A 101,058-nucleotide genomic window follows, 5' to 3' on the forward strand; every position below is an offset into this window, starting at 1 on the left:
AGCCCTTTTTTTTTTTGCTGGGGTGCTCTGAGCTGCAGCTGGGCATTTCAGCCCGTACAGAGGAAAAATTCAACGCTGGGTCTTTATTAAACGTTTGTCATTTATTTTGGTTATGGATAGCTCCTTTATTTCAAACAGAAGAGTTTATTCACTGCAAAGTTTTTTTTCATGCCTGTTGGAAAGAGTTAGCATTAAAAAAAAAAAAAAAAAAGGAGAAAAGCTTGGCTACATGCAAATCATACTGAACTTCGCCAAATGTATTAAAACGAGTAGCAGAGTTTCTTCTAAGTTATTTGATTGCATACGGAGGAGAAACAACCACGGACAGCATGAAGCCCCTCCGGAAAAAGCTTCCCCGTGCAGTGATGTTAAATGAACGGAGCCAAAGAGATGATCAAAGAGTCTGACTGCGTTTGCACCCAGAAAAAGCAAAGCCAGAGGGTCACTGCTGGGAGCCAGGAGAATGATGCTGTGAAGCTGGTCAGGGGAAGGGCTTTGAACACATAGAAAAGGGCAAAGGGACTCGTGTTTGGTCCTTTGGACGTACGGGAGAGGAAGTTTTACACACTTTCTGCCCTCCCCCAGGTTTAGGATCAAATGCAATTCTGGTTCAAAAGCCAAAGTGCACGTTCCAGCGCTGCTGCTCTGGGGTGATCCATTTTTCCATCAAAAATAAAATCAAAACCGTGTCTCTCAGAAAAAAAAAAAACAAACCAACATTTTTAGAAACAAAGCACTTCTGGTCCGGGGGGCGATGGACACAGCCAAGTGACCCAACAGCCTTTCTGAGGCTTTGGATCTCCAGCTGGCTGCCTCCGCCGAGCCCTCAGTGGCAGTGACACAGGGATGAACCCCAGGATTATTTTTCTTTTATAAAATATTCAGTATTGTGGTCTCTTTTGTCAGCAATGAACCTGAGCTGAGCCCTGGCTCTCGGTTTTGCAGATCACTCCCCAAAAAGGACCAAATGCTCACTCCCAGCGCTGCCGGCGCAAGCTCCAGGAACCACGTTAAAAGATCTGGAGTTATGACAGCAGCACAGCTGGTGGGAAACTGGATTTCACATCTGAATAAATACCAGGCAAGCACACGTGCCTACCCGATTTCAGTAAGGCTGAGGGCAAGAGTGGCGTCCAGGCACACAGCAGGCTGGGGTTTAGCTCTGCACCAGGAAAGCAAAGCTCTCCCTTGGGGCTGGCTCGTGCTGCTAAGAGAATCCACCCCTAGTTAGCGTGTGATCAGACTTGCGTTGGATCTCAGCAGATCCACTATTCATCAGCAACTCCTGAAGTCAGGATTGGAAAGGACTTAAGGTTTGTCTCAGCAGCAGTCCTCTTTGGGGTGACCACTGTCCATCCATCATGCGTGGGAGAGCAGCCAGGGTCTGGATACATCCAGCGCTAAGGAAAGGGAGCTCCTCCCTGCAAAGACTGGGCACCTTCTTCTCCCCTTTTGTGCTCTTCTGAAAGGGCCTCGTATTACACCACCTTGGAGGTGCATTTTTGAGAGGTTAAAAAGCACAGCACGTCACTAATGTTTAAAAATACCTGGCCAGCTTTTATAAAATACAAGTATTCAACGCGATCACCTTTAGGTGTTCTTTGAAAACAAAAAAGTTGACATTCATCATACGGGAGGAAGGCAGCAGTCTGGACTCCCAAAGCATCCCACCGTGTGAATCGACCCTCTGCCAGGACCTCCAACGCTGAGGTCTCGGTTTTAAGTCATCTTTGCTCAACACACCTACCCAAGAGCCATGGAGCCGGACATCATGTCTGTGGTGTCACAGCACCTTGCTCCGAGTTGGGCAGCTCCCCAGCCTCAACTGTTCTGTCTGCCTGCTGCAAGCCTGTGTTGTCAGTCTTGCCTGGTCCAGCTCGCAGATCTTCCTGGCTCTCAGCCAGGCCATCTTGGCTCTCCAAATCGCTTACCTGACCCTCACCGAACTCCAGAATGGTTGGCAAGTTGCCTTGCTTTGGGCATCGTCTCTTTAGGCTGACCAAGAAGGGTTGCGGCAAGGAGAAGATGTCCACGTTGTTGCCGAGGTCGATCCAGGTGACGCTGGGGAACTTCTTGGGGTCCTTCAGGATTTCGGTGAAGTCCCGTAGGATGGCTTTGGTGAGCCGGTTGCCATTGAGGGAGAGGGTGGTGAGGTGGGGCAGCACGCAGAGGGCCGGCAGCAGCTGCAGCAGCATGTCGTCCGTCAGCTCCGTGAAGCACAGCTCCACCGTGTCGATGTGCTCCGAGCTGTGCTGGAGGTAGGATGTGACACGGTCCAAGTCTTTCAGCGTCAGCGGGATGCCTGACAAGTCCACTGTGTTGTCCTGAGGCTTCCCCATCAGGACAGCTTTCAAGCTGCAAGGGAAGAAAAGGAGAGGGATGTTAATGTGGAGGGACATCTCTGCATGGTGGCATCGCTTTGGGCTCCCTGGCCGCTCTTGTAGGGGACAAGAACATGAGTTATTTAGGTAGGATGTTTGACTGGAGCCATCTCTTCTGTAGAGGCCTGTCTGTGCAGTTGGGGGCAGAGAGACATTTCAAGGCTGTTTATTAATAGCAGATGGCCAGAAACAAGGAGACCATATTAAAAAAAAACATAATTCAGAAAGAGTGCAGAGTTCTTGACAGCCACTGCAAACCCCTGGAATAAAGAGCCGATCCTGCTGCTTTTAAAGGTGCAAAAAAGGGTAAGGAAGCCCTTGATTAGTGGACAGGAATTGCTGGTGTAACGCTTCTCCCATTGCTGATTACGAAGCTCTCTGAGCAGGAGGACATGTGTTGGTCCTCTCAGCTGTAGAGGAGGGAGACTGAGGACCTGGCCTAGAATGACTTTAGCCCAAGACAGCAAATACAGGATAGACCCCTCCAGGGTCAGGTGATTTGCTCTGGTATTTCCAGTGTATTACACCTATTATGTCTCTTCAGAGTAGCTGCTGAGCAGATGAGCACTACGGAGAAATCCTTAGATAAATGAATTAATTCTCACGATGGCCCTGCAGAGACTCATTAGCATGAGCTAGACTGGAGTTTCACAGGTCAATTTATCTTCTAAAGCGACTCAAAGAACACATCTGCAATCAGGCCCTGTCAGCAGACTAGCACTGCTGAGGACTTTTTGCTAATTAATTATTCTGAGTGAATTAGGAGGTGAAAAGAGCCCCATGCACGCTAATTGCTCATGTCAGCTTGGTGAGCTCACACGTGGTGCCAAACCTCCCTACCCTCGTGCCAAACCAGCCAGCTGCGGAAACGCTTTTGCCTTTCATTCCAGCCTGAGCCGGGGGAACCCTTCTGCCCAGCACCTCTTGGTTTTTCTAGCTGAAGAATGCAAACTAGCACTAACGCTGCTTTTCTCAGCCGCCGAGCGATGCCCACCACCTTCCCTGCACAAGATGCTCGAGTGCATCTGCTCCGGTACCAACACACCTTGCTGGAAATTTGTCTTGCACGGCACGGTAAGGTGTTTTACGGCCAGTCCCATGGCTGTGCACCCAAAGCCACGAGCTGTTTGTGATCTGGGGGTGTGTGCAGGCGGCTGGTAGGCGTTGGGCTTTTCCCTTGAGGAGTAACACAGCTAGAGAGTGGTGAATTTTAGTTCATAAATAATTATGAGTTTTAATTCATAAATAATGCACGTAGGCAGACAACCTTGCAAGGTGTTGGGAATAACTTAGACCAGAGGCAAGGTGGAAGTAAATGAAGGTTATCTGTAAGCACCAAAGCATGTTACTGTTGACTGAGCAATACCCATGTTCATCACTGGGGTATGAGGAGTTTTTGCCACGGCCACCTGATGTACTGGAGGCTTGCAAGCCAAGGAGGAGTGACACACCTGCAGTTCTATGGAAATAAACCCCCCAAAAATGCATGGGGTGGGTGTGTACTTTCCAAAGTCATCATCTCCTGACAAACTTTTCGGAATAATAACAGGAAGGCTGAAATTGCTACGATGTACAGTTAAAGAGTCTGCTCCACGCCAGTGTGTCTCAAGGTGCTAGGGGAGGGCCAGGGAGAGCAGAAAGCCTGGATCAGCCCAGCAGCCGAAGGGGAAGTGCCATGAGGTGTCCCCTGGTGAAGGATGGCTCTTGCAATGCACGTGTGCATGGGGGTGATTTAAGTGCTCACGTTTAACTAACAATCTGGAGGGCAATAATATTTGGGAGCGTGGAGGTTGTATGAGGTATCGTGAAGGTATGGATGATGATCTGCCGTGCATGTCCGCTCTGCCAAGGGTATGGCACTAGTCACAGAGACTTACTTGTCTGTCTGTCAAGTCCCTGTGGACTATTAGCTGCCTGCCTTTGAGTCAACAGGCAGTGATTTCCACATCACAGCAGGAGGGCACCTCGCCTGTGGGGCAACGCAGCTGAGGCAGTCGGCGATGCAGCTGGCTTAACTGGATTTATGTTGGGTTTAGCAGCAGAGAACAAGCTGTGGCAGGGCTGCCCTGATGTCCTGCCTGCCATCACATACAGGCATGTGCACTGGTTTAGAAAGCAACTGCGTTTGCACGTGGGGTTAAGCTGTTGGCCAGCTAACGTAATGCTGTGGAGGACTCAGGGCCAAGATGCTGCTCCGCTCTCTCCTCTGGGCGAGTTCTTCCACGAGAGCTGACTGCCCAGAGACTCTTGTTTCAAACAAGGGGAAAACCGAGAGCTTTCCTCCAAAGGTTGTGTGCCAGTTAACAAGAGAGTCTCCAAATCCAGAGCTACCCTTCTCTCTTGAACGGCACAAAAGCCATGTGCTGGGTGTCCATGGCCACAGGTTGGCTATAGAGACCTGGCTATGACCCAGCCAAGCCATGGTGAGAGCAGGCAAACTCCTGGGTGCTGTTTTTTAGATCAGAAACATCTCACGAAAACTGACCAGGTTGTGATGGGGAGGCTGGAAGGGGTGAAAGATCTCTTTTAGAGTTCCCTCGGTGATGCTGGATTATGCTCCATGGTCTGTTTAACAGTACTTTGTTCTTACTCCTCCTTTGAAGATCTTATTACAAGGAAGAAATGGATGCAGATAAGCACTGGGATTAAAGTCAGCTTGCACTTAGATGCTTGGCTAAACACTAGGAAAACAAGCTCTCGTCCCAGTTTCCATTTGCACTCAAGCCATGGCTTTCTGATATTGCACCGTGGCAGAAAGGGAGGCAACTTCACAGACCCTCCTCGACTAGAGCAGGTATCGAAATCGGGGCTGGATGCATCATCTGGCTCTCGGATCACAGTCGTTTCACATGAACTATTTGTTTTCAGGGAACACCCCATAGGAAAGAACTAAATTTTGGGTTTTGTTTTTGGTTCATGGTGCCCTGAGCCCTTTACAGGCTCACGTGGCCCAGTGCAACCCACCTGCCCCAACAGAAAGGCACCTGCCTGTTGTGCTGCCAGCAAAATGACTGAATTGCACCTAAACAAGCCTGTGCCATGTTGAGGTTTCCTTCAGGAAATCAATTTTCCCCTCTCTTCATGCCCCAGAAACTGCTCAGCTGCTGTGTGTTATTCAGGGATTTTATGTTTGAAGAGAGGAGTTCAGGGGACATTGCTGTGGGCTGGAGCAGGCTCGAGCCAGGCAGGAGGGGAAAGACCAGGAAGGGCATTGCGGGATCTAGGGAAGACAGCGAGACTTCCCCAAAAGAAAGCTCGGGTGGCACTAGCCCAAATGGCAGCTGAACAAATTAATTTCCTGTCCTTAAAACGTGGGTGTGCGCAGCAGTCGGCCAATTTCTCTACCACCGTTAAGAAGAGTGATTGACTTCTCATTACAGAATCACACAGAATCAACCAGGTTGGAAGAGACCTCTGGGATCATTGAGTCCAACAGTTAACCTTCTAATTCTAAGTACCCAGGAGACCTGAGGTTAATTTTGATCCATCTTCCTGACTGCAGCCCTGGCATAAAGAAAGCGTTGGGATACACTGGGTGAGCGAACCGGGGCAGCTCAGCAAGTGCTATCTGCTGTGACCATGCTTGTGCCCCAGGCTGGGGGAGGGTCCAGGCAGCAAACCTGGTGGACCTCGATAGGAAGTCATGGGAGATGGGGAGAACAGCAAACATCTGGGATGTCTTGCAAGAAATAGCACCCGTCTCTTAATTTGACATGTGGTGTCTGTGAGGTTGTGCCAGATCATGAGAAACATCTTGTCCATTGGTGGGGGGGAAGAAAAAAATTCCATAATGGTGTCTCAAGAACAGAAATCAGGAGAAAAGTGATGTATCCAGCATGGTTAGGCAGGAGTCTGAGGAGATGGGTGATCACAGGAGGGGCAAGATCTACAGGAGCAAACCCAAAGCAGCTGGAGGCAGAGGGAAAGGCATTTCCTTCTGCGTACGGCACCAGGAGCAGCGAAACCAGAGAGTGGCAGCACGCGGGGGGTTATGGGTGTATTATTTATTTAATATGTGGTTTCGTGTCTCCAGCTCGGGTGAAATCCAAGTGGGTCCGTCCTCTGGCTTTGTGGGAACAGCTTTAGCTGATACAAACCGAAGCGCTGGCACAGAGCTCAGGTCCTACTCAGCCCAGTGGGATTTTGGGGTTAAAACACAGCATCCCTCCCTGGGCACAGGCAATCCAGTGGGAACCATAAGCACGTGTGGTCTGAAGAGAAGAAACCAAACCAGCCTGATGGATGAGCTGCCCTTTGCTAGGTATTTTTACTGTGGACTGGGGCTTTACCAACAATCAGAAGCCCCAGCCTAGGATCACCCTCGGCAGGCTCTGAACCTGTGTCAAAGGCACAGAAATCTGTTTGGAAACGTTTATTTTTTTAACAAATCTTCGCTCATTAAGTGCCTGTGACTTATTATACACATGAGCCAACGGTTGGGCTGGGGCGGGAGCAAAGGCTAATGACTGAGAGCTGCTGCCACTGGTTGGTATTACCTGCACGTTTCAGTTGCTGGTTTGCCCTGGGAAAGATTATTCACGCAGGCTGCTTAGCAAAAGGCTGGCCACACCATTTCTATAATTTTAATCTTTTTTTGTTTAGTTTTGGTGCAATGGTGCAATTAGCACTTTCCCATCTGGGCTTCTCTCAGCCACAAGATGCAATGAAGCTGGGATGCATCTGCTACACCCCTCCACGTCACCTTAAAACTAAATGAGTTGTTACCAACCTTGCACTGCAAAGTGGAGAGGGGTGTGAGGGATAATGCTACTGGTTGTTGGATGCCCACTGTGAACCAGGCTGTGCAAAGGGGCTGGAGGAAGGGTCAGAGCTTGGGCTTGCTCCCTCATCCCTTTCCCCTGCCATCGGCACTAAGCCGGGCTTTGCAAGGGGGCAAAGGCATGAGGCTGTTTTGCTCACTCTGGTAGCCCAGGCTGCTCAGTTTAAGCCAGGGCAATTACTAACTTGGGCTTAGTTTTTCATCAGGTGCAGCTGTAGGCAAATAGCTGCCCAGACTCAAACCAGCCAGAGAAAAGTTATGTCAATGAATCGATGCAAATCCCCTTGGCCTTAGGCGAGATCCTCAGCTGCTCTTCCACGGGGATGTGTTTCAGATCAAAATCATCCAGCTGAATCTAAGCTTCATTCATCCAAAGAGCTGGGCCTTCACTTTAACAGTGTTAGGTCAGTCTTAAAGCTTAGTTAGCATGAGAAAAGTAGCTCAAAATTTCTAGGAGTAAGCAACTCTGGGAGCTCTGGTAGAAATAACTCACCTAGGCAGGGGGGGTCAGTCCTCAAGCACACCTCAGTAGCAGGAGAACAAGAGCAGGAGAACAAGAGGGCTTTTAAAAAAGGTACAGAACCACTCATGTTTTCCTTGTTTAATATAAAAGGTTTGTTTTGGTTTGTTTTGGTTTGTTTTGTTTTCTTATGGCAAGACAGATCATACACTGCAAAAAGTATTATTAAATGATCCGGTGCGAAGCTCCAGCGGGTACATCAATAATATCCTGGTGCTTAACACGTCTGGACTCTCACTAAACTCTCCTGGGCCTTGGGGACCCATTTCCCTGCTGCGGTGGCACTTCTATTAGTGCCAGCTCGTGGTTTGCTGGGTTAGCTGAAACCTCAAACAAACACACACCTCCGCAGTCAATTAGCAAGAGCTATACTTATCCCTTTGCAAGGTCTCATTTAACCTGTATGTGGGCAGAAAGACAGCTGTTAATGCGACCTGGTTCGCTCTGCTGGTAATTTTTTGGCAACACTGTGAAGGAAACTAATGAAATAATATATTTATAATTAAAAAAAATTATATTAATATGTTGGCAGCTACTTCCCTCCCATATGTATCTCCGGATCATTTTTTGGAAGCAGCCCCAGCGAGTGAGGTGGAGTGAGGCTGGGGCCAGGGCGATGCCTCTGTAACAAACTCTTCCCACCTAAACTGAAAAAAAAAACCCAGATCACCTAAATTACCCTTGTTTTGCTGTCTAGGAGCCCAGAGCTGGTTATACCGGGATCTCAGTGTCAAATAAAGCACATACTATCCCTGCAAATAAGTGATAACCATTTAAAAGCGTGGCTAAAATAAGCATTCAGGGTCTGATCCTTGTTTTATCCAGCATGGATATCCCCTGCACGGAGCGATGCTGGCCGTCTGCCTTCGTGTGACTTCTTGTGGGGCTTCTAGTGTGGCTTTAATTTAGCAAAACCAAGAAGATAACACAGGGGGAATGGGGATAACTTAAGGGCAGCTCATTTTTTTTTTGTTTTGAGCTGCTTTCAATATTGCTTCACATTTTTTTTTCCCCTGCATGCACACAATTTCTGCCAGCAAGTAAAAGAGAATTTCTCACTAGGGCTTTATCCTTCTCCCCTTGTGAGGGATTTAGCGAATACCTGCTGAAACGGATTGATTATCTTGTACAAATAGCCTTTTTGCCCTGAAGATCTGCAGTCTGGATCAAAGGCAGCGGAAATCTCCCAGCTCACTGGGTCAGAGCAGCCCTGGGCTTGTGCTGGGCTTGCAGCAGCCTACGCTCAATCTGTCCCTTGGGAAACAAACAAACAAACCCCAAACAAGATTTAATAAAAATAGTTCTGTGGATATTCTGAACCATCTCATGGAAATGAGGAGGATATTATGTTAACAAACAGCTGTAAAAACTTTTATCCCTGCCATAAAGTTTGCCACAGAATGGCCCCAAATCTCTGTAGGAAGATCTTACCACTAAACAAATCCCTATGAGCTTTAGTGGGGGATCAGTTACACCCACTTGGTTTCATCCTCACATTTTATGAGGATATTCCATAGGGGAAGACACAGATTTTTTTTTCCCCCAGCTGGAAACAGTATATGGGGTTTTGAAGGATGTAATGATAGGATTGGGTATACAACCGTGCACTAAACCCCGATAATGCTTTGGCAGGATGCCGATTTATACACACTCATGCTGAACTGAAAGCTATTTCGCATGCAGTATTGAATCAGATCAGAAAATGTTCCCATGAACAAGAACATTGCTCTTTAGATCAAAGAGAATTAAAAGAAAAGGATTTCCTCTTGGTTTAAATTCATGCCGTCTCTCTAAAGCACTGCACAAATCGGGACGTGAGACGCTGATGTGTCATGTAATGAAGTATAAATGGGCTGTTGAGCCACTTCCTTGGAGGGCAAAGGAACAGCTCAAGGAATGAAGAAGAGGCAGCCCCATAGAGTGAAGAATTACAGTGAGACATTTATATGATATCACTGGTGAGAAAACGACTTACGAAAATGTCAGCAAAAAAATTATTGAACATAATGAGTCATCAGGAAAAAAAGTCTTGGGATGAAAGACTTGCCCTGAAATACTGGTGGTATCAAAGATAAGTATAAATGAGGTTTTTCAAAGTCCCTACTCCTGCTTCAAATGATGACAGTCAAACACTGGAGTAGATATTTTGGAAAGGGAGGGAAAGAATACAAACAAATGCAGCAAGTGCAGGTACTCTGTTAGTAATAATGGTGACAAAGGGGTTAAGCTCCCCCAGCCTCAGAGGAGGAGAAGAGACAAGAAAATATAATTATTTTGCATAAATGAGGAATGTGGCTGAGGTATATATAATAATATATTCTCTATATATAATAATAAGGATGACTAAAACAGACAGGATGAGAACACACTGCTCTTTCTCCATCTCTCAGTGCATGAGCCGAGGGACACCCACTGATGCTGAAAGACTAAACTCCCAGTGGATAAAAGGGAAGGAGTGTGTACACAGAGCTCAAATTAACCTCGTAGCTCCAGCCATGGGATATCAGTGAGATCAAGGGCTTTGTGGGAGGTCCAAAGCGGACACGGCACTGCTGTGGCTGGTAACATCAAAAGTCATGTTAGGATTTTAAAAAAAAAAAAAAAAATTAAAAAAAAATGGCTGAGTTTGTGTCCTGGAGCGTAATTTGTAGAAATTCTGTAATTCACCAATGCAGAGCCCTGTCGCTTCATCGCCAGGAGCCTGGGCAAGGGCTGGTGGTTTGATCCCATGTGAGCAGCCTGCTGCTGCGTAGGGTGGAACAGCCAAGGAGCCCTGAGAGGCACCGGCTGGTCCAGAGGCTGTGTCGGGAGGCTGGGGGGATATAAAAATACACACGCAAGTGCCTGTGTATGTGTGTTTTGCAGCTGCTCTTTATTTAAACTAAGGAGAGGCATTGCAGTCCCACAGCAAAAATGCTTCTACTTACACCAGCGGCACGGAAAGGACTACAGTGACCAAGCTAAGTTCAAAAAAACCCTTTTAACAGGTTTGTGATGCTGCCTGGTTGAATACTTCCCTCTTTTTCTTTCTTTCTTTTGTTTAAAAAAAGCCCCACACTCATCAAAACATGAAAAATGAAACCCAAAAATCATGTAGCCAGGGCCCAGCTCAGAACTGGAGTTGCCGAGTTCTCCAAAATCTGAAGACGTTGGACCCCCACAGCTCACGTTCACCTTTTACTTCAGTTTTACTCACCAACGCTTCAGCCTCAGTGTGTGTGTGTGTGTGTGTGTGTGCTGTTGTGATTATTCATTAGCTGGTTTAGTTCATTGTTTGCTGCCACAGGAAAGTTTAGAGGTTTATTAATGGCGTAATTTAAAGTCTCTGTTTTTCACCACCTTTACAAATGAGTAGCTTGGAAAGATTTCACTCCTCTCCTTAGAGAGATTCACAGTAAAGAGGATTTTTAAATATATAAATATGTAATTTTAAAGCCCCTTTAGAGCTTACCAATAAACACATAAGAAATTCCTAAGTCTTTACTGTTAAGAGGGAAAGTACCAGTGGGGATTAGTTATTTTGGTCTGTTCTTGTTCCAAATCCTTACCAGTTTTGCTAAGCTTTGCAGTTTTCATGTCATAAAGTCTAGACATCCTTCAGCGAGTGCCACCTGATTTGGGGGGTAGGAAGGGCAGATCGCTCAGCCTGGAGCTCATCATCTGCGGGTTTTTGCTCCTAATTTTGGTCCCTATATGTGACATCAAAGTTAACTTTATTATGGCCATTTATAAAATAATTGTGGCTGCTGGGAATGCTTTGTGGGTATCACATCACCTAACACCCCTGAACAGGATCCCCTATTGCCATTGCAAGACCAAACTCTGGGCTATTTCTCGGATCCAGCGCTGCATTTTTTTAAGCATCTTGTTAAGAGCACACCTGGAGGAAACGCTAAAAGTTTCCCTAACGTTTCCTCTTGCAGCAGGATCCCCTGCGTTGCACGCTGCTGGTCGCTGCAATATCTCCTCTGCGTGCCCAAGTGCACGGGCTGCTCCAGGAATAGCTCTTTGTTTACACGTCTTTCCTTTCCCAATCCCACTGAATTTTCTTTGGCTCCACACCAAGCTACACAGGCCTGTTCCTCCCCTACTCCAGGCACAAACCTTGGTAAGTGCACAGGGTATTGGATGGGAAGAGTAATTTCTGTGCATCTAAGAGCATCCCCTGTACCAGGAGAACTGACATGGGTCTCGTGGCTTCGGCCATGGTGTGGTTGTGGAAGGACTGTTGGCATCAGGAAGATCTTGATCAGTAAATCCTTCCCATCATGGTGAGTTGAAGTCAAGCATCTTTGATTTACATCTCTTTACTAAATTACTCCATGCGTGTGTAATGTCTCCATGGAGACATATTAAATTCTGAAAGCTTGTGACACAAATAACAAGAAAAGCAATTTTTATCCCTGGATGAGTGCTGGCCCTTTCCACCAGCCTCAACTCCTTCATCTTGACCGGCTTGATGAGGAGCCATCCACTAGAGAGCAGTGTCACTCAGCCCTTGGTGCCTAAAAGCCAGCACATCACCCCAAACCCAGATCACGAGGAGGACAGCCCACAAACTGCACCTTGCAGATGGGTTCCCACCTCACAGCGGATGGGATGCTGTCCCATCCCTGGTGTGGTGAAGGGATGAGATGTCACCATGCCATCAGATGTCCTACTCACGGCACAGCCCTCAGCTCTTCTGCTGGGTATGTCACATGGGCTGGGTTATCTGGGAGGTGATGGTGGCTTTGGACAGCTGTGCTCAGACCTTGAAGACCCAGATCCAGCTCTAAATGCATCCTAATATTCAAAATAATGTGCATGTGGAGGAAGGAAACTGGTATTTTGGGTCCAGCATCTCTTTGGGGAGAAACAGAGCACAGAAGAAAATAGAGAGCAGAAGAAAGAGTGAAGAGTCTCTGATTGGGGCTGGGTGGATTAATTTACTTTAACATCTCCCAAAATGCTTCTGATTCCACTCTAGAGCATCTTTCTGAGGAAAGGAAATAAAGGACAGAATTTTTCTTTGCATTAAATCTTTTGGCAATGCAATACTTAATCCCTTTCTAAGGCTGATGTGCCTCAACCTTGTGCTAGCACAGAGGAGAAGGGAAACCAAGGGGAAGGAAGGTCGGGCAGCTCGGGCAAAAACTGCAGGTAGGACTGGCTTCTGCACCCTCTTTCACAGGCACATGGGTTGTGGGAAGTGCGAAGACCACATTGATTTTGGAAGCTGAGAAGAAAAATCTCAGCATACAAAAAGGAACCAGACACGTGGACCAAACTGAAATGAATTTAAAAGGGGAAAAAAACCCATGCAATGTTTTTTAGTTTTCAGTCCAAACCACATAAATTTGACCCACTAACATTGGCCAAGTGGAAGTCACAGATCCATTACCCGGGAACTCAAGGAAAGTCCATCTGAGTCCCACTGCTGGGGCTCAGGCCCAGGCTGCTGGAGAAGCAGCTGCACTTTGGCGACCTATAGCCACTGATGGGGCCCTACGATGGCAACCCCTAGAGAAGGTCCGGTGGCAAGGTTAAACCAAATAAAAATTCTGGGATGGGCCAAACTAGCACCCAGTCCTTCCCATGGCCAAGCTCCATCAGCAAACCACTCTTCCTTGCAGCTTCCAACAGTCTACAGCTGCGAGATCACTTTTGCCTCATAATTTCACGGCATCTCTGTGGTATTTAGTAAAAGGACCCAATTAAACCTTTAAAAGCAACAAGCTTCTTGGAAAATGAAGCACTCTTATCCAAAGAAGCAACTTGATAAATATCTTCAGTAGGGATAATTAAGCAGAAGAACTGCTCTCATTTGCATGCCGCACAGCCAGCTCCTCGTCATGGTCCAGAGCCGAGGAGGCTGGATTCAAGTATTCAGTGATGGCCTTTTGCTCTGTATGAGAACCACCATTGATGTGTTACAAGAACAGGGATTTTTCCCAACTTGTTTTTAATTTCCTGCTAAACAAAATTCTAAAAATAAGCATTTGGGATCCATCAAAATGCTTTGCTATAATTATAACTCTATTTAACTTATTGCAAAAAAATGTAAATACCCTGCTGTTGGAGTACTCCATTTTTCTATCCCCATCCTCCCCCAAATGAGATGTATTTATATACTCCTGCCTATGATACATTTTGCTCTCAAGAAACCTGCATTTTCCTATAGAGAAACTGTGCTGGAATATTTCCAACAAACCCTACTCCAGCGTAACAAGAAACTGCAGCTGACGCCCCCATTAATAACATGCATTTGCAGAAAAGGCAATTTGCACAAGTGCCAAAAGAAAAACAATCAAGAATTTAAAAGAAAACAACATGTTGGGATTGTTGCTTCTGTAAATGACCTCCTGGAAGAGAATTGGACCAGAATAAGAAATTGTTCAAGTTTGCATTAAAACAAACAATAGTTTGCAATAAAATAAACAACATTTTCTTTAAATTCTAACAGAGAACAAAAAGAAAATGTTGAAAAGACTCTTGGAAAAGGACTTTTATGATTGAGTATGTTAAAAATACTCAAGTAACTATTGGATTTACATGAGCAGCTCCCCACTGCAGGGAGAGGAAGATGATGTGCTCTGGTCTGACTAGAAAAAAAGGACCTTTGAATTGGGTTGTAGTCCTCAGTGTCCAAAGGAAAGAGGCCGTAGGAAGAGAAATTGCTCATAAAAACATACTATTTGCTGCCAAGATGTTTAAAACAGTTCCAAACCGGTGAGTTGAAAGGAAGAGGAGGAAAAAGGAAAGAGAAGGGGCAAGAGGAAGGGGCTATGATGGTGAGGGTGGGAGACCCGTGGGGACGGAGCACAGCAGCGCTGGCCGGGGCTCCAGCCCCTCCTGCAAAGCCGGGATGGATGGTTGCTTGAAGTCCTTCATTTCAACCCCTCCCTTTGGTTTTGCTTCGTCTTATTGTTGCAAGGAACGACCCTGCAAGTGGGCTGGATGTGACCCCCAATGCGGGGGGCGGGGGAAGAGCGTGGCTGCTCCCTCTCTGTCCCCCTTGCCACAAATTTTAGAGAAAAAGAAACGAGTTTTGACACACCTCGTCTATTTGCAGATGGAAGGGGATGTTGTTAATTATCTCCATCCCTTTCTGGGGCCCTGGGAGCTCTGGGGTGGGGGAAACACACACAGTCAGGCAGGGCAGCTTGGGAGTCATTGGCTCCGGTTTACTTCTGCCCACCAAAATCCTCTCCCAGCCCTCGAACCTGCCCCTGGTGCTGCCAAACAACAACAAAAAGCCCAAGGAAAGTTTGCAGAGAACTGCATGTATCAAACCGAACCGACATTCACTGAGGGTTTGAGGTTCACTCTTTTTAGAGGCTGTTTATGTTTCCTGGTCCTTGAAATAAGTTGAATTCCATTAATACAAAGGGGGAAAAAACAGGAATTTTGCTGGGGCGCGGGGGTGAGGGGAGAGAAGCTTCAACTCTGATCCTCCAGCCCAGTTTTCTCATCAGAAACCAGCCCAAAGAAGAAAAAAAAAAAAAAACCAACCCCTCTCCCAACTGCTCTTCCTGCAATTAGGGAGTGATCAGCTGCCAAAGTGTGTGCCTGGGGCTTCGCTTTCCCTAAACTGTTTATTTTATTGGAGCACAGATCACATTTGGAAGAGTTTAGGCAGGCAGAGGTCCCCTATTGCCTGTGCTGCTCTGATGAGAGCCAGAGCACAGACGCAGCGGGCAGCCCGGCTCCCAGGGTCCCCACTTGTCCCTCGCGCTGTTTGGGAAGATGTTTTCTCCAAGGCCAGGAGCTAATATCACCCCCCATTTTCCCCTCACCCTCCCAATCCTTGGCACGTCTTCCACTTCAAGTCAAACCTCTGCCCGTCCCCACACGTGCGGTGTCCGAAGAGAGGGTCTGAATCACGACACGGGTCCTGATGCTCTCGTAGGTGGATCAAAGGGAAACCACCTACTTCTGCTTCAGCCTGACTGTGGACACGTTTCAGACAGATGTTTTTTTTGGGGGGGGATGCGTACTGCTTCCCCCACCCAGGGCGGAGGACAGACAAGCCTGCAGCCATCCCATAGCTATGGGGCTGGTGTCCTCCAACCACATCCAGGGTGTCAGCGACCTCCCGCCCTGGCTCTCGTTGCAAGCATCCTGCTGACAGACCGCGTTCACGTCGGTGAGGAGGTCTCCGTGGCAAGAGTAACCGGCTGCCAAACGAAGAGGAGATGGGCAAATTGAGACAGCCAAGGTGAATGCGTTTCACCCGACGTTTGGCCTTGCTATCAGTATTTAATTGTAATTAGCACATCTATCCAGCCAAAAAAGTTCTGTTTTGTGTGGCTTTCAAGAAACACGCGTTATGTTGGCCAAGAAAGCCCTTGTACTGTCACCGTCCTGCGTCCCTGCGGGGCACACGGTACTCACAGGGGGACGAGACCCCTGGGGATTAAGCAGCGTTAAGCTAATGAGACCTGACCGGTGTATGGCTGCTTCCTCCAGCCCCCCTGCGCTGGCAGATGCAATCTGCTTTACATTAACGTGCCCGGAAAATAACGGGTCCTACCCAGCACAGCAGAACAGAGCGACCATTGTAACCTCAGCTTTCATCAGCTGAGGAATAACAGGATACAACCTGATCCACTGCTAATTCCCTGCTCACGTCTTCAAAAGAAAAAGGGATGGTTTTTGTAGCTTTTTCAGATTCTGTTCCAAGGAGAAGGTTTATTACCCTGTCCGCCTCTCTTTAGAAGTACAGCAAAAAGTTGCTCACTGGAGCAGGGAGTTGAACCTGCTTTATTTGCATCCTATAGGTTCCCGTTCCTGCTGGGCAGTTTCTTGTGCAGCTTTGCTACCCGCTCACAAAGTTATTTTATTTTAATAGGCCCTTTCCATGAGCCCAAGGTCAGCAGAAAGCAGCCACTACCATTTCTGGGGCTGCAAAGCCAAACAAAAGAGAACAGGAATGATGAGTGTCTTTAACTGCCCAAAGAAAATCCCCTCTTCCCCCAGCACCTCATTGCTTTTGGCAGAGTATTGCCCCGCTGATGCTGGGGATTTCAGCATTCACCTCCCCCAGAGCTAACATCGGAGGTGAAGCTGCTGCCAAGGCTGCCTTTGCAGCTGGGCGTAACAGAGAAGTGATTCGACGCGCTGCTCGTTACAGCAAACCACGAGTGCTGCCCAGCTCCCCGAGTCCCTGCGGCGCTGCAAATTCTACCGGACAAGCAGGGAAACCACAAAAACCTTCCCGGAATTTTCCCCACCTTGCTGTGTAACCTACCTGCTTATCTGATAAAAGGCAGGCCCTGTTATCAGCTCTATCAATAAACCCACAAACCCATCACTCTCTCCCTCTTGCCCAACGCAACATTTCGCCCCTTTCCCTGTCTTCTGTACCCATCAGGGATGAGGTTTCGTGCCGCTGTGCTCCAAGCTGGCTATCAGAGGGGAATGAGCGATGCTGGAGGGATCAGCACAACAACAAAGCTTCCGAAGGTAAAAAATTTGTCCATATTACATGAACACACATATATATGGGTTTTTTTCCAAGTCTCCAACTCATCATCTTCAGGGTGATGAGCCACATTTTAGCACTCAGTGGCCAGCACAACCCAATAGCTGATTAAACCAGGGAACACAGGAGAGGCCTCACTCCAGATGGGCATTTCTCTTAGCCAAGGTGCTGCCAAGGAATAATCCTCATCCCCAACAGCAAGGTGAGAAGTGACCTTCACGAGAGACTGAGCACACGAGGAGACCAGCACATGAGGATGGCTTCCTCCCAAAAAACACCCCGGCTTCCAGGTCTGGTGCTAACACTGGACAAGGGGAGGGTGAAACACCTGGAAGAACATATTGCCACCCTGGGCTACACGTTGCTAGCCAAAAGAAATGAGTCTTGGGGCTGAATGCCCCGTTCCTCAGGGACCGGGATGTGTCAAAGCACAGGCTGCCGTGTGTTGGTAAGATATGCGAAAGCCAAAGCTGAGAATCGAACATGGGCAGGGTCTGCACTCTGCAATTTAGTCTCCCGCTTCTTGGAGGTGCCAACCAGCCCCTTTTGAGATGCAAAAGATCCTTCTGCACTTCCCCGAGCGCTGCTGGGATGCTCAGCCCATGGCCGAGGGGGGCTTCTTACCATTTTCCTCCAACCCATCACCCGTGAGCCAAGGGACTGTCACGTCTATTGACGAAGTGTCAAACTGGAAGGGGCTGAGTCAAGTCTATGCCTGGGTCACCCATGGGGTGAGGCTCCCAGGGGACAGATGGAAATGCCTGGTTATGAGCAACTGGAAAACCAGGGCTGTGAGTAGCTGGGCTTGAGACGCAGGAGCCCGTGCCAAAGCTCCAGCCATGCCAGCTGCCATCTCCTCCTGCACGGCTCGCAGCCTTCTCCGGTCTAACCCTCCCCGCCTGGGCTCTCCCACTCCTACCAGCCCCGCAGCAATGCACAAGAAAAAAAAGAAACAACCCAGATCCAGCCCAAATACTCCTCGGTGCCTCTTCAAAATGCTTGATGCCCAGATGCCACCATCCAAAACCTTTGTGCTGAAAGGTTTTGTCCAGCCCTTCGCCTCCGCACGGCAGCGAGGAGCTGCGGTGCTTCCAGTGCTCTTATCACCATCCTCTCTCACACTGTTATTTTAAAGCATGATTTTCATTCAGAGATGGAAACTTGCCCTGACAACAACGAGTCAGAGCCCCGAGTTGACGTGATGGATGAGCTCACTAAACACCTTCATTTACCACCGCTAATGATGCATGATGTGAAAGGGCTTGAAAAAAAGATTTTAAAAGCCTCTATCAAAGCTTCATCATAAAACTTGATTCTCCTAATTGGGAAATATAGCCAGGGGCGGGCTGGTAATTAGATGGGCACCGCTGCTTGGGGGAGCGATGCCTTTCTTGCAAGGTGGCAGGCAACCAGCCCGGTGCGGGAGCAGCAGCCGAGCCCCAGGCAAGGGAACGAATTGCCTCTTGCCAGCTAAAAAGGGAGTAAGGCAGAGGCTGTTTTAGACACAACAAATAATCATGGGGTGTTTGGAGGACTTACAAGGTGGGGAGGAAGAGTGCGTGTGTGGGGATTAATTATTTCACCAGCTGATGCCCTCATTCAATAACAATTTCTACTAGTTCATTCCCCACTCCGCAGCCCAAGTTGTGAGGATAGATTTAAATAATCACCATCATGTGTCAAAAGCAAATCTAATTTCCACTCCCCCAGAAGCAGAGGAAGTGAAGGAGTAATTATAAAAAAGAAATAATTTAAAACCCCACACTTTTCACAGTCCAAGGCCTTTTCTAATCAGACACGGGACTAGAAAACATATTTAGGGGAACACAAGCACCTAAGTGCAAGGAAGAGGGATGGATGTTCCCTCCAAGGGGAGGAAAACTGCTGGGTTATTCCTTAGTGCAGTTGCAGGAGGGGAGAGGAAGGAGGAGGAGGAGGGTGGCTTGAAAAGGAGGTTTGAAATCACAGGTAGTGCCTGTGAGTACCTGAAGCTTTGGGCTATTTTCTAGTACTACTGGCTGTCAGTTCTCTTGCTCAACGAGGGAACAGCAAAGGTAATTCAAGAATTTGTCAGGGTTAATATTCATCAGTGGGGAAAAAAAACGGTACACCACAGTTTGGGTGAATTGTTTTCAATTCTGGAGCAACCCAGTAGAGTTGCAGAGGGCAACGAACAGGGATAGGGCTCGTTTTACAGAGTGAATCAATGGAAAACCTTAAGCCTCTTCCAACGCGACAGGTTGCCCTGTAGCATGTACCCGGGTGGCGTTTTGATGTGCATTATTTACTGTTTAGCTCCAACAGCTTAAAAAGTAGGACTTTGCTAACACCAACTCCTTCCGACTGAGCAAGGTGCGGCCGGCACGCGGGAAGGAGCTGCAGTCTCGCCGCAGTTAGGGAGCTGTAAGGGACAACCTCTCCATCAGCAAACCAACAGTTTTAGTATTTCCAGAGGAAAGTCTGGTCTGCCTCAGCCAGTCTGGGATTTGACCACTGAACCACAGCAATATGCAGAGATTAAATTCTCATTTCCAACCCTCTCGATACAATCACAAAAGTAGGGTATACAATCACAAAAGCTTGGAGACGGCCTCTCTTGGGCTCTTAGGGCAATCAACAGAAATAACATAGTAAATAACCACAATATTTCTAATGCTGCAGGATACACCCAGGGAAGGGCTCTGCTCCGCCCCAGTAGAGCTCTCATTAACAATTGCCACGCGCAGGCAGACAGCAGCTGGGGTTCAGTGCCTGCCCTGGGAAATGAATTGCTTTCCGCCTGCATCCAGACTGCAATCGCCTCGGAGACACGCAGCGCTCTGCGTTACAGCCGAAGGTGGCTGGGAGCTTTGCAATGACACGCTGGGGCGAGGACAAGGGCAAACACCGTCAGCCTCCCGCTGCGGAGGGTCACAGCCTGTCCCACCCTGCAGGGTGATGCAGCTTTTTGAGCCATCACCAAATCACAGCCGCTGCAGCAGATGTGCAACTCCCAAGATGGATGTCAGCACAAGGACTTATAGACCCAGTGGACTTATAGACCACACAGGTGCCACGAGGCTGCAGACCTCGGTCATTGTGATATGACCCAGCAAAGGTCTGAAGATCCACCATGGCCAGGAGCACCTCTGTCCCTCACCCACGTCCTCCCGTGAGATGCAGGACCCCACTTGTAAGCCAGGGCCAAGCATCCCACTGACGAAGCCTGATGGCCTCAGTTCCCAATCCCAGGCAGCCTGAAGAACCACCAAGAACCAGAGTTTTGCTTTTCTCTATTCCAAACACATGCACAAAGTCTCAGGCCACACAGGGAGGAGCAGAGGTTTGGGAACTGCCTGATTTCCACTGCAAAGGCAGAATGGTTTGCAGCTCACCTCAAAATCACAGCACCAGGCAATATCCCACCCTGGTTTTTGTAGCATTTGCTCCAGATGCTGGGAAGCACTTTGCTGCTCTGTCCCCTTTTGATCTCCAGGACAGCCACGTAACGTAGGGCAAAATAAAGTCCCATTGACACAGACAGCAGAGATCGCCCACTCACGGCTCCCAAAGGTCCCCAGCTCACATATTCTCTGCTCTTCTGCAGCAGCTGCCAGCACGCCTGCGGTGCACGCACACACATACATGGGATTTTAATGAAGAAACTGCATAATTCTTGCTCCAGCCTCCTCCCACCGCCAGCGGATTTGTGTTGGATGCTCTGAAGGGACTGTTTGTTGCAGGAGCTACAACTTCTATCGCTCGCCCACGAGCTCCCGGCAGCAGTGGAGGATTTTCATCCACAAACACTCATTCTCTTTCTGTTTTCAAAAGGAAGGGCACGTTATGCATGCACTGGGCTTCCCCCCCATGAAAACTCCCTGTTTTTTTGCTTCACAAGGGCTTTGTAGAGCAATGCAAGCAGGCACTGCAAGCAAGTATGAAAAATCAGCACCTGGCATTCCTCCAGGGCAGAAATGTTTTGTGTCTCTGATGAAATTAGGAGTGGGATGTTAAAAGATCATTCCTACCAACAAAATAAGGCTGCTTAACCTCCGTGAGCTCATCACTATATCAAAACACACTTCTCCTTTGGTTGAACAGGTCTCCGTACCTGGCTGCCAGGTGCAACAGAGAATACCCAGCCGGCAGGTACCACGAGTTAAAAACTGCTGCAGCCTGATGGAGCTTCCTGACTTTCCAAAAGCTGTCCCAAACTATCTGTTTGCACTTTCAGCCGGGTATTTGCCAGGTCATTTCTAATGACTTCACATCAGATGGTCTTAAGAGAGCAAAGCAGGGCGTTCAGGCTGACTCCCAGGTGTAAAGGAGGACCACGAGGCGTTCTTCCTCCGTGAAATGCATTTTACTGGCATGTTTCCACACCTGCTTTAATACCATGGAAAACCAAGCAAGCACCAGTGCTGCGGTTGGAAGGGGTGAACTGGTCTGGGAAGAGCCAGGATGGGCAGCCCTTGGTGTTCGGGTGCTACAGTCAAACAGGAGCTGGGAGCTCTGCCTCCCACAGAGGTGAAATACCTCCAAATTATTGCTACGCTCACGCTGAAAAGAAGGGAGAAAAGCTGAGTTTCAGCTGCCTCCAGCAGCAAGGGACCGTGCCGGAGCCTTGCAGGGCTCCGCTCAAACCCCGTTCGTGTGCCGGCTCGGGCACGCCGGCCAAACTTTCCCTATTCCCGCTCCCGTTGGATATTTTGGCAGGTTTCCACGGTGTCGTGCTTGATGCTCTGGTAAAGCCTTTTGCAAAGCACTGGGCAAAATCCCAGGGTGGCACGGGGGGGAGGCGGCCTCCCGCATCCCACCGCGGCAGGATGCAAAGGCAACGGGAGGTGCTTGCAAGTGAGGAACGAGGGGTCCGGGAGAGGTGTTTGCGCTTCCCCTTTCAGGGTTAAAAAGCAACACGTTGCTTTTATAACTGACTAGAGTCTTGCTCAGGAAAAAGCAGCTTGTCACACTCTTCCACTCCGAAGAAAGGGGGTTTAGCTTTCCGTGCAGACAGGGAGCAAGGCGGCCTCGTCCCATCACCCTTCTGCAGCGAAAACATATTGGGAGAAAACCTATTCTCTGCATTTCCCCCTGTGAAGCTAATTCCTGCCCCCATAAAGCAGCAGACACGGTCCCACCCTCCTCTCTGGCACGGCTGCTTTGGCAGTACCTGTTTCCCCAGCCCAACAGATCCAGCCTGTGGATGCGCAAACCCAAGCTTAAACCCCAAATGTCCCCAGTCCTAAATGTCCCACGGACCTGAGCGCTGGGGACAAAGCAGGAGCTGGAGGGGGATGAATCAAGCAGGATTTTTGCCCTTGACAGCAGCATTTTACATCACACTGATGGAGCTGGCAGACGATGGAGATGGCACACTGTGGCTGCTGGCCCAAACCCTGCAGATACCGAAGGCTGGAGGTACCAGCCCTTGAACCCAACCCCAGCAGGGTTTACCTTCTGCCCTGGGCTACCAAATATCCTCCCTGACTTGTTGCTTGTCAGCAGTTGCTGCAAAACGACGACGTCTCACAGGGCTAAACTAGCACTCGGCTCCTACCCAGGTGCTGCCAGCGCTGGAGGGATGCAGAAAGCCAGAGCCAAGGGTTGCTGCATTTTCAGCCTGCGTAGGCTGGGAAAATCAAAGATAGCAAACACAATATTCTGTCTTACTTTATTATGCATGGCCCTGCAATTTGCACATATTACATGGAGAAGTACTTACTATGCAAGGGCTTTTACACCCTCAGTGCGGTTCCCACCGCGGCAGGGCCACAGGCAGTAATTTCCCTGCAGAAATGTACGGCAACAGAGGAAAAAATACCCGTTTGCTGCATTCACCCTATTCATATCAACCCTCACAGAGCGACAGAAAATGACAGCTACTGTCAGACACTTTTATGATCAAATATATCCTCCATCTCAGAGAATTACAACCCATTCAATACAACTTTCCTAACCTGTCCCAAGAGAAAACCGACGGCTTTCAAGCCACAAAACTGTCCGAGCTGGAGAAAAAACAACGCTGCCCAAGTGAGGAGCCACAAGCCAAAACACGTGAGGCTGCCAGGCCCCCTTCGCAGAGGAATTAGGGGCAATGACGTATCGAGGTTACGCACAAGCACAGCATCCCCATGGGTGCTTGGTTCAGTCACAGAATCCCAGAATCAATCAGGTTGGAAGAGCCCTCTGGGATCATCGAGTCCAGCCATTGCCCTCACACCACCATGGCAACTAGACCAGGGCACTAAGTGCCATGTCCAGTCTTTTCTTAAACCCCTCCAGAGATGGTGACTCCACCACCTCCCTGGGTAGCCCCTTCCAATGGCTAATGACCCTTGCTGAGAAGAAATGCTTCCTAATGTCCAACCTGAACCTCCCCTGGCGAAGCTTGAGGGACTAACCTGACTAGAGGCTGTGTCCTCTTGTCCTATCGCTAGTTGCCTGGGAGAAGAAGCCGACTCCCACTCCACTACAACCTCCCTTCAGGTAGTTGTAGACTGCGATAAGATCACCTCTGAGCCTCCTCTTCTCCAGGCTAAACAACCTTAGGCACGTTAAGAAAACAACAAAATAGAAAATCAGGCTTAAACTTTAAGAGAGTGAAGAAAACAAGGACCTAATATCCGTGTCCTAAATCCATACGCAGGCTCCTGAGACCTGACTTTTCCAAATGCAAAGACCTCAGTGGTTCCCAGCGCGCTCGTGCCACCTTCTTCAAACACTGCCGCTCCACTTTCTCTTCACTGACCTTGTCCCTTGCTACCAGAGTTATCTAAGAACCCAGTGGCTATTGTGGTAAAACACAGTAAATTAGTATAAACAAGAATGATCCTTGAGTGACTTAGGAGCAATGTTATTTTTCTGCAGAGGGACATGTTAGTGTGACGCATAACGAAGCAGGAATGTGGTTTAGCACTGACTAGAGCTGCCTGTCGAGTGGAGATGGAAGAATACTCTGTTTGAACTGGAATTTAGCTGAACCAGATCAGTGCAACAAAGCAATAAAGGGGCTTTTGGACTGGAACGAAGGAGAGAGACAGCTCAGAGAGCCCGTAAATGAGGTGGCTGCTGCCAAAGGACAGGGAAAATGCAGAGGGGAAAATCATAGCAGCAGAGACGCAGAAAGTGCAAGAAGAAAAGTGAAGGATGTGGCACCCTGTTGGATGATGTGACATCCCACTGCAGCGCGGCAGGTCTATCTCCGACCCGCTTTGGAGCCCCGTGCTGGGCAGCGCAGAGCGACCGTGTCCACTTCTTGCACCAGGAGGATGCGTGGTGTTAACGGGGACGTAACGACACCTCCACTTCACCAAGCAATCCAGCTGGATAAAGGTGAGTATCTGCTCCGCAGCCCATAACCAAAAGTTCCCCACCCGAGCTGGGTACCTACAGAAGTCACGTTTGCGTTATCACAACAGGATTTGGCCTGTAGGGTTCAAGTGATCTCTGTTCACAAGCTAAATATGAAAAATCCTATGAAGCTATGCTCTGTGTGTACAGTGCCCACACACAGCAGCCAACATGTGAGCAGAGCTGGTTTCCACGCCAGCATGTACATCTCGCAGAAGGGCAAATCTTGGATTTAGTAAAAAAAAACAACACCTCACCAAATAAATTATATTCCTGGTGTTACCAGAGCCAGCAAAGAATGTTGCCCTTGTTTAAGACCTTATTTAGACCAACTATGGGCACGATTCATCCTTTATGTACCTAAATACTTGGGAAATAATTAAGATTCTCCATCAGCCATAGGAATGAGCTCATGCAGGGCTGTGGGAAAGCCGGACAGCTGCTCCGCAGCAGAGAAACAGCAAACGGCCCCTTTTCCTGCGAATCCTCATCGGGCACATTCCCAGTGTGGCCATGGAGCAGATCTCACACCAGGGCTGACATCCCCCTCACCCTTGTGCTGTGCTAAACACTCCCAGCTGCTGCCCACATCTGCATCGCGTCCCAACCTGGCATCCAGGCTGGCCCCGCCACCAGCAAAAAGGACAAGTGGCAAAGAAAAAGAGAGTTGGCTGGAGCTAAGTAAAACCACCTGGAAAACCCATGTGAATTGAGAAAAAAAATGAGATCCTTGCTCTTCACACGTCCCAGCATGGGGGGGAGGATTTGCAGGAGTGAGTGCCCAGAGCTCTGAAACATAAAATGGTTTTAGAAAGTGAAGAAAGCACCACATTGGCTCCCCCCAGTGTGGACCCCCCTGTAAGCTCTGTACTAGGCTCAGGGCAGGCACGGGCTTTTTTGAGGGGGTTTCTCTGCTTATTGCAGAGCAACAACAGAGTTAAAAAAATCCACGGATTTAGGTCCACTTTGACCCCATTTAATTCCAGCGCTCAAACTGAGCTGCTTCACCCTAAATTCTTCTACGCTTCGCACTCCGGTGGCATCAACTGTGTGCAAAGAAGAGTTTTACTCGATGTAAAACTGGGCTAGATCTGGACTTAGGATATGAATAACGGCTCTTCCTTCAGAGGCTGCCCGCTGCTCACACCACCACCCCATCCCCTCCCTGGGCATCCCCGGCTCAGCACTATCCCTCCTGTGCACAGCGGCAACACGGGCAGCGAACAGAGGTGACGCGCCAGCCACAGCTCTCCGGGGGTGGGAAAGACACAGCAAAGCCACGGAGGACATTTCCCCTGGGACACACCTCCTCCCTCCCCACGGAGCGCGCGAGCCCGTGCTCCGAAGCAATTACAGATGCGCGGAGCTTTGATTCCCGGTTTTGGTTTCGTGATGCTGAAGGCAAGCGCTCGGCAGCAGGAGGAGCAGGGAGATTCCAGGATCTAATTCAACACTTGCTAGTTAAACGCTGGACTGTAGTCGTGTCCCTAGGCAGAGCCAGAGACACACAAATGACTTTACCAGGCTGGTTTCATCCTCCTGCTATTGGCTGCCCTGCCAGGCAAAATGCTGATTTTCATCCTAGATGTTTAATATAAATATATGTGATTCAGAGGGAGGCACGGAGAGGGCAAGTGAGAGACAGGCAGATTTATAATATGCAAAAAGAAATAAGGTCGTTTGGCACAGGTGCGGGTGTGCTGGTGCCAGGCAGCGCGGCAGAGCGGGGCAGCCAGTGCCGAGAGCTGCTCCCTCGACTTGGCTCTTTCTGTGCACACATCAAATGTGACGCCTGGGGTGAGACGGGAACGGAAAGCGCCAGCCTCCCCCTCTGCCTACGCGGCAGGCTGCCTGGCATAGCACGACCGACCGAAAAATCAGCTCCGGTCCTCTCCATCATCTGTCCCCATCCTCCTCCTCCAGCTGCTCTGCTTACAATTATCACCTGTAATATTTGTGAACAATAAAACCCCCTATTAAAGATTTTGGCTTTAATTTTCATCCCCCCCCAAAAGAAACGCCTTGGCAGAGGGGGTGAAGGGTTGCAAGGCACCCGGGAACCTGCTGTCAGGGCCACCCAGGGACCGCAGGGTGGGCCACGGGGCTGCACGGGCACCCATGGTATTTGTCCCAGCACCAGTGTGGGCAGGATCCTGGACAGATCGCTGCACTTTTTGGGAGTAATTCATACTGTTAAATGGCTATTGCAGCCCCACAGCACGCACATCGCAGTGCATTTTCCAATGCTTTGCCCTTAATAACCCACAACTGAAAACATTGCCAGAGCCCCCTGTACTCTGTCCATACTATAACCATACTATAACCAACGCCTTGGTGTCACAGTTGTGTATTTAAGCCAATTTCCCCCCAAAACCAAGGACAGAGCCTTTCCTTTTAGAAAGCCAGCTCTTAACACCTGATCTCTGCCCCAGTCTAGCTGCACAGTGCAGGGGGCCACCAAGGAGTATATCTCTGAAGATCAAGGAGAGGTTGCAAGTGAGCCCCAGGCTTGTGACAGGAGCAGTTAATCCCCAGACTGATGGGATCCACACCACAAGTCCCAGACTTCCCAGGCACTGGGTTGCACGGCTGCTGTGCCTGTGCAGACGGGGATTTTACAAGGGTAGCCCCCAATAAATGAAAATAAACCATATCCTAATTACAAGGGTTGTCCATAGCTACTTACCAAACACCTTCTCCATGGGGGCACAGTCAACCCCCCCCCAAAACTGGCACACAAGGAGGGAGAGGAAGGGGAACTTTGACGAAAGCCCAGGAATCGCTTGATTTATTGTCTCTGTTTAGTTTCTAAACGAATAGCAACCAGCCAAGCAAAGGAACAGGACAAGATGCAGTACGATAAAACAAGCTACAGAAAGAGCTGGAAAAGTTTTCCCATGCATTTTGTTTATATTTCTGACAAAATGGGCCTGCCCTCTCCTACTCCACCAACCAAAGTCCCTCTGCTATTGCTGCACCAAGCTGAAGCTCTTTTCCTTGCAAAGAGACGGATGCGAGGAGGGGCTCTGTAGCTCCCTGGTCATCAGACCCAGCTACTAATTACAGAGCAGAGCACTGATGGGTTATGGATGGCCAACAGACACACAAAAAAGTGTGGAAACTTAATATTTGAAAGTTCCTGCAACATCTGACAGCAGGGCTGGGTTGAGCCAACGCTGATACCTGGGAACACGACTCCATCACTCCCTTGGAGGCATCACAGGGCACTCATAAACCCCAGCCCAGAGAGGGGGGCTCTGGGGAAACACCTGATGGTTGTTGGTTGTGGAAGGAATTACCCACCAACTAACATGCAGGCGAAATCAGGAGCATCCCTAACGGGGCGACTGCTGGCGCACAAATAAAGCTGTGGGTGTTCAAGCACAGGGAAGACAAGACAGATGTTCTCTCTATTCTCTATATTATGGTATTTAAACCTTAGCAAAGGGTTGACTTCAACTTCTAGCAAATGGCTGGATTCAACTCACAGCCGCCTCCTAAATAAGCATCTAAACCAGAAACCCAGGCAAATCCCGTCCTACAAACCCTCACCGGGGCAGGGCCAGCAGCCAGCACCACGTGTTCGCAGCCCCGGGGTCATTGCCGTGCGGTCAGGGTTCGTTTACGGCCGAAACCTCATCCCCGCTATTAAAACCATGAAAAACCTCAGCTATTTCCTGGCTCTTCCAAGGAAAGGCAAGCGCTACGGCCAGCTTGTAAGATAAAGCCTCGCAAATCTCTGGCATGCGGACGCGCTCACGTAACCCCTCCGCGCTGGTAATTAAGGACAGGTATTGGTAATTAAAGACTGAGTAGCACAAAGCACTGCTTTAATTTTTTTCATTTTCAAGAGTTTCTTGTCTTTTGGGCTGTAAAGAGCTCCCCGCTGCCTCATCAGCCTAACTACAACAATGCCCTGATGGGAGGACAAGCGGTGTGCATTTCCTATTCTAATTAAGAAAAAAACCCCACGAGGGTACAGAATCACAGAATCAATGAGGTTGGAAGAGCCCTCTGGGATCATCGAGTCCAGCCATTGCCCCGACACCACCATGTCAACTAGACCAGGGCACTAAGTGCCATGTCCGGTCTTTTCTTAAACCCCTCCAGAGATGGTGACTCCACCACCTCCCTGGGCAGCCCCTTCCAATGGCTAATCACCCTTGCTGAGAAGAAATGCTTCCTAGTGTCCAACCTGAACCTCCCCTGGTGAAGCTTGAGGCTGTGTCCTCTTATCATATCACTAGTTGCCCGGGAGAAGAAGCCGACTCCCACTGCGCTACAACCTCCCTTCAGGCAGTTGTAGACTGCACTAAGGTCACCTCTGAGCCTCCTCTTCTCCACGCTAAACATCCCCAGCTCCCTCAGCTGTTCCTCATAGGTCAGACCCTCCAGACCCTTCACCATCTTGGTCGCCCTCCTCTGGACTCGCTCCAACACCTCAACATTTTTCTTGAAGTGCGGGGCCCAGAACTGGACACAGGATTCAAGGTGCGTACCCGAGCTCCCAGGTCGTTACCCATCTGGGTGCTGAGCCCAGCCCACGGGGCACAGCCGTGCAGCACGCGGCCCCAGCGTGTCCCCTCTCTTTCTGTAGCTTTACAGGAAAGAGCAAATTTTAGTCATCAATACACCTTACAAACACCCAACACACAAAAGCACAGTTCCCACTGCTAACGAAATGGAGGCATTTCTCCACATCTGGGTCTCTAAGGACAACAGGGTGCCAGGATGCTGAGCCAGATCTCCAAGAGACCTGGTCCTAACCCTATGTGGCCATGCAATCCTTTATTGCCTTGTGTCTGTTTCGCTCCAGTGTTCACTTTCTTCCCATTTTCTTCTCTTTTCAGACTAAGTTTTTTTTCAATGGATTAGTCTCCACTATGGCTACAAATAGCATCTACAACAGGAACCAGCACCTGGATCCAGCCAGCACCTGGATACAAATCCTAACTCAGCCAGATTGCAGCTTCTTTTGTGTTTCTCACTTCCTTAAACAAAAATCATAAATATATAATGTGTAACATGGAAAACAAGGAGCCCTTTCTGTTCCCATCAGCCTCATCCACAGGTTTTTCAGCTCTGTGGGTCCAGGATGTTGGCAGCCAGGACGCTTTGCTGAGGACCCAGGCAAGGAGCGGACCAGGGTCATTTACTCCCTATTTTTAATCAAACAGTTCCCTTCGTGCAAACATGCTGCAAGCCACGGTATGCACGGTACACATGCCTATACATTAATTACCAGCTAATTAGGATGTCTTGGAGCAGTTTGCCTCACCATCTCTGGATGTGTTTAAGACTGGACATGGCACTTAGTGCCATGGTCTACTTGACATGGTGGTGTCAGGGCAATGGTTGGACTCGATGATCCCAGAGGGCTCTTCCAACCTCATTGATTCTGTGTGCGCATTCTGTGTGTCTCCTGCTCTCCACTGCCCAGCACGGGGATGTCTGGAGGATGGATGGTTCAGGTTTTCCAGCCTGTTCCTACTGTGCTGCTCTCCTCTGCAACTAGGATGCAACGGGGAAAGGAAAACGGGAAAGGAGGTAAACACCTCTGGGTGAGCATGAAGCAACATGGTAACACAACCATGTGTGAGGGAAACACTGGTGAGATTGAAGAAAACTGAGGATTTTGGAAGTTGTGGCGAGCTGAGAAGGTTTTGACCTCCCGGCTCCCTCGCAGCCCTGGCTAATGGTTTTAAGCACTTTCCTTCATCGTGGTAGATTTCTTCCTCCTGTTGCTGCAGGTGTGCAACAGGCAGCTCCCACCAGCACCCATATTTGCACACCATGGCCAAAAGCAGCGTGCAAAAACCTCCCTCCCCACTCTCCTGAGCCTGCGAGTGGCCCCGAGGATGCAAGGACCAGGGAGGCGACCATGACCCACCAGTGTGACAGTGGCTTTCAAAAGCCGACTCACCAGGACTGTGGCTTCCTCTTCATGATGCCCTGGCGTCTCCACTGCGAGTGGGGGCTGAGGTGGTAGGTGAGCTGCCGGCAAAGCTTCTCCATGGCCCCGAGGGAGTCCCCCTCCTGCAAAGACAAGGGAGGGATGCCACGTAAGGTGCCTGCAGCGTTGCCATCACACCCGGAGCATGCTCCGACCCCAGAGCAGCTCCCTGCTAGGAGCTGGCAAGCCATAAGGGACCATGCTAAAAATTGCACAGGAAGGGGGAAAAAGAAACCCCACTGATTGCTAAGATGCTGCAAGGATGGGGTGTTTCACCAAGGGCCACCCCGTCCTGCACACCCGTGGACATGGCTGCTGGAGAACGAACACAGGGGTGCACAAGTCTTGCCTGGTAAAGGATGACAAGGTCCCTCCTTGGCTGCTGTGCTGGGGTTCAGGGGGTTTGCACAGCAGGGTGATCTCTTCACCATTCATGCAGCAGCAGCACCATTATCATTTGACACTACATAACAGCTTTCAGCACTAAAGTTTTACAGAGATTGATTAAATAAACTAAACAACCCATCCATTACCATCAAAACTGCTTTACAGAAAAGCAAACACTAAGAGTCTTTGTGAACTGATGGAAATCTTGGGAACAGTGCTCATCAGAAGCTCTCAAAACATATATTTGTTAGGGAAAAAAAAAAAGCTTCAAGGAAAACAGGGATTTTGGTGGAGTCTTCTCAATTCTAATTAAAATCTCCACCGAAAAGGATAGTGGCTTGGAAAACTTTAACTCTGAAAGTTTCTAAGACTTTGGGTCTAGAAATTTTGGTTCCTAAAAATAAAACAAAATACAAATACCAGTTTCTGGACCATTCAATCATATTTCATTTCAAGATCTTCATATGCTAACACATGATAAAACACCCAATAATGTAAACCACCCAGCTTGTTCTGCCTGGCTTGCTCTCTGAAAGGTCACAAGCAGAGATTAAAAGTGTAGAGTCCTGCACCTTGGGAGGAATAACCCCATGCACTGGTACAGGCTGGGGGCTGATCTACTGGACAGCAGCTCTGCAGAGAAGGACCTGGGTGTTCTGTTGGACAACAAGTTCCCCATGAGCCAGGAATGTGCCCTTGTGGCCAGGAAGGCCAATGGTGTCCTGGGGTGCACTAGGAAGAGTGTGGCCAACAGGTCAAGGGAGGTTCTCCTGCCCCTCTACATGGCCCTGGTGAGGCCACATCTGGAGTAACTGTGTCCAGTTCTGGGCCCCCCAGTTCAAGAAAGATAAAGAATTACTGGAGAGAGTCCAGCAAAGGGCTACAAAGATGATCAGAGGAGTGGAGCATCTCTCTTATGAGGAGAGGCTGAGAGACCTGGGTCTGTTCAGCTTGGAGAAGAGCAGACTGAGGGGGGATCTTATCAACACTTACAAATACCTTAGGGGTGGGTGTCAAGAGGAGGGGGCCAGACTCTTCTTAGGGGTGCCCAGTGACAGGACAAGGGACAATGGGCACAAGCTGAAACATGGTAAGTTCCATTTGAATATGAGGAGGAACTTCTTTACTTTAAGGGTGACAGAGCACTGGAACAGGCTGCCCAGGGAGGGTGGGGAGTCTCCTTCTCTGGAGATATTCAAAACCCGCCTGGATGCAACCCTGTGCAACATGCTCTAGGTGAACCTGCTTTGGCAGGGGGGTGGACTGGATGATCTCCAGAGGTGCCTTCCAACCCTTAACCATTCTGTGATTCTGTGATTCTGTAACCTGACTTAAAGAATAATGACAAAAAAAATCAAGATGTGACAGTTGGTGGTGTCTGCCTGGTTTTATGAAATTGCTGCACCATGAAACATCTTAGAGAAGACAGAGAAACTAAATAGGAAACCCTAAAATAAGCAGTCAGCCTGGGCCTGGCTCGCTGCTGCTCTTCATTCACGCAGATTGCGCAGGATTTTGCTGTGGGCTGGGACAAGCTGGGCAGGGATGCTGAGGAAGATGCTGCATCTTCTTGGCCTCAACACCCAGTTGCCGCTGCCTTCACGTCCTCCCTCCGAGCCCCGGCAGAGCTGCGAGCTGTGTGTTTCGTGCAGCCTAATTTATGCAATGTATTCTCCCACCTCGCCTCCAAGTCAGCAGAGCGGGACCAGCCTTATAAAGACATTATAAATATTGAATTAACGATGGAGCAACAGGGATTTTGACAAATCACCTCTGGGTGTTCAGGGAAGCAATTACATCAGTTTTTCTCAGGGAAAAAAAAAAAAAACAAAACACAAAAGCAGGACAGAAAAGGCATATCTGCACATGGCTGGAGCAGAAATATCAGTGTAGGACTTGTGGTCTTTTGTTTTTCTGTTCAATGCACTCTGTAAGACATGAAGCCTTGACAGAAATCAGGGTAGTTTATTCCCAGACGTATCCAGGTGCCTACGCAGCGACTACCGTTAATCAAAAGCTGATTTAATTCAGGGGCGATGCTCCTCTGCACTAATGGGCAGCGAAGCGATGGCACCAACACTCACCCCCTCCGTCAGGCACACGGTGATGGGTGATTTCGGCAGCTCGGGTAGAAACTCCAGATCCACAGATACGAGCAGGGCACGGTGTAAGGAAAACGCCGTGTCAGCGCGAGCTGGAAACAGCGCGAGTCAGGAGCCATTTCACATCTGAGCTCCGCAAGTGTTTGACGGCCGCACCTCCGGGCTCCCAGGAAATGTGGGTTTAAGAGCACATTTAAACCCAGACTTTTCAACACCTCATTTATCACCACGCTTAAGCTGAAATAGGGGTTTTAATCCCACAGATTTCAATGGGATGTCAGTCTGTGCTGAACCGCAGGCGTGCCGAAATCTCCCCTCCCGCTGGCGACCCTGCGGCAAGAAACACTTACTGCTCTAGGCTTGGGGATGGATGAGCCCTAGGAGGGCTCAGCCTGTCAAATTAGCTCAGAAAAAATAATAAAGAGAAGGTTTTATTTCATGTTTTCCACTGGAATGTCTGGAAACACATTGCAGCCGTTCTTTAGTTAAAGCCTCAAAACATTTTGGGAAGGTGACGGCGTGCGCTGCTCCCTCTAACTGCTCTCCGCCAGCAACGCCTTCCTTGCTGTGCCACCAGCATCCCTAACGTGAGAAGAAAACACCATGAATTTTGACACCTCCTCTGGTTTTTTTACCTTTCCATAATAACCACAACAAGCTGCCTGGTGCCATCAGCTTTCGTTCAATCTATTTTTTTCAGCTGTTACCCTTGCAAAGCACTGCAACAGCCCCTGAAATAAGTGTCCACCCCCAGCGCTGCACAGGGGTTTCCATCTCTGAGCCTTCGATGCATCGCATGGAATAACTCTTGTTATAAAGGAAATAATGTGCTAAAATGCTGTGGAGTAAGCGGCCACCATGTTGTAACTCAGCGCTGCAAATTGCCTCCGATATAATCCTGAAAGAGACAATTAAAATTGTCCCCAGTATTTTCCCAACAACTAAACTGTCGGGGAAGTGAAACGATCCACAAGAGGAACGTGGCAAAAAAGCTGAGAAAGTCAAAGAAACAAGTTTTTGCTGGTACACACGTGGCAGGACCATCTTCTCTCTTCCTTAAGAGATTTTTTTCCCCAAGCAGTGTGCTCACACCAGCCCTTGGCGTGCAGCTCCCAGACCTCCTGAGCAGCGTGTCCAGATGGCTGGTGGAAGCTCAGACCTGAACTTCACATCAAGCCAATTCCTGAGAAATTCAGCCCAAAGAAATCCCCTCAACAGAACACAGAAAATCATCCATCAACATCGATACAGCACATGGAGGGCTTCAAGGAAAGCTGCCAGAGCAGGGCAAAATGTATTTTAATCCTTATCTCTACATCAGCAGCCACCACCAGCTCATCCTTCCCACAGTTGTCCCCACTAGCCCACTCTTCCAGCCCTTTTTAGTTCACTAGCAAGCTCGACTCACAAGCCCCGCAGGTACTGGGTGACTTGTATTTTGGGGTTTTATCATAGAATCATTGAATGGTTTGGGTTGGAAGGGACGTTAAAGACATCTAACACAATTTAGAGAACAAGACTTCTGCACACAGCAACTCATGCATCTCCTCCTGGTCTCAGTACCGTGCAAGGATATAAGCCAGCTGCAAAAGTTTGGTCTTCTCCACACTGGTCTGTGTGGGGGATAAATGCCCCAGTTGAGCACTGGGATAAATACACAACCCATTTCAGAGCCTTCATAAGAGATGCTATTTTGGGGTCGGGCTCCTTGCTTCTGCACACCTCATTCCCATCACTGCATGTCACCCATGGGTGAGATACAAACCTCTCCGCTTCAAGAACCCGCTTTTTTCAGGTACCTTCCTAAACCTCTGCAATTCCTCCCGAGAGCTTTGCAGGAGGCTGCAGAGCAGCCCCAGGCCTGACCCCGAGGGCACGAGAGCTGCCCTGGGCTGCACAAAACACGCATGCAGAGAAGGGATTTAGCCGACGCGGTGCCAAAGGCAGAGCAGGACACTCGTCTGACGGTCTAAACAAAGGCTTTTTCACTGTTTACGATCCAAGTCTGTCAGGAAATAATTGAAGCTGACGCACACCCCGGTGGGACTGAGCCCAAGAGCTTGTTTGAAAACTGAGTCAGCTTAAAAATCAGCCCAGCTCGCTCGTGTTGACTAAGTTTTAACCTCGCTGCCTGGCGAACGGGGAGAGCTCCGCACGCGGGGCTGCCAAGAGAGCGGGATGCCGAGCACTATCCCCGTGGGCAGCTGAAGGCTTCCTGACATCGTGCCAGCATCACAACTCCTCCCTACATCCATTAGGTCAATATAAGGCTGGATTTTTTTTTGCGGTCAGAGGGCATGTGAGTGGCCAAGACAAACTTATCGCAACCTGCAGAAACTGAAACCCGCAGCGCTGGGTTTCGGCAAACACTACGTGCCCGTTCTGTAGAAGGGTCAATAATCAAGCACAAGATGTAGACAACGAGAGCTGCCATTTTCGCCGAGCGCATTGTCTTACCACCTGAACCAAATCTTGAAATAACACATAGGGACGAACCCCCAGCAAAGACCTGGCCCCCTCTAGCATCAGGCATTCACAGGGCACATGCGTGGGAACGTGCGGTTGTTACTCTGGTTTCCATCCTCTCGGAGGAAAACTGCAAAGCATCTCAGGGTTGGGGAGATGGGACGGACCACACAGAGAGTTCAGCTTTCCCAGCTGATGATGCTGCCAGGAAAAAGCCTTTCTCTCAGCACCACACTCACAGGCCAGCTGATAAATGCTGGCAAGATGCTGGTGACAAGCCCTCAGCTGAGCTTTCTCCCTCCAGATCCATCAACTACACACCTGGGAACATCTGCGAGTTTGCAAAAGCTCTCGATGGGGTGATCTTGCACATGCCTGTACATCAACAGGGAGGGAAACCTGTGCGTTGCACGCAGCAAAACTGCTTTGAGCGGCACCCAAATGGGGGACAAAGCCTCTCTGCAAGGAACAAGAAAGCCGTATGGCACCTCTTTCCTTTTCATTCACCTTGGCTGCTCAACTGGAAAGCTTTGAGGAGAAGACGTGCCTTGCAGAGCATGTTTCTGCAGCACCCTGGCTCTCAGCAAGACTCATGGAGCCCACAAAGCCCAAACGCAGGTGATGCAAGCATCAGCTCCGAGAAGCAGTTTTTAGGCAATGTCTTGGCTCCTACTCGACCGTGTCCCCTCCAAGCTGGCAGAGACCCAGTGCAGTTCCTGGCCATCCGATGCGATGCTGAGCACAGGATGGAGGAGGGATGAGGGGAAAGCTGAGAGCAGAGGCTCTTCCCTGCAAAGGGCCCCTTTCCCCGATGTTCCTCCTCCGTCTTCGCCTGCCTCCAGCCCTCTGGAGAAGCAGAGGGCTCCTTGCTGCTGGGAAGAGCCCAGAGATTCATGAGATTTTAATCCCTTAACAGATTTCAGCTGGGAGAAAGATTCATGGCACACGCCCCATCTGCAATCCACAACCAGTCCTGCGCCAGAGGGATCTTGTTCAACTGAAAAGTGAGGGGGAGCAGCACAAGCCAAGCCCCGTCTGTCCCCATGGCAGAGAGGGTGCCCCAGGCACGTGCCGGGGACCACCAGCTCCCAGCCCTGGCTGCAGCCCTGAGAGAAGAGCCCTGTATGAAGGGATGGAGCATCAGCCCTTGAAATGGGAATCGGTTAAACCCCAGGGATAAACAAGAGCAGACAAAGGCTGGGAGCCAGGCTCACCCCCACTGTGTCCTGATAATCCTGCCCTGATTTCTGCAGGAGGATCCATTTTTATCCTCACTGATGGTCTCACCTGCAGTGTAGGAGAGAAACCATTCAGCCTCTACCAGCACCCCACAACAGATCCTGTCAGTGAGGTATCACCCAGCATCTGCACACCACGTCCAACCACAAATAAGTGATCCTTGGATGAGTTCCTCGCCGCTCCGCCGGCAGAGGGAGGGGGGGTAATTGGAAGCAGAGGGATGACACCATGGGAAAGCAAACATGGGATGAACAGGACCGTGTTTTCCCTGGGGATAAATAACGATGGTGCCACTGCCTGCCCTCCCTGCGTCACCATGCAGCGACACCTGGGCGATACAAGGAGGTAAGGCTGGTATTCACAAACCAAACTTCTGCTCCAAAAGAAGCTGCCAGAGAGCTCAGAGGAGGACACAAAGCATATGAAAGCCTTGTGATAAAGATGGTATTGCAAATTAATTTGTTTTCATTAAGAAATTAATCACCCGCTCCATCCCCAGCAGCAGAATCCCTAGTGGTGTGCAGAGCCCTGGGGGGGTTGCACCAGGGCCAAACATCGTGTAAAATAGGCCAACGCTAATGATTAAAGAGCCCTGGTAAAGAATTCCTGCTGCAGCACAGCAGGGGATTGACCCAAATTAGAACAATTAGCCATTGTCTCAGGGTGGAGGAAGCAACAGGTTTTTACTCGCGTTATTACACAGTCCCGTGTTTCTGTCGCTCGCAACCAACCTCTGGGCAAAAAAAGGTGAATCTGAACATGCAAGAAGCCCCATATTGGCCCTCCCAAACCATGATTTTGACTTAATTAAAAATTATCTTTTTTCTCCTTTTCTGTTTCTTTTAAAGAACTTTTCAAACTTGCAACTTCTCTTTCCGGATGCTGCAGGATTTGCAGTTGCTGCTTTGGTGCACAAAAAACTCTGTCCATGCACAAACCATTGGAGCCACAGGCTGGGGAAACTGCACCCATCCTGGGAGCACCATTCCCCACATATGAAATATTTGGTGTGGAGACCCCTCAGCCACGATGTTTGCTTTCCATACATACCGTGGACGTTGACCCTTAAAACATGACCTATGTCATATCCAGAAAATATAGAGAATGACAGATTTCCTTCCAAATCCTCCTTGTTTTCTTTGTCTTGGGTGATCAGCTAGGACAAGGGGATAATAGTTTGGACTATTAAGAAAAAAAAGAGAGTTGAGAGAAAAAAACCCTATGTACACAATGGTAAACAGATTTATTACACAGTAAAAAAAAGACATAAAGTAGTGAGAAATGCTCCAGGAAGCCCTAGGACAGATCCTCCTCAATGGTTTTGACATGTATCAGATCAGTTATTACAAATTAGAATGGAGCAAAGGGGAGCAAATCCCCAGTAACTCATGCTGATGTAGGGATAGACTTTGAGGTTTGTGGAGGATGACAATGAAACGAAGAAGAACTGTTACCTCAGCACTGTGAAATGGCCCCATGTGCAAAGCTTTCACGTGCCTGGAGATCCCTAACACGTGCCAAAGCTGATGGGTCACAGGATCTCCAAGTACCTACTAGGAAGGCGGCAAGAGAAGGCATGGGGACACATTACAATTAAGCCTTACCATTAAAATATTTAAATATTCATTAACATTAGATAGAAAGTACACAATATAAGCTGTAAGACATTTATAAGCAGCTTGACTTCTAGCAGTGAATTAAATTGTACTATAATGTGGTTACTTTGGGCTGGTCGTGTTGATACGGATGACAAAACATCTCAGGCGACTGGTAAGTGAAAGCCATGTCCACCATCCACCAGCACAGAGTGGCTGAACATCCCCCCCAACCCAGGTCAACGCAGCAGCCAGGAAGAAGGACGCAGCTGCCCACCACAACCTGCAGCCACTCCTGCTGCCCCGCCAAGGGCTTTCGCCGGCCACTGGCACCAGAACGGCATCCTGCTCCCCGGCGCCGGGGCCCTGGGGTTTAACAGAAACCGAATTTACGACGCCTTCCCTTTTGATGTAGTCACACGGAGCTGAAGTCATCTAATGGCTTTCTGGATTTCTTTTTTCTTTCTTCTTTTTTTCCCCTCCTCCCTTGCTTTCAAAGCATGGGGCTAAATTGCAGCCTATTGTTGCATGCAGACATCTGCGCCGCAGCCAGCTCTGGCCCCAGCAGCCCACACCAGACTTTCCTTTTGAAGCTCTAATGGAGTTTTCTCCAGCAAATTGTTCTCCCCCTAGGAGACCAGGAGCCAAGAAGGTGGGAAAGGCTTTAAATCCACCATTTCCCTCTCATCAAAGGCCAAAACATGCCAACACCCAGCCAGCAGCGAGCGCTCAGGTTGGTGTGAGATCGTCCCACCGCAGGAGGCTTGGTGGTTGCTCCTACGTACAACCCCATCCAGGTGTGCAGGGGAGGATCCACACCAGCAACAAACCCCTCTTGCTGCATGGCTGGATGGTCACTGAGCTCCTTGGGCAAGGCATAAATGCACGTGGAAAAATCCCCATCATGCTGCAGGAAAGAGCTCTCCAGGGAGGTGTCCTTAAAATACCACTATAAGGATATGGCAAGTTCTTCTCCATCATTCCAGACTCCTCTGGGAAGAGACCCCAGCGTGTGGGGAATGAAGGATGAAGGGGATGATGCCCAAAGGCAAGCAGATATGGGCATGGTGGATGTAAGTGATATATCTTGTCCACACAAAGGAAAACAAAATCCAGAGTGACAATGTGGCTTTAAATGGGTCCATTCGACCCCCCAGTACCCCTGTGCAGAAATTCTTTTGAAAATAAATCAAGGCTATTTTAATTCAAATTAGAGGAGAAATGGAAGAAATTTAATAAAGGCCATTTTAATAAGGATGAGGTTGTTCCCAGCAGGGCTCACTGCAACTGAGCTAATGCACTTGATCTTTCCCAGATTTCCCCAGGTCCGCAGCCATGGGGCCAAATACCACCCGGGCCTTCCCCTGCTCAAGGTTAGGGCCAAGCACTCACTGGCAGCGGAGACACTCCAATGGCTTTTGTAAGGGAAGGATGTGCCCCAGGATGAATTCATATTGTGAAATGGCCAAGAAAAGACAAGCTGGTCTTTTCTTGGTCTTTCTGGAAGAGAATGAAGGTCTCTTATATGAGAAGAGGCATTTGGTTTCTTACAGGAAAAATGCTTTTTTTTTTAGTATGGGAAATTCAGATTTGGGCTTGGTGACACCCCTCTCTCAGCATAGCTCCAGCAAGCTCACCGCAGAGTCCTTCCCAAGGCCTGCTTATGTCCCCTCTCCAGCCATCCATGTCACAGCAGGAAGTTTGAAAAGACAACAAAAACAAACCAGCTCCTGATTTCCCACCGCGGAAGGGCACTTGGTGGTGGAGCTGGGTCCATGGGGTGCAGGATTCGGGTCATGGACCTGGAAACAGCCAGTGAGACCCTTGCAGAGCTGTCAAATTACCATGTACAGCCAGCTCCCTTTCTTGGAGGCTCTCTGCCAGGAGAGGAACGTCTCCACCTTGGACAAATCTCTCATTTCTGTTCTGCAATGTCATATTTTACAATGACCATTGTGGGTCCACAGGAACTCAAGGGGGCTCACAGACAGTTAAAGCCTAGCATCAAATAAGGTTCTACATCTCATTTCAAATCACCTAATGCGGGGGTGTTTTTGTATAAAACTATCTGAAATATTAGGTAGTGGTTTGTGGGAAATTCTGCTGAGAGTCTGTTAAAAGATACACAGAAATAGAAATGCACAGACATAGAAGTTGCACAGAAACAATGCAAACCAACCAACCAGCTCCAGATGCTGTTCGGGTAAGGAATGTAGTTCATACTGGAAACCCTTCTCCCTTCCTTCTGGTTTGCTAGGACATAGGCTTTACATCAAAAATTCCCTCTTAAAGAAGGGCAGAGGTGAAGCAGCTGTCTAAAGGAGCATAAATAAAAGGCAAAGAAAAAGATGGCTTGTTTTTTGAGGAGGAGGAGAAGGATCAGTCTTCCATCAAGCAATAAACTAGACTTTGAAAGAAGTTTATCAGAAGGTAAAATTTCCCATCCAGCAGCAACCCTTTTGTACAAGAAGGAGCATTTTGGAGATCTTGCAAGAACTGAGAAGAGGAACCACTTCTCATCAGCATTCCTGACCAGAAAACTCATCCCATTACCTGGCAAAACCCAAACCCAGTAACCAAACCATCCAGTACAACCTCAAACCCTGTGCCCAGGCCTGCAGTGATCAGGCCAGGCATGCAGAAACAGGAATGACAGCCCCAGCTACTGCACAACATGACTGCAAGCTGAAAATGCTTTTGCATAAGACTCATTGAAGGTTGGGGCCATGGCCCATGGTTGGGGCCATGAAGCTGCAAGCCCTGGGCTGAGAGCATGTAGCAAGCAGCACTTCTGGTCTTCACCACATTATCGGAAAAGCCTGAGACACTGGCAGGAGCAGTGGCTGAAGGTGTCCCTTAGCAGATGGCAGGCAGTCCTTGCCAGGGCAGATAGCATAAACTCTGGCAGCAAGCACAGCAAAATTAACATTTTGTGGAGTCCTGGTTGACAGCAGCATAAAACTCAATGAGGGAGAAAGTCAACAACTGGTGCAAAACATAACTGGCCTCAACCTGGGGACTCCTGGGCAGGAGGTGCGTGCAGGGATAACCAGGCTCTCTGCTGAGGGTAACCACCTGACTCATTGCTCCTCGCCATGCTCATTGCAGTCGGTCTCCAGAAGGTCCCATTAACTCCTTGGTCCAAAAGGAGCAACTGGCTTTGATCGAATTAACCAACTACTGAACCATGGAGCATGGCGCATGCATTAACTTCATGGTTCAAAAAAACCCCCGATCCTCTGCTTCCAGGCAGATCTATCAATGGTGCAAACCCTCTCCCCAGCTCAGCCCAAACCACAAAGGCACGAGATGGCCATGTCTTGCCATCACATGCTGGTTGCAGACATGGGAGTGGACATTAACCTCCTCAAGATGTCCAGCAAGAGACTGAGCACCAGCAAGGTTAATTCTTTTGTTCTCAGTAAGGGATTTGCTCCTGTTCAACTCTTACAAAAACCAGCTAGACCAGTCCAGCTCCGGACTGGCCTGACACCACAAAGCCACTGCCAAACCTGGGAAACCCATGGCTGAGGACATCTACACTGGGCATCCCGACACAGTGCTGAGTGCTCACCTAGGACGATCACAGAGCACCAAGGACCCTGGCAATTAAACCCTGCCTTGAACTAGCCCAAATTAGGAGCTGGTGAAGCTGCAGCAGTAGCAGAATATTGAAAGAGGAAATTTGTAGAAACAAAGAAAAGAAATGGAAAGCAATTTTGCAACTCAGATACGGCTATAAGCAGTGCTCACCATCCGCTTTGATGAAAGGCCAAAGCGTGATGCATTAGATTCAGTGTTGACACACCGAAATGAAAAGCAACGTACAATAGGGCTTATCAAGAGAGCCAGAAGTACAAGATGAATGGGTTTGCAGCAACTCAGGAAGTTATTCAAAAGGATCCTGGAGTAATATTACCCTTGGACTTGACGGAAGCAATTAAAGGAAGCAATAAAATTCGAGGTGATAGATGGCCCTGAGGGGAGCATGTAAGATAAAGGAAAATTGCAAAAGAGAATATAAAAATCTTTCGTGGAGCTGCTGGAGGGTACCCAGCTTAGCTTCCGCAGCAGAGGATAAATAAGCAGCAGTCAAAATAACGTGGCAAAAGGCAGGGGACCCCTGCGCTGCTTTGCACCCGCTAGCGGCATCGCCTGACTGCATCCTCAGGTGAGATGTGCACAGCAAAACTGTGACCGCGGAGGAGGTTTTGAGCATCACCGCTCCGACACGTGCTCCTGATACACACAGTAAGATCCTCAGCCAAGTAAATAGGACCCACATCAGTGCTATAAACAAAGTCACTGATGGGAAGGCCATTTAGATGCCAGTGTTCATTCCTGGAAGGGTCACTGGATCATCCTTTTAATGACAAATGCATCTGTATCCTTCTGACAGACACAGGGAGCTATCATAAAACCAAGCAAGCAGCTAAAAATCCAGAAGAGCCATTCATTACCCTGGAAATATCTCAGCAAACCACCGACTCGCCAGTTAATCATTGTAGCTGGTGTAGAACAGCAATGACAGAAAAACACCCAAGGTGCTGCAATGACTGGACTGCAAATGGGAAGAGGGGTCGGAGGTGCCGAACTCCAACGTCTAATGAAGTCAGGGTATTCAGTGAATGATGGCACTCGCCATCCTCCTACACGCACAGACAGGGAGGATTGATTTTGGAGCCTTGGGGGCACAGAGCCCCTGGGCAGCTCCTCCCCAGCGGGGTTCAGCCGCTCCCCATCACTCGCTGCTGCTGTCCACGTGCAGTTTGCAGGCAAAGTTCCCCCGTGGCTTGGCAAACAGCATCGTCCATCACCTACAGACCTGATGTCTCTACTTACCCGCGCGGCCCCAGGCTGCAGCGAGCACCGCATCTCCTCTATTTGCTTTTCAGGCTCTCAGACCCTGCTCGGGGGCGATGCACACAGGATGGAGATGGATGCTGGAGGGTGATGGGTACACAGAGCTTTGCACGGTGTCTGTGATACCTCCTGCCATCCTGCCTTGAGCAAACGTGGCTCTTCAGCCAGGCCCTGCCCTAGCCACTCTCTCTGCAGGAGCTGACATTTCTCAGGGGACATCCCATCGGGAACCACAGATTGGAGCCCAGCACCTGCCTTTGCTGCTAAATGCAGGAACCGCTCGCTGTTCTGTGTACCCCTCTCACCCCGGGGTTAAACCAGAAGGAGATTATTTGGTTATTTATGTCCCAGATGTAGGACAGCACATAGAGATTTTCCCAGCCCAACAAGTCTGTGGAGCCCTGTGTCTCAGCTGCACGGCACCGGATCCCACGGGAAGCAAACCCCAGCCCAGTCCGTTGTTGCTGCTGGAGGAGAGCAGGAGTGTCCCCAGGATACCACTGCAAATATTTATGTCATTCTGCGGGGGCTCTCAGCCCCTCACCACAACCCCTGGGAGTCCTGCGATGTGCACGAGAGCCTGGGAAGGGGCAGCAGCGACCCCCTCGCATCAGCCCCCATCGCTCCCTGCTGCAGGCGGGCACAGAAACATGAATCCCAGGGAAAGAGTATAACCCTCAGAGCAACGCTCGCCTTAGGCTCATTCACCACCGTGGGGCCCTTGTAGGCACAAGAGAGCTGGGAATTTTCTTTTTTTTTAAAGAAAAAAAGATAAGATCACAGTAGGGAAGCAGCAGCTCACAGCAGTGGCTGCGCTCCAGCCAAGCTCTCCCAGCAACAGCTCCGGGATGCAGCAAGGCTTGAGGGAGTGGGGTCACTTCATCGCGTGCTCCAAGCAGATGTGACACTGCGACCGCAGACACAAGGGCTGTACTGGGGATTTCCTGGAAAGCTGGATGGAAAGGAGGAAAGGGAAAGCGACAGAGAAAATCAGGAGGATTAGCAAATCACCTAATGATTGCAAAACTCTTTGAAGATGGAAAGGGTGGGATAAAGCTCTTACCCAAATCCCCAAATATCCCAAACCGCTTGCTGGACTTTGGCCAGAAATCCCAGTCCCTGTCATCTATGAAGAGCAATCACTGAAAAACCTGCCTGCAAATTCCCTACCTGCAAGACCTTGGCTCTTTACATTTCTTTATTACTTTCTGCCCAACAGAGACGGCACAGCTGCATCTCCTCTGGAAGGAGCAATGACCTGGTGATCCCCAGGGGAAGGAGGACACATGGTACACAGGGGGTGAACCAGACAGAGGGGCTCCTCTCGCCTCATCAGCACCCCGTGGGGTCCTGACCCACCCCAAATCTGCAATGCTGCTCACTGATACACCTCCTCTATTTGGCTGGGTGAAAGCACCTCTGAAACCTGGCACAGCCAAACCCCCGAGGCGCCACAGAGCTGCCCTGGCGAGGTGACTCTGCGCTGGGGGCTGCAAAGGCAGAGCTTGGAGATCAGTAGCAAAGGGCAAAACTTCTCCTTGCTCCAAGAAATAGCCTGAAGCATATGTCAAGACAGCTGTGATGCTGCAGACGGGCTAAATGGGAGTAACTCTTCAAATTCCAGGATTAGTGCTGGAAATGCAAGTGCTTCCAAGACCCAGAGGTGTTTTGGTTCAGCCCTGATGAGCGCAGTGTTGTGCACAGCCCTTCCCAACTCCACGCATCGCTTTCCCCTACTGTGAAATGCTGATAATGCTCTTTCCCTTCTCCATACAGGGCTTGAGGAACCAGCAAGGAAAGGGCATGGAGAGCTGCTTGGCAGTAACAGTGTTTTATCCTCAAGGGCTTTCAGCTCCCCCTGAAGCCTCATGGGTATTTAGCACCTCTGAACCCCCCTGCAAAGGCTGACCACGCTACCCAGCAAAGAAGCTGAAATTGGGGTACGTGCAAAACAATGGATTTTTCTTCAAGTCCACGGCCTGAGGCAAAGGCAGGATTTGGGGCAGGTGATGGCACCATCACGTAGGACCCCGTACCTACATCACTCAGAGCCGCAAAGCTCTATGTGCTCCTCAGCAGGGCTCACTTCTCTGCCCTTCCAGAGACCCTGGGCATGTCACCATCTCCATCCCTTCCCTCAGATGCTGAGGAACTGCTCCTGCTTTGCAGGAGAGCAGCAGTCTCAGCAGGATGCGACAGGGCTAACCAAAATGTGCCCTGGGCACTGACAGCCTTCAGTGGTCAGGGTTGAAAAATGGGTGTACCAGTTGCTTGCAGCCCCAGAAGAGCTGAGATCAGGTCGTAATATCTATTAGAGCTTCTTTCACCCATCTTGACAAATGGTGAATGGGACTTTTCTGCCTGAACCAAGACAGACGTGGCCATAATCCGTGGCTGGGCAATTCCTCAGCCATCAGCAGTGGTCTAGCAATAGAGAAGAAACCCCTCCTTATTAAAACGCTCAAACTCTCCTTATTAAACCGTTAATTTCCACAAATCCACATTGCCAGCAGACCATTTGCTTGCTTAGTGTTCACACACCTGTGAGTTAGGCTGGAAATAGGTATTAAAATACCCACCCAAGTGCCCAAGACACCCAGCTCTCCCCTCCAGCCATACCGCAGGAGAGGTCCCCACCACGCACTCTTCAGTGCTCGAGGTAGATAAATAATGGTCCCGCCAGGAGGCAGGGAATCGATACGCTTCCTTCCTTTGCGGTAAATTATGTTCTGATTAAAAGCTAAATGAGCTGAACTCAAACGTCAATTACCATCAGAAAACATCAATAAAATATGTTGTTACTGCTTAATGAGGTACCTGGTTCTTCATCCGTCCTTTCCCCCGGGGACACTTACTCGGCGTTATCAGACGCTGAAGGTGAAGCGCGAGGCAGGGCGGAGAGTCTCGATGCTCAGCTCGGGGTGGGAACCTGCCTTTGCACCGGTATTTCTGTGCAATGACACACAACGCTTGGCTGCCAAAGCTGTGCCCCTTAGAAAAGATTCAGAGTTAATCAGGGCAACTACAGCCTCACCCAAAGGCTCTGCTTTACCCTCCCAGGAAGCTCAGCCAGGTTGTCTGCATCCACGTGGCACCAGCATCATCCAGGCACAGGCAAACTCCTCTGCCAGGAGCAAGACTGATGTGACACCAAGCCTGGACAGTGGTAAAAAGCCACACACACCAGCAGGACTCATTAGGACTACAAGCACTTGTTTGAATTATTAAGCAGCATATTGTATTGTTCACAAAAAAGCCCACAAGCTTGCCAGCTCTAGTGAAAGCTCAGCAAATGCTTTCTTCAGTTGTTCATCCTTCTTTATCACAGTTTTTCTGAGTGATATTCCTTATCTTGTGATTTCCTGGGAGCAAGAGACAAACCTGCTTGACCCTCATCGGTTTTGTGGCGTGGATTGCGAGCGAGTGGCTCTTCGACGCGCTGCTTAGGTGACATTTTTTGGAGGGGAGCAATGCGTTGAGTAAGAGACCAGGGACTCGGTTCAGATGCTCTCCACATTCACATGCTCTCAGTCTCATTATGCGCTATCACATTGACAGGGTTGAGCAGCAAACCCTTCCCGTGTATTAACAGACTGGCTTTTCTGAAATTTCAGAGCACTTTCATCCAGAAACCAAAACCTGCTGTCCCTGATAATCCTCTTGGAAAGCTGGTCTCAGTCTGCAGGCGGAGGAGCAGAGCACACAGCTCACAAAACTGTTTCTTATACTGACTTGAGGGTCTGCAGAAGGGGCAGGTAAGATCCAGCTTCACCACGGGAGATGGCGTAGACGGGCAAGTGTGAGGTGAGGGAAGAACATTTTCCAGAAGACAACCCGAGACCCCCAAGCAACTCATGTAAAAAAGTGTTTTTTCTTTTATGTCAGGGCAGAGCTGCTGAGCCCCAGGTGCTGCCACAAGACAAATATTAGACCTTTTTCCGAGAGACTTCATCGACACTGGAAGCGAGCCTTGCTTGTCACGACCAACAGCAGAGCGTCTCTGATGGCTCTTTTTCTTGCCCGTCATGAAGGGGAGGCCACCAAGGAGCAAGGTGAGAGGAGCGTCTTCTCTGTCCAGCCATGGAACATCAGTGGGAGAGTCAAGAGCAGAGGCAGTAGAGGTCTATGTCATCTCCTATGAATTTTTTTTCTCTAGAGGAGAAGAAATTGGGAAGAGAAACAAGGAAGTGGGGAAGAAACAACTGACCCGCTGTTAGGAATTGGTAGATTCTTCCAAAATGCAGCCACAGACCTTTTCCTTCTCTTTTTGGCATTAAAATACTTGTGCTGACCTGCCCCCTTCCTTCTCTTCTGCTTTGGATTCTGCTCTGAAGTTTACTTTGGGTTCTTGGCAACTGCTGCCTTTTGAGAAAAGATGGGGCCACCGTGAAATATCTTTTCCTGTTACTGATTCTTTTTTTAATCTTCTGCTCCAGCTCCGACCTGCGTGATGATGCCCATCACTGGTAACTGGTGTCACCCAAGATGCTCTCGGCCGCTCGGCAGCAGAGGGGAAGCTGTGCACGCAGCACTGCGCACATCGCTCGTGTGGCACCTGACATTTTGGAGGCATTGCAAAATCCATCTCCAAGCCAACACAAATCCACCCTGCGGCATTTCGGAGGGTTTGCAGATGGTTACGCAGCTGTTCGGAAAGGTCGTCTTATTATTATGGGAACTGAGCGAAGGGCCCGGCAATTCTGCCAGACGGGGTTGAGATTTTGGGTTTAAGCAACCCAAAAGAGATAAAAAGATAAACGTTTGATAAAAGTCACCCTGGCCCTTTATTTTTTTTTGTCTCTTCCAATAACCATTTGTGTTCATACAGCCTCCTTCATCCCAAATCGTGCTGCAGCATTTCAGAGACTCTCAAATCACAGATTGTCTATTCATCGCCCCCCACCGTGGTATCAGTTAGGTAGCTGGCATCGTGAGAAGGACTCCTTTGCCTCTCCACACTGCACTACGAGTTGCACGTGCTGCCGTGCCTTAGCCCAATCCCATAAAAAACTCAATACTTTTTAACCCAAGGCAATTTTCTACGCCACTGATAACAGGGTGTGCTGGGTGGGCTTCTCCAGGCTGTTCCCCCTCGCCTGCCTCTTCTACTCAACTCCCATCGCAAGCTGAATTTCCCACAGAGACATAACGTATAAAAATCTGTGAAGAGATACCTAATTTTCATAAATAGGCCATAATTTTCATAAATTAGCCCAGGCATCCAAGGGAGATAACGAGCTAGGCAGAAAGGGGGGTTACCCCATCACACACTGCCTCAGAGAGGGGAAAACAAAGCAGCCCAGGGGTTAAGGGCAGACAAACCCTACACACACACTCCCCTAACAAAAAATGACAGTGTCTTGCACTAATAGAGGCCAGTTCACCCTACAGCCATGGCACTAGTGCTGTGAGGGAATACAGATTTAGCATCTTTTATAAGGTGCTATGACTTGAAATATAGTTAATCCACCTGCCATTTTAATTTGTTTGTTTTTTTTTTTTTAAAGGACAGGAACACTCTCCCTGGGTTCCTACACCATGAAGTGTGCTTAAATAAAGGGCTGCATCCTGCCACTTCCCCGCTGATGCTGGCAAGGTGTATGTTTTTAAAAAGAAAAACACCAGCAGAACATCACCATGGATCAGGCTGTGATTAACTGCTTGACACCCCCACGTGCAAACGGGCTGAGTGCTGGGGAGCAAATTCATCAGGCAGGGAGGGACGAGGACAGCGGAGGCTTCGTCACATCACACAAGGTTTGGACAAGGAGGCTGCGGCAAGGCTCAGCCCCTCTCCCTCTGCAGTCCCACTTCACATATGAAACCACATATTTGCCAGTGGGTACCATTACAGCCCATCTAGACCTCACCGTTATTCACTTTTAGCCTTAATATTAAAAAAAAACCCTGCAAAGAGAAAACTTTAGTGCAATTTTCCTCTGTTTCCAAGGCACTCTGCTCAGCTTTAGCTCACTTACAGGGCCTTTAGAGAACATCTCTCTTTTTGCAAAGAACAGACGAGCAGAGGGTGTGACACATTAAGTTAGGAAAGAATCAGAGTTGTCGTTAGTGGGGTCTGAGCTTCGCAGCCTGTTTCATACTGTAGGATATTTTAATGTATTGCAGATGTCTTAAATACCCATAAAGGGTGACCTTCACACTTGAAGCAAGACCAGGGGGAAAAAAAAAGCAGCTATTAATACAAAATACAATTGACTTAGTTGAATCCCCATCATCCTCTTTGGTTTTCTATCCGGTATTTGGGGTTTAGAGGGTTTTCATTCATATATCAGCTTCCTTTTACGCTGTTCCTTACAGCAAAGGACAAATAATACTTAGTGCTCTCACAGCGCTTTGCATCTGGAATCTGAGAGCTTTGCAAGGAGGTGCGAGAGAGACATTTTCTTTGCCCATTTAACAGCAAAAGGGAAAGGTAAGAAACTCGTCGAGGCTGACAAGCACAGGACTGTGCCTGAGTGTCCCTCAATGTGTCATCACTTCATACCTGTAATTTCAGCTCCTACTGCTGTAAAAATGAGTGTGATGTCAGAAACTTGGAATGATAATTTGAAGTCAAGATCAAATAATAACCCAGCTCCTCCACTCTGCGTGTTATATGCTTGGTTTGGGGATAAAGGCACAGAGCTGGTGGTCATGGTATCCTGATTACATTCGTCCTGTATAAACTGGGTTTATTGATACAGTTTCAGCCACATGTCAGAGCACACGGGATAGTAAATAAGAGGAAAAATGCACATTTTCGCTTCCATGCAGCTCCATCAGAAAGAACACATTTTAAAAATGCAGGGCATAAAAAACCCCACCATCATCCGTAAGTTAAATCCCTATACCACGGGGCTGAAGAAGGGTTAGAAAGAGATTATTTCATCCAGGTCAAAATGACCACTTTTTCTTTGTATATCTTCTTGTTTTCATGGGTGACAATTCATGTAAACAAACCCACACCGCAAACCTGATCAACTTAGAGCTCATGCAGGAAAAGACACCTGAGCCAGGGACACGGCTAAGCCTGTATTTCTCAAGTGACAGAAGCGAACCAGAAAATCGATCTTCACTCTATCCAGAGCTACACGGGCAAAATCCATTTTGCTTCCAGTCCCAGCACATCACCTCTCCAGCTAAACCAACTGCTTAGAAGAGTTTTTAAATGCCCTCCCTAACATGCTGTCACCATATATCTTGAAACACTAGGGATTTTGGTGGGGCAGCCAATGACCACATTACCTGCTGTACACAGCTTCCACGCTGAGATGTTTGCCCATATTTAGCACCCTGAGTGCAACCAGCATTGCATCTTTCACCTGTCTTCTCCGTGGAGCTGCAGCCTAAGAGGTGCAGGCACCAACAGAAGAACAGACAGGCAAAGCTGGGCTTTGGGACGGGGTTTTTCTAAGCTGTTCTGCCAGCCCTTCCCCAGCCACTGACTGGCAGAAAAGCTTTCCTCCACACAAAGCAGCAGGATGGGGATCAGCAAAGCCAAAATCTCACTTTGGATTTATTCTGGGCAACCTTCAGGGGCTGGTGGAGCTTCCACAGTACATCCCCAGGAGGGTAAGAGCTGGTGCAATCAAACGCCCAAGGTCGCAAGGGAAAAAAGCAGCCTTTGCCCAAGGCTTCACTTTCTCCTCTCCCCTGGCTCCGCTCAGCGCTTATCCCACATTCAACAAGTCCTCAAAGCGGAGGAAAGCCTGACTCACTCCCTATCACAGTCATCAGTCATCCATACGTGTAGCTTTGGTCTGTGGAAAAAGAAATGGGTTTAATTTTCCAACAGTTTATAGCCAGATATTCTTGCTGGCAAGAAGAGCTGTGAATTTTTTACGGGGGCCCTTTGCTCCTTACGCGTTCGTGTTTTCAGCTCCTTTGCCTGGAATAATTCCCGCTGGAAACCTGAGCTGTAGGAGAGATACGGGGCATCGGGACAGCTCTGTCCCATGCCACACGGCCTTGCCAAAGTGTTTTGTCCCCTTTCCCCGTCGCCCCGGGGGCCGAGAGCACCAGCAGCACCGGCTGCCTCCTTACCCTGGCACTGCCTTTCAGAAAGGGGCGGCTGCGGGCTGTGCCTGGAGCTGAGCCGCTTTCCGAGGAGCCCGTCTGGCACCTTTCCATGGGTGACAGGGCTGGAGAGAGGCAGGAAGATAAAGCACTGCCCCAAGGTCAGGGCCATGGGGAAGAAAACACTTGTTCAAATGTCTCTGATCCTATGCAAACACCCTGTTGAACTGATGTTGGAAAACTGTCGCTGCATGATTTGAGAGTTGCCTGAAGAGCAAAACTGCCTCTTCTAAGGCATAATAAACCCCAAAGGTTTACAAAAGTCGCACAAGGCGATAGATACCGAGTGCAACATCTACGGCCACCACCCAACACCACGTTCATGTGTGACGGCAGCATTTATTCAATCTGAAAGCTTCCCTGTCAGATAGCAACCCAACAAGGCACAGCCAGAGCTGGGCAATGGCTCTATCACGGCTCCATCAGCGTTTCTGGAGATGCCCATGGTCGTGCTGCAGGCACATCCCGGCCCCTCGAGGAAGGGCTACTCAAGACACACTGTTTCAGTTGAACCACATTATACGTTTGTAAGTAGGGATGGGACCGAACCCAAACCCTGACTTCCAAATGATATGGAAAAGAGTTTTCATTTGGCTCCTTTCACAAAATCACCCAAACACAAGGGCCTCGGGGAAGGCTGGGATCTCACCAGGGTCTGGAGAGACATGGTCCAGCCTTTGCACGACACACCCTGATGTCCATACGAAAGCTCACCCAAACGATTTCCGCACTCGGGCTCATTCAAAGCACTCCAGGCTCCTCCAGCACAAGTTAAATTTCTTGCCTTGCTGCTGGTTTGAATTTACTCCCTGGAATAAGCATCCACTGAACTGTGTTGAGCCACAGCCATGTTGGAGAGCCCAGGCCAACTTTTTTCTGGCCATACAGACCAGGACATGTTTACCCAGAGCTCGGAAAAATAATTCAACTTTTATTTTAGCTCAGAGGAGAGACCAAGGGGTCACACCTAAGGGTGGTATAAATAGAGACTGTGTGGAAAGAACAACGTACAGAAAGCCAGGGAAGTGCTTTCTCCAGGAGGGAGGAGGAGAGCGAGACCCCATAACCCTGAGCAGACATGTATTTAATAGAGCAGGTTAATAGGGACCAGGGTCCAGGTCAGCCCCATTCTTCAGCCCTATCTGTCCCACCTCCTTATGGATGTGGGCAAGTTCACAGCTGCCTTAACCTACACATTCACATATATTTGTGCCACGGGATGCAACAGCGTACCTTCAGCAGGCAGAGCAAAAGCCAATACTTCTGCAACTCTCCTGGCCCTGAGCTTTCTCCTGCTCTCCTACGCTGCTGCCAAGTCTCTGTCAAAGAAACTGTGGGAAGGGAAAGAGGTCTGGGGGAAAGGAGAGGAGTGGATGCTGGAAAATAACCCAGGTGACCAAGGCATGCAGGTTTTGGGGGACATAAAGAAAATCAGTGCCTCTGAAAACCACCACCAAACACTGGGATGAAATTACTTTTCACTCAGCACCCTGAGCTGCAAAAAAAAAAAAAAAAAAAAGGTTTTAAGCACAGCTGGTGGCACCTAAAGCCCGAGCAAGGCTAAGCCCCAAGGCCAGGAGCTGCAGCGCAGTCCTGCTGTTGCTGGACTTGCTGCCTGTCACCCGCGCAAGCCCTGCTTGCCTTTCCAAGACGACACCGATCTCCCAGGGATGCTCCTGGGCTTAGCAACTGCCTGCGAGCCCCTGCGGATCCCTGACGGAGCGCCTCGCTGCACGGCAGACTATGGGGGTGTTTTCTTTGCTGCATTAATACAGCTCTCGCTGCTCTCAAGCAAACACTTGCCACCTGCCAGCGTTGGCCACAGCAGCCTCGTAAGGGACCACCATCCCTTACTCTGGCACCAAAGCAACCGCATGGCGTGGTGCAAGCCCCAAGCTGTGCAAAGGAGGGGAAGAATCACAGAATCAATCAGGTTGGAAGAGACCTCTGGGATCATCGAGTCCAACCATTGCCCTGACACCACCCTGTCAACGAGACCATGGCACTAAGTGCCATGTCCAGTCTTGTCTTAAACCCCTCCAGAGATGGTGACTCCACCACATCCCTGGGCTAACGACCCTTTCTGAGAAGAAATGCTTCCTAAAAAAGAAATGCTTCCTAACGAAGACCAAGTATGGCCAACAAGCAGCATCTCATGCAGAAGAAGAGCCTCAGCGCTGCATGGGCTGGAGTTATTTGGGTTTGCTGTTGCACGTTTTACCACCATGGTTTGCTAGAAGCCTGTGATTCAGTATTAGGAGTTTGCATCTCTATGCTTACACTGGCACTAACTTCTTCACAGCATTTAGTGCCAAAAGAAACAAGCAGGGAGACACGCAAAAGCAGGTATATTTTGCTCGGCAAAAGCGGAGCAGCTCGCTGTTGCATCAGCAGCCCCGGGTTATTTTTACGAGGAGTGCAGAGCGCACGCTTGGCCGTGGCTCACCGATAAGTCTCCCAGGGCAAAACGTGGAGGAGAAACCAGCTTAGTCACGATGCTTTGGAAAAGGGTAACCTCAGCGGGGGAACGGGGCCTCTCTGCCTGGAAACACGCCCGTCAAAATAGGTTTCTCCAGTTTCCCACCTCATTGCCCCACGGGGGAAGAGAGAGGAAAGGATCTTATTCTCCATAAGAGAAGGAAAGGGGATATATTGGTATCCTTGCACGGGTTTAGCTATGCAGCACAGGGATGTGTCTGTATCTTGAGCTCATGCTGTAGGACATGGGACATCCGTCCTCGCTCTAGGGATGGAGATTTGGGTCCCTGATGGCCCTGAGCCATGTCTGCACATTGCTGTGCTCGCTCCACACTTCCCAACGTGGTTTATTAAGTGTAGAGAGTTTTATGAAACATTTCCAGAGCCAGTTTCACACCGTAGCCCAGGCAGACACACCCCAAGCATCACTGCAGCTTTTCCTCAGGAAAATTAAAGAAATCTTTAAATATTTAAAAAAAAACCTATTTCCTTCATTTTTAAGTAGTGGTGGAGGATATTCTTAAGTAAAACATCCACAAGAAACAGCAGTGAATGACTCTATCCTTTGTACACTCTTATAGGAAATTAAAACCCCATTATTAGCGGTAAGTACAGGAGAGCGATGCCTCCAGGTCCCAGCTCAGATCCCTGCCCCATCACACCGGGCACATCACACCTATGGATGGTCCATTCCGAAGAAGAGCTTAAAAATGCCACGTGCAAATCAAAAGGAGGTATGAGATGGGTAAACGCCTTGCAGTTCAGCAGCAGAGATGAGAACAGATGAGCTAATTCTGAGTTTGCTGTCTCCAGGAGGGAAAAACAAACAAACAACTCCCCCTCCCCAATAAAATCCAAGGATACAGAGTGCAACAAGTGTGCTCTTGGCAGAAATTCAGAGGCCTGATAAGCTCGCTGGGACCTGCTGGGAGATACACACGTCACCTCCAGGAACAGACAAAAAATATCTGGGGTTCACCATGTGATCCCCAACAGGAGCGGGGTCTTGCTCAGATGTCCCCCCTGAGACGTGACAGGGACATTGGTGGTGCTGCTCCCCCTGGGAGGACTGCAGGAAGGGCTGCACCCCTCTGCATCACAGGGGATGGACCCACAAATGTCATACACGCACCCCGCCTGGGGCATCTGCACCTCTCCTCCCCGCTCCAGGTTACGTCAGTGTATGAAGGCTGACGTGCTGCAATGAACCTGGATGATTGATGCCATGGCGCTGCTCCAGGCAGCTCTTTCCCAACGACAAAAAGGTATGGGAAGGGTTTGGAGGATGGGAAAGGAGAGTGTTGGGAATAACATGGCCTGGGAGGTGGTTCCTGGTGGCCCTCAAACAGAGCTCCATCACATCTGCAAGTCTGACTAGAGCCAAATGGAAGTTATGGGTGTGGAAGGGCTTTTTTTTTTTGCTCAAGGTGAACTTTTTGGTAGCTTATTGGTTCCAGACAGCAAGTTCAGGGAAGCCACGCAGCTCCCACACTCCCAGGGAAGATGTTACAATGAAGATGCCCCATCAGGAAGCTCTGCAAACCCTCCTTTGGGCTTACCAGAAAGCATCACTCAGCCTCTTCCTACAATTCATATAATCTGTTTTAAATACAGCCTTAATCCCTGACCAGCAATGTGCAGGGGAGAAGAAACACACAACCATCATGGATGAGCCTTCAGCTCCCCACCATACTCTGACCTGTATCCAGACGAGATGAAACATGGACAGAAATGTCTCTTTAGGAAGAAGCCCATTCATGGGAGTTTCCAGAGGAGTCAAGGGAACATCACCAACTACAGCTCCTGCTTGCCCTACAGCCTGCTTGGTACATTGCAGAAGAAAGGTATTTCCTCTGAAAGGTGCCTTAGATGTTTGCAACTGATTCATCTTTGATGCACGATGCGTCGCCATGACTGTAGTGCTAGGACACATCACATTGATTTAGTGGAGCTGTGCCATGCTCCCAAAATGACAGGTAGGGAACTGCAGCACAGGAGGACTACGAGATCAAAAACCCCCAGAGACCTGATGCCACCTACATCTCCTGCGATCACTGTCTGGTAGCTTTTGGTCTTCTCTCTTACCACTCTTCCTCCTCATCCAGCATGTTTTGAGAGCTCAGACGTTTCACACCTTTCTAAGCCTACGCTGCCCTGCGAGTCAGACACAGACAATATTGCTTATTTAAAAGAAAGTCTGGGGAAAGAAACCCTAATGATCCAAACAGCCAGTGGCCACCACGAAAAGTCATGTTTACCATGGAAGAGAGGGAGGGAGCCAGCCTGGGATTCACAGAAGCCCTCAAGCTGCTACAGCTGCCAGCGAGCAAACGGGGCCGAGAGTTTTAAAAGCCCTCATCTGCCTGGGGCTGCACCCTTCTGGAGACCTGGCCTTGAAGGGACAGCCAAGGACTCTGTCGTCATTTGGTGTCACGATAAATATCGCACAAGGGCGAGGAACAGCCTGTCATCCTTGCGAGGCAGAAAGCGTTCCTGGTGGGGTAAGGGCTTTGACACAGAAACACAGAGTGGCAGAAAGCAGAAATCATTCGCAAAACAAAGTGCTGACACGCAGAGTACTAACGTTAGGTGAACATCACTTGGTCAGCTGGAAAGCCTGATACTGTGCAATCAAACCATGACCTCCAAGCAGGTCCTCTCTGTCCAAAGACACGCAAGCACAACAGTAACCAAGAGGCTTTTTCCCTGGAACTCGGAGGGAAGCTCCATGGCTCCCAGCAGAGTGGTTTCTCAAGCCAGCACGGTTATGGAGGTGTCATGAGACCATGGTACCTACCGGTTTGGGGCAGTGGATGTATCTAGCAAGGCTGATGATCAAGTCATGAGTGATTGGGTCCACCAGGTTTCGAAAGCTGGCATATCGATAGAGGACATCATCCAGAGAGGTCGATTCCATCCCTAAATCCTGCAGAAAACAGGGTAGAGGAGCAATATTAGATGCACTACAAAAGCCAGTGCTAGTGTGGATCTTAAAATTAGCCCACATTGGTGGTCCTCATGAAGAAAGTGATCCCCACCACCACCCAATGCAAGGAAGGGACACATGAGCACATCACCCTGGAGAAAGCTGCACTCCTGTGCTTTATCTGCTCTGCAAAGAGGCGTTAGGGCTGCAGGATGAACACCCTCATGGCACTCACAAGCCATAAATCCACTGAGTGAACAGTATGCTTCCAGTAAGGGTAAAATCAAAGATGACTCCAGAGAACGTGACAGCTTGATCAGCATGAAACTAGAATTGGAGAATAAATATAGCATAGACGTGCTCTGGGTCTGCTGTGCATAGGGAGGAGGGAATGAGCCTAAAATTGCAGCAATGGAAACAGGAGGATAAATTGGGGGGTTTTCAGAAGAGCGAAGTGCTGGAGTAAATTGCCTGGGGAAGGGGTGGAGGCTCTGCCGTTGGAGACTGGACAAGGATGTGTCAGGAACAGTTCAGATTGAGCTGATCCTGCCCTGGGGATGGATCAGACCTCCTGAGGCCACCTCAAGCCTATTTTCTCCGGTTTTCAATCCTTAGACATAATAATTTGAGGAATTTTGGCAGAGAACTCATCATTATATAGAATATGTTAGCGCACAGGGATGAGGAAGGGAAGGGTTATATACAGTGTCCTGCTTTTACTTCAAATATTTTATCTCCACTATGTTTTGTTCCTCAGCAGCAGCTGATCAGGGGACAGGACACCACTCCTCTCAGATGAACACACGTTGCAGCGAGGTTCACCAGCCACCCCACAGGATGGCCGGAGCCAGTTCATCAAAGAGAGGTGCCTCACAGGTCCCATCCAACACCAGAGCTCCAGAAGAGCTGGGCTCATTTTCCAGCCCTGCCTTACTGGGGGAGCTTGAGCAAGCCACTTCCCTTTTGCCTTTTATTTTTGACAGGAATAAGAGAGTTTGTATTTCTCTTTCTAAAGGCGTGCTTTCGCTTTTAAAGACTGAAGCCCAGAAGCAGCCTCTCTACTCGGTTTGGACGGGATTTAGCAAAATGAAGACCCATGGGTCCTACTGCATTTCATGAAGCTCATCTCTCCTTTGGATAACGCATCCACCTTCCCATAAGAGAGACACCACCACACCTACCACAAGGCATTTACTTTCCAGATGATCTCTACAAGACTCGGTAGGTAGGGTCATATCCACACTGACGCCTGCCTGCCACCCTGCCATGCATTTTGGCAAGACAGAGCCCCTACCCTGCCAAAACAAAGTGGAAGTGAGCAGTTGGAGATGTAACTTGGTAAGGAAGAACTGACCACCAGCATTGCATCAGTGCAAACGCTTCTGTAGGAAGCCACAACCTCTGGTCCTTCAAGCCCTCACTAGCAGCAGGAGCTGGGTTTGTAAGCTGGTGGGCTGATCCAGCTCTGAGTTTCTACTCCTTCTTGAACCAAAGCCCAGCAGAAATGAGGAATCATTTCAACAATCCACTAAAAAACAGGCAATGATGAATTCCTCAGATCTGTATCTCCCCTAGCACCAAGGAAAATGACTTCTGACCTCCAAGAACAGCCACACTGGAGACAGACTTGTCCACAATTGCATCAAATGCCCAGTCCTCCTCCCACGTAGCTGGTGGCATCTGACATGAAGAGTTTCACAATGTTTGAAAACACCTGTGTCTCTGGGGGTGAAGAGACCTGCTGCGTGGGAAGGCACATTGGTTGCAAGTGCTGATGCTCTGTGACTTCAGACAGGCTGAAAATGATCATCTTCACTTAAAAAAAAATCTGTTACACCTTAAAACACTGGCTGTAGCAGTCAGAGGGATCTCGGTCTGCATGTAATTACAGCTCATGTCACAAACGAGGTGGCAAGCCTTTATCGTGCTGTTTTCTTCGTTATTTTTAGGGGCATCACCGCACCGGCTGAGTTAACGCCGGCTTTGCTGATGCTTTGACTGCAAACGCACCATTTATTTAAAAAAAAAAAATAAAAGGCAAGGCAGTTAAAAACCCACACGTGCAGGGTCATTTGTCCTTGCTGGGAGTACCAAAAAAAGCCTCAAAACAACAAATCCAACCGGCCACAAAACCCATGGCCAACACGCCCACTGATTGCAAACGTACCTAGTTTGAAAAACAAAGCGGCTGAACCCATTTGTGATCTATCTCACAGCTTCTGCCAAGTCGGCACTTAAAGAAAATTAATTAATTTCAGCGTTGAGATCTAGAGCTAAGATGAGGGCATGTGCTGTGCTCCCCAGGAGCAGCACTGTGACAGCCAGGCCAGCCCACCAAGGCTGCTCTGATGCAGTTGGGTTTAATTAGGCTGGAAAAATGAACTCCTTCGTTCAAGACCATCTTCATCCTCATGTATTTTGGCACCGTACAGATCCGCAGGTGACTGTGCAGAACCGGGTGGGTTCAGGAGCTCAGGCTCCTTTGCAAGAGATAAAAAAGGGAGAAATAGAAATTGTGCAGGTAATGTAGGGCAGGGAGATCCCCAAAGGAAACTCCCACTCTTTCAGGGAGAGAAACACCTCTCCTAACAGCAGTGTGGGTGTTACCTTCTCAGTCTGGTAGAGCTCAACATCAGGATTAAGTAAACATCAAGCATGAGCTGGATTTGGCCCACGGTCATATGGCATCACTGGCAAACACCACGCACTACCGAAGGAGCCCGTTTGGGGGCTTGGTAGAAGTAATCCCACACACGCAGCTCTTAACACTCTGGGATCTTTGAGAATCAAACCAGGCTTAGCATCTTGCCGCTTCCCTTCAAGCATCTCAAAACTCTGACAATTTTTCTCTTAAGCTAAAATTAAAATGTAGAACCGATAAATGGGAGAATTTCTCCTCCTCTCTCCTGGGAAAGCTTATATTTTTCACATGAAGTATTCCCTCTTCCCTCCCGGTACACATTTTTAATGCACAGATTTCTTTCTCAGCTGCTCTCTAAATCTCTCTGCCACACCAGCATTGTCTCTTTTCCACCACATGTAATATTTTAAAGCCACTCAAGGCTGAAACTTGTTCGAGGCCAAGCGATGAGCTCATCTGCAATTTAATAACCTAACACTAGTTCATGCTGTCAGCAGCAAATCACGAATCGCTAGCTTTGGAGGAAACGCCCAGCATCTGTCTCGAGTTGCTTGGGTTGTTTTCAGCACATTCCCTTTTCTGAGGGGTTCTTTACCTGGATAGCAAGTGCAGCTTTCAAATGGGAAGGGTATAAGGGCTTAAAATGATGGTATTTATCACAGAATCACAGAATCAATCAGGTTGGAAGAGCCCGCTGGGATCATCGAGTCCAACCATTGCCCTGACACCACCATGGCAACTAGACCATGGCACTAAGTGCCATGTCCAGGCTTTTCTTAAACCCCTCCAGAGATGGTGACTCCACCACCTCCCTGGGCAGCCCCTTCCAATGGCTAATGACCCTTGCTGAGAAGAAATGCTTCCTAATGTCCAACCTGAACCTCCCCTGGCGAAGCTTGAGGCTGTGTCCTCTTGTCCTATCGCTAGTTGCCTGGGAGAAGAGGCCGACTCCCACTTCACTACAACCTCCCTTCAGGTAGTTGTAGACTGCACTAAGGTCACCTCTGAGCCTCCTCTTCTCCACGCTAAACACCCCCAGCTCCCTCAGCCATTCCTCGTAGGTCAGACCCTCCAGAACCTTCACCAGCTTGGTCGCCCTCCTCTGAACTCGCTCCAACACCTCAACATCTTTCTTAAAGTGTGGGGCCCAGAACTGGACAGGACCATGGCTTTCTTGGTGTAGGCTGGAGGGGTGTTTTTCTAGTGTGTACTCAAAACCCTGCCCAGTGCTGAGATGGTTTGGGAAGGTTTGCGCACATGCAGCAGGAGAAGGGGAACACCTCTCCATCCCTGAGCCACCTCGAGTCCTGACATCCCTACGGGCGCTGGCAGGAGGAGAGGCTGAGAGGACATTGCAGAGCAGCACATTCAACAGCACACCTACCCCCATATGAGGCAGCCGACGCTAATACTCGAGCAGGATTTGGGATTAACAACACAAAACAAGCAGAGAAAGCGAGGAATGCAGAAGCGACTGAAAACAACCCAAAGGCTGTGAGTGGATCGAAAGGCACTGGGGAAGAAGCTGCCGTCTCTGACGTCAGGCAGCTCCCTGCAACTTGAGCTGCTGCCCCTGAGTCTGTCTTACCAAACGTGCCCCTTACTGAGCACATCAGCTAAAGTCTTGCTTTGCCAGGGAAGGCTAAGGAGCAGGGAGAGGAGATCACTTTGGGACTAAGTAGAAAAGCAAGAGTCTTGCTCAATTCATTTTGCTGAGCATCCTCCCTGCCATCACCCATGCCCTTCCTGCAATTTATCTGATTTGTTTCCAGCTCTAGCAGGCCAAGAGAGCACCAAACCGCTTGTCAGTCCTTGGGGACGGCTCACCCACTGGAAGGAAACTTCCTGCCACTGACTAGTTGCATTCAGCCTCCACAGGAGGAGTCTTCTGCAAATGTAGCTACGCAAAGCTATTAGATTAAAAACAAACCAAAACAAAAACCAAAGCAAAACACCAAAAAACAAACAAAAAAACCCAACCAAACAAAAAAATCTGTGAAGGAATTAGAAATTTAAATCAAAGAAGTCCAGCAGAAAAATGTGCTGCCTCCCTCCACACAACCAGCGACAGAAACTTCCCAGCTACAGCTAGAAAGTGCATAAGAGAACACAATTATTTTGGAAAAACACCAGGCCAGGTGAGAGCCCCGGCACAGTCAGTCCTGCTGCCCCACAGAGCTAGACACTCTCTTCAACCTGGGCCCCTTCTGCAAGCAACCACCACAGAAACAGCCCTTCCACCCAAAAACCAGCCCAAACCAAGAGCTCACCATTGACTTACCCAGGCCAACACTACCCAAGTAATGCTGTTTTCCTATTGAATAAGGAAAAATAAATTCAAGGCATTTGGGAGCTCTATCCCCAGGTTATCTTTCCCTCGTTCCAGGTAAAACAACTTGTTATTCCCCTTCTGCTGCCTGTCAAAAAATGCAGCACGACAACAGCTAACAGTTGAGCAACCGGCTTTTGAAGCTCCAAGTTGTGTTTCCATGAGACGCAGCATCGTGGAATACTCCCCTAAGCCACAAGGAGCCATAAACAACAGAAGTCAAGCCCATTTTTGCTTATTAAATTATTTATCACTGCAAATTGAATTCAATTAGAAGAAAATTCAGCAGGTCCACATGAGAAGTCATACGATAAAGCAGGTTATGCTGTTGCTGCTTTCATTAACACAGAGAGAATGCAGTTCCTGGCTGCCCAAATGAGGTTACTGTGTGAAATAGCACACCAAGCTCCCGCAGTCACGGCTGCTCATAAATATCCTGATAGCTGCTGTTTGGCCAGCACGTCTTCCAAAACTTTCTAATCTCCACTGATAGCCAGGGCAGCATAATGAATTTCCAAGCAAAGAGGCTGGTATTATAAACAAGGGTCAGGCACGAAGGAAGAGAAGGATTAATATTGTGGGCAATCAATCATCCACAGCAACTTATCTGGGAAAAAATTATGTCATGAGGTGAGCATTAGCAATGTGGTGAGTAAGGTCAGCTCCGAGATACAGGCATGTGAGATGTGACTCAACAGCAAGCACAGTGTGGGCTGCTCAAAGGCGACGGGGTGGGTTTTCTGGATGGAGGACATATTTAACTGCTCAACCCCCTCAAACCAAGCAAACAAAATATTTCTTGCGCTTGATCCTTAGGGTGTTGGACTCCAACACAAATCCTCCAGTGTCTGGTTGACTTACGACGTTAGTAAGCCACCGTAAAACTTGGTATTTATGGACTTGCCAACTGCAATCAGCCATGGCTGGCCACCGCATCTAGAATCTGCCTCCACCTGTTTTGCATGTGATGAGCCCTCCGGCATTTGCTTCACCGCTAATAAGTTTGGTGCTGCTTGGCTTTCCTGTGAGATAAGACCATGCAATGTGAAAGTGCGTTGCTGGAAAGATTATCTGCCTGGTGTGTTTATTGCAGCCCAACAGCCCCCATCATCCACACCCACACCTATAAACCACCCATTTATTCATTGCAATAAGGTGTTTTACACATGGTATAAACAGCTTAATTCTTAACTGGGTATTCTAAGGAAACAAGGCTGAAATAGTCATACTGTCCATCCATCTCCTTCTCCTCTTCCCCAAACAGCTGTTTAATACAGGAACCAATTTCATGGGTTGAGAGAGGAGTAAAGCATCTGAAAGGTACTGACTTTCCAACAGGTTTTGGGAAAAAAAAACAGACCTCAGCAATGCAAAGATGCCCAAGTTTGCACCTTTGTAGAGGGCAGGCAGCAGTTAGCAGCCACACGTGGCTTGGCTGTGACCAGGCAGCCGGTGGTGGGACAAGTACGTCTGGATGGGGCATTGCAGAAGGCATCCTGGGAACCTCCAAACCACCAATTGCTACTGCAAATTTCTAAGTCTAATCCACTAAATGGTGCAAAAACGGAGTTTAAATATGTGGGACATTTTCTGTTTAAGAGAGTAAATATTGGTTTGGAACCAATGATTGCTCATTCAAGCCTCAAGTGAGGGTGCAGTTAAAGAAGAGAGTCAATGTTTCAGGGACGAAGTAAACATTTCCCTGGCAGATTGACTCAAATAATAAATGGTGGCAGCTTGAACCCCCTCCAGGAGGCTGGAATTATAGAGACTCCGAGAGACAGATTAATGGGCAGAGATACGATGCCGCCATCCAGATAATAAACAACTGCGAATAAGGGATTTGCAGAAGAATGCGCCGCGTTTATTTTAAACTGCGAGGCAAATGCAATTCCCCCAACTGGAGTTTGGCCAGGCCACAGCTAACAGACTTCTTCAGGAAAGCGTCTGTGGATATTTAATGAGAATAGATAGCCTCAGCTACCCATCCCATCTTGATTTATAGAGCCAGTGGGATCCCAGTATAGAAAAAGCTTAGAAACACTATCTGAGGAAGGTGACTCCAGGATTTGCTTTGAACAATTAAAACAATTTAGATCCTTCATTGCCTTTAACAGGTAACACTGTTCATCTTAAGCTCACACAATATTATTCGCTCATCCCTTCTAGACCAGCAGGAGCTGCCCGCGTCAGGGTTTCCCATCCAACCCAGTGCATCAGTGTGGGGCTCCAGCCCCAAGCCAGGATCCTGCCGGCCACGCAGAGCCTGCACCAGATGGCTTCTACTGGGACTTGTCACTTCTTCCTCCTGCTCCCCAGATGGATGGGTGACAGCAGCAACCTCCCAGCAATGCGCCCCAGCCAGTCTCAGCCCTAAGGTGCAAGAACTTCTTTTGCTCTGCACCGAAACACTCCCAAGGAGAGCGATCCCCCAAGGTGTTCCTCCTGCAAAGGAAAGATGGGGGCAGAAAAAGCTGCAGGTCTAAGGGCAAGACGTGGACGAGGTTGTGAGCAAACATACCGGTCTCTCCAGTTTGCTGACAGCTGAGTGCAAACACCGAAGGGCCACTCTCACGGCCTCCTCTCCTCCTGCTAGCCAACTCCACCCAGAGCCCACCACATTACATGGCTAAAATCCAAAGAAAAAGCTTAATGCATCAACCCGGCAAGACATCCACCCTATTAACTCTGCTCTTGCTGCTGGAACTCCCATTAACAACTCCGCAGTGAAGCGTTAAAAGGAAATATGGCAAATTTAATCACGCATCTGCCATTTCCATCCTCATGTGTCTGTCAGAAGAGCTTCCTGGAGTAACCCAGATGCTGACTGGAGTATCCAAACCACAGGTCAGAAGCAGAACTTCAATTTATTATTCCTTTTGCTCTGTGACTAGTACCCTTCACTGTTAAAGGCAGTGGGGTTGCACAGGGACTCCTGCCCCAGCACGGACCGGTGGCTTCTCCCCAGGATGAAGGCTATGCACCAGCCCCAGCCTCAAGCACACTGCGCTGCTGGCTCCTAACTGCATCTCTCCTCCCTGCCAACCCACATGCGAAAAACCCACTTACTTTCCCTTGCAAAAGTCTCTGAAATCTCTGTCAGAAAACAGATTTACAGGACAGGGCGCATCTCATCTCCTGTCAGGTAAGGATCCAGACTTGCCACCTAAGCTCATTCTACTGTCAATTCATATGAAGACGGTGATTCATCCTATCGAAGGCAGCTGGGCTGAGTCAGGCTCTGGATGTGGCTGTCTCTAGCAGTTATCTGCCAAGAAAAGCCCCTCTAATTAGCTTATCCTAGACATTTAATGTTTAGGCAACTGGAGCAGGAAAATCCCACTCACACTGTTCTCACCTCTCTTTTCCAGCCCAGCAAGCACGGAGCTCTGCATGGACTTCGTAGCCACTCTTCCAGCCAAAGAACAGCCCCATCTGTTTCGCAGCTGATCATTAAATACTAGTCACATTTTTAAGTTTTGCTGCTGTGTCGGAGGTAACCGGGAGCTCCAACAACTCTTGTCCTTGGAATGTGACAGTAGATGCCTTATGGACGCCGAAGACTTTTATTTGTGCGTGCAGATCTTGCACCATGTTGTGTTCACGTGCACTAAATACACACACACGTCTTTGTAACAAAAAAAAAAGGCAGAACTGAGATCCTTGCAGGAAAGGGGAAGAGGTTTCCAAATAGAAGATGACACTGTCAGATGGGAAGGAATCATTTGCCTTCATAATTTCCACTGCCTGATGGAGATGGCCCCGGTGTCTGGGCATACAATTAAGTGACCGATTCCCGATACAAGAGCAGCACTCACCATCACATGCCTTTCCCTGTTTGAAATTACAGATGACTCTCACCGCACACGCTACAACTGACGAGAGCTCCTGGAGCAACGCTGAGTCTACGAGCACTTTGTGCAATCTGCTCCTTGTCCCCCACCTGCACGTACTGCGCTTCATTAACAGTAATGAGACAAACACCCTTGATTTACTCATCCCTGCAAGTATCTGCTAGGGGATATGCTAAGAAGAGAGTCCAAAAATCTTGACTCAGGTGGCCCAACCTTAATAACGAATCAAACAGGCAACAAGGCTTGAGCGACTGTGCTGTCTGTCCATCATTCCATCTCTCTGCCCTTCCCCACATAACTCTGTGTGTCAGCCAGTCTCATTAAACTACGGGAAAGGGGCAAAAGTCTCAAAGGTAATTAAGGTCCTGTAAGTTTTGGGGAATCAGTGTCAGGGGAAGGAAGAGACCCCAGTAAGGGAAGGACCAGGACTTGGCTGTGGTACACCCTGCATGGCAGCAGATGGATCGACAGGAGGACAGATGGTCTGCAGCTGGGCCAGATGGTCCACAGCTGCTGCCAAGTTTGCCCAGCTGGGACCTCAAGGAGGACACTGGGAACAGCTGGTTCTTCCCAGAGCTGAGGTTTGGCTGATGTGACAGACAACCAAGATAAGGCAGCAGGTAAGCCAGCCTCACCTGGCCCTGCACTGGGGACCACCCTCTTTTCTAAACAGAAAAGATGAGAGAACAGGGGTCCTCACCTCTCACTCTTCCCTGCTCTAATCCAGCCACTTTCTCCCAGTTGCCCTCACTTCACAATTAACACAACACTGCATGAGCTGCCTGGCTCTGGCATTAATTCTGTTGAACCAGCCTCCAGTTAGCAGGAAAGCAGGATTTACTGCCTTGGCCACTTGAGCCCCATCTCCTGTTTCCAGCAGCTGTCACCATGAGAGATTTCAGGAGGAGGTCAGCACAGGTCTCCTTCTGATGTACAATGGTGCAATCCTGCCCGCGGGGTGAAAAGCCCTCTCTGAGCACAGTGTAATCAGCTGCTCCCAGGAGAAGGTGATGCAAATACAGCCAAGTACAGAAGAAATCACAAACCACAGTTGAAAAGTCACATTTGCTTTTCTACCCATTCGAAATGCTGCTTTCTGAAGATCTCCCCTCCTCTCCTCAGCCAGGAGAGCTGTTGCAATCCAATGATGGAAAAAGAAACTTGATAACATCAGGGGATCAATCAGGTCTGTGTTAGCAGTGCTGCCAAAAATGCCGAGATGGGATTACCCACACCTATCTGATACGGGGTTTTTGTTTTGCTGTGCAGCTCTGCCAAGCAGCGAGCACACAGACACCCACACATCATCCTCAAGTACTGAAATTCCCAGGCACATCACGTTGAACCTGCAGCATCAATAATGATGTTACCATATCACTGGGAAGCCTCCCGGGCCCCCCCGCCAGCGCCCAAAAGAAATCAATCCGTTCCTGCCCATACAATAAGAGCCTGCAATCCAATAACTGCTATCTAAAACCCGGTTTCGCTTCCAAGCCCTGGGTTGATTATTATTGCATTAGCTATGGAGGGATGTATTGTTACTGCTCAACGAATGCTAAGCTCTACTTCAAAAGGGCTGAATTTCGGCCGTGGAAGACTACGCAAATGCTTCGACAATTGCTTTTGGATCCTTCAAAGCAGGCAGGTCCTAGAATAAAACCTAAGATCTTACTGATACAGGCGTTAGTAAAAATAAGCGTCAACGATTCCTCAACACATCTCATTTCCAGAGTAGGTTTCAAGGGAAGTAATTTAAGACATCTTTGAGAGAGAGAAATATTCAATTAACTCTTTAAACCACCTACCACAGAATAATGTGAACGTTACAAAAAGATCATTTAAATGAACAAACTGCAGCTGACTCCAATAAAAACATGTCATTTTTTTGTGCCATTTATAGCCCTGCAGGAGCCTGGGTGGGAGGAGCACAGGGACAGAAATGGGTTTCAATAGATCGAGGCAAGGGAAGCGCCAGACACTGCAACATGTCCCACTGGCACTACCCAAAGCACACCAAATACATCTCCAACGCGCTGCCATGCTCTTGGGCTGCTGTCGGTACCTCTGGGAAGCAAACACATTGCTGAATCAGAAGGCGGCATGTTTTGCCGTAGCCAAAACCATGCCCCAGTAGGCAAGGCAGTGGGTATGCTCCTCTCCCATCTTAGCCTGAGCACCCTGTCCTTTACACGGGCACCCATGGGTGCATCCTGCAGAAGGAGAAACAGGAGCACGTGCATGTCCTGCAACACACACAGCGCTGCTGCCCTTCCCCAAGCACCCCACGTTGGTCCCGCTGCTGCCCCGAGGCTTTGCGCCTTATCTCCTTCATCCCAAAACCAGAGCTCTGTCATCTCTTCCCCCCACCCAGATTGCATCAAATGAACTGCACTGGCATCTCCATGTTGGGCAGACCTAAGCATCAGCCACCTGAAAGGGGCTGAAGGAACAATCCTGATTCCCTGATCCACCACAGGTCTTCTCATCTCAGTTTTGGTTTGCAGGCACATGGACATCCAAAATCCAGGTATATCATTGGCTTTCTACCAGCAAGTAGAGTGGAATTACTCTTTACAGCTACCTCGCTGCACTTAACACAAGAATCTGGTGCGTGTCGCCATCAGAAGACAAGTATTAGAGATTTTGCACTGTAAAACCTTAGAGGGAGACAAGATACAGGTAGATTTTATCTCAAAGCAAGAGATGAGAAAATAGTGTTGGAGTCGACATTGAAATAAAACCTCCCTGCCCCTTTTCTGCATTAAGCCTTATCCTGAGTTAACAACAGCCTGTTCCACACCAAGGATAAAGCCTCTTCCTATGCTTGGTACCTTCTCAATAGTTAAAAGAGACTTCCAGCAAAGGAGCAAAACTAACAAATCCCACAACACCAAACTTACTTAAGACAGAGCAACGGGAATGGAATAAAAATAAAGGTTTCCACAGCTTCTAACAGCTCACCAAGGCCAGCATCACACAAGTCATTAATATGGACAACGTGAATTTCAATTCTTTCATTTGCAAATCCAGCATCACAGTTAATCTCAAGCATGGACAAAGTCCACTAATAAAGCAGATTCATGTAATGGGATTCAAAGTAACGGCAAATCAATATATAACACACTTGTGTGCTAGAATAATCTATGCTTCACATAATAATCATGGTAACTATAATGCTGTGCATATAGAGACATATTCAAGACCAGCCCAGGCCACCTAACGAGCTTGGCGGGGTCTGTTGCTCCTGCAGTGGGATGCAGCTGGCACTGGGAATGAATGGCCACCGAAGAACTACCCAGTAAGAAAACCAGGTAAATGTGTGCACGAAGTGGTTGCAGCAGGGAGAAGAAATCAGGGAGGATGCTATCTAACACAGAGGGTCGGCACTCCTAACCTCGCCTGAAAAAAGGGAAAAGGATGTATTATGTGCCATCACGTCCTTGTGATTATGATAAAAAAGGCTTTAATCGCTGAACGGAGATGCACACGCATGGTGCCCATCCCACGTGTTCCCAAAAGCCACGCGAGGGGCAGGGGTTGCCTGAGCAGCACGGGGAAGGGACAAACCCCTCAGCAATCCCATTTCATGAATTAGACGCGGAGCTTGCGGCTCGTTTCTCTCCAGACACTGACAGCAGGCTGTTCGCAAGCAGTTTCATTAAACACCCACCACACAAGGACACCCACCGCACCGAGACGGTGAGCTGTCCCCCTAATTACGGGATGATAACAGACACGCTCTGAAACCAGCCCCATCCACGCAGCTCCAGCCTAGGGGAAAGCAGGGCTATCACCCACTTCTTCGATTAACTCCTAATCAAGCCTGTGAAATGCCTTTTTTGCTGGAGCTGTGCCTAAAAGTATGTGATGCCAAGGTGATACGTGACACGAGAGCTAAAGCTGCATCCAGCAAGGCACAGCATGGCTGCAGAGCTGAAGCCCCAGAGGATTCCTGGCACCAACACCCACACGCGGCGAGAGGTTCCCCCTGGCACCGCCTCGCCTGCGATCGCCGCTGAGCTCTACAGCTGCCTGAAAAGACACTGCAAAGGCATCAGAGCTGACACCAAACACAGAGACAGAGCAGAGAGCTGCTACCTGCTGTTCCCACCTCTTCCTTCTGCTTTCAGGCAGGTGATTAAGCGACTTTCCCCATTTTTCACAGAGGAAGGAGAAGACCAAAGCCTCCCTAAGTCTCACAAATGACAGAGCTATTCTGGTTTTGGGGCGTTCGCCCCAGCCCCGTTCGTTATCAGCGGCAGGAGTCAGGCTTCTCCAAGTTAGTTGCTGAATTGCTCCAGAGTCTTGGGCAAATAACTTAATTTCTCTTTTCTTCAGCTTCCCCGGCAGCAAGGTGGAGGAGACAACGACGGAAAACTGAGCAGATCCGTGGTGGTGCAAAGGTGTCTGAAGCTGAAGGCAGCTCCCTGCACATACAGAAAAGCCTGGTCCCCAGCCCTGGGGCAGGGTGAGCTTATCGAATTCATCCCGATAACTCCACCGCTTAAGTGCCTCCAGGGTGAAATCGGGGAGGGAAGGGAAGGGAAAGTATTTCTTACTCCCCTGAGCAGCAGCAAGCGAGGCACTGCATTCACCTTTCCTGTGAAGCCCTACTGAACAGCCATCAAGTGCCTCATGCTCAGCAGCTTTTCCAGGTGCGAGGGGAGATGATTTCCCTCAAAGTCCCTCCTCAAGCCCCTCTGGTCTTGCCCTGGGTGCCGGGCAGAGCTCTCCTCTCCGGGAGGTACCTGCCCCTGGAGCTCATCAGCTGTTGGTGGGACCTTTCCTCTGTCCTCCACTGCAGGCTCAGATGCATTTACCACGACACACCGATCCCAGCTTATCTCCTCTTTCACATAACTGCTCTCCTTCTCACCATCTTTGATGCCTCAAAGCCTGCGGGGTACACAGAGAGTCCTCCCCCCAACTAACCAGAGAAACTGAGTCCAAGCAAATTAAACCCACGTCCCCAGGCTCACACTCTGCTGCCTTCTGCCCTTAATGTCCACATTTGCAAACACCGTTAGCTGGGAGGCCACGGTTCTGCTCTCCTCCTCCTTTGGGATATCTTATCTCATGCTTGCCAAGTCAGAAAACCACTTAAATACCTGATTAACTATAAGCACATGTTTAAGTCCCACTGAAACCAAAGGGGTTTGATTAGCAGAGCACTTAACACAGGTTTTTGCTAAGCAAAACCTCTTTCCTCCACTGCCCTCTCCACCCCAGCCCCTTCATGGCAGCACAGGGTACGACTCGAGAAGCGATGGCCAGGACACACCATGAACATCAGCTCGCGAGAGCGAAATCATAGAATCACAGACTGGTTTGGGTTGGAAGGGACCTCAAAGACCATCTAGTTCCAACCCCCCTGCCATGGGCAGGGACACCTTCCACCAGACCAGGTTGCTCCAAGCCCCATCCAACCTGGCCTTGAAGGGGGCAGCCACAGCTTCTCTGGGCAACCTGGGCCAGTGTCTCACCACCCTCACAGGAAAGAGTTTCTTCCTAATATCTCATCTAAATCTCCCCTCTTTCAGTTTAAGAAATGCAGCTTAAGTGATCAGTGGAAGAGCATTTTCCACAAAATCAGGCAATGGGATCCCAGGAGACGCAGGCAATTTACAGGCTGGGCTGGTCCAAGCAGCACTCTGCCCTGTGAGACCCAGCACACTGACTCGCCAGCAAACGTTTCCAGTAACTGCCATTAAGATCCTCTTCATTTCACCACACATCGCTGCAGAAAGGCTTGAGGGTGGTGGCTGCTGGCCTCTCTGCTCTAAACCCCAGGGGCTGCCTGGGATGTGACAGATTAACCCACACGTGGCCAGAGAGCGCCTGCACTTGGCCAAGAAGACAAATTCATCCCAGGTTTCATTGGTGGTGCTGAACAGACACAGAAAATAAACAGCCTTTCTGCTGTGCTCCATGCTTCTTGCCCCGTTTGCAGGCTCTGGGTCCTCTACAAGGGGGAAGAGGTGCTCTCTGCACCCCCAAACCCACAGCAGCACCCCCAAGCCAGGCAGTGCATCCCCTTCTGCCCGCCCAGGAGATGCCTCCTGCTCACACAGGCGGCAGCACATCTTGTTCAGCAATAAGAGGTGTCAAAGTCCCTCCCTCCCAATTAAAAATGAGAATATTTTTGCTTTGTTTGACAGTCAGGGCCATTAAGTCGCTCTTGTTGATATTCCATTTCCCAGCGAAGATGCTGGCAGCGTGCGCCAAATGAACTCGGGACGACCGAGACAGAAAACATACCTTTGCCCAGGAAGCTTCTGCGAAGGAAGTTCAGCAAGTGATGGATTTGTGGCGGTGCAATGCCCAGCGGGTGATAGCACACTATTAACCAACACTTGTGTGCCTCAGGCTCACTTTGCAGGAGACAGCTTCATCGCAAACCTGCTGCTCCCACTGCTGAGTCACGCCAGAGCTCCTGCGCTTCCAGCTGATGCAATGCAGATTTCAGCACAGGCTTTTGCTTCTCACAGCTCCCAACCTGATTAGGAGTTTCCTTCCACCAGCTGGCTTCTACCCAGCCTCCGCTGTTGGGGTCTAAGACAAGGTCCAAAAGGACCACCAGTCAGTTCCAGTAACAATGCAGGAGGCAGCTCTAGAAGAGGTTTACACTGGAGATCATGATTCCTGTGTCAGCTCCTATTCCATGTCTTCACACCCATGGGAGCACTGCTGAGCTCCATGCCCTGGCACGCAGGATAAAAGCCTGGACTTGCACAGTTAGTTCTCACAAGTTTAGCATGGTCAGAGAGGCCAAGATGCAAGAAGTAAGTGGTGCCGGCAGTGAGCTTTGGCTCACAGCACTCCACTGAGTGAGGTCCATGACACCATGCCTCCTCCTCCTCCACTTGGGGCCAATCTGCATCTCCCAAACACCCAGCTCCACACAAAGCTCCCTCATTAGGAAGGTAGAGCCTTTGCACCAGCAAAGAGTCACTGTTTGCACAGAACAGGCACCGCTGACTCAACCATTAGGTATCCAATCTGGAACCAGCCAAAGCAGGAGGTTCCACTGAGGGATGGAGGTGCCCAACAGGCTCCAGGGGTTTCCTTCTTGGAAAGCGACAGTGAGGGACAAAAGGATGAAAGGATCAAAGGACAGCTGGTGCTTCACACTGTGATTTTTGCCACTGGTTTTCTTTCAGATAGAAGAGCCTATGCTTCCAATGAATATGCTGACATAAACCTCCATGGGATGGTTCTGGGATGAAGGCTTGTAGCATCCAGTATGTCAGCTGGTCAGGGAAACCCTTGGGTCCTTCATCTTAACACTCTGCAGTCTTCATCCACAGAGAAGCAAAGCAGTTTTTCAGTTAACATGTTGCCTACCCAGCCTTTCCCACTACCTTGTCCCAACCTGGCAAAGCCCCCAAAACCACACTGAACTGGACTCGGGTGTTGAGGTCTCCTTGAAGTGGATGGGCACTAAGCAGAATTGTTATTTCAGGCACATCTTTCCAGGCTTTCTCTTCAGCTGGGCCCTAGATAAACCCTTCAGCTGCATCTCCTGAACTACAGCAGCCAACCCAGCTCCAAATGGCTGATTAGTTGCCCAAGACCCGTAGCCTGCACATCCAGCATGAAGGCACAGGTCACCTGATGGGCCGGCTCTTGTCACGTCCAGCCCTGCAAGGTCCAGGCTGTCAGCTGCACACGGGCATCTTCAGGCACCACATTGGAGAAACCACATCCTCCACCATGGTGATCCAACACAAGAATGGGCTGGATCTTTCCCTTCAGCACATGTCTGGCAAGTCAGATCAGACCCTCCACCCCAGACCTAATGGCTTTAGGTTGTTATCAGTACGTGCTGTTGGCTTTTCTTTCATTTATCCTACTGCAGATCCTTCCTCCTCCAGCAATTCCCAGCATCCTTTTGAATTTCACCCCCAAACCTTGCTGTTGACCCCCAACACCGCCACCAGCTCCAGTGGGCTCCAACATGCACCAGCCTCCAGGGCAGGTTTCCCCATGGCTCACACTGGGCTTTGCTTGCTCACTACAAGCAGCCGATTTCTGGAGTGGTTTTTGTCCCTGGGAATGAATTCTGCTCGTGTAGTCCACAGGGACAGTCAAAACCTCCCCTCACACAAACCTTGGAGGAGGATCAGTGAAGCACCCAGCAAGAAAAGCCTCTGTCTCCATGCCCTGGGCTATTTCCCTACAATGCGATGCCACCCCAGGAAGCATCTCCAGACAGAAGCAGAGGCCTGAAATGCCGGCAGTAACAGAGTGCCCTGCTAATCCCTGGTCCTTCTCCGCGGGTGGCTGAGCCTTCCTGGGAAAACTAAACTAGACCCCATGAAATGCTACGGCCAACGAATATTTCCACAGGTGCTAGAACAAAGTCTTTGGCTTCAAACTCTCACCACAGCTCTGGCATTACAAGCCAGGAACACTTATTTTCCAACTTCAAAATAGCCAACACTAATATTTTTGACCACCAGTTTCTCCTGAAGTTAACAGCAGAGAAAGAAGTTAACCCTAGAAGCCTCCAGGACGCAGGACCAACTTCTCAATATCGTTTTCCAGATACAACCGCAGGGCTGAATAATCGCTGAAACCTGATGCAAGACGATGAGCTGAGCAAGAGCAAAGCCAGGATGAGCTCATTGCGCAGCCCCGTCCACTGGCGAGCCGAGCTTTCCATTCCCTGCTACAGTCCCACCGAGACATCCACAACCCTGGGTTGAAATTCCTCAACTGGCCATGAAACAGCTGATTTCAATATCAAGACAGCACTGAGACATGGCTAATACAGTCATTGGGCTGGTCTCCAAGTGTAGAAGCAACCGACCCATGGTGAACTGGACACCTACAGCCTCACACACATAAGATGTGGGTAAACCACGGCATTCACAATGGACTGGGGTGGCATTTAATACATGCTCACACCACATGAGTCTTGGGACCTTCTTCCCCCCACAAGAAACGCCAGAAATTCATGCTTGAAGGAAAGATTCCTTTTGCAAGACATTAAACAAGAAAAGCCTTGTTTCTCTCTGAAGATGCCACAGGCTGATCCAAAGTCACCACTCACAAGTAGAGAAGGTTGGAAAAACCTACTTGTGAGGGCCAGCAGGCTGACAAGCAGACTCGGTATGTGTTATCACTTCCCTTTTTTGCTTTATCCTCCCCAATGTGCCTGCTCAGAAAGAGATAAAGAGCAGCTGCCCTGAGCCCTCCTCATGGCTCTGCCACCTCCAGACACCACCGTCCTTGTTCTTGGGACTTTTCCTGCTCCAGCAGACCCTCCTCTCCCCCTTTGCCAGGGGGATGCTCAGCCTTTCTGCCCCTCCATTCCCTCTGCAAAGCGAGTAGGACAGATGCTTTCCCCCGTTACGTGCTTTTTGGAGGGGTGATGAAGGCAAAGACTGCGAGGTGCCCAGCTGCTGCAAGAGGGGAGCCACGAGACTCCATCTGCCCCGCTTCCCATGAGCGGCACACCTTTGCTCTTCACCCATTAGCACTCAGCCCTTGCAAACCTTTTTGGCCAAGCTGCTCTCGCCCACAAACCAGCCCCTTTTGCTTCGCCGAAGGCTTTCTCCTGCCCTCTGCTCAGGGCTGAGCACAGCCCACCAGCATCGGGCAGTGAAGCCACGTCTCTCCCCACGTGCCACGGTCCTCCTGCACCCTGCCGCTTGCACCCTCCACATTGCCACCTCCCTTCCACGTTTAGCTGCCGTAACGGTAAAAGCTGTGTCAGGCCAAAAAAGCATGTCTCCATGTGTGCATTGCACAAACACCCACGGCAGAAGCTCAGGTCCTACTCCAGAACTCAATCACAAAACCAACTTTCCCTTCTCCCAACTCTCTCTTTCACTTTGTGCAGCTCTCTGGACAGTTTAATTCCATTTAATTAGCAGCACAGCCTGGAGCACCCGAGCTGCAAATCAGCCCTGCAGCACCCCGCCAGTTCACGGATGGGTTGGTCAGAGATGAAGTATCCGGAGATGGAGCTTGGTCAGCGCTGGGTCCCACCAGGACTTCGCACGTGATGCTCAGCAGCAAGATGTTATTTTCATCCTTCTGCAATCAACGGAGGCAGCTCTGTAAAATGACCTAAACCTGCAGGAACGGCACTTTATCCCTGCCTTTGGGATTATTTCAGGCTTCCACAGTTTTGCTCCGGCACTGTCTCCTGCGAAGGGAGGGCACATAAGCAAACACGAATCCTTCTAGAAAATACAGTTGATTTACAGGCTGTGGCAACACTAAAAAAGAATTTTTAAAAAATGGCTTGCAGGGGAGGAGTTTAGCTTATTTATTTCCTTTGTGTTGGTGAAGAATAACAGCTGATGGGCAAGAGATGAAAGCACCCCAAGGAGAGAGTTCTTACCACATTTCAGGGAGTTTATCTCATCAGAGAACTGCTGTACAGCTGTTTGAACAGGGATGGAGCAGTTCACTGGAGCCAAACCTTGTGCTGGTGCAGACGGGCTGACCCTGTCACCTGCACTGTGCCAAATTCTCCACCCTCCTTCTCTGGACAGCAACAGGGTGGGAAGGAAAAGAGAGGGAAGACCAACCACCCCCAAGCTGTGCATGCAGAAGGTTAGGAAGAGCACGGATGCAGTTTCTTTTTTGCAGTTCACACTTAATGACCAGTGCAATACATGGGAAAGTGAACTCACGGTACCGTTACAACAGCTGGTCCCCAGGCGGGAGCAGGGACCTGCTGTGCCCGATGCTGCACACATACACAGTCCCACGTTGCTTACAAGGCACTCAGGAGGTTTACAGAGATGTGCGCACCCTAAAAGCTGGGACAACCCGGAGTCCTAGCAGCTCTCACACAGAATCACAGAATCAGTCAGGTTGGAAGAGCCCTCTGGGATCATCGAGTCCAACCATTGCCCTGACACCACCATGGCAACTAGACCATGGCACTAAGTGCCATGTCCAGGCTTTTCTTAAACCCCTCCAGAGATGGTGACTCCACCACCTCCCTGGGCAGCCCCTTCCAATGGCTAATGACCCTTGCTGAGAAGAAATGCTTCCTAATGTCCAACCTGAACCTCCCCTGGCGAAGCTTGAGGCTGTGTCCTCTTGTCCTATCGCTAGTTGCCTGGGAGAAGAGGCCGACTCCCACTCCGCTACAACCTCCCTTCAGGTAGTTGTAGACTGCAATAAGGTCACCTCTGAGCCTCCTCTTCTCCAGGCTAAACAACCTGAACAGAACGGCTGACACCCTCATTCTAAAGCAACAAGCTTAGAGAGAAGAAATGCCTCTTCTAGCAGTCACCCATGGAAAGAACTGGATTTTTATCCTCAAAAAGGAGATGTCAGAAAGCAGATGTGCACATAAAGTTCAAAGACACCTTTTTCCCCTGCTTAAGCCAAATTACTTGCTATCAGTGAAATAACTCAGCTGAATGCTTAAAGTGTGCTTGCACTAGCAAGTGCCAGGGAAGAGGAGCGTTCCCTAACGCAAGTCCCTGCGCACCCCGACAGATGCAGTTCCAGGTACACTCCTACTTTACACATGGGGAAACTGAGGCACAAAGGAACTCACCAAACACAGAGGCCCTGGCAGCACCGGCTGGGGCCACGCCACCCTGCTACGAACAGCACCAGCCACGGCGCATTCGACACACCGCCGTCTGTCGTTTGGGGCAGAAATAGGGCTTTCACCTATGTCCATCAAGCGCTCGCTTGGGTCGGGGTCTGTCCCAAGCCCGTTGTAACATGGACATCGCAGCCCCGCTGCAAGTAACGCTGCAGAGACGTGGAAGGAGCCTGTCTGCATCACCCATGCTGGTGATGCTCCGTGTTTTTAAGGGCACTTCGGCATTTGGTTAAGAGCCACACTTGTAATGTGAAGCGAGGATGAAAAGCACAGCCCCACGCTCAGCGACGGCGAGAACAGGAGGCGAGGGCAGCAGGCACAGCTCCGTACCTGCAATGAACAGGGCCACGCTGGATGCTCTTAATTCCCCTCCAAAGCTCTCAAGCGCAGCCCGCTGTTCAGACCAGCTGTATAAATCTCAGCCCTCTGCCCCCTCATCGGGCAGGCAGCCTGTACCTGCCATTGTACAGCCTGCCAGGCTGGTAATGGCACACACAATAACATATTGATTTTTGTCTGCTGTACGAGAGGCTGCCAGGCAGCCCGAGGAAGTGAATTGCCAAAGATGAGGGTTTCCTCTTGAAATGCCCGCAGAAAAAAGGGATGCTGATTGGGAAAGTAATGGATAAGACCATCAGCTGGGGCAAATTAACTCCACTTTTCACAGGATGCTTCAAAAGCCTCCCACCTTCCCACCCCAAGGCTCAATCAGTGCTGTGATTTACACCACAGGGAACTGAGAACCTTGCACCTATCTTACAGGAATATATAATTGAAGGAAAGTCAGCAGGTTTTGGGGGTTAAGGGAACAAATTAAGTCCCATGTTTTATCGCCTGCTTGTGTGTTTTTATTTACAGCATAAGATTTTTAACCATTAGCTAGAGTGGAGGCCGTTCTGGATTGGGATCTGGTGTTTGGTACTTGGCTCAGAGGGAAGAAGCTTGGAAAGTAAAATCTTTCTTGAAGATTTTGATAGTAACTTCCCTCTCTGGCATCAGGGAATTTGGATGCTCCTCTGAGGATCCACCTTGGCAGGCGCCTTCAAACTGGGTGAGATACAGCAGCTACAGGGGTGGGATCCTCCCAGATTGCTCAGTCTCTTCTGAGAAACTTGGCTCAGCTCAGAGATTAGTAAATGCCCAACCTTGCTCAGGACGAATTAAGGAATGGGTTGCACAAGGATTCAATTCAACGGCATTAAAGTTCAATTAATACTGCTATTTAAAATAGCTTTAAACATTAAAAACATTTACTTTAAAACACTCATTTCAATGAAGCAATTTAAGGTGATGCCAACCTATGGTCATGCTTTAATGTTAAACAGCTTACGCTAGCCTAGGCAAGCAGGACACGCCGGCTGCCAAAGTTGTAAGGAAAGTCACTGACGAAAGCACAACCAGAAAAGACTAAAGCACTAACACACCTTTGGGGGAGCCTGGCTCTCTCACAGGGACAAAGAAAACACCTTCATTTCAGTTAAATCACCTCGTCCAGCTCAACATCTACTTGAACAAGTCAACGAACAAATCAGGAGTACAACGGAGAAACACGTGTTTTACAATCTGCAACTAAAAGTGCAACCTGAGAGGCCAAGATCGCTAATTATGGCGACCAGAAGTGTAATTCATTATGTACAATTAATACTCTAGTTAATGAATCAACTAGCTTTAAGTGTAAAATGTGTTTTGAGACATTTACTTTGGCTGCCCTACAGATCCGGCGTACTTTATTAACTGATCAAATAAAATACCAGCTTTCTGCATTTAAACTCGCGTTTTCATCGCCGTGTAACTTGAGTCAGAAACACAAAAAATAAATCAGTCGTGGAAACCCAAAATTCACCATTTCCCACCAGAATCAAAACATACAAAATTAATCACCCAGCTGTACAGCTGCCTAAATAATTGCCCATGAATACACGGGGCTCCTTGCTCAGAAAAGGAAGTATCTGATTACACCGAGCAGAAGCAGCTTTTTAAAACAAAACAGGAAAACATCCTCTTTCTTACAGAATGACTGAAAAAAATCCTACCCACAAAAAAAAAGGCTGCTTAAATCAAGATTCCCTCCTTGCTGATTTTGGCTGTGGTCACCGCCATGGATGTGGGTCACTCACACTCGCATCCCAAATTGCTTCACACTTTCCACCTTCGCCCAGGAAGCCCACAGCAACCATTGGGAGCGAGAATTCCCCCAGATCCCTTCTTCTTCCAATCCTGAAGCAGAGCACGCTGTATCCAAATAGATGGTATATATGGAAATACACAGAATCACAGAATCTTTTTGGTTGGAAAAGACCTTTAAGATCATCGAGTCCAACCGTTAACCCAGCACTGCCAAGCCCACCACTAAACCACGTCCCTCAGCACCACATCTACACGGCTTTTAAATCCCCCCAGGGATGGTGACTCCACCAGTGCCCTGTGCAGCCTGTTCCAGTGCTTGACAACCCTTTCGGTGAAGACATTTTCCCTGATATCCAATCCACACCTCTCCTGGCGCAACTTGAGGCTGTTTCCTCTCATCCTACCACTTGTTACTTCAGAGAAGAGACTGAGACCCACCTCACTACAACCTCCCTTCGGGTAGTTCTAGAGAGTGACAAGGTCTCCCCTCAGCCTCCTTTTTTATAGGAAGGAACGCCAGAATAAAGCAAAGCTTTGCTAGCCCTGTCTACATGCCACCATGGGTCAACAGGGACCTTCAGAGAAGGGACCATCAAGGATGGGCTCTTTGGACAGGCTCGAGTCCTGCTTCAGCAGAGATCTGTGCTTTGCTATCCCGATTTTCAGGGAGCTCAGGCTGGACCAGGCTCTGTGGCTTATTCAACACGAGCAAAACCCACGGCAGATGCTGCGGTGGGTATGATGCATCCCTTGTGCATGGGAGTTGGGGCTCTGCTCAATGTGCTCTTTTACCTTTTGGGATTTGCACCCCTCGAGTCCAACCTGAGGCTCTCACCCCCACACTTGCCATCTCACGGGACTCCCCCCAACCTCCTGCTTTCCACTTCCCACTGGAGATGGGGGTCCCCCAAATCACAGACAGAGAGACAGTGCTGGTCCCCACCATCAGCACCGTGCTCCGTGGGACCGGCTCTGCAGGCAGGGTGGGAACGGGGAGAGAGGTGTCCCAGCAAAAACCCTCAGCACATCTCCGGCTAAAATAACCATTTCCCACCGTAGACTGCAAAAGGCCGAGGGCACATCTGCTCTCCTTCCTCAGCAGATTTTGCTTTCCCCTGCTGGGATTTTATTGTTGTGCCAAGATCTGCCTGGCCTTGGGAAGGATGGGGGTGAAGGAATAGCTCTGCAGAACGAGATGGTAATTAACTGCTTGCCAGCTCCCAGCCATCCCCCGAGTGGGCTCAGTTTAAGCACCCCCAGAGGCAGAGGAAGAGTCAGCTCTGGGAGGGTTTCCCAGCATGGTACCCGGCCACGGGACCAGGGGCTCCCAGGCACAGATTTGCTTAAAGCCACGTGCCCTTCGGTCACGCAAACACGGGGGATCTCTGCCTTTGCACAAAGAAGATTGCTGCCTGCGAGAGATGAAGACAGGAGAACCATTAAAGGCATTATTGTTGTTTTTAATATAATATTTTCCAAGCTTATCACGCTTCGGAGGGGGAGGAAGCATCCCCCCAGCTGGGTGAACGCAGGGGCCAGTGCTCGCCCTGTCCCCCCCCAGCTTGGCCGAGCTGCTCTGCACCCTACAGCCCACGCTGATGGCTCACCTTCTCTAACCTGGCATACTTCTGCTTCCCCTGCCAGCACTCATTTTCTCATTTTCTGTGGCTAAACGTAAAGCAAGGAGCTGAGAAACCCAGCACATGCTTCCCCGTCCTCCAAAGGAACACGCACACCCATCCCCTGCACTTGAGGGTCCTGCTCGCAGCGCAAGCTGGTTGGCTGGGCTGTCCTTTAAGTAATTAATATTCAACTCAATTACTATTAGAAGTTTAGGGACAGTGCCTCAGAAGTAATCTCTTGTGCAACACGAGAATGCAATCCCCTGCTCCCCGTGAGCACACCCGCAAGCGTTGCAAAACCTCGCAGGGCCAGGCAGGCAGAGCAGCACGAGCGGGAAGCAGGAGCAGGTCTGCAGAGAAAGAAATGCTGCTACTTCTCAGAAACCAACCTCAAAGGCGAAGGGGACATTAAGGGGCTGAAAGCAGCAGATCAATCCACCCCACCGCCTGTGGATCCAGACCTCAAGGAAACCCTCTGTGGGCCAACAGGGATGCACGGGCTGTTGGAAGCCATGCAAAACCCAGGAACATCTTGTTAAGAAATTCCTCCATCGATATCAAACCTGAGTCCTGCTCTGTAACAGCAAGAGAGCCAGGCCTCTAGGGAGATACAACATAAACAGGCCCTGAGGAATGAGGTCTCCACTGAGATGCCTCCTTCCTCATGCCTTTGGATATCTCCCATCGGCTTTGACGCACGTCCAAGGCTCTCCCTTGCGCTGGCGATGCCGCGTGCTCAAACCCTCGCACAAAGAAAGTGTCGCTGACTTTGAAAGACACGAAGTCTGAGAAGTAGAGAGTCTTGAAAACATCTGAGAAAACTGGAAAGCTAGAAGCAGCTCCTGCTTGCAAAGCAGCGAGGTCGGAGCCGGGAGTAATCGGAGCTAAAACCTTCTGCTTGGGGAGGGATGGGAAGGACAACTTCCTTTTGCTTTTAGAGGCAAGATTAAATTTACCATTCGCTGGTATTTTCTTCAAAATGTGGAGGAGAAGGAGGCTGAGATACACAAAATTATGCATTAAATCACATTAGGCTTTTGGCTGGGACCTGGAGGAGTTAAATGCTAAAAAAATCCCATATCTCTTTACACAAGAATAAAATGTTTATTAATACACAACCACCTCCCTTACCTAAGAGGAGGCCAAGGTCACCAACCCCCTCAACACGTGGAATACTATTATTGACCTAAAGCTATGAAGAAGCTACAATATACTGAATTTCAAGTGCATCCCCCTGTATCCCTGCCGAGACCCCCTACACACCCAGGCACACAATCACCGTCCGGTCCCAGCGCTGGCATCTGCAGGGAGGTCTCTCCCCACACAACCGTCACACCCACGCGCTGGCAAGAGAGAGAAGACATCCTCAGACACAGGGGTTTTACATTTGAAGCAAGATAAAAAGGAAAAGAAAAAAAAAAAAAAAGGCAGATGCCAGCCTGTCTGAGGGCTGGAGCCCCAAGCTGCCTGCGTTTCACATCAGATGTGAAAGAGGCAGCAGCCTGGGGAGGGGGGGCCTGGAAAAAAAACACATTCCTGCTATTATACAAATAGATAAAGTGCTGAACAGGGGCTGGCTTGCCAACTGCAACCATTAACCTCTCCCAGCTTGGAGATTTCTGGCTCCACAGAGGGCACAGGCAGGATCTCCTCCTCCATTCGGGAGCAGCCGGCTGCCCACCGCCCCTGGCCAGCAGCAGACAGCCCAGCCCAGCCCAGCTCAGCAGGTCCAAAGAAAACCAAGGTCCGACCCAGCAGGTTCTGACCCTTCCATCTCTGACCCTTCCAGACGAGGCAGCCCCGTGCTGCATCGCCTCCCGGATCCTGAGCTACGGCACACATGGGAGCCACCCCCTCCCCAGGGAGCACAGCTCTCTGAGCCGGCCGTGCTTCCAGAAAGGCCAAGCCGGGGACCCTTGGAAAGCTGGCCATGGAGGGAGCTAGTCCAGGACATGCTCCTTAGATGCAAGCAGATACATGAACATGGATCTCATCCCTGCTCGGGCTCTCTCAGTGCCGTCCCTGCAGCAAGCAGTGCCCACCTGGGTACGTTGCGTGCGTTGCATTAATGCATCCACTAGCAACACTGATTTCTTACACGTGTGATTCCCCAGCCCCAGGGGGGACATCCCTGCTAGAAGAGAAAACCTGCTCTGCTCCGTGCCAGCGGCAGGGTGAGCAGGGCTGCTGCAGGCACGGGGAGCACGGGGACTCAGAGGACTGCACCTATGCTGCCAAGCACATCCCACCTCTGCCCTCCCCAGCACTGCCTCACCTTCCCCTCCCTCCCTGCATCTCAGCATCCCCCAAAGACACATTTTCCTTAGGAGGAGCAGCAGCAGCCACCTTCCAGGGGGTTAATTAAAACCAGGCTGCTCAGATGCCAATCAGACACTAGGATGCATCCACCTGGGAATCCCACAGGGGAAGGACAAAGAGCAGAAGCAGCCAGGATGGGAAGCACATGGAGAAAGGACATGGCAAGAGAGCAGCTTGCAGCAGGGCAGGGTTAGGGAGCACGGCGAGGAGACCAGAGATCCTATTGGGGGCAGAAAACACCCCACCGCTGCCAGGCATGTGTCCTTGTTTAGCCCGCACCCAGGGCTAAACAATAAACAGTTTTTCTCTCACCCAATGTCCCTTCCCCAAATGAACGAGGGAATTGGGAAAAGGAGGGAGACTTATAAGTTGAAGTTAAACAGATTTAATGAAATAAAGAAATCAATATAAATGACAACACAAAAGAAACAAAACTATACTTATCTACAGAGCACTGGCAAGTGGCTCCAGGAATCACAATCGTTGGAAATGAGGGAGGAGAGGCAAGGAGAGCAGGGAGCAAGCCCTCTCTTTTATAGTCAGCGTGATTGTTAATGCTATAGAATACACCTGTGGGCCAGCCTGGGCCAGCTGCCCTGGGTTTAACTGCTGAGGGCCCTGACCACCATGGCTGGCCACAAACTGAAACCAAATCCCAATGAAACCAGGACAGCATGGTCATTTGCTGTCAACACCTCCAGCAGCCCAAGGGTTAAAAATAATTGTGAGGAGCGCTGGTGGTTTCATCAGCAACTCAAACCAGAGGAAACGAGCGCTAACCCCAAAGCCGCCCCACTGGGTTACCCAACTTCCACCGTTCAGCGTCTGGTGCTGCGGGCAGAGAGGGCACCCGGCCTCGGCCCCCGGCTCCCCATCCCTGGGGACTCTGGCTCACAAAAAAAACAAGCCCAAGGCTGCAAACCTCTTCATCCCTGCCCTCCTGCCAGCTGCTCGCAGGGGAACCGAGAAACTCCAGCTCTGGCCACCTCTGATGCACTGGCTGGTCTTTGCGCTCAGGAGGAAGGACCAGACCTTCGCTCGCATGCCAGAAACGATGCTGAAGGTCCTCCAGCATCCCGGGGGCCACAGGACAGTCTCCACGGGGATGATGCCCCACGGCTGGTGTGCACAGGGCTGCGAGTAAGCACAGAGCAGCACAGTCCAGCCACAAGGCACCCGCAGGCTGTGGCTGAGACACCTCATATCAGCCGGACCTCAAGCCCTCCCCAAGGTCTGCTCTAGATGTCAATAAGCACGTCAAACCGCCCGGCCAAGGAGGAACGTTTAAGCAGTTTTGGTGTCGGCAGAGCTGAAGCGCGTGCTTTGAGGCTGGTGCAAAGCCGGGGCCAGCATCCTTCAGGGAGAAAGCTGGAATCTGAGACAAGGCGGCACCGAAAAACATCCCCTTCACCCTGATGAGCAGCCAGAGATGCCGCGATCACCGCAAACTCATCTGACAACACACCCACCTCGATGGGGATCTACTACGCAAGAGCATCTCCGTCTCTGAAGAGTAGTTTGGGGAAATAAATATCCCCGAAAGCACTCCTGACCCCCAGTGTGTACCATGAAGGTGCACGGTGTGTAACACAGTGTAACACCCAGACCAGGCTGATGCTGGGCCATGAAATGCTTCAGGAGCTTTTACTGAGCACACAAAGTCACACCAAGGGGCCAAACTGCACCTTTACAAGCGACTGCTTTTCAAGCCTGCCCGGGTGTAATGCTGCCCAGCCGGTCTGATCTCAGGGAAACCCTCCCCACCCCACCTCAGCATCTCTGAGCACCCATGGGATGCTAGAGCTGACTTCCAAGGAAACATCCACATCTCTCTCTTTGAGAGCTCCAGAAGCAGTGCTCCCCCTCCCCAGGAAGACTGCCGGCCTTTTGATGCCTCATTGCCACCAGCCATGGCTCGACACCTTCACAGCCCTACACCAAACTCTCCCCAACAGCTCCTGCCTACCCGGAAAGTGCAAAATCCTGAGTGCTGGGGGAAGAAAATGGAGACAGGTGTGAGAGACAACTGGGAGAAATAGCCCTCCATCTGCACCAGTTGCCATTTAATGCACTTACCAATGTTAATTAAGTAGAAGGACTGCCTCTAAGAATTGCTTTTTAATTTTGTCATGCAGCCCTTTGCTCTGGTGTAGCAGGGAAAAGGCCACAGGAGCCCAAAGCGAACTGTCTCTACATTAGCTATTTTTTAATTTTTTTTTACTATTCCCTCTGGCCAAGCCCCCTCTTACGATGAAGATATTAATCATTTAATTAACAAAGCATCCGTGCGCCACGCAGTCCCCACAGCACCAGGCAGCTGCTCAGAAGCCGCAGGCAGTTAATCCCCGACCCAGCGGGGCAGGCGCCAGGACACGTCGTGCCTTGCTCCCCACAACCGCTGGCTGCAAACCCCGGGGGTGGCCTGGGACGGGGCAGGGGGACACCTGCACCACGGCAGGGATGGATTCGGGGCACAGACCACGGGGAGCGCAGGCTGCCAGCGGCAAAGAGGCGGCTGCCCGTAGCGCGGGCGCAGGGTCTGCGTGGCTCAGTGGGTGACAGAGCATATTTGCCCCCAACCCCTTCTTGCAAACTGGAGTTATCAGGGTGTCTTTGCCCCTTTGGGGCCCTGGTCCCTCTCCCCTGCCACCGCCCAGGCGAGGCTGGCGTGGGTAGAGAAGACGCCTTACAAGTTGTGAAGCTTTGCCGTACCTTGGACCTTGCCATTTGGCTTCTGGCCATCTTCAGCGCCCAGAGGTTTTATTACAATACTTTGCCCTCTTTCCCCCCCCCTTTTTTTTTTTTGGTTTGAATTCCTGGAGCTGTTGTACACCTCCTGCCCCGTGCAGGTGATGCCCAGCGCTGGTGGATGCCTCCTCCTCCCCTCTCCCACCAGCCCAGCTCCGCCGCAGCAACAGCCCAGCAAAAACTCCACGTCGAGCCATAACCAATGGCAAATTCTTCGAGTGAAACGTAATGTGCTGGGAAGCGCCTCACCATTTCACTTGGGAAAATGATCCGTTTGGCAGTGGAGAGGAGGAAAACATGCTTTGTTTTACAAATCCTCTCCACAGCAGGAGAGACACTCCCAGAATTTAATACACTGACAGCGCCCGGCTGCTTTAACCACTGAAACTCAAATAAAAAAAATGGAAAAAAAAAAAGTGATACAGTATAGAATATTAAAGCCCAGCCTGTTCTGCAACTGGTGGTAACAGGCACAGCAACCCATCGGCACAGAGGAGCTGCAATTCTCCCACCCGTGACAGCCAGCAGGGTTGGGGTGCAGGGTCCCAGGTCTCCCCAAGTGCTGGACCCCTTTAATTAACTCAGTTTTCACCCTCTCTTAGGGTGAGGCCCTACAGCAGCTCCTTGCAGGAAAGCAGAGAAGTCACTGACAGGTAAACGTGGGAAGTTGCTTTGCAGCAGAGAAACTGGATTCAAAGATATTCAGTGCAAGGATTATTTCCATGAAAGGCAACCGGCTCCACCCGGGTGACGAGAAAGCTTCTTGCAACCCCAAACTCCAGCCTCAGTAAAATTTTAAGTATTTCGTTATATTTCCACTTATCCTCCAATGTATTTAACTGCCAAACGCCTCCTACGTGCAGCCTCGGCAAGGATGGCTTACGGGAGAGCGCACCCCATCCAAGGAGGGCAGCGGACAGCACTTTTTTGGGAGACGATTTTAATTTTGCAGTGTGGAGTTTGGGCTCCAGGCAGCTGACAGCGTCACCAGAGCAGAAGGAAAGAACAACCTGTACCTCTAACTAAAGAACCTGTCGTTAAACCAGGCCAGCTGTGCAAAGGGAGCCCGTACCCTGCCCGACGGCTGCTGCCAGCCCTCGCGCGCAGCGAGAACAGAAGTGGCATTTCGAGGGCAGGCAGTGGGATCGAATCACCTCCGCAGCAGAGACCGCTCCTGACCTCTCTGAGGAGCGGCCTCGAAGCACATCAGCCCATCTGCTGTTCGTGTTTTTCACCTTTTTAAGCAAAAAGAAGTTTGCTTCACATCTTAGTGCTTTTATAGTTGTTTGCAACCTCCAAGCATTCTTGGAAACACTAATTAATCCTTAGGAGAGCCTGTAAAGAAAATAGCATCGCTCCCATTTCAGGGCAGAGGAGCAGGATGGATGAATTTGGTGAAATGCAAAAGGCCCCGCTGGATGTTGATGCCAGCGTGGACCTGCCCGTGCTCCGGCACGACATTTAAAATATGGTTTTGCTGCCCTGCCCTTTGGCCGATCATCAAACACAGCTTTTGTGGGGGCCCTGGCAGGCAGGAGGAGAAGCCCCCTGAACCTTGTCTTGCAGTGGGTGGGTCAGGCAGGACATTATGTCAAGGAAAGCTGAAAAGCTGGTCAGCCTCAGGTCTGGCAACATGCTCATCCTGCTCAAAAAAAAGGATGGAGCACCTCCAACCGCGGGGACGCTATCACCTACCCCCTCACCACCATGCTGGGCTGGCTTCAAAGCTTGGTGAAGTCAGTAGAAAGGCTCCCAGTGACCTAAATGGCTGGGATTTCCAAAAAATAAAGTCTAAATGCAACTGAGAGCTGGGCACCAGGTCACTAGGTTTGCCAGAAACCTCAGTTTTGCAGCAGCAGCATCGCACATTACGTTAGCAACTACACAGACCAACCAACACCACAGCCCCTCTGCAGTGGATGCCGTATAAATAGCTCATGGGAAAAGATCTCTGCCCCACTGGACTCACTCGTCCATCCCTCTCCGCAGGGGGAAGCTTGTCTTTCCCCAAAAATCCTCACTTCTGGGACGCAGCAGGAGCTCAGCTCTTGAAGACTCCCACCGCCTCGCAGCCCCAGCTCCTTGGGAGCAAACCGAACATCCCCTGCAGCCACCAACGCACCCCCAAAACGCCACCTCCCAAAAGCCAGCCCGTGGAGAACCACGGCAATCGGGATTAGTTCAGCGGGGCATCCCACGTTCGCTACCCGAAGGAAAGGAATAATCCTGCCTCATTAAAAATGTTCTTCGAGTCTATTATAGTATCTAGGACAAAGTGTTCCCTATTTTGACACTCCAAGATATATTTTATCAGAGCAAGCTCTTCAGAAACACTCACTCACAAAGACGTATCTGACTCTAACAGGTTCCTCGCTTCCCCCAGCATGTTAAAATTAATTTCTAGCTTCCCCCCCACCCCAGTCAGATGACAGGATGCCCCCAAGGTCAGACTTGTCATTGAGGCAGCCGCTGTGACACGTCCCAGCTCCCTCACGCCCCGCACAGCCAGCCCGCGGGGAAGGAGAGGATGGTCCAGAGCATCGCTGAGAAAAAACAGGATCTGAAGCCAGAGGGAACTTGGGAGCAACTCACGGTACTTCACAGGCACAAGGCACAGACACCAACACCTTCTAAAATTAGCACCTGCCTTTCTGCCAGCTCCAATGGGCTGCTGGTGCAACGATAAAGCTTTGGCGGGGCTGAGAGGGTGCAACAGGTCGGCACAGATCTGCTGCCCAGCTCACGGCCTCTTCTGCCCCACGGGGTTTTCCCAGTCGTGTGTTTGACCCACCGTGGCTGCACAGACCCCACATGGAGAGGTTCTTGTCCCAAAGAGTCATACCCCCGACTCCAGGAGAGGGGACACGTTCCTCTTAGAAAAAGCACCTTCTCTCAAGGTTGAGAGTAAGTCACAAGAGCTTTCTATAAAGGAACACAAAACATATGACACTGAGCAGATCTATGGGGTAAGAAAGCAGCTCCCGATGCCCAGCGAAGATCTGAGCAACCTCCCCAGGTGGTAGAACTGGTTACGCAGAACAGCTGGGTGCCTCGCAGGCTCCTTGGGAGAAATCCCGAGCTTGGAGATGGGTCTGTTTTCAATTTGCATGGAAAACTTGCTGGTTTTCAAAGCCCTGTGTACCCCAGAGCCTTGAAAATGCCCAGCGCTTCGGTCTTTTTATCACGGTCTATCAGTAGAAAAGGTTAAATGCTAAATTGCTGGATACAGAGCAGTGCTCCTCGGCTGCCTTTCTGTTTGCTCACAGCAACTTTCCGTAGCGTTGCTTCTCATCTAATGCCCAGCTCAAACAGACTTTCAAGGGGAAAGGTCTCGGGCTCCGTACAATTAATTCCCCCTCCGGCACAGCATCTCGCACGCTCATTTCTACAAGCCCAAATCGACACCAGCAAAACCCCACCAAGCGATTGTACGGCAGAAAAGAGCAAGATAAAAAGCGAAGCTGCCAACTCTTGGTATTTCTGAGCCAGGAAGAAAAGAGCTGATTCTCAAAAGCTGCTAACTCAAATTGCCTCAGCGCTTTTACAGATCTGCTTTAAACATCAAACTTTCAAAAAGTTGAGTGGGAACCTCCTTGAGTGGGCTGCGCATACTGCAAATCCCAGAGCTATCAGCGCAAGCAATGAAGGGAAGGAGAAAAATGCACCCGGTGGGGTTCCTCGCTGCAGACAATGCAAAGCATCTCCCCGGGGTTATTTTCCCATCTCCAACACCACGACCACCCTGCAGCTCCTCAGCCGCTTCCCCAAAATTACGCCACGAAAGTTAAACCCGCAAAAACCCAGCGTGCCCCCTCTTTGCTAGCACGCTTTCCAAACCGGGATGTGTTTTGCTCCTAGCCTACCTTTTTCCCCACCGCATGCAGGCAGCCCCCCAGGAGAAACCTGCCCATCCTCACCTGCCGCAGGTGCCTCAGCAGCTCGGTGGCCTCCTCCTGCTTCCCCTGCTTCACCAGCACCAGCATGTCCTGGATCATGCAGATCCGCCGGTGGTAAGGGGGCAAGCTGCTGCCACCCCCTTTCCCAAACTTCTCGCCGGACTTCACCACGAGGGAGGTGAGGAAGTCCCCCCTTTCCCTGGGGGGTACTTTCTTGCGGTGGTGGGTCGGGGGGCTCTCCCCGGCGCTGCCCGGCTGGCAACCCTTGGTCTGCTTGGTGCCCATGGTGTGTGGCCCCAGCTCCTGCAGCCCTGGGGTTGCATGCAAGGGTGGGGGGGCTTGGGGCTGGAAGCTACGGGGGGGGGGGTAGGGGGCACAAAGGGGTGCACAAGGGGATGGAGGGGATGGACAAGGGGTTTGGGAGTGCACAGGGGGATGCACAAAGGGGTGGGAGGGGATGCACAAGAGATGGGGGGATGAACAGAAGGATGCACAGGGGGTTGGGAGGGATGCACGAGGGGTTCAGGGGGTGCAGGAAGGTTTCAGGGGGTGCAGGAGGGGGCTCGGCGCCCCCCGGGAGCCTAGCAGGGGGGCCGGTGCCCGGCGGCGGGGCTGCTCCGCTCCCGCAGGCGGAGGAGAGGACGGCTGCGCCCGGCGTAGAGGAGCCGCGCCGGGGCCCCGCCGCCCCGCTCCATCGCTGCGGGGAGGCGAGCAGCCGGGATCTGCCGAGCTCCTTCTCCCGGCCCCGGGCGGCGGCAGCGGGGCGATGAGAGCGGCAGTGCTCAGCGCTGCAAAGCGGCGGCGGCTCCGCGCAGCCCCCGAGCCCCCCCGCCGCCGCCTCCTCCTCCTCCTCCTCCCGGCGCCGAGGGGGCTCCCCCGGGGCGGGGGGCCGTGGCCACGACTTGGTGTGTTGGGGGGGGGGCAACTGTTGCGCGGCAGCGGGAGCTCCGCGGGGAGGCGGCTGGGCTCGGCACGGCTCGGCACGGCTCGGCCGGCTGCGGGGTGCCCGCGCCGGGGAGAGCCGGGGGAGGGCCGGGGGCGGGCACCGTGCACCGAGGCAGGGCTTGCGGAGGAAGCTGGAGCCGGACGGGGCTCTTCCTTCCTCCGCCGCCGCCTCAGCTCACCCCGCAGCGCTGGGGATTGCACCGGTGTGGGGCGGGGAGGGGGGGTTGCATCGAGGGGAGCTGCAGCACCGGGCTGGTACAGGGGGGTTGCCCCGGGGCCGGGCTGCGGGCAGCCCCCGAGAGGCAGCGTGGGGCATCCCCGCTGGTGGTTCCCGGGGAGGGGCACGGAGGGGTTCCCCGCTGTATCTCGCCCCAAGGGACCTTCGGGCACTTGGCCGTGCCCGTCCCCCGCAGGGATGTGCTCTGCCCTGGGGAGGACCCGCGTCCGGCCCTGCCTGTCCCCGCAGCCCATCCCCGGGGTAAAGCACCGGGCAGGGGGATCCTCCGGGACTCCCCTCCCAGCTCCGATTCTGGCTGCTCCTGCACCTTCTGGCCTCTTCCCTCACCTTCATCCCCACCAGCAGCAGCTCTGGTGCCCACCTGGAAGTCACCGCTTGTGCCCTGCCCAGCCAAGGCCCCCCCCCCGCCCCCCTCATCCAGCGCTTGCAACTGCCCCTTGCCCACACTGCTCCTTCCAGCAGCTCCCCATCCAATATTCAATCACTTCTTATCTTCCAGACACTCAGTTGTCAGGGTTCAGGGCACAGATTAAAGCTCTTGGATAAAGATCATGATGAACAACTCTTCCAAACAGGGACCACGCACCTGCTGCAGGAGACCGATTGCTCGATAAATGCCTGGGAGGAGTAAGCTTTGGACTGACGAGGCCCCAGCAGTAGCCTCAGACCCTCTCCTGATGCGAGGGGCTGTTTTCCAACACAGATATGCAGGAAACTCTCCATCCACCCCCACACCCCTGCTTGGTGAGGGCAGGAGAAGACCCAGTGCAGCTGCTGGGCTGTGCAGTGCCCAGACTGGGAAAGCATCTCCTCCTGCAGTAGGAACATGCTATGGGGGCATTTTACAATGTTAGAAATAACCCTGCAGCCACACGTGAGAACTTTTTACCTCCTCTGCATTCTGTGCAACTGCATGTCCACAGACACACAAACTCCGTGTTACATTGAAAAATAAAAGGCAGCTCTCCTTGATATTTACATGGTTGGAAGGCCATGTAGTTGTTTCTAAAACTCCAAAGGCCAACTGCTGTAATGCATTTTTATACACAGACCATGAGAACAGCACAGAGCCCCACTGACTTCAGTAGGGTTTGGCCCTCCTTTACACAGCCGTGCTGCACGGGATCCAAAACCAGACCAGTGTCTCCCCCCAAGGTATATCTTATACTGCTGTCATGAGCTAAAAATTACACTTAACTTGATATGGCTGGACCAGGAAAGTCACACGAGGAAACATGCAGCCACGTGGTTTGCAGAAACGACCAGTTTAGAATCATAGAATAGAATTATAGAATCAGACTGGTTTGGGTTGGAAGGGACCTTAAAGATCATCTAGTTCCAACCCCCCTGCCACAGACAGGGACACCTTCCACCAGACCAGGTTGCTCCAAGCCTCATCCAGCCTGGCCTTGAACACTGCCAGGGAGGGGGCAGCCACAGCTTCTCTGGGCAACCTGTTCAGGTTTCTGACCTGCTCTGGTTTGTGTTAACCAGAGGCCTCACCTGGCAGTAAACCTCCCTGGAGAAGTCAGAGAGAGGCAGACAATTTGCCAACGTCAACAGGAGGCTACATGAAGTGCTGCCTGACCCGCCGCCCCAGCAGCACTTGCCCCAGTAGCACTTTCCCCTGCAGACTCCATACTAGGTACAGCCTCCTCCCTTTAAGAGGATCAGTCCTCTCTGTGCTGCTAGCAGGGTGCTAACACAGAACAACATTGAGCAATCAAACGCTGTTGTGACCCTGCAAGACGCTGCACAAGGCCCATTCTGAAAATCCAATTGAAGGACCATCGTTTCAGGCCTGGAGCCTGACACTGTACCCCAGTGTTGGTGGGAACGGGACCAGTCACCTTTCGTATTCATTCTGCATAAGGCGGTTTTCCAACCCGAATAGACAGACCATCATCAGGACCTTCCTGAGCAGTAACTGCACACTCAGTCCTGCCGATACGTGCAACCTCACTGCCTAACAGGAGTTAGCAGACAAGGTGCTTCCAGCCCTAAAATCCTCTGCCTGTCCCCGAGTTTCTCCTCGGAGCCTGTTTTTTACACACGTCTGTGAGTCTGTTGTACAGCAAGAAGCCAACAAGATCGAGTCGCTTCACTTCTCCAACAAAAATATTAAATAATGGAAAAGAAGCAGAAAGAGAAATCCCTGCCAGGGCTGGGATCCCCCCAGCTTTGGCTCCTCCAGAATCTGTGGCCACAGGGCCTCTTCCAAGGAGACGCTGCTGTATGAACAGAGCATCTCAGTCCAGATGAAGGGAAAAGCGTGCACCTCCCTCATGCCAAGAGCTAAGTTCTTATTCTGCCAGCCCATAAGACCTGTTACCTGCAGCCTGTCCAGTTATCTCAGCGTGTCCAGCTGATGGCCAAGACCCCAAAGGTCGCATGAAGCCTCATCTCTGCCGGGAGCGGGCAGCGTGGGTCCCATGCCCATTACAATCTTCATGCTGGTCCATACAGTCTCTGGTAGTGGTTTGCAATGTGCTCGTCCTGCAGGAAAAAAGATTTGGACATGACTGTCTCAGCTGGGCTGGGAGGAGGATGCTCACACCAGGTCGGCTGAGCGAACCCACCCAGTAGCGTTCTCCTGAGACCCAGCGGCCACGGGGCAGCACAAGGCCAGTTTGCAGCATCTTTGCTCACACCAAGAAGAACCGGTGGGAACTGCTCATCTGTGCAAAACTGGGATATACAGCCTGGTCTGAAGAGAGAAACCACTGAGGGGCACAGGGACAACACTTGCTACTTTTGGTAGTTCAGGATTTGATCTTCTAAGGCTGTATCAGGCTAAACGCCCTGTTTCTAGAGGCACATGGAGAGCCAAATCCAGCTCATCACTAATTTTCCCCTGCTTAAACGCAGGCTGTTTGTGCCAAGCCCCATGAGACGAGGCATCTTTGTCAGCATGGGCTGCAGGACTGACCACGCCAGGAAGACATGGCCACCTCTTTAGGTCCATCCAGTGGGCCATTTCACGTTCGTGGGGGACCACCGTACCCAGCCCCTGGGGATCCCAATGGAACGGGAGCTACAAACCCTCTCCCTTCACCACCCGCTGCCCTGGGGAGAGGGGAGCTGCACCCGCAGGGAGCCCAGCAGGGCAGAGCCGCATCCCGGCCAAGGAGGCAGCTTTGCACAGCAACCACGGCCCCGAGTAAATAAATAAAACCCAACCTTTGCACTTACGACACTTCTGTCAGCAGGGCAGAGAGTTTATCGGCTGCCCCTGATCAGGCTTATTTATAGCACACAGGACAAAGCCAGCAAAAAAAAAGGAAGGAGCGTGGTGTGTCCTCTTGTTACACCATTGCAAAGCAAACACCAAGTGCTGCTGGGTCGGATTTACGCTCCTCGTGAGCGGATACAAAGGCACCGTGACCACTCAGGGCAGCACGAGCGGCTCGACGGTACAAGAGACGCAGACCCCTCAGTAACACTCCATCCCAGGGTGCTACTTGCTTCTACACCCACAAAAGGGACTCACCCAGCTGCAGCCCCAGCGTCACAGCAACGCTCAGCTTTCACGCACACGCACAATTTTCCATACACGCTCAAAACACCCGCATACAAACCCAGCCCGACCCCAGCACTCGTGTGCTGGGAACCCGGCCTGCCCCGCAGCTCTCCTCTGCAGCTCTCAGACCGATGAAATGCTCTGCTAAACTCATCAGCGGGTCCACAGCCAACGTGCATTTTTTCCTTAGTGCAGATGTGTGCAAACTGCAAATTAGTAGATGTTTGTCTAAGGGAGTTTGCTTTTTTGTTTTACTCAAATCCATACTCCTTATGATAGCTAATATTAAGAATAGCCCATTGCTTTAAAAGGAAATAACTTCAAATCATGAAACCATGGAAGAAAACCGATTCTCCTCTCCCACAAAACTCTGATTTAAGAATGTTCTCGCTCTACATCACAAAGAAACTAAAGCTTTTCAACGCGTTGTGCAGAAGCCAGGGAAAGTCCATACCATATGAGTCAATAACCTGATGGAATAAGCTGACGTGTAGGAGACCTGACATCAAATACCTGAAAACGGCGACGTTTGCCCTCAGTTCCCCGACATCCCAGGTGTGGGTACCCACCACCAAACCGCTTCGCACGCGTGTACGCATACACATTTTGTTTCAGATTAGTCACAGATAAAACTAACTTCCCGCTTCCAGGAAGGACTGCCTGGTTTTACTGGAAGATCACAATCTAGTTACACTTCTCTCTTGCCAGCCCACTTGTGTTGTCCTTCACAATGTGCTTTTTAAGGTGCTGCAACCAACCCCTGTATCCATGTACTCACAGGCTTAGATGGGGAGGTGTAACTTGGTTTCTCTGAGAAACAGAGAAGAAACACCCCCAAATTCAAGGACAGTTGTTCATCTTGTTTGTCACTCCCACATCATTTAACCATTTCATCACCCCAAAAATCTTTTCCACAATCCAGATCTTGGCAGGACTGAACAAAGCCACGGCAACTGCAAGCACTTGGAACACCAACCATCTCATCTACGTCTGTCCCTTCCCCAAACGTTCAAGGAGTTCAAACCAGAGATTGAGTTGGGACCAAGCTCTGCTTCTCATCGAACCCTCTTGCTTTGCAGGGCAGCACAGGACTTGCTAATTTTTCTTTATAGCGATGGAGTGATTAGGATTAATTTTAAATGTCAGGATCAGATGCAGGTTAGTGCTACTAAAGGACTAAGCTGACTATAAGAAATAATACTTTCAAGATGGCATTTAAAGGAATGCCAAAATTAATGTGATTTTTGTCCCTCACTTCAAAAAAAAGCAAACCAGCCTTACTCTAAGACACCACAAAATCCAGCAAGAGGAGAGCAGTCAGTCTCAATAGACAATCTCTGGGGAAGAAGGCCAAATTGGAAAATATGTTTTTAAGAGAACAAAAGGCTATCCATATCCTAGGCTTGATTCAATTCGGCTTTGACAAGGCACAGCAGCAAGACTGGGTTGAAGGGCCTCATGAAATGCTGCAAAACGTAACTGCAGATGAACTAAACTCCAGGATAAATGGGGCAATATAATGATGAGAAACATTACACGTACTGAGAGATGTTTTTAAGGAGAAATGAATGAATCTCACATAGAAGCACTGATATTTCCTCCAGGCAATGGATTAAGTCCTCCTGTATTCACCTTTGAACTCGTTACCCATGTTTGGCTTAAGCTAGGAAAGGCAAGTAAAAAGGATTTAAACAAAAAATATATCCCTGTCTTCATTCCCCAAAGCAAGGGAGAATGCAACCTGAGTAGCCAGAGAAATGTCAGTGCAACACAGAGGGAAGCACCTTCCTCCTCCTCTTCCTTGCTGCTCGAAGTCTGTCCTGACGCTCTGGTGTCTGTTTTCAGCATAACCCACAGGAGACGGTTTGAGAAGGGCCAGAGATGAGGAGAGGAGAGATGTGTTGATCGAGTCTGGGTACCAGGGTGACAAAAGTTACTACAGGCAAGAGCACGGAACCGCCAAAATCCCCAAACCACAACGTGGAAAGCTTTCTTCTAAATTAATAATTTACTACACCTTATTGCTTTTATTACACTAGAATAACTGTCCCTACACAAGCGTTTTTAGAGGAAAAGAGCTCACATTTAAATCAACCCCTCACCCCCTTCCGAGCAGTTCTGCTGTGGCAGAAGGAAATTGGGATTTTTCATGCCACACCCTTGGCCAAACCATTTCGCCTCCAGATGCCCCATTCTCCTCGTAAAGCCAGGCTCGCTGGGGGCCACCAAGATGTGCCGTCACCCTGTTGTCCCACCAACAGTCGCTGCCTCTCCTCCACCGCCCTGGGAAGGCACAAGAGAAGGTCCCTCCAGTGCTTGCTCATGGGGCTTTTAATGTTAAAAAAAAGAATCCAGCAAAGGCCATATTCATCTCCCAGAGATGGGAGAGGAGAGGGGATGCATGGGGAGGGGTTGTCGGGGTTTTTGTTGGTTTAGGTTTTGGGTGGTGTTTTGGGGGTTTTTTTTGCCCCTGGTGAGTGTTTAATCATTGAGCCCAATCAGAAGAATAGAAAAATGTTTGTTAGATGCCAGCAGCATTTCCTCAATACAAAGGGATGGCCCATAGAGGTGCCACCCACAGCCACGGGTCCTGGGAGGATGGATTCCTCTGAATCACACAGAATCAATGAGGTTGGAAGAGCCCTCTGGGATCATCGAGTCCAACCATTGCCCTGACACCACCATCTCAACTAGACCATGGCACTAAGTGCCATGTCCAGGCTTTTCTTAAACACCTCCAGAGATGATGACTCCACCACATCCCTGGGCAGCCCCTTCCAATGGCTAATGACCCTCGCTGAGAAGAAATTCTCTGCATCAAAACTCATCCCTCGAGGGCAGAGGGGAGCAGGGACTGACCCACACCCCCCTCGCTTAGGTATCAAACATGGGGATTGCTGTCAAGAGACGCTTCTATAATGATATTTTCCCAGATTCAGGTGCTTTCCCCCTCCAGTGCCACCTCTCCCTCCTCCCAGATTTCCCATGCAAAATATGTCCAAACTCAAACCCTTCACCCTGAGAGAATATAAAAATACTTAAGCTGCCGGAAGCAATACGTCTTCCCTTCACGTGATGGCTTCAGCTTTTTTTCCACTCAACAATCTGGATGCCGTGTTTATAAAACCAAAAGACTGTTTACACACTGTCCAAAAGTTGTTTAGCAAGAGGTTAAAGCTGCCAAATATTTTTCTGGAGTCATCTTGAAAACTACCCTCTGCTTTCCCTCCAGCAGGATTAAAGAGGCTTGGACAGTTTTCTGCACTTTGGACTGTAGAGAAAAATTATTGCCTTGAGATGCTTTAGCAGAAAAAAAAAGAAAAAGAAAAAGAAAAAATATCAATGAGCATTTTTATGGAGAATTATCCTTTTGTGCTGTTAGGGAAACAGCCAATTCCAATATGGGATTTGGCGTCAAATCTCTGCGAGCGTGTTCTTGAATTTTTCCTGAAGATATCTGAAGATACCGGAGTTGCATCCCCTCCCGGGCTCCGGTCCCCAGTCTGTAACGGGATGCAAACACCCAGCAGTGCTAGAGGGGTTCATCCATCACCAGCCGAGCGCGGTGCTGAGGTTGGTGCACCAGCAGCGATGGAGGGGGCAAAACCTAAACCAAAGGGGTGGTTGGTGCTCGGTGGGACAGGTGAATGACAGGGAAGGGGGAAACCCCCCCAGGACCAGCCCCACGGTCGGAGATGTTTTGCCAGGACGGCACCCAGCCCGCCCGGAGGAGCCGGCCGCTCCGCACCGTTTCTGCGGCCAGGCAGAAGCCAGCGCAGCGCCTGGTCGGAGCCAAGAGCCACAAGTCAGCTTGACTCACGCTCCTGATGCTTTCCAAATGTTGCCCAGCATCCAGCCGTGACACGAAGACGAATGTTTTGGAGGGGCCGACCCCATCTGTCCCTGCCACAGCCCAACTCTGACCACGCTTGGCCTTGGGAAGAGGGGTCATCAGTCATCCTGGGAATTTATTAAGTATGTTTTCTCGTGCTGGTGTCTCTGGATTAAGCACTCTGGTTATTTGCTCTAATTTCTGTTTGGGATGAGTTGGAGTTGGCCTGGGGTGATAGATGTGCTGCTGTGAGCACCAGGCTGAGGTGATTCTGGGGACAATGTGGGGCCATGAGGATGCGAGACAAGCTCGCTGGCCCATTTCACACCATGGGCATTGCCTGAGGGAACTGGGGTTGTTTAGTCTAGAGAAAAGGAGGCTCGGGGAGACCTTACTGCTGTCTATAAGTACCTGAAAGGGGGTTGTAGCGAGGTGGGTGTTGGTCTCTTCTCGCAGGTAACAAGTGACAGGACGAGAGGAAATGGCCTCAAGTCGTGCCAGGGGAGGTTTGGATTGGAGATCAGGGACAATTTCTTCACTGAAAGGGTTGTCAAGTATTGGAACAGGCTGCCCAGGGCAGTGGTGGAGTCACCATCCCTGCAGGGATTTAAAAGATGAGTAGATGTGGTGCTGAGGGACATGGGCTAGTGGTGGGCTTGGCAGTGCTGGATTAACGGTTGGACTCTATGATCTTAAAGGTCCTCTCCAACCAAAACAATTCTATGATTCCTGATTTGAATCAGTGGCTTCAAAAGGTGAAAGGTTCCACATACCACAAGCACCAACATCCCCAACCATGCGTGCCCCCCAGTTCATCCATCCCGAGCCTCCTGCTCCCTCCCTGCATCAGCTGCTGCTCCAGGACGCAGAGTTCAGCACCACAGATCAAGTTTCTGCTATTTGGCAGCCTCAGCCCCGTCAAATCTCAGCACCGAAGAGCGCTGCCAGCCGGGTTACCTTTACAAACATGCACAATAAACTGCCAGCCGAGCTCACGACACCTTTTGTTTAGGGGAGGAACAAAATAACCTCTATCCACTCGAACTGAGTAGGAGGAGCTGAACTCGGGGGGTTGTTTATCAGAAACAAACTGGTGCAAATCCTATTTGTGCAAAGCTGCTTAAACCCTCTTATTTGTTCAGAGTCTTGCCTGGTGCAGTGGTTGGGCACGTTTGCTGATAAGGGTCAGGGCAAACCCAGGCTGTAAGCTTGCTTTTCCATCAGCCTCGGCTCCTGAGGGTTGTATTTCACACAGGTTAGAAATTTGCATCTCTCCAGGATTAAAATCATTAATAAATTAGAAATTCTAGGCTCAGTTACCTGCTGCTCAACAGGGCCTGAAAGGAAAATAAGTGCAGATGGGAGGGGGAGGGCAAAAAAATAAATCCTCATAATTTCATCTCCCTTTTGGATTGCCTACGTTGATTGACTGGACACGTCCTCAGCGAGCTGTGTGGTCATTGGGGGCTTTATCTGGGATGAAGGAGCTGTTTTCAGGGCACTGGAAAGAGCAGAAAATGTAGGCTTAAACTCTCAGTTATGAGAAGCAAACTCCATCCTGCACAGCACGACAGCCTAGTCTTAGTTTAATTGCAAAATTAAGATTTACCCTCCTCATTTTAACTTTGTTAAAGCTGAAAAGAATTATATTCTATTTAGAGGAAAGAGTGGCAAGGCATGTTTTTCCAAGCAGGAGCCAGACCCCCAGCATGGACTGCACCAAGATCTGGCCCTTCCCAAAGTCGAAAGTGACACTATGATCCAGCTCAGGCACCTGCACTATTTATAAAACCAAAAAGACCCTTCTTTTGAGAAGGAATAAGTAGTCTTTTGTGTTTGCAGTTCAAATCTCTCAAGCGTGGGGTAAAACTGACCTAAATCCAACACTTCCTGGCCACAGAGAGGCTTAAACCACGGGTTTCTTTCCAACCTGGAGTAAAAAGTTGGTATTTCAGAAATAAGAATTATAAATCAAAGTTTTCATTCACTTGTGCAAGAAAAACTTTCTGATTTCAGAAACACTGATTTTCTTATTGGTTTACTGTGATGAAGGGACTGGAAGCAAGGCAGCTGGCACCGCCATCACCCTGCGTTTCTCTTTAATAATGCATCTCCTCCTGCCTTTGTCCCCTGTCTCGGGGAGGGTCCCTGGCCCAGCTGGGCTCCAGGGGCGAGCCCTGGACGATGCCTCTTTCCCAGCTGACCTAACAAGGTACCTGCCTTGCAGTGCAGGGGTAGACCTTGCTGGGAAGCCTCATCCACAGGATAAAATAGGCAACAAAATAAAAACCCTTGCATCATGCAACGCACCAGCAGCAACATTCAATTTCGTTTCATTGAAATAATGAAACCTTTTGGGGTCACTTCAGCAAAAGGCAGTAACGCGAGTCAGGTTGACCCGATCCAGCGCGAGATACTCGCCGAGTGCTCCCCTGGCAGAAAACACGCCTGTGTTTCATGGGGAATTTGCCAAGTGATCCCGAGTGCTCACGGGGTCACGGCCGTGGAGCAGAATGGCCGAGGGCTTTGCGAAACCGAGCCTGATTTTAGATTATATCAAAAGGATTTATTCAGGCATTAAAATCCCGATGCCTCCTCAGTCTGGTCCCTGAGCACACCCCCAGGTAAGCAGCCCTAATTCCCAGCCAAGTTGCCCACGATCCCTGTCGGTGCAGCAGGGGGTATGGCTCAGATTTTAACCTCGCTGACAAACGCTCCAGTTCTTCCTCTGGTTGCCCCCAAAGAGTTGACAGCACCGAGGATTTTCCCTTTTCCAGCCTGGCAGAGAAGCCCAGACCCAGGTGCTCACCACCAGCACTCGTTCAGCTCCAGCTCCTGG

General features: G+C 50.1%; 1 protein-coding gene across 1 annotated transcript; it reads right to left on the reverse strand.

Moving 5' to 3' along the window:
- Positions 1–698: 698 nt before the first annotated feature.
- On the reverse strand, positions 699–89,999 carry LRRC75A (leucine rich repeat containing 75A). Its single transcript, XM_068415788.1, has 4 exons — positions 89,706–89,999; positions 56,436–56,564; positions 30,403–30,515; positions 699–2,355 (listed from the first exon to the last, which is right to left on the reverse strand). The coding sequence occupies exons 1-4, from the start codon at positions 89,967–89,969 to the stop codon at positions 1,770–1,772; spliced, it is 1,092 nt and encodes a 363-aa protein (XP_068271889.1). The 5' UTR covers positions 89,970–89,999; the 3' UTR covers positions 699–1,769.
- Positions 90,000–101,058: the final 11,059 nt, after the last annotated feature.

Source organism: Nyctibius grandis, chromosome 18 (genome assembly GCF_013368605.1).
Source record: "Nyctibius grandis isolate bNycGra1 chromosome 18, bNycGra1.pri, whole genome shotgun sequence".
Taxonomy (NCBI): Eukaryota; Metazoa; Chordata; class Aves; order Nyctibiiformes; family Nyctibiidae; genus Nyctibius; species Nyctibius grandis.

Coding starts and splice junctions, on each gene's coding strand:
- LRRC75A (XM_068415788.1), bottom strand. CDS start 89,969: ATGGGCACCAAGCAGACCAAGGGTTGCCAGCCGGGCAGCGCCGGGGAG. Junction 56,565..89,705: donor TGCTGAGGCACCTGCGGCAG/GTGAGGATGGGC, acceptor TGTTTTCTGCAG/GATTTAGGGATGGAATCGAC. Junction 2,356..30,402: donor AAGAGGAAGCCACAGTCCTG/GTGAGTCGGCTT, acceptor CTTCCCTTGCAG/CTTGAAAGCTGTCCTGATGG.